Below are 144,179 nucleotides of genomic sequence, written 5' to 3'. Positions count from 1 at the left end.
CTGTTTAGAAAGATAGAAAGACTGGAACTGCGGAGAGGCATACAGAGGAAAACCCAAGATTTACAGATTGGGTATGAGATATACATAATCCATTCCTGTCTGCTACCCTCACTCGGAGCTAAATCGTGCACAGGAACATTTAAAAGACATCTCCCAGTGTACACTAAATCCTTCTTTGTTTTCCTCCTGCTGCCAAACAAGGGAGAGAAGAGAACTGTTGAAACATACATTGGGTGGCAACTTCATAATAGCCACACTTCGTCTTTCCTTCTCTTTTCCAGAAGACAGAGCATAAAAACTAAGAAGTTACCCTTACCTCTACAAAAGCTTTTAAATAATGGCTTTTCCAGGAGCAACTGCACTTCTCTCACTAGACCATTTCCCCAGATGGGATGTGCAATATAAAACCACCATACATTGGCTTATTGAGGAAAGGAGATAGACTTGTACAAATCACTGGAAAGATAAATAAGCTATAGAGATCAATAAATAAAAGCCAGGCGGAAAAAAAAATCAAACTCCAGCATTCCAGACCAATTAAGATGTTATTTACTGCCCATGTGACTGTAACTTCGATGCTCTCCTTCCTTGTTTTCACACCATAGGCATTTGTTTTGCTGAGAGAAAGACATATAACTGATGTGTAAATAGAAAATGATATAGATAGATTTTATGTCCCATAAAACTGTTAATCTGTGCTCCACATTAAATATAAAGTACATTTTTTATTTAGACACTGCACTGGTATAATTAAAATAAAGTATGCTAGCTTTATTTTTTCAGTAAGTCATTTCCAACCATAGAGATCAAATAACAGTGCAACAGCAGCATGAAATGTGGTTATAATAGCCTGAGACCACATTTCCTGAAACTAAAACATGGGAGATAATAGTGTGAAGGTACAAATTAAATGCAAATAAAACAGATTCCCTATTGTTGCTAATCCCTGTATTGGGTTTCAATGGGGGAAATTTCACTCTAATGTTTAACTTCTTTGTACAGTAATCATTGACATGTTATCAGTTACATTTTGAGATGTCACTGATGGGAACTATCAGTGAAGGATTTAAGAAGACTACTTGCCCACCTTTCAGAAAGAAAATTGAAGTGCCTGGAAAAAATTAAACAAAAATGTACTGCCCAGACTGCTTCTGGGACACTTATGGCAGTTGGCAAACACTCACTGACTTGTTTCCTAATTGATGTACGTTTTTGCAGCAACCTACTTTCATTTGCCAGCAGAAGCTCTTTTTGATTTCAGAGGTGTGTCAGCATATCTTAGCAAGATTCCTTTTTTTTTGAGGGTGACTGCTCTAAAAACATCTCATATTTTAACACAAGGGGATTTAACAGAGTCAGCCTGTGTCACAATTTCTGGTTTTCCTATGTTGTTATAGGCCCATATGGCACGGAGATCAAGAGTGGCTGATAGGATATAGATGTTTTCAAAGTCGAAAACTATGATTTCAAATGAACTTAGCAGAATCACCCTTCCTCTCAGCTGTTTCACATGGACCTTGCCACTAGAGTTTAAAATGTTCGTTGAGCAATTGGCTTCTTGGGATTTTCAATCACACTGACATGAGTAGCTATTTGACAAGATATGGTCTTATTCTAGAGCTTTTGGTGAACTATCTCTTTCTAGTCTTTTACAAAATGGCCCATGTCTAATAATTCTATAATTGACAGGTCTCAACTTTCAGGAAAGCTTTGGGTATGTTACATTGTACACTGTTATACTCTGCAACTCCTCACTGTCAAAAATTAATAGAGACTACCAAAAAGTCTCTGCAGTCCCTTGCTTACTTTGAAGACTTACATTTCTGAAAGAATAAAGAGCCACATTGACACATATTAACCCAAACCTATCCTTTCTCCTCCTCCTCCAAAATTAGGGGCACTAAGCCCTGGCCGGGGGGGGGGGGGGCGCAGACAAGATGGTGCACTGAGGTGCAAAGAAATCATTAGAAGGTCTGCTTTTATTTATATACTAAAAAGAAATGAAGCTTTACTAATAATATATATGCTATTAATATAGATAATGTGGGATGGTTTAGAAGGAAATGTACATATACTGGGGTACATAATCAAAATTTCGAAACCATTTTCATGCATGGTTTTAAAAGCTTGGAGACTCCTAGGAACTGCAATTAACTGTCCAAATATTGGCACGAGAAAGAATTCTCAGAGACTCCATGTGATAGGCAGATTAATGCCATCAACCCCCACCCTCCACCAAAGATGTCCAAGTCGCATTCTCCAGACCCTGTAAATCTTATATCTTGTACGCCAAAAGAGATTTTGAAGATGTGTTTTACAATAGGGACTGTGAAGTGGAGAGATTATCCTGGATTATCTGGGTGGGCCCAATCTAATCTCATGATTCTTCAAAGGTACAGAATATTTTCCCGCTGCAGTCCGTGAAAGAGAAAGGTGACAATGGAAAAGAGGCAGGTTGATGCCATGTGAGAAGGATTTGACTCACCACTCCCAGTTTTGAAGACGGAGGAAGAGGCCATGAGTCAAGAAAAGCAGACAGTCTCTGGAAACTAGAAAAGGTTAAGAGAAAGGATACTCCCCTAGAACCTCCAGTAGGAATACAGCTTTGTCAACAAGTGACTTTAGCCCAGTGAGACCTCTGAACTACAGAACTGTATGCCAATAAACTTGTATTATTTCAAGCCACTAAAGTTGTGGTAATTTGTTATGGCTGCAAAAGGAAACTTCTGTACTCCATCTGCCCTAACTAATTTTGAATGCTGGAGTATCAGGACAGCTCTAAGTACTACATCGAACAGATTCAAGCTGCCATCATTTAAACCTTTTGGGTCAACATCTCCTGAATTTGCATCACTAGAGGAATAAATAACAGTGAACTAAGTATGACAAAAGAAGTTGGTGAAATATTACTTGCAAAAATGGGAATAGGAGAAGAACAAGCTCTTTGGTCAAGGAGAGGTAAGAGTTTTCAGATATGATCTTTCCCATTATTTGAACATTATCTACAGGGCCATCAAATATCAAAAAAGAGTAAAAAAGCTGACCTTGGAATAAGTCGCATTTTCCCCAAATCTAAGGCAGTTAGAGAATTTTAAAACTCATTCTTCAATATTTGAACTTCAAAAGGTAAAATTTCCAGGAATGACAGTATCGTGCTGGAAACATTAATGTGCCAGCATGAAATAATATCATTCTGTAGGAGGTAATAAAGGTATGAATTATGTCAAATTGTATTTGGCTCATGGATGTTACTGTGCTTCTTATGGGCAGATACAGCTAACAGGCACAAGAACACCTGCCTGTCTCCCTCAGAAAATTGAAGTCATGTGCACAAACATCAGTCTATGAAATTAGGGGACCATTTGTTGCAAAATGAAAATGTGTCCTGTTACAGATACACCTCTTAGGGATATGGAGTATCTCTTGTTACAGCAGAACATAATTTTTCTCCTGGCCTTGCTCACCGTAGAAAGAACCATTAAGCCATTAACATTACAAGTGGTAGCTTCTACTCCCGTTCGGTAATATAATATGCTAAATGAACTTTTTGCTATGCTATATAGTGCTCTATTATGGACTCTTGCCATTAATCGGTTTGGGGGTCACTGGCCATCTCAGTTAATGTGAGGAATCTACTATTCTTTAAGTAAAATGTCCAATGGCATCTCCTATAGAAATGGGCCGGGTTCAAATGATATGCATCAGTATGCATGTGCCAATGCACAAGTGTATGGCTTTCCCTGCATTAGTAATTTAGGGTAAGAAAACAGAGTTCATTTTTTAAAGTTTAAAGGAAGTATTGACAGGGGCCATTTTGTACCCACGTTGTTTAGAAGTCTGAGGAAACACGGCTCGAGGAAACTACAAAATCCGTAGGCCTCACGGTGATTTAACCCTTTTGGAGCTAATGCATTAAGGCGCGGGGGGGGGGGGGGGGGGAAGCTGCCTTTCTCTTCTTTGCCCCCGGCTGCAGATGCATATGGATAACACTACAAACAGAACCATCACTTCTGCTACAACCTGGGTAATAATGTGCTCAGTTAATCTACACAACATAGAGTCATCCTCTCAAAAAGTAATTCACTTCTTTAAAAACTGGAAGGAAAATAAATATGGTGCAGTAAAATTGTTGAGTAGAGGAATCTATCTGGACATTTCACAAAACATTTCATTATGCTGACAATTCCCAGAAGTACTCTCAAGAGTGCTTTAAGCTGAGGATTACTGCACTGGAGCTGATGGACTTTTTTTGTAGCCCCTTTAAAAGGCAGTGAACCGTTTTTCTATTTTATTTAAATAATGCCCCTTAAAATGGATTTTTAGAGGTATAATAACTCCTTAAGAGTCAGTTATGCTAAACAGTTTCTCTTGATAGAAATGTTGTAAAACTCGTTAACTGCACAATTTCAGACGCCGGCTTGGTGAACACTAACTGACATGTGAATGACCAGAGTTTGTAAAATAAATTGCAATAGTTGTTGTATCACACAGCCAGCATTGCCCAAGCTGGAGGCCGCAAGGGGCTCCAACCTGACAGAAAATTACTTCAAGATGAATGAAAAGTGCTTGTTTCTCTTTATTAGTTTTTAGAGAACAATGAAAATGTTGAATTGTTTACAGAGGGCTGATTAAATGTGGTCAGTGGGGCCATGTCCCTACTGCTAACTGTTGGCCTCCTTCTCCCACTGGTCCCTGAACTACACTCTTACATACCACCCACTCCAAGCACCCAACCCCCACCCTTAGCTCCCTGCCACATGCATCTTCTTAGAGGCTATTATGGCTGCACATCTGTGTGTGAAATGTGCTCATTCTGACATTCCACTGCTGCTCAGAGCTGCAGAGGCCTTTGTTAGGTAAAACAGTCTTGTCAAGTCTAGCAAGCAGGTCATGCAATTTGCTGGACACTGCAGCCGAGAATAGCCCAGGATGAATTGCTCTGGCCTCAAACAAGGCTCAGTTCCATACTGGAATACATATGTATTCCTTTCATTGGGCAGTACTACAAAAAGTCATGACATTATGTTTTTTTAAAGCTTGGATTTAAAAAAGAAAAAAATATATACATATATATGTTGCTAGGTTAGACTACCACAAAATAGCCTATTTGTTATATTTACTCAAGTTAACTACTGTCTAATGGCTAAAGGAAAAAGGCATGAAGTACTTTAATTGGTCATTTGTGGTTTAAACCCCATTTATGTTTTACCAGAAAGCACAGTGAGAGGAAAGGCACTAGCTACCATTTTAGCTGACTATTTGGTGTACTTAAAGGGGTGGTCAAAACCAGGGCATTTAGGAGGATGTTGCGGAGAAAGATTCTCACTTTATATTTCCACAAGGTAAATAGTGCTTGATGGAAAGAAATATGAGAACTCATTAATAAGCATATGTCAAGCAGGAAGAAAAAAGTCCTTTTACCAGCCCAAGCTAAATGAAGCAGATCCAGAAGATGTTTTGGTAAGCTAAAAAATTAAGGAAAAGCGAATCACTGTCGCTCAGCTCAACAAACAGCTGTCCATGGCCCACCTCCTTCCTCACTCCCAACCTCACCCTTACACATGCACACATATGCACACACACACGTTAGGGAAATAAGCAGTAAGAGGGAACAGTTCAAATGCTATTTGTGGCATTCTGACACAATACATAGCACACACCCCTCATGTAGAAGCAGGATTCTCTTTCCCTCTGTGCAGAATATGCATTCTGAGCCTATTATGTGTATAAACAATGGCATATGTAATTACCTTTCTAGGGTGGCAATTATTCCTCAGAATCAACAACTAGAGTTAAAGCATGTTCCCCCAAAAGACATTTGGGGATCAATTCTGGGTCAATTACGTCAGGCTTTGATTTATCACATGGTGTCAGGCTATGTTAAAAAAAAAAAAAAAAGGCATTATGAGATAAAGGCTAAAGGTTTGACTCAAATTGGTTTGTCTCCAACTTTGCTTTCTCCCAATTGCTCTGCCCTCCCCCATTCTCAAAACAACTGTGATTTGCTGGGTTTTATCTGTTAGACAGTTTGTTGTTTGGGAATACTAAATGAAATGAATCTGGACTACATCCAGATTTGATCTGCCCCCACACCACCAGGCACTGGGAATTTCTCCTGGGATGCAGTGGAGGGGAGAGGTTAATAGTTCAGGCTTTAGAATCTAAGAGATCTGGGTTTAGATCCCCATGACTTAAGCAAGATACATACATATCTCTGCAGTAGATAATACCTACCTCAAATGGTTGCTGTAAGGTTTAAATGAGATAATTAAGTGAGAGGATATGTGTAAAACACTTAACTCAGCGCCTGGCATTTCGTGAATACCCAGTGAATGGAGTGATTACTCTTCTAGTGGTAGACAAGCCAGAGGAGAAGCAGAACAGCCCCTCCAAAGGCCTACCCCGATCGAGTTGGCCAAGGGCCAGGGAAAGCAGAGTGGATGTTAGTACAAATCACAGGGCCAAACTTATGAATCTAAGACACCCATTAAGAAGCCCAGTGGACTAAACAAATATGAAGAAACTGGTTAACTTGGACTTATTCTAACTAGATTGACTGGAAACCAATGAAAGTGCTACTCTATTAGCAAGACTCCTCTGTCTTTTATAGAGCCTTAAGAAGCCCAGAAAAAAGCTACCTTACACATTTTTTTGATCACCAAATGTTTACTCAACACATACCTACAATGCACCAGCCACTGTGCTAGTTTCCAGGAACATAGAGATGTTCCCCACAAAAAATTTCACAGAATAGGAAATAAAGGTCTACAGTTTAGTACAATATAGTTTCATAACTCAGATTAACAAATATCCAGTATCACCATCAGGATTTGGGGGGCAGGGAGATTCATCCTATTAAGGATGGATCATATCATTAAACTCACTGGTCAAATTAGAACAATTCCTTACTGTGGAGCAAAATACTTAATTTTTGGAAATTAAATAAAATGGAAAGGTATGAGAATTCTCATCAAATTCTTTAGGGAGCAATATAATCTATTCAAAAACAGTTTAAATCCATTTTATATGGAGCAACATTGTTTATTCAATAAGAGGGAAACAGCACTTCACAATTCATTTCTCAAATGATACACAGTGCTATTAGCAGTATTATTGGCAGCTTAATTAAGAAGTCTGTTGATGATGTTTAAAAAAGAAAAGCTGGCACATTTTCCATTCAGATGGACACTACTCAAGACAAAGACATGTCTATTGTTGCTTCATACATAATAAAATGTGTTACAAACACCATATAAAATGTCTAGTATCTACAGTCCTATTAGTGTTTTAACACTAAAAATCATGACTTATTCCCAGATCAGAAATAAGTTTTTGAAAAAACCATACAGTAACTGTGGAATGTAGAGGACAACACATGAATACTGAAATAGCCAAATTTTCCGACAGAGTCATTGCCTGGGTCTGTTTTGCTCCTATCCCTGCCCTGTCTTGGGTCCGTGAACAATATTCCCAAGTTTGATTCAAATGTTCCCCTTCCACATGCTAATAACTCACACAGGATGTCAGGCTCCTAGGGCACAGAAGGTAGAGGCCTACAGAGGCAACAGATGTAATTCACCTATCCACTCTTCAAGAAATGTACAAACACAATGTATTTTTTCAACAGACAATCTACACCTAGGAGGAGAAAAATTAATCCAATTAATTCCAGCTCTAATGTGTTAATATCTCTAAAGTCTACCAAATATTTATAGAATCAATAAAATAAACCCTACCTATCGAAAGTCCAAAAAAAATGGAATTAAGATGTCCTTCACTTGCCCACATTAGATTGTTCTGTTTCATTTTTTATTAAAGGGATTTAAAATACTTGCAGAATACACTTTTCCATTCATTTGTTTTCTATCTTAGAAACACATTTAATTAAGAGCAGAAGAAAAAAAAAGTGCCCTGAAAGTAATTGTAAATCCATTGAAAGCAGGAAACACATCTTACTTGTCTCCCTCATTTTCCCTCCCCTATTTTGTGCAGTGATTCACCCTTAGTAAGTTCTCAATTAAGTTAAAAAGGGAATGCGTGTTTCAATTCACATTAATTTGGAGGGGATGCATTGATTTAAGGAACAGCTGAGACAAAAAGGATAGGTTCAATCTTCCCTGATTTCTGGCTAGTGAGGCACACTGTCTTGAAAACTTTGCTGAAGCTTGTGTAACACTGGCATCATTAACTGCTGGCCACTGTGGCATTCTTAATGTCTTGATTTGTTTGCATTTTTGCTGACGGTAACAAGATGATTCTCCAACGGTTGTCTTTCCAACAAGAAAATGTGAAAGGAGCTGTGAAGCAGGTATTCAGTGAAGCAGGTATTCAGGCTACCCCTGTCCTACAGACAGTACATCTGCGAACAAAATGGAAACAAATTATTAATCCAAGCCTTTCTAAGACAAACTTTTCAGAAGTACAACAGTTGGTCTTCCGCTGATCACGGAAATTTTATTTAGCTCAACCTTTCAAAAATACAACCAGGGTCTTTTATGGTAATAGTCTGCTTCAAGTTTTCTTTCCTTACCTTCAATGACGACTTTGGAATCCATTGCTACCCCAGGTGCAGATCCAAGCCCAATAAAATGAGAAACACCATGTAGCTGTACATTTTGAAAACGAAGTTTCCCTATCCAGGGAAGGAATCTGTATTTTCTTTCCTCGCCTCCATAAACAGGTATAAAAGCCCTCCTGAAGTTCCAGGCCCTATCCCTTCATGAAGAGTCAATTCCATGGCTCTATCCCATCATGGAGCAGCCAAGTGGCTGGCTGAGAACCAACAGCGGCAGACAGCACCCTTTAGTGAAGCAATCTGGCCAGGCAGGAGCACTCTTCAGTCAGCAAAGCTCTGAACTAACCAGGTGAATAAAAGAGGTACGCACAAACACTTCAAACGTCACCTCCAGCAACAAAGGCCCCGTGACAGCAACACAGACAGATACATACAGGTAGGCCCACCTGAGGCTTTCAGTCATACTCATGCACATGTACATTACTACACTACCTTTGAACAGGAAAGAAAACATCTTTGCAAGAAACATTATTCATTTACATGCTCAAGGGCTCTTTTCCTCTGAAATGTCTCACTGCAGACTCATGGCATTTGAGACTGAAAGCCAACAAACACACAAGTAAGCTTGGCCTTAACACACTTATTTACCAATTTACTTTATTTATTTGGGTTTTTAAAAAACAGGCCAAAAGTGATACGTGTTTGAAATGTCCTTCAGCTCTATCCGATTTCTCAGTCACTTGGCCTATCTATTGTTGTAGGAATGGGGACTGGTTATTTAAGGAGAGGGAACTTCGCTCTCAGTGAGTGGGCAAGTTTCCTAAAGGCTTTCCCTTTTGCCACCCCACTGGCTCCTTGCATGTCCGAGGGGATCAGGGATCCTCACCCTCCTGAGGCCCAGCTCAGAAAGAGAGAACAAAGCAGCTTCAACTAATCTTGTATCTTGAATCTCTTCCACTCCACCTATGTCTGTGAGCCCAGGTCTGGTGTGAGTGTTGGAAGATGCTCATAGCAAGGGACCCTGGACGTATACTGAACTGGGGTGGGATTTTCCTTCCCATGGTGCAGTGAGCAGCTGAGGTGGTGAGGGAGCCATGCAGCTGGATTCTGGTTGGCATTCCCCGCTTCTGCAAGATGGGGAGGCTGCAGATGGGGCAGCCTCTGCTTGGTTTGGTTGTGAGATAAGAAGAAGCACAGTCATCCCCTTGAGTTATTTGAGCAAAACTCTGCTGTAAATAACTTTTGTTTTTATTTTCTGTCAAATACAATTGGTTTTGGTTTTAAAAAAAAAAAAAAAACCCTTCAGCTCACGAACAAAAATGTTGTACTACGCAAGCATTTAAAATCAACCTAGAATCATTTTAGGTTATTCTTTCTCTATCCATTATATCAAACTTGTCACTGAAACCTCTTCTTGATTTGAAATGTTTTTTGCAGCCCCTTTTTCTTGTGAATTTCTACTAAATGCTCCCCACCTCTTTGACAAGCACTGTTCTCCTCAACCTGGAATATGGCAGGCTCCTAGCTATGTCTACGTCTCCTGTGCTGTAGTTCCCACTCCTTCCAAGTGATGTAACCCCACGGGGCCTCCACTTCAGCCATTCATTCCGAGATCCATCCGAGGGGCCCTGAAGGATCTACTTAAGAGGCTCAGCCCACCTGTGGCCTTCAGTGCATCTTCATCATGCAGGCAAAAGAGAAGTAACCTCAGCACACCAGATAGCAGGAATGGTATTCCTTTCTCCACTACAAACTGAGTTTACTCTGGACAGCTTCATCATCATTCCTCCATTTCCCTACTAACTCCACACACGTTGGCCCAAACTCCAGCAACTGGATTTTGCCCTGACGAGCTTTCTTTTTTTCCTTCAAGACCTTGCGCCTTGCCAAGGTCTACTTGACTAGATCGAAGTTCACTGACACTACCCTTCCCCAGACTCTATTCTAGAACTCCAGCTGCCAGCTAGAATCCAGCTATGATTAGATTGCCCAACTTCCATGACACCACCATTCTCGACTCAATCTCACCTGCTATCTACATTTTGGGTAACCAAATCTCCAGATAAATTGGATCTCCTCAGATCCAACACTTCCTCTTGTTCACTGAGGACTAGACTTTTGCCTAACTCTAGTGCAGCCAGGCTCCCAGTCCCTGATACACCTAGTCTTGACTTCTCTTATTCCCTGGCAACCTGTGTTGCTGAGATTCTGCATAGGAACCCCATATTCCCAACCTAGACAAATTCAACTTAAGAGGCTAGTTTTTATAATATCTATAATGTCTTTATAATACAATGTATTTATTCATTCATTCAATTAATCACTAACTTATTAATTTATCCTCTCTTCATTCCATAAAAACTTAAAGAGGTTAACATTAACTTAGTTAAAAACAAAAAACAAAAAACTTACCTGACTGCCTACAACTTAACCCCTGCCTGATTTTTGAAGTACCCCACTTTCCTCTTCCAGTCCATTCCCTAGTCTCTAAAATGAAATCTCTGCTTCAGGCACATAGGTTCACTGACCTCCAAGCTCATTATGAATCTTTATTCACCTCCTCTTTTCTGCCTTCTTAATTAGTTCCTTTAATCCTTTGGCACCTCACTTGTGACATGATCTAGAAAGCCTTCCCCAAGAAACAAATCCATATTCACTTACCCTTTACCTGGATTCTTCTGGAGTAATCAATAACACATAGTTCAAGTATTTCATTTGCTTTCACTAAATGTTTCCTATACATTAGCTCCCCAGAAAATAAGTTATTTGAGAACTGGGATAAAGGCCATGTCCTATATTTGTTATAGTGCCTTCTAAAACAAAGTTTCACTTCTGCTTCTCCCCACCCTTACTTCACTCCCCAAACATATACCAATGAAGAAAGAGCAAAGAAGACTGAATCAAGTTACTGGAATCAACTAAACCTCTTAATAGGGGCCGGAGCTTTGGGTGTATGGAGAAAAAATGTTAGTTTTGACTTCTGTAGGCTGTGACCTCTTTGGAGTTCATCTCTTGGGATTCTCACTCTCTCTAGATTATTCCTCTCTACTTCCATGTGGCCAGTGAGGCAAAACAGGTCTATAACTGCCTTGCACTTGGGAGATGCTTCCCAATAACCTTTCCCCAAGATAAGGCTGAGGGCAAATTAATTAGACCAGCTCTAACTTCACCTTTTATCTTTCTTTTTTTCTTTTTCTCCTGCCTCAATCAGCCACCAGTAAAGTAGGACCTAGAAAGCTGGACCCAGGAAAAAGGATGAAGTATACCCATCTGAGTTCAAGACACAATATTTCCAAAGCAGCTCCATGTGGACAGCTGAGTTCATCAGAGACTGCATTAGGTTTGGGATTGGAGGTTGGGGTTGGGCAGCACCTGGGTAATATGTACTCGACCTCTTCTACCTCAGCTGCAGCAACTTCTCCCTAGAAACATCACCAAAGCAAGGGAAGCAAGGGCAAAAATGAACTATTGGGACTTCATTAAGATCAAAAGTTTTTGCACAGCAAAGGAAACAGTCAATAAAAACAAAAGATAACCAACAGAATGGGAGAAGATATTTGCAAATGACATATCAGATAAAGGACTAGTATCCAAAATCTATAAAGCACTTATCAAACTCAACACCCAAAGAACAAATAATCCAATCAAGAAATGGGCAGAAGACATAAACAGACATTTCTGCGAAGAAGATATCCAAATGGCCAACAGACACATGAAAAAGTGCTCAACATCACTCAGCATCAGGGAAATACAAATCAAAACCACAATGAGATACCACCTCACACCAGTCAGAATGGCTAAAATTAACAAGTCAGGAAATGACAGATGTTGTCGAGGATGCAGAGAAAGGGGAACCCTCCTACACTGTTGGTTGGAATGCAAGCTGGTGCAGCCACTCTAGAAAACAGTAAGGAGGTTCCTCAAAATGTTGAAAATAGAGCAACCCTATGGCCCAGCAATCGTGCTACTGGGTATTTACCCTAAAGATACAAATGTAGTGATCCCAAAGGATACGTGCACCTGAATGTTTATAGCAGTAATGTCCACAATAGCCAAACTATGGAAAGAACCTAGATGTCCATCAACAGATGAATGGATTAAGAAGATGTGAGATATAGATAGATAGATAGATAGATATAGATATAGATATAGAGAGAGAGAATGGCAAGATTTCCTTTATATACACACACAATGGAATATTATGCAGCCATCAAAAAAGGAAATCTTGCCATTTGCAATGACATGGATGGAACTAGAGGGTATTATGCTAAGCAAAATTAGTCAATCAGAGGAAGATAATTATCACATGATCTCTCTGATATGAGGAATTTGAGAGGCAGGGTGGGGGGTTGTGGGGATTAGGGAGGGAAAAAATGAAACAAGATGGGACAGGGAAGGGAGACAAACCATAAGAGACTCTTAATCTCAGGAAACAAACTGAGGGTTGCTAGGGGGTGGGGGGAGGGATATGGTGGCTGGGTGATGGACATTGGGGAGGGTATGTGCTATGGTGAGCACTGTGGATTGTATAAGCCTGATGATTCACAGACCTATGCCCCTGAAGGAAATAATACATTATATGTTAATAAAATTTTAAAAAGAGTATATGTATATGTACTTTAGGTCTTTCCTGCGCTTATCTCCTCCTGCAGCCCCAGAAGATACCAAAGGATCTTCTGAGAGTGGGTCCATCTCAACATAACCACTAAGTATATTCTCAATAAATATTCTCCATACTTGTTAATTACTTTTTCTATAGTAAATATCTAAACTTAATCAGTATAGATCAAGAAGGAGCACCTGGCTGGCTCACTCAGTAGAGCATGCATGATCTCAGGGTTGTGAGTGTGAGTCCACTGGAGCCTACTTGAAAAGAATAAATTTTTAAAAATTAAAAATTAAAAAAAAAAGAATTGACCAAGAATCCTAGGAAACTCTGAAGTTCAGGGTCAGGATTGTTTGTGATTTATGTATTGAATACATGCTCCACTAACTTTAGAGTAATTTTATTTCTATAAATCCATCTCTTTATGAAAGCATCTCTTACATAGATCTCTTGAATTTGAGATGTTTTTGAGTGAGGATGTAAGCTAGACAAATCCCAAGGGTTTTGCAAAGTTTTCTGCCAAAGATTAAAGCCAGAGGACCTCTTGTATTCTGAAATTTTGAATTAGCATTTATAGTGACCAGAATCTACTGAAGAATCATGTAATATTCATGATATCTCACACAATATTTATTTAAATACTGTAATCATACACATACTATATTCATGTGTGTGTATACATATATAACCTTGATATACTACTTGGAAAGAAATGTATAATGGATGTAGGCATATCCCAAAGTCATGAGATCATTCATCACTTGTCTAAATCTGTGGTCAAAACCCATTTTGAAACCATGTTCTTAATTAGTATGTGATGCAGAGATTGACAGCTGTCCCTTAATGCCCCATTCTCCCCTTTTTCCTTTATTAATAGAACCCCTGAATTTTGAGAAGTACATGGCCACAAAAATATACTTTGGGAACTTCCTGGCAGATAGGTATAGCTTGTAGGATGTGAGTAGAAGTTTGAAGTGCAACATCTAAGAAATGCCTTTACAAAGAATGATTATGAGGGCAACTGGGTGGCTCAGTCAATTAAACATCTGCCTTTGGCTTAGGTCATGATCCCAGGGTCTTGGGGTCAAGCCCTGTGTCAGGCTCCCCACTCAGTGGGGAGTTTGCCTTTTCCTCTGCCCCTCCCACCCACTCCAGCTTGTGCATGCATGCTCTCTCTCACTTTCAAATAAGCAAATGACATCTTTAAAAAAAGACAAGAATGATTATATATCATTGGACATATGAATGATAGCAGAATAGTAAGACCGAAATTTATTTTTCTCTTTTATTTTCTCTTACTTAATATAAGCATCAGCACTCCAGGGTTGATAATGGCATCTCTACAATGTTAAGGAGCTCCTTCTAGCTTGTTTGAGCCACAATATTTTGTAATGTCTTAATGAAAACATAAGCTAGGCTGCTGTAGCAAATACAGCACTGTAATTCTAGCTCTGCCCTTATATCCTATCAAAACTTGGACAAATTATTTAAACTCTATGAATTTCTTTCTGTCTATACCTACTTCATAGGTTATTAGCAACATGAGATTGCCTTTTTTTTTTTTTTTTGGCTTCCCATTATATCCCCAGCTTCTAGCACAGTGTTTGCACATGGTAAGAATTCAATAAGAATTATTATTGCTGTTCCTATTGATATGCCAAATGTAGATGCAAAATGCCATACCTTAACAACTAACCATTAGGTACTTTCAATAAAGATCTGAATAATGTGACTAATCAACACAGTGTGTATTAGAGTGATCACATTTTCTGACCCAAATCTTGGAAATGATGGTCTGACAAAAGGTTTTTCTTACTTGTGGATTCATTTATATGAAAATTCTTACACGTTAAACCACTGGTTGTCAACTTAATAAACTGATTTTACTTTTAAAAATTATCTGCTTAAAACTCAATACCCAAAGAACAAATAATCCAATCAAGAAATGGGCAGAGGACATGAACAGACATTTCTGCAAAGAAGACATCCAGATGGCCAACAGACACATGAAAAAATGCTCCATATCACTCGGCATCAGGGAAATACAAATCAAAACCACAATGAGATACCACCTCACACCAGTCAGAATGGCTAAAATTAACAAGTCAAGAAGTGACAGATGCTGGCATGGATGCAGAGAGAGGGGTACCCTCCTACACTGTTGGTGGGAATGCAAGCTTGTGCAACCACTCTGGAAAACAGTGTGGAGGTTCCTCAAAAAACTGAAAATAGAGCTACCCTATGACCCAGCGATTGCACTACTGGGTATATATCCTAAAGATACAAACGTGGTGCTCCGAAGGGGCACGTGCACCCGAATGTTTATAGCAGCAATGTCCACAATAGCCAAATTATGGAAAGAACCTAGATGTCCATCCACAGATGAATGGATCAAGAAGATGTGGTATATATACACAATGGAATACTATGCAGCCATCAAAAGAAATGAAATCTTGCCATTTGTGATGACATAGATGGAACTAGAGGGTATTATGCTTAGCGAAATAAGTCAATCGGAGAAAGACAACTATCATATGATCTCCCTGATATGAGGAAGTGGAGATGCAATGTAGGGGGGTTGGGTGGGGGTAGGAAAAGAAAAAATGAAAGAAGATGGGATTGGGAGGGAGACAAACCATAAAAGACTCAATCTCAAAAAACAGACTGAGGGTTGCTGGGGGGACGGGGGACGGGAGAGGGTGGTGGGGATATGGACATTGGGGAGGGTATGTGCTATGATGAGTGCTGTGAAATGTGTAAACCTGGTGATTCACAGACCTGTACCCCTGGGGATAAAAATACATTATATGTTTATTAAAATTAATTAATTAATTTTAAAAAATTTTTAAAAATTATCTGCTTAAATTGGGCATCCCCGGAAAGTCAAAGGCACATAGCCCCAACATTAATGGTTCTGCCCTCTCTAGTTTTTATTACAAAGTTCCACAGCGCATGCATATGATGCGGGGGGACAAAACTCTGATTTTTATAACAGGTTTAGTGTTGTGAATTTGAATGGCAGTATTTCAGAATCTCAAGAAAAATCATTTTTATGTTTTCCCAAAGGAAGATGGGCACTCCTTGCTTCTGCAAAAATAGCATGGATGAGAGAGTTTTCAGTAAAATACATTTTTTCTGTTGAAGAGCACTTAATAAACACACACACCTGGCTGCTTTCACTTCACCACAAGTGCCACCCATTTGCCAGTCATCGAAGTAATTTGGTCTGATCTGTTAAGGTGATGGATTCTGACAAACTGTGTAAGCCTGTCATTAAGGGGAGGATAGATTACAGTCTCTATGCAGGACATTATAGTGCTTACATTTCTCATCCATACAGCCTATGAAACATACAGCGGAAAGCACGATGAAAATAAAACTGAACATGGACTTAACTGCTACTCTCTCCAATGAGTGATAAGAGCTGGTGATCAATCCATATTTTCTACCATATATATTTTTTTAATTTTAAATGTATGTGTGTGTGTGTGTGTGTGTGTGTACACATATATATGTGTATATATATATGAAGAGAGAGAGGGAGAGAATTCTATTTCTTTCTGACTGATAGAAAGACATCTCATAAAGGACACAAAGATTATGCACAAAATTGACTATTCAGTGATTTAAGTCTAACTTAAGACCTTGGGCTTCCACTTTTAAAGTATTATTCTTTCCTCTTTCACACTATCTATGTATCACCATTTTGCTTCTCTATAATTTTTTACTTCTGTATTTAAAATCCTCATCTAGAATGGAGATTATATCAAGAGTCAAATTTGTTAGGTGAATTGAAGAAGACAAGTCTGAATTAATAAAAAGTGTAAAGTATGGACTGTTGTCCGAAAGATCATGATAAAAGCAACAGCTAATGTTTTGAGACTTGACTATATGAAAATCGGTAGGCTGAACACTTTACATGCATTATCTCATTGAGTTCTCATAAAAGTCCTGGAACAGGTATTATCATTCCACTTTTACAAATTAGAAAATAAAACCTGAGAGATATTAAGTAATTTGCCTAAGTACATGTAGCTAATGAGTTACAGAAATACATTCAAACCTGACTCCAAAGCTCATGTTCTTTACCACTACATCAAACTGCTGGGTGTTTCCTTCAACCAATAATAATAATAATAGAGCAATATTTCACATTAGGTTAACAAAACTCTAAAGTGTGGAAGAATGCTGCTTTAGTGAAAAAATGAGAAGTGTTTGATATTAGCTCACCAATTATTTTAGGTAGATAGTTATTATCTGCATTTATGAAATATGTACTTCACATGAGACACTTTCTGTACATTCAATCTAATCCTCATAGCAGCCCCATAAATTAGGTAAACTATCTCCATTTTACACGTGAGGGAAAAGATACTCAGAAAAGCCAAGTAATTTGCCCAAGGTCACATAGATAGAAAGTGGCACCGTCCTTGCACTATGCCTTTTCCCACACGACCTCATTACCACACTTGGAAGGCCTTTCTCTAGCGTGCTTGAAAATCTCTCTTTATAAAACAATAGTGCCATCCCCCTTTAATTGTATTTAATACTATTTATTAGCTCAGCAAAGCTTTAATTCAGAGACAATGCAAAAATAAACTTTAACCCAGCCCTGCTCTCATTATCATAAATTCCAAATTTTGTGAGGTCCACGTTAATGGATTTTACTGTATATAGAAAAGAGTTTAATAGTCACTTAGCTCTCTTCTACCTCCATTAACAGAGGTAAAGAGCCACACAAAGGTGAAGGAAGGAAGAACAGTGACCTTACAAGTAAAACAGATAAGAAGTGTCTGTAATTTGTACTTCAGCAAGAAGTCATAGTACATATGCCAGCACAACAATACAGTACATACATAGGCCAATATGTAACAACAAATTCAACTCTTCAATTTTAAGTGCCCTATTCATAATTAAAGAAAATTAATCCTAATCAGATGTTCATATTAAGGAATACAGCCATAGCAAATGGGCAATAATAATTAAAAGTCCATTTCAAATCTCTTTGGTGAGCAGGGAAATGATCTAACATAGCCAGGCTGCCCTAGTCCTTTTTGCAGTGTTGTATAAATGTGCACATTAAGTGAAAATTCCTGGATGTTTAATACGGTCATCTTTGCTACTCACCCTGCACTTGTTTCTAATGAAGACCTGCTGCCGTGTGCACCATGAATAGGAAAAATGTACAAGTTGTGACAGTCAAGCACATGTCTGCTCTGAGAGCCAAGTCCTTAATACATGGAAATTTCCCACCTAGATCATCACAGTGTTGCAAAGATTCCAGACAAGTCCTGCCTGCTTTGGAGGGAGCTACTTCAAGCAGGCAGTAACCCATAGCTCTCTCTGGTTGCATCATGTTTTGTTTTGTTTTTTCTTTTCTTTTCTTTAGGTCAGCGTGTAAATGAACTGTTACATGCTTCTCCCAAGGCAAAAGAAATAAGCCTTGGGATGGAAGCAAAACAATCCAGGTGAAAGACAGCCCACTTATTCTTCCAGGCCTGATGCACTGTGAGGTGGGTGGTGGAATCCGATTTAAGATCATTTGTAGTTTAGTTAGACTCAATAGGTCACATGCTTCCTGGTGACAGTCAAGGCTAAAGGGGGTCAGTGTGCTGAGAGCCATCTTGAAGGGTAGGTTTGCATTCTTGGACACCCAGAGTGAACTAATCTCCCATTGTTACACTACATGAAGTATAAACTTCCTACCACATGAATGGAAATTAATCCAAATATCTGAGACTGCCATAAGTCTGATAATCCTCTATCTTGTATTGCTTGGTTGGTTTGCAAAACAAGTTCACCAAAGTATTACCTTAGGATTCAGTCTTTCACTTTCACTTTCAATTCTCTTGGCCAGAGCATTATAACTATGACTGTTTCTTTTACAGTCTATTTCAATTTCAAGTCACTGGAAGGCATTATTGGAGAGAATATGGAGTCTCATTCTCTGAAACTTTTCAAAGTCAGAGCGAGAAAACAACATCCTTCCTGTGAGTGTGGGATAAACTCTGAGCTCTCTCAGAATCCTTCCCATCCTGAGTCTCTGATCACTATTAATCAATTAAATCTTATGAGATAGCCAGCAATTCCAGTTCTAGGACTCTTTTCTACAGGAATACTAGCACAAGTTCACAAAAATAAAAAGAATACCATGTTCACTGCAAGACTGTGTATAATCTCAAAAGTGTGAAAGGACCTAAATGGCCAGCAGCTGAGGAATAGTTTATTATAGACCACTTAAACTACAGAACACTGTGAAGCCATTAAAAATAATAATACAGGTTTCCACTTACTGATATAAAAATGTGTTAGTGGGAAAAGGAAGGTGTAGAACAAAATGTATAGTCTGTTACTATTTTTGGAAAAAATACAACTGTGTATGTATACAAATAAGTGTATATAGAGGAAGACTATATAAAATGAAACGATCTGTTTTAGAGAGATATAGGCATAAATATATAGCTATGCATATTTCTGTTACATGATACTCAAGTAAAAGTATTTCTATCATATACTTCATACGTACATTTGCATATGCAAAAAAATTGGGAAGAATTCATCAGCTTGGACTGCTATAACAAAATATCATAGACTGGGTGACTGGAACAACGGACATGTATTTCTCACAGTTGGGGAAGCTGGGAAGTCCAAAACCAAGGTACTGACAGATTTAGTTCTTAGTAAAGGCTGCTTCCTAGCTTACAGACAGCAACTTTTTTCCTGTCCTCAAAGGTACGGAAACAGAAAGAGAGATCAAGCCTCTGGAAAGTGAGATTGGGAAAGAAGACAAACTTTCTATTTGTACACACTATGTTTTATTTATTTAGGTTTCTAAGCAATTCTCCCTAAATCAAAACTCTCTTCTTCTCCTGGGTTGTAAACAAAGTAAGATGTAATACAAAAATAAACAGATGAGAAACTAGAATATACCCACTATTACTGACTGAGACCAGAATAGAGGGGGTTAAAGCCAAACAAGCCTAGCCGTCTTCACTACAGAATTAGTCCATCTCCACAGGGCTGGGCTGGGGTGGGCTCCCAGCCTCAGGTGGAATGTAGGCTCCTGGTAGGGAGGCCCTTCTCCAAACACAAGGAGGGTGGCAGTTGGCAAACTGGACCACTTCCACGCTCCAAATTTACCAATTAGGTAAGTCACTCTCTCTCTCTCTCGGGCAGAGTGAAGAGTACAGTCTTTGAGAAAGTAGTATCTACGGTGGTTAAATCTAGACTACAACAGGTTAAAGAGTGAACGGTGAGGAAGCAAAGGGAAGAAAGAAGTCAGGAAGAAAGAAAGAAAATAGAGTATGGAATACAGGGAAGGATTTTTCTTTCTTCTTTTTGAGGAAGAGGCCAACAAAATGTCAAATATATAAAGTGGAAGAGGCAAAATCATTTATAGCAAGAGTCTAAGCACAGTGACAGAATCATGGACACAAGTGAAGTGAATTCTTACTGAGACATGAATAAAAGGAAAGGAACAGGAAAAGCCACAGTGATTTGAGGCAGAGATGAAGGAAGGGAAGTTGAGTGCACAGCATGGTGCCAGTTTTGTAAAAGGATAAAAAGAATCTAGGGCTAACGCCAAGCAACAAAAATTAAACTTGCAAGGTGCCACAGGGCCTGGTTGTGTTAAAGTCCTCACAAAACTTAGCAGAACCAAGAGCCACTTGTAAATGTTTTTTATCATACTGTCAAACTTCTGAGAAATTGATTTATTATTTATAAGACATTGCTACCTAAGCAATATATAAGTATAGATAGATAGATACTCTCTATATCATTCAACAGTGTGCATCATAATATTAGTTGATTCACATGTTCCCTTGTCCCTGGGAACCCTAAGGAATAAAGTTTTTCATGAAGAACAGTGGGTTTAAGCTTGACTGGCCCTGTGAAATTTTTCATCGCAATTCTGGCTACCATTACAAACTATTTCCCAAATCACAGTGCAGCATAAAGTAAAATCAAACAGAAAGAAGAAGAAATCAGTGGAAGGATTCATAGTCTAAAAGTCTGGCTCCATGCTTTTGACTGACAGAAACTAAAATTCCTGCACTGGAAATGTTCCTATATTCCCACTGATCTGTTTGCATGCCATGGTGTCAATGGCCATAGAAATCCTGGCAAACGGATTCTGCTGGTAAACAGGCTTCTGGTAAACTGATTTCTGTGAGCTAATAAAAGAAGGAAAAGCTGTGTACCTTTCAATAGGCCCCAAAGTTGTTTTTATTTTTTTTTTTAAATCAGGGTTTAAAGTTATGTTCCAAGTCTCCATTCCTCTATGTGATTTGGCTTTACAACCAGCTGCCCCCTTGTCACAGTTTTTGAGGTCATTCAGGTTCTGCCAAGTGTGTGCTACAGCCCCCTCCTTGGGCTTCTCTACTGCTATTAAAGTCATACTGCACCGGGTTAAGTGTGGAAGCTGTCACCAGAAAGGATCCATAATGGTGATTATCATGCAAATCAGCCTCCTCAAGTCCAGCTCCTCCACAGAGGGCTTCCAGTTCTGCTTCTGCAGTGTCGCTTCACTGTCTCCGGGATAACATGAACCATTTTCCTTACTGACACTAGATGCAACTGAGATTGGTTCTCCTGACAGAGATTAGTGGGCAGCAATGAATCTTTCACTTGGGGTAGAAATACGATTTTATTTAAGAAAATAACCATACATAATTGGGCTTCTGTCACCTTAAATTTTAATGGTGAAAGTAATACGGAGGCTTCTGGGACTTTAAATTATGGCTTGCACAAGCTTCACACTGAATCTTTCAATTATTCTCTATAAGTACTTTCTCAAAGCATGTGCTACCATGACATTGATATCACAATTCAAATCTAAATTCAAAACTGACGGCAAGGCTATGAGCTATGTGCTGGCGTGCCGGCTGCCTCGTTTTATCTTTGAACATCTGACAAGGCGAATCAAGAGGCACTCTCCCAGAGCCCAGCCAGCTGTTGGCCAAATATTCAAATACCCTGACATGCAAAAGAAGATGTCCCCATATCAAAATTAGTGAAGACCCCCTATTTTCCCGTTAGTTTCTGGCTCACCTACATCCTTTCACACATGCCCAACTGACTCACTCAGCAAAGTGTTCACTACTGCTCACTTGCTCACCTCTCGGGTTCCACTATTCCAGCAACTGGATCCAGTGAGTGCTGTAGAATGGCAGCCAGTTCAGACAAAACTATGGGGAAAAGTTTTCAAGTCTGTGCTTCCTGGAAGTGGACCTGAAAGGGGCTAAGCTGATGTTTGTGGTGGCAGGCAGATAAAAAAACAAAGTGGGGCATGTATTTTTACTTAAAATGCATTCCATTAGGCTGGAGCAAAAATGGAACTGGGAAGACAATAAGGGAAAAGTGAAAAAAGGATTCCCTCTTTTATCCTGATGTCTTAACTTCCTTGTTATATGCATATTTTGATCATTATAATATTTTTATCTTCATAGGAAAAGAACTAGAAATGAATATTTAATTATTTGTAGGTTTAGCTTTAGACTGCTTCAATTAGTTTGAAATGAGTCCCCTATCTGGGCAAATGCAATGCCAAATTTACAACTGTAAATAACTAAATCCAGCTGCACTAATGAATCCACAATGAAAGATGACCCCTATTTCATATTTTAAAGGTCCTGAAGCAATTTTCCTCAGCTGGAAGTCTTAGAACAGAGGCTGTGGACAACACATGGTGGTTTAGAAGCAGAAAGGGACAAAGGTGCCACAAGACAACAGCCTCTACCCAAATGGCTAGTCAAATTTCCTGAAGCTGGACACCAAACCCCAGGATTCCAGCTGGGTAAGGGGATCCTGATTCCTTCCAGAAAAGTTGGGTCTTTATTTGTTCACTTCCTGGATGTGTTTACACTTGGACAGAAGGGGCACAGCAGGGATGCTTTCAGGGCACATTTGCAGGGAAGCCAATCTCACAGGAATCGTGACTGCCAGATGTCAAACCAGTGTGTGCTGCCGAGCATGCTCTAAGCAGGATGCACAGGCACCAAATCACGGTCTGAGGAAACTGCTGCCCCCACCTAGAGCCTTTCCTGAGATGCAGGGAAAGCCTGTATGTCATTTAAAAAATACTAACAATCATTTTAAAAGATGATATGACTGTAAAAATTACCTGAGTACAAGATAGGCTGATGACATTCCAGTTTTGCTAATCACAGATATTCATTCCATCACCCCAAATCATCATAATGGGAACCATGGGTGGCAAACGTAAAGAGGCCCAAGTTTCAAGTGGTCATAACAAGGATGTTGACTCTCATCTCTTGAAAACAAGCTCAGGTGCCTGGGTGGCTCAGTGGGTTAAGCATCTGCCTTCAGCTCAGGTCATCATCCCAGGGTCCTGGGATCGAGCCCCACAGCAGGCTCCCTGCTCAGCGGGAAGCCTTCTTCTCCCTCTCTCTTTGCCCCTCCCCCTACTTGCACTCTCTCTCTCTCATAAATAAATAAAATGAAAGAAAGAAAAAAAGAAAGACAGAAAGAAAAAAAGAAAAGAAAAAAGGAAGGAAGGAAACAAGCTCCAACATTGCTTTGCCCTACCATCAGGACTATGGTGCCCAAGTGAGAACTCTTCTAAGAGAATGACCATAGACAGAGAAACAAAGTATTCTTAAATCTACATTGATTTTAAATTCCAAAACATTGCAATTACAAATTCTCTCTGACTTGAATGTTCAAGGCTCATGGAATGTTTTGAACATAAAACTCTTCTACATAAATCATTCACCCAAACATTTACTGTGCTCCTATTATATATGCCAATACTACACTTTGATGAACAAGTTTTGATTAAAGAATATTCCTCATCATACACTGGATTTCTCTGAAGAATTTAGTATCATGGTTCACCCCTTCATCTTAAAATTCCTTCACTTCTGTAAGAGTTCTCTCCCTCTTAAAGAGGTAGATCTCTCAGACCATTAACCCTTTTTACTAATTCCTCTTCCTCAGCCTTGTCCTCATGTCACTTTAAATCAACAAGGAGTAAAAAAGGTAGTATATGAAAATCACCTGGGAAAAATACAGTAGAACACATCAATGTAACTAGAAGCTGGTTCTTTGAAAGAATTAATAATATTGATAAACCATTGGTCAAACTTATCCAAAAGAATGAGAAAGGACCCAAACTAATAAAAATATGAATGAAAGGGGAGAGGTCATGACTAACACCAAGGAAATAGAAACAATCATCAGAAATTATTATTAACAACTATATGCCAATAAGTTAAGCAACCTAGAAGAAATGGATGCTTTCCTGGAAACCTAAAAACTACCAAGACTGAAACAGGAAGAAACTGACAACCTGAATAGACCAATAACCAGTAACGAGATTGAAGCAGTGACCAAAAACCTCCCAAAAAACAAGAGTCCGGGACCTAATGGATTCCTTGGGGAATTCTACCAAACATTCAAAGAAGAAATAATACCTATTCTCCTGAAGCAGTTTCAAAAAAAAAAGAAAGAAACAAACAAACAAACAAACAAACAGAAGGAAAACTTGCAGACTCTTTCTATGAGACCAGCATTACCTTGATCCCAAATCTAGGCAAAGACCCCTTCAAAAAGGGGAATTTCAGACCAATATCCCTGATGAATATGGATGCCAAGATTCTCAACAAGATCCCAACTAATAGGATTCAACAGTATACTAAAACATTAAAATGATTATCCATCACGACCAGGTGGAATTTATCCCTGAGATGTAAGGTGGTTCAACACTTGCAAATCAGTCAACGTGATAGAACACAATAAGAGGAGGAAGAAGAACCACATGGTCCTCTCAACTGATGCAGAAAAAAGCATTTGACAAAATACAGCATCCTGTCCTGATTAAAACTCTTCAGAGTATAGGGATAAAGGGAACATTCCTCAATTTCATAAAATCCATCTATGAAAACCCCACAGTGAATATCATTCTCAATGGGAAAAAGCTGAGAGCATTTCCCTTAAGATCAGGAACATGACAAAAATGCCCACTCTCATCAATATTGTTCAACATAGTACTAGAAATCCTAGAAACAGCAATCAGACACAAAAAGAAATAAAATGTGTTCAAATTGGCAAAGAAGAATTCAAACTCACTCTCTTCACAGATGACATACTTTATGTAGAAAACCCAAAAGACTTCACCCCCAAATTACTAGAACTCGTATAGCAATTCAGCAATATGGCAGGATGCAAAATCAATGCAAAGAAATCAGTTGCTTTCTTCTACACAAACAATGTAACTGTAGAAAGAGAAATTAGAGAATCAATTCCATTTACAATAGCACCAAACACCATAAGATAACTTGGAATAAACCTAACCAAAGAGGTAAAAGATCTATACTCTAGGAACTACAGAACACTCATGAAAGAAATTGAAGAAGACACAAAAGATGGAAAAACATTCCATGCTCATGGATTGGAAGAATAAACATTGTTAAAATGTCTATGCTGCCCAGAGCAATCTACACTTTCAATGCCATTTGATCAAAATACCAATGGAATTTTTCAAACTGCAGGAACAAACAATCCTAAAATTTGTATGGAACCAGAAAAGACCCTGAATTGCCATGAAAATGTTGAAGAAAAAAAAAAAAAGCTGGGGGCATCATGTTGCCTGACTTCAAGCTATATTATAAAGCTGTGATCACCAAGACAGCATGGTACTGGCACAAAAACAGACACATAGAACAATGGAACAGGATAGAGAGCCCATATATGGACCCTCAATTCAAATAATGTTCAACAAGGCAGGACAAAATATCCAGTGGAGAAAAGACAGTCTCTTCAATAAATGCTGTTGGGAAAATTGGACAGCTATATGTAGAAGAATGAAATTCAACCATTCTCTTACACCATACACAAAGATAAATTCAAAATGGATGAAAGACTAGACAGGAATCCATCAAAATCCTAGAGGAGAACACAGGCAGTAACCTCTTCGACAACGGCCACAGCAACTATTCAAGACATGTCTCCAAAGGCAAGAGAAACAAAAGTGAAAACGAACTTTTGGGACTTCACCAAGATGAAAAGCTTCTGCACAACAAAGGAAATAGTCAGCAAAACAAAGAGGCAACCCACAGAATGGGAGAATATATTCGCAAATTACACTACAGAGCATGGACTGATATCCAAGATCTATAAAGAACTTCTCAAACTCAACACCCAAAAAACAGATAAGCAAGTCAAAAAATGGGCAGAAGACATGAACAGACATTTCTCCAATGAAGACATACAAATGGCTAGCAGACACATGAAAAAAAAGTTCATCATCATTAGCCATCAGGGAGATTCAAATTAAAACCACACTGAGATACCAGTTAGAATGGTAAAAATTGACAAGACAAGAAACAACAAATGTTGGAGAGGAACCCTCTTACACCATAGGTGGGAATGCAAGTTGGTACAGCCACTTTGGAAAACAGTGTGGAGGGTCCTCAAAAAATTAAAAATAGAGCTACCCTATGACCCAGCAATTGCACTACTGGGTATTTACCCCAAAGATACAGATGTAGTGAAAAGAACGGCCATATGCACCCCAATGTTCATAGCAGCAATGTCCACAATAGCCAAAATGTGGAAAGAGCCAAGATACCCTTCAAGAGAAGAATGGATAAAGAAGATGTGGTCCATATACAATGGAATATTATTCGGCCATCAGAAAGGATGAATACCCAACTTTTGCATCAACATGGATGGGACTGGAAGAGATTATCCTAAGTGAAATAAGTCAAGCAGAGAAATTATTATATGGTTTCACTTATTTGTGGAACATAGAGAATAGCACGGAGGACATTAGAAGGAAGGGAAAAATGAAGGGGTTGGGGGAATCAGAAGGGGAAACGAACCATGAGAGATTATGAACTCCGAGAAACAAACCGAGGGTTTAAAGGGGAGGGGAGTGGAAGGATGGGTCAGCCTGGTGATGGGTATCAAGGAGGGCATGGATTGTATGGAGCACTGGGTGTTATACACAAACAACGAATCATGGAACACTACATCAGAAAATAATGGCATACTGTATGGTGACTAACATAAAATAATTGAAAAAAAAATCACCTGGAAGACATTTTTCATTTTTTCAAATTTTATGATGCTTTCTACCCTCATTTGAGAATCTTCACCTATATGAACATACTTGCTATTTCTAGCTGGAATAAACCACATGTCTTAAGAGTTTGGGGATGAAAAGAAAAGCTGAAGATCTCTGTACTAAACACTTCCTAAATACATCCTCTTGATCTTACCTACTTCTGTGACTTCAACTACTTATCAACTATATGCTAACGATTTCAAAAATAACATTTTAAGTTCAGACCCACATATACAAATACTTAATGTATTTGTTTCCAAATGATCTACTAACTCAAATTCAGCACAACATCCTATCTTTTCTTCTCTTCCCGTTCTTAATAGTACCCATTCAGTGGATACTTCAGACTCCCTATTCCCACCCCACATACATCAAATCTGTCACCAGGTCCTTTCTCTTCCAGAACACATCTTAAGTCTGTCTACCACATACCATATCCTACCCGGCCCTCTGCAGTAGCCTTCTCACTCCTCCCAACTGCAGCTTCTCTACTTCAAATTATTTTCCACATGCTCCTGATTCATACTTACTAAAGTAGATAATCTGAATGCAGCACTCATGATATACAAGATGATTTTTGATAGCACACAATGTTTTAAATATTTATAAATTTTAAGTTTTAGAAAAGTAGAAGTAACACATCAAACTGGGATCTAAATATTAGGTTTGCTTTTAAGATAAATTTTGGTATAAAAATCAGACAATTTAAATAAAAATCTAGTTCAGGGAGCATGCAAATATTTTTAAAGAGATAAAAGTGGTACATTCATCAATGAAGTTTGGGAGGTCCGGTCCTACAAAATAAATCTAAACTTCTCAACATGATGTTGCAAATGCCATACATCTTCTTCGTCTTCAGCCACTGCCTCTTCACACATTCCCTGCGCTATTCAGACCCTCTGTATATCAGCTTTTTTGCACAGCAAAACACTCCAAACCTAGTGGCTAAAATAACATTTTTAGTTCATAATTATGCATATAAGCTGGGTCATTCCGTCTGGGCTGACAACAGATTCCCTGTGGATTCTCCCATGTGTCTATTGTCAAATGATGGATCAGCTACATGGTCCAAGATGATCTCACTCACATCTCTAGTGGTTAGGAGATGTCAGCCAGAGCCTCCGTTTCCTGCAGGTGGCCATTTTATCCTCCAGCAAGATAACCTGGGCTCAATCACAATATAGTCTCAGGCTTCCAAGCACAGAATCCCTAGTGCATAAGCACTTTTCATGTCTCTATTGGCTGCACATTTGCTAATGTCCCTCAGCCAAAGTCAGTCACATGGTCAACCAAATGCAGCGATGGGAAAACAGACTCCAGTTCTTCATGGAAGAATCTTCAATATCACATTGCCAGGATTTGGATGCAGAAAAGGTAAGAAGTCATGACCATTGTTACTATCTACCACTCTTTTGATATCCCAGACATGCCAGGCATATTCACACATATGCTCACGCTGTTCCCATCACCTGAAACGAACTATCAACCTCCTTTTGTCTTTCTGGCAAATTTTTATTTCTTGTCCTTCAAGGTTCTCCCCAAATACAGCATTTACTAACATCTTTCGTCAAATTAATTATTCCCTCCTATGCTCCCATGATCCCTTGCATATGCCTCTATTATAGCATCCAGTGAATTGTATTATAATGTTAAAATGTCTCCCTAAATAGACAGTCTTTGTACCACTAGCACAGTGACTGGCAAAGAACATGCATTCAGTAAGTGTTCACTAAATTGAATTTAATTGAATAAATTCAAAACAAAAATTAAAATCTCCTTCAAATAAGCCCACATTTAAACAACTTAAGGTGCAACTATCTTATGAGTTGGTAGGATTAATTAGATCCACCTCATCTAATTTGAAGGGCAATGCTTCCAGCCAGAAGCATTTTTCTTGTGCAACTGGCACAAAGCCTGAACTTTCAGCATAGAGTATTCTAGGTCTTAAAATGTTTTGCTATAGTGCAAACAACATAGGCTTTGTGGAGTTTGAAACACTAGGACTCAAAACCTGGCCACTTGTATGATCCTGATAATTAATTTATTACATTTCTCTGCACCACTCTTTTACATCCAGTTATTTGTGTTGCAATAAATTATGTAAAGCACCTAGCACAGTGCCTACCACATACCTAACACACATCAAACCCCAGGGTCTCCTCTAAGCAAAGCAAATCACCTGGGAGGGGTAACCTCAAACTTCCTTCATTAACATCTGAGGAGAGTGGGATTGAGGGAAGAAGAGTGTAAAAGTAAGGGATAGTCAATAATTCCACAGTGTTACTGAGAGCAAGAACTGTGGCAAGTATTAGACAGATCACTTTTCAAGGATCCAATCAAGGACTGTTTCCCACTCCCCAAGGTTTATAATGAATACAACATTTATATATTTACTTAAGTAAGATTACTGGAAAAAAAGCTAAGAAAAGGGGTCGTTCAAAATGACGTTACCCTAATCTTTTAATGAATATTCCCTCACTCTTCTAGTTATTACATTTAAAAGTGGTTACAAAAGGAGAGTTTGGGAAGGGTGGGGTCTGGGGGATGGGTCAGCCTGATGATGGGTATTAAGGATGGCAAGGATTGCATGAAGCACTGGGTGTTATACACCAACAATGAATCACAGAACACTACATCAAAGACTAATGATGTACTGTACGGTGACTAACACAACACAATAATAAATAAATAAATAGGTAGTTATAGTAAATAAGTTTTTTTTTCTCCCTAAGGATATAATTTTTTTTAAGATTTTATTTCTTTGTTTTGACAGACAGAGATCACAAGTAGGCAGAGAGGCAGGCAGAGAGAGAGAGAGAGGAGGAAGCAGGCTCCCTGCTGAGCAGAGAGCCCAATGCGGGGCTCACTCCCAGAACCCTGGGATCATGACCCAAGCCGAAGGCAGAGGCTTTAACCCACTGAGCCACCCAGGTGCCCCGTCCCTAAGGATTTAATTTTTTAAGTGAGAAAAATAAAGTACATGACAAACACATAATTCCAAACTTTAAATTGTATCACTTTCAAAGGAAATGTTACCACTGAAACCAATATGAATAGAGTTTTAGATACACTGAAGTTGTTTCAAAGTAAAGCCAAATTTCATACATTTTTTTAAAATTTTATTTATTTATTTGAGGGACAATGAGTGAGAGAGAGCACAAGAGAGGAGAAGGTCAGAGGGAGAAGCAGACTTCCCAAGGAGCTGGGAGCCCGATGTGGGACTCGATCCTGGAAGTCCGGGATCATGACCTGAGCCAAAGGCAGTTGCTCAACCAACTGAGCCACCCAGGCGCCCAATTTCATACATTTTAATAATATCTTTCAACTTCCAAAATCCACACAGGAACTTTACTCCTATAAGATGTCTCTACACCTACCCCTCCTGAGGATATTCTCATATCTCAGTGGCAGCTCTGAAACACATCCTTAGAACTATTCACTAAAACAATCTGCATTTGTTGACACCTAGCCCTGTAAATGAATCTCCCATCATTTCCCCTGCAATCTTTCAAACTAGCTACACGGTAAACCTCCTGATACCCAGGATTCTACTTTCTGTATTTTCCTAATCCACTTCTCCCCACTCCCAGCACCCTGATTATATACACAACAAATGTTAATTTATGACTGGTAAGAAAATGTATAAGCACTTGGTGATGGTAAATTCATTGTCACTCAAGTTCAGATCAAGACCTCTAGAGACCTTAAAGACTGAAAAATTATGGTACCCCCATTCACCTGGAAATCAAAATGAAAATAATACTAAACCATAAAGCACACAACTTACATATAATGTTGAAAATTACATGTATGTTCAAATTTAAATAGTTTCTGCTGGCAATATTTTAGGTAAGCTCATCAAAGGTTGAACAGCTCTCTCATTCTCCTTTCCCTCCCCACTGCAAGGTGAGTCTATGTGTGGGAGTTTGGAAGATATGAGGCCGGAGCAGTTTGCTCCACAAACTGGAGCAAGCATGCGTCTCTAATTTCCTTGTCCTTGGTCTCCTGTAGAATACTCCAACTCTTGGTCCAATTCATAAAACTGTATCAGAATGTTAATTATGGTGAGTATGCTGCAGAATGTAGAAAGAGGAATCAAATGATAGCCAAAATTCATATGTATATTTGCTGTTCTCTTGTAAGTGCCCAAATTCTATTGCAGGTATGTAGCAGGATAGCTTAACATAACATGAATAGAAACAACCTAACATATTGCCTTGCCTGCTGTTCTGACTGTATTGTGGTTGTGTATAGAAAAGAAGGTATGATAAATGATTGTCAGCACAGCTCTCAGAAGTACAAGTTTTTGCATTTTATTTCATTATACTTCAACATTTGATAAAAACAAGCACCAAATTATATTTGGATAAACCTTCCATAAATAATGTTTTCACAGCAGTCACAAAGTCTAGAATGCAGATGCTAATTACAGAGCCAAATCAAAACTACCATAGTTTCAATTAAAACTAAAATATTTTCACTTATGATTCTCATATTCATAGTCATAGATATTGGTTAATATTTCCATTAAATCTGAATACTCTATGCTTGGATATAATTATTTCAACTAATCTGTTTCCACTTTTACATTTTAATATCTTAGTGTATTCTGCATGAGTTGAATATGGAATTTGATTATTTTAATGTACCCAGGTAGACCTTTTGTCTTTTGATTAAAAATGTTTGAACACCTAAGAAAATGGCATAGAGAAATAAGGAAATTCTTGTAATTATAGAGGTCCTTACATACAAGGTACTTTAGAACACTAAGTTTTGGGGTGCCTGGGTGGCTCAGTTGTTAAGCGTCTGCCTTTGGCTCAGGTCATGATCCCAGAGTCCTGGGATCAAGCCCCGCATTGGGCTCCATGCTCTGCGGGAAGCCTGCTTCTCCCTCTCCCACTCCCTGTGCTTGTGTTCCCTCTCTCACTCTCTCTCTGTCAAATAAATAAAATCTTAAAAAAAAAAAAACACTAAGTTTTAAGATCTATGCTGATAGTGAAGTATAAGAATGCACATTTAGAATGCAAATGAATAATTCGATTAATTGTTATGTGATCAGATCTCATTGGTTCTAAGATATGTCCAACTAAAAAATAATGTCCCTTGGTAATTTTGATGTAGGAGTAGAAAGTGTATTATGTCCATTAAATAGGAAACCAAGGATTACTTGAATAATATTACAGGTCTGTAGAATGACTGATGGTCTTTGCGAAGGCTCAGACTGGTTTCATCTTTCTTGAGATTTTATCACTGATTCGTTCTCAGTCATGTGCAGTTACTAAGGCCAGAAAAGGTAACAAGTGTTTGACATATGATAGTCGGGCCACTTTTGTCAGACTGCATTCATTTTAATCTATACTCATACTTGGTACTCTTAGGTTCATATGTTCTTGGGCTTTGGTTTTTTCTTGTTTCCAGCAATGGGTCAAACAAATATTACAGTAACACTACCCTCTAAAGCTCTACAAAAATAATGTATCTGCTTCCTTGCAAGGGATGCCTTACATCTCAGATAACTGACTGTAGAGCAAGCACCTAATGTAAAGACTTACTCTTTGTTCGCTGCCTTATTTGCTTACAACATATCCCTTACCTTTTAGCATATATTATCCAACTCAATTCATTCCATCCTTTACAATCTGCAGCAACCCACAGAAGTTCTCTGTTAGTTGAGAGGAAATTTCAAGGCAGGAGGGGTGTGGAAAAACACATTTAATTTATGCTACTGAAAAGGGACTGTTCTAAATGGTTTCTGCGCACTTTTGCATCTTCTTACACACTACAAATCAGCTCAGATATCTTAATCAGTGGCTAGAAACATATCCTTATCAGTAACATATTCATGAAAGATGGTATGTGTATGAGCTGCAAAATGTTTGGCAGAGAATGAGGAATAAAAACGAAAAAGAATATGGTAAAGAGTTGATGGAATAGCTTTGTGTTTCAGACCTATTCGTTTTGGAAATTTTCTATTCGTTTTGGAAATTTTCTATCATCTGTTTGTTCTATTTAGAAGGATAATAGACAAACCAAAAGAAAGTCAGCTTTCTATGGCTTTGATCTCACCTATACATCGATACACTTATTGTACGGTGATCCAGATGGAAGCCTATGTATACACAGTGGTGAATAGAACATATATACATTTTCATGTCTCTTTCTAAATTTTCCTATTCATGATATCACCTAAAGCAAAGTTCAGCACTGTTCTGTTTTGACAATCTAAGCACTGTCTAAACATTATTTCACAAAATCAAGAGTAGTTCTTGACAATTAATTTCTGTAGTCAATGGTCTTCACAAACTGGGCAACTCCCCTTGGAACTCAGGAGCCACAACAGCAGACTGTGTGCGTGAAAGAACAAGACAATTCATTAGCCGATTCTGCAGCAGCTCAAAGTGGCGGGGGATGTCAGCCCCTGCTCTGGCGCTTCAATACTAATGAGAGTCATTGCATATTCATAACCCCAAATACAGTCAGCTTCTTGTAAAAACTTTTGTCACCCAGGCTTCATGGCAAGAGCAAAGCACTGCACAATTCGTGTCGTGGCACTTCCGCCAAGTGAGTGCAAGAGCAAGATGGATTGTTTTTGCAACGTAGCCTGACGGGGAACTAAAAGATGCTGCCCCAAGGGTCCTAAAATTCTGCTTAGTTTGATTGCAAAGCCCCAAATAATCAAAGAAACAAAAAGGAAGCAGTGGTGGTGAATGTATATGTCTATATATACAAATACCCACATATAAACCATACACAAAGAATATATAAAAGAATACTTCAAACAAGGAATTTGGCTTATTGAGTGTTCAGAGTAATTATCTGTTAGGAATGTAAAAACGCTCCCATCAATGCCTACCATGTTGAAAGAAGAATAGTATGCCCCAGTAAACTTGTTCTCGAGTTGCAGAAACACCATGCCATACCTTAATAGAAACAGATTTCTAAAACTGTCTGAAGTTTCCCGTGATTATCAATACCAAAGCTTAGTGAACTGAACCTGTCAGCTCTGCCAAATGTAGAGCAACCTGGAATCCAGTTCCTCGGGCAGCTTTTTAAGTTGTTGTCAGTGCCTCCCCTGCTTTATCACCATCATCATTATGATTAGTTTCCAGACGTGAGCCATTCAGTGTGCTTGCCAGGAAATCCTGAGGGGCCAGCACACCACCATTTGACCCCAGAACACAGGTCTGTTCAGGGTAGCTACCAGCATCCCCTGGAGTCAGAGAAAGGAAATGTATGTTTCAGCACTGCTTTGAAAAAGCCTTGAGCTTTTTTTTTTCCACTCGTAATGATGATGTCTTCAGCCGAATGCCAGCACACTTCCACATTTTTCTGACAGGCATACAGTCTATAAACTACACATAAAAATTAAATAAAACAGGACAGTGAAAGAAAAGTTTCTAAATTTGATCACACTTGAGTTGTTAAAAGTTATTTCCAGATGCATACTGTGTATAAATATCTGCATAGCTAAAGACAAATCAGGAATATTGGGAAAATGGTGGGGGATAGATGATGAGGTGTTGTGGGGGAAGGGGCTCTCCAAACTGTTTTACATCTCAGGCACAGACACACAAGCTTCGAAAATAGAAGGATTTGTGTTTATGATTGATTGAGGTAACTGATTATCCACAGATATTTTAAGTGTTGAGACATTAAATTGTCAGCTCTATCAGTTTGATTGCAGTAAAACATGAAAACATTGACTTTTGTCTAGTTAGAGAAATTTATTTTTCCCAGAATGACAATCCTTTAAGTAGAAGCCAGGCAGCTTGCCAGCTTTCCATGTCATACACTGAAGTTTGCAAATGCAACCCATATTTTCAAGTGTTTTTCAAGGTTCAATGAATGGTGCATAGGTCTTTTGCAAATAGTCTTGTAATAAACAGATTCCTGCAGTATGCTTCATTCTTTAAGGCTGAGAAAAGTATTTATTCATTTTGAAGTAAAAAAAAAAAAATTGCAGCTTTGCATTCATGTTACCAGTGCTCTTCAGTTATTCAAAGTATCTCTCAAAAATAAAATAAACCTTTTTGGACCACCATGCTGTGAACAAGTTTGATTAATATGTTTTATAAGTCTGAAATAAATGCTCATAACTGTCAGTTAGCTGACAGCTTTCAAAAGTCTTTGTTCCCAGAATGAGTAATTTTTCTGATCTTTAAGATACCATATTTCAGCCGAAAAGGAAGATATAATGATCAAGCAAATTCTACTAAAATTTGATTGTTGTTAAATCAGCTTTATATTCTGGGTCCTTGCATGGGTACTATATGTGTACATACTATTTTACAAAATAAAAATACATCTGATTTGTTATTATTACTTGTTAGAATACCTGTGCTTTTCACTGGGAAGAACTGTGTGTCCAGTGTTCAAAATCCAGTCCATTACAAGAATCAAAAACATCAGATACAGTCTTTTTTTTAAACTTTTCATTTAAGTTCAATTTAGTTAACATACAGTGTATCATTAGTTTCAGGGACAGAATTTATTGATTCATCAGTTGCATATTGCTCATTATATCAAGTGCCCTCCTTAATGCCCATCACCCAATTACCCCATCCCCCATTCACCTCCCCTCCAGCAATCCTCGGTTTGTTTCCTATAGTTAAGAGTCTCTTACGGTTTGCCTCCCTGTTTTTATCTTATTTTTCCTTTCCTTCCCCTATGTTCATCTGTTATATTTCTTAAATTCCACAAATGAGTGGAATCATATGGTATTTGTCTTTCTCTGGCTTATTTCACTTAGCATAATATCCTCTAGTTCCAACCATGTCATTGCACATGGCAGGATTTCATTCTTTTTGATGACTGGGTAATATTCCACTGTATAAGCATACCACATCTTCTTTATCCATTCACCTGTTGATGGATATCTGGGTTTTTTACACATTTTGGCTATTGTGGACATTGCTACTATAAACATTGGAGCGCATGTGTGCCTTCAAATCACGATTTTTGTATTCTTCAGATAAATACCTACTAGTGCAGTTGCTGAATTGTAGGGTAGTTCTATTTTTAACTTTTTGAGGACCCTCCATACTGTTTTCCAGAGTGGCTGTACCAACCAATTCGAATTCCCACCAACAGTGCAAATGGATTTCCCTTTCTCTGCATCCTTGCCAACACCTGTTTTTTCAAGTTGTTCATGTTAGCCATTCTGACAGGTGTGAAGTGGTATTTCATTGTGGTTTGACTTGTATTTCCCCAATGCCAAGTGATACTGAGCATTTTTTCATGTGTCTGTTAGCCATGTGTAGGTCTTCTTTAGAGAAATGTCTGTTCAAGCCTTCTGCTCATTTCTTGACAGTCAATCCTTTTAATAAAATATGTGACTGAGAAATCATCACTAGACCTGATGATTTAAATGAAAACACCAATCAAAAGACAGATGTGGTCATTAATTCTATAGAAATACCAACATTTCTATATTTGTTGGATATTTTCAAAGGGTTACAATGATTATTAAACTACAGAATGTCCTAAAGGCCAGCAGACCATTGGCCCCTCCATGTCTGAATTCTGTAGACAGCAACAGATAATACCTGGGAGAGAGGGTACCTGTGCAGCTATCCAAGGCTACCCCAATTAGATTAACACTTCCTGACTTTTAGCCAACCATCTCCTGTTCTGGAGCACGAGATTTGGCTGTTCTTCTTATAATACCTTAGAGAGTAATAACTATGTAAGTTGTCATTAAATTATCTCTTCTTCTCCTTTACTCCAACCATGGCTGATGTTTCACTCCTTTTTTGTGACAACTTTAGGAAGCACCTTGTTTATACACTATATACATAGTTCTTTTGTCAACATGCTTTCCTTCTTTAGTTGTACCTACTTTCATACCATGCCCACAAAGATTAAAATTACAGACCATATTCCATTTAATGTCTTTATTTTAATTTTTCCTAATCTCTAAGAAAGGATCATTTTTATAACAATTGTGCTTTTTACTCCTATTAAATTACCTTTCTCCATAAGAAGTCATTTTTCATTTTATTATTTTCCAAATTGCCCAAAAGCCACAGGTTTTGTACATAAAATCATTTGTATAAGCATTACTGCTCTTCATTTTGATATATCCATTACTAAACTTTTAATGAAGTTTATTTTCATTCTTTATGTGCTCTCTATGCCATAGCTATCCCTTATAATTTCTAATATACTATGGAAGTTTTGAAACAATGATCTTTCCAGCTCATATACAAATTTCCTCACCTTTGTTATGACTTATAATTATTTTTAGTATTTATTGGTTGCCAGGAACATTTATTCTGATGAAGAGGATGTTTAGGCTATAAGCAAATATTGGCTTCCTGTGACTAAGCTTGGGATGGGTAATTGGTTTCACATTTATCTTTTCTTTTTGATTCATGGCACTCAATAAAGAGGCCTCTTTTTTGAAATGCCTGATGTTCACACTTGATTCAGGTAAATTATGTTGATTGGGCTGGGGGAAATTCAGTTGAGCTTCATCCTGGCTTTTTGCCTGGCTTAACTCCTCTTCTTTATGACTTAGTTTAGATTTTATCTCTTCCAGGAAGCATTCTTTAACTCCCAAAGTAGGATTAGATGTCTTCCCTGTGTGCCTACTCATGTTTCAGCATTTAATACACAGTACTTAAATTATCTATATATTTATTTATCTCTCCAACTAGATGGTACTCTCCTTGAAGATGGTGTTTCAGACTCATTATTATATCCTCAATGGTGGCCTAATGCCTGGCACATATAAGTAGTAAATAATTTGTTTAGCATAAATTAATAAATAATTGGAGCAGGCTTTTAAAAATCAGGAAGAGAACTGTAGTTGTTAAAAAAAAAAAAAAAGAAGGAGAAGAATTTAGATTGTAGAGCTTTTCTTATCTCCTACCACATACTCATATACACTGACATGCCATATCATTGATATTTTGCATAATTTCAACTGCCCTCCCACTCTTAGGCTTACATTTTCAGGCCTCTCAGAAATTTTGATGAGAAAAGAGAAAATGCATTTTTTCCCCAAAGACCTGTTCATGTAAGGCAGAGTTTAGTATAGTCTCTTACAAAAACCAAGTTTGTTTCCAGACCATGAAGCACTAAGATGATAAAGGTAAAATGACAGCTCAAAATGGACAATTTCTTCATCAACTTTTTAGGATCACATATCCTCATCCTTGCACCCTATCCTCTCCAAAGAGCTGAGGTATTTCTGGCCTCTGGTTTTGAAGTTTAAGAAGAGAATGTTAGAATGCTGTTAAGCTTTCTTCTAAGACCTTGTCCAGAACAACCAATGTGGCCTCCAACAAAGTAAAAAAGGAGAGACCTTTAAGGCAATTGGTACACCATGGTAGATTTCAAGAATGCCTATGATCCCAGCAGTACGAATAGCTGAGAGAGAAATCAGAGACGTGGAAACTGGTTATACTAATTTAAATTTTCAGAGTTTTCTTGGCCAATATCTGAACCATCAGCTATAAAATGATTTCCAGTAAGATCACTGCTGCTGAACTTTATATTTTAACCAACCTGGTTCTTGTAGAGTATAGAAAGCAAAATTCTTAAATTCACAAAGCGTTTTCCTTTATATTAAGAATAGCATCACATTTAGAGATAAATCTGTGTTCCAGTAATGACTAAGCGACTTGCTATGTGATCTTGGAGTAATAATTTAAAAATTTTCTGAGCCTCAGCTTCCTCTTTGTTGTGAGGATTAAATAACAGTGCAGTATGCCTTTAATATTACCCACTATGCTGTTAGTGCTCAATAAATGGTACTGATAATTTTTGTAAGGTTCTTTATAACAGGGGTTAGCAAACTAAAGCCTGAAGGACAAATCTGCTCACCATCTGTTTTTATAAATAAAGTTTTATTGGAACACAGCCACAATCCTATGCTTATATGTTGCCTATGATTACTTCTGTGCTATAATGACAGAGTTAAATACCAGAAAGATTAATGACAGAGTTAAAACAGAGACCATATATCCCATAAAACCTAAAATATTTACTATCTGGCCCTTTACAGAAAAAGTTTGCTGACCCCTACCTACTACAGAGATTTCACTACAACCTCTAAGATAAAACACCACCTCCTTTTAGAACATTAATAAAACAAATAAGCCTCCTTGGCTTTCTGTTCATAGAGTTCCAAAATCACCCGACAAGACAGACCAAAATTGTTTTCATAAGGTGAAAAAAAATTTAAGAGCATTTTATAATGGTTTTCAGTATACCTAAAACTGTTATTAAATGCAGTATATTCAGTTTCACAAATAAAATGACTAATCTCATGGCCCTTTCTCTTCATCTATCCTCAACAGTGATGGGACATGACTAAAAGTAATGATAAGGATGGTTAAGCAAAACAATATGCGCTTGCGTGGCTCAGTTGGTTAAACAGCCAACTCTTGATTTTGATTCAGGTCATGATCTCAGGGTCATGAGATTAAGCCCCATGTCAGGCTCCATGCTGGGAGTGGAGCCTGCTTAAGGTTCTCTCTCCCTCTCCCACTACCCCTTCCTCCAGCTCTCACAAAACTCAACTCTAATAACAACCTGATGGCATAAATATACTACTTGCATAGCTCTATTCTAGGCTTAATCAAATAGACAGGAAAGCAGATACATTAGTCCAGTTTCTCCAAAAAACAGAACCACCAAATGAGAAAAAAAAAAAAAAAAACCTTAAAATAATGAATTGGCTCATGTGATTATAGAAGCTGAAAGGTCCCAAGATCTGGACTCAGGAGAGCCAATAGTATAGTTACAATCCAAGTCCAAAGGCCTAAGAACCAGAAAGGCCAATGGTGTAAGTTCTAGTCTGAAAGCCAGCAGGTTTGAGACCCAAAAGATCTATGTGCCAGCTTAAGTATTCAAGCAGAAGAACTCCTTCTTACACACTTTTTTGTTCTACTCATACCTTCAGCTGATTAAATGAGGCCCACCTAAATTTGGGAGAGCAATCTTTTTCTTATTCAAGTCTAATTACCATACAGTATTATACTAATTTGAGGTATACAATATAGTGATTCAACAATTTTATACATTACTCAGTGCTCATCAAGATAAGTGTACTCTTAATTCCCTTTCCCTATTTCACCCATACCTCCACCCACCTACCCTCTGACAACCATATTTGTTCCCTGTATTTAGGAGTCTGTTTTCTCTTTTTTTTTTCTTTGTTTATTCCTGGTTTTTGTTTCTTAAATTCCACATGAAGGAATTCATGTGGTTTTTGTCTCTCTCTGACTTATTTTACTTAGCATTATATCCTCTAGATCAATTCATGTTGCTACAAATGGCAAAATTTAACTTTACAGCTAATATTCCATCATTATATATACATATATATATGTATATACATACGTACACACATCTTTATACATTCATCTGTCAACGAACACTTGAGTTGCTGCTCTATATTGGTTATTGTAAATAATGCTGCAATGAACATAGAGGTGCATATATCTTTTCAAATTAGTGTTTTTATACTCTTTGTGTAAACACCCATTAGTGGGATTACTGGATCATATGGTAATCTTATTTTCAATTTTTTGAGGAACCTCTGTACTGTTTTCCACAATATTTGTTCCAGTTTGCATTCCCACCGACAGTATATGAGGGTTCCTTTTTTTCCACAACCTCACCAACACTTGTTCTTTCTTGTGTTTCTGATTTTAGCCTTTTGTTTTAAGATCAGTTGTATTTATTTATTTATTCATTTAAGAGAGAGAGAGAGAGAGAGAGAATGCAAGTAAGGGGAGCAACAGAAGGACAGGGAGAAGCAGGCTCCCTGCTGAGCAGGAAGCCCAATGCAGGGCTAGATCCCAGGACTCTGGGATCATGACCTGAGCCAAAGATAGATGTTTAACCAACTGAGCCACCCAGTAGCCCCTGATTTTAGCCTTTCTGACAGGTGTGAGGTGATATCTCATTTTTGACTTGCATTAGTCAATGATGCAATGATGATTAGTGATGTTGCATGTCTTTTTACACGTCTGTTGGCCATCTGTATGTCTTCTTTGGAGAAACATTTGTTTATGTGTTCTGCCCATTTTTTTTTAACCATTTATTTATTTGAGAGAGAGAGTGCACATGAGTAGGGAGAGAAGCTAAAGGAGAGAGAGAGAGGGTCTCAGACTCCCCACTGAGAGTGCAAAGCCCAGCTCAAGGCTCAATCCCATGATCCTGAGATCATGACCTGAGCCAAATCAAGAGTCAGTTGCTTAATTGACTGAGCCACCCGGGCACCTTCTGACCATTTTTAATTGGATTATTTGGTTTCTTTGGGTGTTGAGTTGTATAAGTTCTTTAAATATTTTGGGTACTAACCCTTTATTGAATATGACATTTACAAATATCTTCTCCTATTCAGTATGTTCTTTTTTTTTTTAAGATTTTATTTATTTATTTCACAGACAGAGATCACAAGTCAGAGATTACAAGTAGGCAGAGAGGCAGGCAGAGAGAGAGGGGGAAGCAGGCTCCCCGCTGAGCAGAGAGCCCGATGCGGGGCTCGATCCCAGGACCCTGGGATCATGACCCGAGCCAAAGGCAGAGGCTTTAACCCACTGAGCCACCCAGGCACCCCCAGTATGTTCTCTTTTTAGTTTTGTTGATTGTTTCCTTTTTTCTGCAGAAGCTTATTATTTTGATGTAGTCTGAACAGTTTATTTTTGCTTTTTATTCTTTTGCCTCAGAAGACATAACTAGAAAAATGTTGCTACAGCCAATGTCAGAGAAATTACTGCCTGTGCTCTCTTCTAAGATTTTACAGTTTTAGGTCTTATATTTAAGTATTTAATTCATTTTGAGGGTTTTTGTGTGTGTGTGGATGATGTAAGTAAGTGGTCCAGTTTCATTCTTTTGTGTGTAGCTGTCCAGTTTTTTCAACACCATTTGTTGAAGAGACTATTTGATTCCCACTGCATATTCTTGCTTACTTTGTCATAGATTAATTATATAATCTTGGGTTTGTTTCTGGACTCTCTATTCTGTTCCATTGATCTAGGTGTCTATTTTCGTGCCAGTACCATACTGGGTTGGTTTGGTTTTTTTTTTTTTTAGTATTTTATATGTTTATTTGAGAGAGATGTGCGCGCGTGCACAAAGGCAGTGGGGAGAAGCAGACTCCCCACTGAGTACGGACCCTGACACAGTGCTTGATCCCAGGATCCCAGGATCATGACCTGAGCCAAAGGCAGATGCTTAATGGACGGAGCCACCCAGGTGCACCACCATATTGTTTCAGTTAATATAGCTGTCTAGTATATCTTGAAATCTGGAACTGTGGTCCCTCTGACTTTGTTCCTCTTTCTCAAGATTGCCTTGGCTACTCAGGGTCTTTTGTGGTTCCATTCAAATTTTAGGATAATTTGTTCTAGTTCTGTGAAAAATGTTGATTTTTGATAGGGATTGCATTAGCTCTATAGATTGCTTTTGATAGCATGGACATTGTCACAATATTGGTTCTTCCAATCCCTGAGAATGGAATATCTTTCCATTTATTTGTGCCATCTTCAATTTCTTTCATCAATATTTTGGTTTTCAGAATACAGATGTTTCACCTCCTTGGTTAAATTTATTCCTAGATATTTTATTATTTTTGCTGCAAATGTAACTGGGATTGTTTTCTTAATTTCTCTTTCTGTTAATTCATTATGAGTTTATAGAAATGCAAAAGATTTCCAGCTACTAATTTGTATTCTACTGCTTGACTGAATTCATTTAACATTTCTAGGAGATTTTTGGTGGTGTCTTTAAGGTTTTCTATAATAGTATAATGTCATCTACAAATAGTGACAGTTTTACTTCTTCCTTACCAATCTTCATGCCTTTTATTACTTTTTTCTTGTCTGATTGCTATGGCTAGGACTTCTAGTACTATGCTGAATAAAAGTGGTGTGAGTAGACATCTTTGTCTTGTTCCTCACCTTAGAGGAAAAGCTCTTTGTTTTTCACCACTGAGTATAATGTTAGTCATGAGTTTTTCATACATGGCTCTTATTATGTTGATATACATTCCTTCCAAACTTACTTTGTTGAGAGTTTTTATCATTAACTGATGTTGTACTTTATCAAGTGCTTTTTCTGCTTCTACTGATATGATCATATGGTTTCTATCCTTTTTCTTATTGATGTAATATATTACATTGACTTGTGAATATTGAATATGCCTTTATCTCTGGAAATAATCCCACATGATTGTGGTGAATACTTTTTTAATGGATTGTTGCATTTGGTTTGCTCATATTTTGATTTTTGCATCTATGTTCATCAGTATTAGCCTGAGTTTTGTTTTGTGTTTTTGTAGTGTCTTTATTTGGTTTAGGGTAACACGGGCCTCACAGAAGAAATTTGGAAGCTTTGCTTCATCTTTAACTGTTGGTAATAGTTTGAGGAGGACAAACTATTAAACTATTTCTTTTAAATGTTTGAATAAATTCACCTATGTAGCCATCTAATCCTGGAATTTGTTTGCTGGGAGTTTTTTGATTACTAATTCAATTCCATTGCTAATAATCAGTGATTATTAGCAATGGAATGATAAAAATTATCATTTTTCCTGATTCAGTTTTGGAAGGTAATGTTTCTAGGAATTCATTCATTTCTTCTAGGTTGTCCAATTTGTTGGCATATAATTTTTCTTAACATTCTCTTGTAATCCTTTTTATTTTTCTGTGGTGTCAGTTGTTATTCATCCTCCTTCATTTCTGAGTCCTCTCTTCTTTTTTTTGTTGAGTCTGTCTAACAGTTTATCAATTTTGTTATTCTTCAGTTGAGTCCTCTCTTCTTTTTTTGATGAGTCTGGCTTGAGTCCTCTCCTCTTTTTTTTTTTTTTTTTGATGAGTCTGGCTAACAGTCTATCAATATTGTTATTCTTAAAAAAAAAAAAAAAAAAAAAAAAACAGTAATCTTCTTTACCCAGGCTAACAATTCAATTGTTAATCTCATCCAAAGAAACCTTCACAGACACACCCAGAATAATGTTTGACCACATTATCTGGGCACCTTGGGACCCAGTCAAGTTGACACATAATATTAACCATCACAGCAGGCAGGCAGCTGACAACAAACAGTTCTATCAAATAGAAAAGTATAGGAAGGACTCTCATATACACAAATATATTCTGTAAAAACTTTTTTATTGCTGCTACATAAGTGAATTTTAAAAATTAGGATTTTAAAAACTACTTATACAAAATATTTAAGTGAACAATTCTATACACTAGAAAACTAGGATTCAGCATAAGAATTAGTACCTCCTGAAACTATAATATGTAAACAAGTATATTCATAACAGATAGAAAAATTTACCCAGGGCTTCTTGATAATAATGGATTATCATAAAGCTAGATCACCCTCATTTCGTGTAAGCATAATAAAGTAGGCCATGCCAAAAGCTCTTATTAAATCTGAAGAGTCTATATTCACCAAAACATTCTCTTCCTTTCAACTAACCCTCCATATGTTTGGTATAATTGTTAAGACCTGGATACAGCCACAATGTAGATCACCTTACTTTTCTCCTTTGTTACTATAATAACTCAGTAGGAAATGTGTTTTAACCTTGTAAAATAGTAACACCAAACCATTCATTAACTATCTTTTCTTAATGGTCACCTCCTGATGTGTTTATTTTTTTTTAAGATTTTATTTATTTATTTGACAGACAGAGATCACAAGTACGCAGAGAGGCAGGCAGAGAGAGAGAGAGGAAGGGAAGCAGGCTCCCTGCTGACCAGAGAGCCCAATGTGGGGCTCGATCCCAGGACTCTGCGATCATGACCCGAGCTGAAGGTAGAGGCTTTAACCCACTGAGCCACCCAGGTGCCCTTCCTAATGTGTTTATTAAGCCTAACATTTCTTTACCTTTACTTGAGAGATAATAGCAAGGTACTATGATTATTGGAACTAATCAATTACAATTTATTATAAATCTCATCACATTATAACAATTTTATTATAAATCTTACACTTCGTAAAAAGCAAGAGCAAGTGTTTCTAGAGAATTAGAGTATTTTCTGCTCTATTGCTTTGAATCCAGCAAAGTAAACACAACCTAAGAAATTCTACTTCCAGAGGCCTGCTGGCATTACTGGTTATTGTTGTGCATAAACAAAGAAATAAAGAAACAAAGAAATACCTATTGGAGTTTACCTACTGGAGTGTACTAAGACCAAATATGAAATTGCTGGAGTGGGAGGCACCTAAAGGAAACAACTTTTTCAAGACCCTTCTCTGTTCATCAACAAAAATAAATAAAAGACAAAATATCATATCTGTATTTTGGGGAGATTAGTGGTCCAACCTGGAATTTCAGCAGATAATTTTGATAGACCATTAAAAGTGTTGTGAGTAGACTAGTAATCTCAAAAAACTTGCTTTGCAGCAAGTGAAGCTTGCTGTGAAGCTGGGGCACCTGGGTGGCTCAGTCAGTTGAGTATCTGACTCTTGGTTTCAGGTCAGGTCATGATCTCAGGCTCATGAGATCTCAGGGTCCATGAGATCAAGGCATATATCAGGCTCCATGCTCACTGGGGAGTCTGCTTGAGTTTCTCTCTCTCTCTCCCTGTGTCCCTCCCCTGCCTCTCTCTAAAATAAATGAATAAATCTTTTTTAAAATTTTTAAAAAGATCTGTGAAGCACATTCTAAACACAAATGTTCATTTTACATAACTCTTTTCTGGAATTTTAAGTTAGGAATGGATGACTTTTTGTGAGGAACATACATATCCTAAACTTTTTAATGTCTGAATTTAGCAAAACCCAAAACACATTTGGTCAAAGTTTATCTTAACCCATTTCTCAAAATTTATATGCTCTAGGTATACTTCAAAAGCAATTTATTTTATGTGTTTCTCATTTATACTTTGCTCATCAAAAGTTTATAAGAGGTGGTTTTTCTCTAAGCTGCCTTATGAGGTTTGGTTTTATAAATTTGAGACATTCTTATTTTGAAGAGAGAAAGTTGCTCAGAAAACCTGTACTTCAAAATTACTAATTTGGCTCAAAGCCTTCAGCTAGCAAAATATTTCCAAACTCTCAACCAACTTTCTTTAACATTTTTTATAACTCCACAGGTCCAGATACAGCTACAATGTAACTGAACAAGACATAGCACCACCATCTAGGCAGCTTTTCCAAAATTGTGTTCTGAAGAGATGTAGTGTCTCAAGAGGTGTAAAGAGGTGTTCATGGATAGAAAGTGATTAGGAACGGTAGTCAAATAACTGGGAAATGTTGAATCAAACAAAGTCAAACGGGTTTCACTATAAGATTTCCCAGAACCTAGAGAGAAATCTAGGAAGCAATGTTTCCCAAACTTACTTAACAATGGAACTCTTTTAACAAACCTCTTAACATACTGTAGGATATTATGTTTTGTAAAACAATTTGTAAAGTGATCTTTGTGGTTTCTAACACTAAGGAAGTGACTGCATTTATGATCTTCTACCTGTATCTGTCACTAGTGACTGTAATAATCTACCAAATTTTTTCAGAAGATGATAGCCCAGTAATTAAAAAAAAATACTCCTAGTTAGCCAAAAACACAAGAAAAGATCTTTACCATTACTTATCAGGGAAATAAATGTACATCAAAACCACAATGAGGTATCACCTCCTACTTCTCAGAATGGCTAAACTCAACAACGTAAGAAACAACAGGTGTGGGCAAGGATGTGGACAAAGAGGAAAACCCATACACCGTTGGTAGGAATGCAAACTGGGGTAGCCATTGTGGGAAACAGTAAGGAAGTTCCCCAAAAAGTTAAAAACATAACTACCTTATGATCCAGCAATGGCACTACTGGGTATTTACCCAAAGATCCAAGAACACTAACTCAAAGGGACACATGCACCCTTGTATTTATAGAAGCATTATTTACAATATGAAAGAAGCCCAACTGTCTACCAATTGATGAATGGATAAAGAAGATATAGTGTGTGTACACACATATACACAATGGAGTATTACTCAGCCATACAGAAGAATGCAATCTTGACATGTGCAATGACATAGATAGAGCTAGAGAGTATAATGCTAAACAAAAGAGTTCAGTCAGAGAAAGATAAATATCATATGATTTCACTCATATATGGAATTTAAGAAACAAAACAAATAAGCAAAGGGAAAAAATAAGAGAGAAAAATGAAGAAACGGACTCTTAATTATAAAGAACCTATGGTTCTTTGATAACCAATGGTTATCAGAGGGGAGTTGGGTGGGAGGATGGGTAGTTGATGTACCTGTCCTGATAAGCACAGGATGATGTCTGAAAGTATTGAATCACTATGTTATATACACCTGAAACTAATATAAAACTGTTTATTAAGTACCTTTAATTAAAATAGTAACTTAAAATAATTAAAATAAAAACTTAAAATATAAAAAGATACAAATACAAACAAGAAAAAGAATATGCCTAGTTAAGACAAAATCACCAATTATTCCATTTTAACAAAACAGGAACAAATCTGAGTTGATTAACATAATGTTGACAACCTGGCAACCATATTAAGAAGACTATGTAAATTTAATTTACAAAAGTTTTTTAGAAGGTTTTTGAAGAAAACTGACAGCACAGAATTCTTGGTGAATTAAAAGTATAAAATATAATCATTTCTTGATTCTGACTACAACAAATTTTACTTCTAAATTGGCTTCTCCCTACCATTGAACACATTTCAGAATCATACTTCCCTTTTACCTACCAAACACATGGTGTGTGCTCAGCCAATACAAAGTAATTTAAATATTAACTTAATCAATATATAATTTTAACATGATTAAGCACACTTGAGGGCAGTGAGTCCTCTACTTATGGCTGAAGTTTCTGAAGGGACTTTACTGACATGTATTTACACAATTGAAAGGTAATTTTACTGATTGCCTGGAGCACTGGGTATTATACATAAACAATAAATCTTGGAACACTACATCAAAAACTAATGACATACTGTATGATAACTAACATAACATAATTATATATATATGTATATGTATATATATATAAAATAAAAAATAAAGATTCGTTCTGAATTTCAAAAAAAATCATATAATGCATTCCAAAGATTCCTAGAAATTAATTTAAAATTACCTAGTGTTTTATATAATCCATACCATGTCTTATGCTCAGTTATAAAGATAACTAAAAACTGTTCCTATTAAAAAATATACTGTTTTAAGGCAATTAACTATACTATAGTATGGAATGCATTAAAACTTTATTAAAATTCATAGATATTTTTATAAAAAGTATAAAAATGATAACATAGTTACTTTTGAAGAACATTATCAAAACTCCTAGAACAATTTGACAACGACTTTCACTTCCACCGATGAAGGATTAACTGCTATGGAAATTACCCTTTAATCATAAATATTAGAAAACTGAATAAAATATATAAAACAAGTTTTCAGAAAGTGGGTAACACACAGCATAGAGCCGCAATCACTGGAAGAAGGAAAACAAACTTTTTGAGCCCTCGAGTTGCCCTTACTGCCTGGAAGCATGTTCCAGGTATAAGAGCAGAGACAGGGAATACAAACAGGGCCTTCAGCAGTTAGTTTAAGAGATAGACAGAAAGGCATCTGGGTAATCTGACACAGCTAGAATCCGTGGGGCAGGAGGCAGCTAAAAGGAAAGAGAGCTCTGGGAGAAGATATTTGCAAATGACATATCACATAAAGGGCTAATATCCAAAAATCTATAAAGAACTTATCAAACCCCCGAAGAACAAATAACCCAATCAAGAAATGGGCAGAGGACATAAACAGACATTTCTGCAAAAAAGACATCCAGATGGCCAACAGACATGAAAAAGTGCTCCACATCATTAGGCATTAGGGAAATACAAATCAAAACCACAATGAGATACCACCTCACACGAGTCACAATGGCTAAAATTAACAAGTCAGGTAACGACAGATGCTGGCAAGAAAGCGGAGAAATGGGAACCCTCCTACACTGTTGGTGGGAATGCAAGCTGGTGCAGCCACTCTGGAAAACAACATGGAGGTTCCTCAAAAAGTTGAAAATAGAACTACCCTACGACCCAGCAATTGCACTCCTGGGTATTTACCATAAAGTTACAAATGTAGTGATCTGAAGGGGCACGTGAACCCAAATGTTTATAGCAGCAATGTCCACAATAGCCAAACTATGGAAAGAACCTAGGTGTCCATCAACAGATGAATGGATAAAGAAGATGTGATATACACATACATACACACACACACACACACAAACACACAATGGAATACTACGCAATTATCAAAAGAAATGACATCTTGCCATTTACAACAACATGGATGAAACTAGAGGGTATTATGCTGAGCAAAATAAGTCAATCAGAGAAAGACAATTATAATATGAGCTCCCTGATATGAGGAATTTGAGAGGCAAAGTGGGGGGTTTGGGGGGTAGGGAAGGAAAATATGAAACAAGATGGGATCAGGAGGGAGACAAACCATAAGAGACTCTTAATCTCACAAAACAAACTAAGTGTTGCCAGAGAGAGGGGGGATATGGAGAGGGTGGTTGGGTTATGGACTTTGAGGAGGGTATGTACTATGTTGAGTGCTGTGAAGTGTGCAAGCCTGACAATTCACAGACCTGTACCCCTGGAGCAAATAATACATTATATATTATTTTTTAAAAATTAAAAAAAAAAAAAAGAAAGAAGGAGAGCTCTGAAGATGTACAGAGGATCTCCTCGAATCTTTGGCTGAATACTGATCTGCATACGCATAAAGTCAAATTCCCCAAGGCAAAGGAAAGAAACACCAAAGATAACACATCAAATAATTCCCACAGTCACATTAAGCTAAGAATAGTTCATAAAGGCCAGAGTGGAGAGACAACTTAACACATGAAGTATCAGTAGCTTTTGCACTGAGAGTAACTTAGCAAATTTAAGTTAGTGAGACTAACAGCCAGACTAAAAGCTTCTCTGGAAACTGTAATAAAGTTCAAAAGCAAACCACAGAAGTATGAAACTGATCCCAAGTAATTTAACTGCATGCCAGCAAAAAATCCAACATTCTTTAAAGAATATAACAAAATCCAGCACCCAGAAACATAAAATACATTATGTCTGGCATCTGATCAGTAAGATTAAAGAAGTAGGAAAATATGGTCCATAACCAGATAAAAAGCAATCCATAGAAACCTAGAGGGAAAAAAAATCAACAGAATAACAGTGATGGAGAAAGGTAGATTAAAACAAATATCATATATTCCTTATGTTCAAGAATGTAGTGGAAAACATGAACATATAGAAGAAAGATATAAGATTTTTTTTAAAAACTCAAATTCTAGAAATGAAAGTTATAAAGTCTGAAATGAAAAGTATGCTGGGTGGGATAGATCAGTGATAGATCACTGAATAAATATCACCAAAAAACAAAAACAAAAACAAAACAACAAAAAAACTCCAGGAAAATTGAAGACAGCAAAACTATCCTAAGTGAAGCACAAACAGAAAAAGACCTAAAGAAAATGAATGGAGATTCAGTTACCTATAGGAAAATATGCAGACTAAAAATGTGTAATTTAATCCCAGAGGAAAATGAAAGAGAAAAATATTTTTTAAATAATCACCACAAATTTGGTGAAAAATATAAATCCACAGATAAAACTCAAGAAATCCTGAGCAGAATAAACCTAAAAAACAAACAAAAAAAACCCACAAGTGATCATTACAAACCACAACATAATCAAGAAATAAAGAGGAAGTCTGAAAAGCAGCCAGAGAGAGAGAAAAGACATTTTGTGCAGAAGAATAAAGATAAGAATGATGAAGAGCTTCTCATCGAAAACTAGGCAAACCACAAGACAATGGATTGCCAACTTTAAAATACTGAAAATAAAAACAAACCCAAAAATGAATCCTGTACCCAGAAGAAATATCTTCAAAAAAATAAGGGCAAAATAAAGATCCTTGATAGACAGGTAAATAATCAATGCTAGAAAACCGGCAGTGTAAGAAATGCTAAAGTAAGCCCTTCATCCTAAAGAAATGATACCAGAGGGAAATGTAATCTTACAAAAAGGAATGAGAAGTATCAGAAATGTAAATATGTAAGTAAAAATAATTGACACTTTTTCATATTTTTTAATCTCCTTCAAAATAATTGATTATTTAAGTCAAAGCAATTACATGTATTATAGGATTTATAAAATACTAGTAAGTTAAATATATGACAATAGCATTGCTGTGAAGTTCTAACCATAAATGTGAAATGGTATAATATTATTTACAGGTGAACTCTGATGACTTAAAGAAATATATTTTAAACTCACAGTAATCACTAGAACTTTAAACCAAAAAGGTAGGTAACTCAACAATAATAAATCAACAAAATAGAGGATGAGACAAATAGAAAAAAATAGAAAGATGATATATTTACAACCACATCAATAATTAAATTAGAGTTTGCCAGACTGGGTTTGAATTAAGGAAGGAAAAAAATTGAAAATCAACTTGAAATATAAAGACACATAGAGTTCAAAAGTAAAAAGTGGAATAGATATACCATATAAACACTAGTCAAAAGAAAGTGACAAGTCTGTACTGATATCAGATATGGTAGACTTCAGATCAAGGCTTATGACCAAGGATAAAAATAAGCATTTCATGATGATAAAGGATTACTGCAAGAACACAAAACAATATTAAAGGTGTATGCACCTAATAACTGAGCATTTAAATACATGAAGCAAAATTAATAAACTTGAAAAAATTAGACAACTTTGCAATTATAGCTAGAGACTTCAATGCCCCTCTCAGAGTAACTGGATAGAACAAATACACAGAAAATCACTAAGGCTATCAAAACTATCAGTGAACTTGACTTGACTAACATGTATAGAACCAACAATACTACAACTAACAATAGCAAAAATACATTCTTTTGAAGTACATATGAAATACTCACCAAAACGTCCCAGAAACTGGACCATAAAAAAGGTTTCAATAAATTTAAAAGAATTAATATGCAAAGTTAAGTTCTCTGCCTGCAACAGAATTAAAACTACAAATCAATAACAATAAAATATTTGGAACACCTTCCACTTTAAGAGAAAGAAAAATAAAGAGCAAATTAAATAAAAAATTAGCAGAAGGAAGAAAACAATAAAGAATGAAAGCCATAAAATAGAAGAAGTTCTAACAATAAAGAAAACCCAATAAAATAAAAAGCTGGGTCTTCAAAAGATTGATAAAAATGATAAACTAGCTAGACTAGTCAAGGAAAAAAGAGAAGATACAAATTACCAATAACAGAAATAGAAAAGGGTAAGCCACCACAGATATTACAGACATTAAAACAATACAAAGAAAAAAATCATAGATTACTCTATGCCAGTAAATTTGAGAACTCAGATGAAATGGACAGATTCCATGGAAGATACAAATTATCAATACTTAGTACTCCTACACCTTTTAAAAACTTGCCACAAAATGGGGTGCCTGGGTGGCTCAGTTGGTTGAACGACTGCCTTGGGCTCAGGTCATGATCCCAGACTTCCAGGATCGAGTCCCATATCGGGCTCTCAGCTCCTTGGGGAGTCTGCTTCTCCCTCTGACCTTCTCCTCTCTCATGCTCTCTCTCACTCATTCTCTCTCAAATAAATAAATACAATCTTTAAAAAAAATTTTTTTTTCTAAAAAAAAAAACTTGCCGCAAAGAATATCCTAGGTCCATATGGCCTCAATGAGGAGTTCTATCAAACATTTAAGGTAGAAATGTTATTAACTCTCCACAAACTCTTCCAGAAAATGAAAGCAAAGGAAGTACTTCCCAACTCATTCTAAGAATCCAAGCAACGATATTGCAAGAAAACCAAAAACCAGTATTCATCATGAATAAGAAATGCAAAACTCCTTAATAGAATTTTAGCAAAGTGAATCCCACAATATAAAAAAGGATAATACATACTGATCAAACAGAATTTATCCCACAAAAGCAAGGTTGGTTTAACATTCAAAATCAGTCAATGTAATTCATCAATCATATTAACTGAAAAAAAAAAAAAAAAAACAGAGAGATGAAGTAAAAGAATCTCAAAAAATATAGAAAAAGCATGTTTCAGAAATATAAAATTTAACTTTTGAAAAATCAACATAATTCACTATATTGACAATATACATGTGATCATCTCAAAAGATGAAAAAAAATTTGACAAAATACAACACCTATTTACAATAAATTCTCAGGAAACCAGAAATAGAAAGGAACTTCCTCAACCTGATAACAGACCAAAAAAAAACAACAACAACAAAAAAGAAAACCCCAGAAAAAAAAACCTACTATTAAAGTCATACATATGAAAAAAAGACTGGGATTCAAAGTCAATATGCAAAATCAACTTTATTTCTACATACGTCAAACAACTGGAAACTGAAATTCAAAAAGCAGTACCATTTAACAATAGCAGCAAAACAGGTGCTTGGGTGGCTCAGCCGGTTAAGGTTATGCGTTGGCCTTGGGCTCAGGTCATAATCCTGCCGTCCTAGGTTGGGGGGGGAGGGTAGTCCCTGCTCAGAGGGGAGTCTGCTTCTCCCCTTCTCTCTGCCCCTCCCTCCCATATGGGCATACGCACTCCCTCTTTCTCGCTGACTCTCTCTCTCTCTCTCTCTCTCAAATAAATAAAATCTTTAAAAAAAATAGCAACCAAAAAACTGGAAGTAATTGGGAATAAGTATTAAAAAATGGGTGCAAGATCTGTACAATGAAAACTATAAAATACTGCTGATCAAGATTAAAGATCTGCTCATCTGAAGCGATATACCATGTTTATGGAGACAATCCAATTCTCCCCAAACTAATCTATAGATTTGTTACAATTCTACTCAAACCCTAGGTAAGACTTTATAATAATTGTCATGCTTATTTTAAAAATCTATATGAGGGGCGCCTGGGTGGCTCAGTGGGTTAAAAACCTATATGAAAGAGACACCTGGCTGACTCAGTCAGTAGAACGTGCAACTCTTGATCTTGGGGTTGTGGGTTGGGGGGGTAGAGATTTGGTTTTTTTCTTTGTTGTTGTTGTTGGAGATTACTTTAAAAAAATTTTTTTATTACAATTTACATGAAAATACAAAAAGAATCTTGAAAAAAGGAAAAAAAAAAGCCCACAAAGTCAGAGGACTTAGACTATCTTATTTCAAGACTTACATTTGAGCTATGTATCAGACCAACAAAGATGGTCTGATACTAAAAGAAAGACATATAGATCAATAGTACAGAATATAAATTAATATATATCTATGATCCGCCAATTTTCAACAAATGCATCAAATTAACACAATGAGGAAAGAGTGGTCTCTTTAACAAAGAGTGCTGGAACAACTACATATTCACATGTAAAAAAATGAAATTCTACCCTTACACCTCACACTTTATATAAAAATTGACCCAAAATAGATTGCAGACATAAATATAAGAGCAAAAACTATAAAATTTCTTGAAGAAAATATATGAGAAAATCTTTGTGACCCTCAATCAAATTCTTGTGATAGGACACAAAAGACATGAACTATAAAAAAAGAAAATCAGCAAATTGGCTTTTATCAGAAGTAAAAATTAAAGAAGTAAATTTTACTTTTCAAAAGACTGTTAAGAAAATATTTGCAAAAGATTAATCTGATAAAGGATTTTAATCCATAATAGTTAAGAGTTCTTATAATTCAAAAATAAGGTTAAGAACTCAATTCCCTAAAATAGACCAAAGATTTAAACAGACACTTCTCAAAAAAATACTACAAATGGAAAATAAGCACATGAAAAGAAGCTCAACATCCTTAATCATTAGGAAAATGCAAATTAAAACCACAATGAGATGTAACTAGATACCACATACCCACTACATGTGCCTAAAATTAAAACACTGATAACACTAATAACAAGACTGTAGAGCAGGTGAACTTTCATACATCGCTAGTGGGAATGTAAAATGATACAATCACTTTGGAAAACAGTTTGGATTACATCTTTAAAATTGGTGAACTTTATATAATTTATACCTCAATAAAGCTCAATTTTAAAAATCAACTTGACAAAACATTTTTCAATAAGTAAAATAAAATTCTGATAATACCTTGTAGTGGGGTTTAACAGTTTTTAAATACTAGCTAATTTTTCCCTCCACTCAAGCAGTAGCTAGGTTCACCTTGTCTCAGGAAAAGCAGTGGCAGCGGAAAGGAGAAATAAGGAGTCTTTTTCCTAACCTATGAATTTCAAAATCCTGGGACTTGAGAAAAATAGGAAGGACTCAGAACATATGCTTCCCAAACAAAAAAGGGAATGTGGGGATTGGAATGAGCAAACCCTGTTAAGGAGCCACTATATAGCTCCAACTGATTTTTAGCATATAGAAATGTGGATCCAGTGTTGCCAGATCATTCTTTCTACCCCACACCCAAAAATCTGGAAATTCATATGTTAATGTGAATTTTCCCAATTTTTGAAATACTTCCCAAGTAATATGTACTCCTCTGGGTCAAAGTCAGCCTATGTTTTTGCAGTATTTGGCACAGAAAAGAGATTCAGAGCACTCTAAAAACAAAACAAAGAAAAACAAGACTTCCTCACTCTCTAAACTTGATGAAGATTCCCTGAATGGGGAAAAGAAGAGTCAAAGGAATGATGGCTTTAGACAACTGTTCTTACAAGAGAACAGAGGCAATCTGTGACCTGCTTCCTAGGTACAGACTCAGGAAGGTAGGAAGATCTCACAGAACTGAAAGGATTACTGTAAGAGGCAAACAAGGTATTATCCTCAGAATTTCCCAGGCCCCACTCCAGCCCAGCAAAGCTTAGACAAGGGGCAGTCTCACAGAATTCTCCATATCTTAGTGGAGTTTGGGGACCACAAAAAGATTACAATGTTATCAACAGCATGGAAATTCTAAGAAGAGTTGCTTTACCAGCTAATACCTTGTGGATGAGAATGAGTAAAGAGCAGCAACCTATGATGATGACCCATAACTTCAGAAATAAAATGAAAGGATGAGCATTTCTACAAATGCCACCACTGTGAAAAGATGAAGATGTCTAGTTTGGCCCACCACTCCCATCCAAGAATTAACAGAGGTAAGAAAAATGGAAAAAGTAAGAGACCTCTAGTTAAGATTAAAATTTCAGTCACCTAGGCAGAACAGAAGTTCAAAATAGAAACTGAGTTTCAAAAAAATAACAAAAAGTATATCCCTTGAACATCTGACATGTAGACAGATGTACTTCTACCATCTGTTCTATCAAGGGAAGGGGGAAGCATTTTATTTTCTTTCTTTGGAAAAATTACACCAAATACTGTATTTGGTAATATGCCCTAAAGATAGACTATCAGAGCATAAGACTTCAAATCACTATTACTAGAAAGACTAGAGAACTAAGCTCTTCAGATGACCTCTGTAACAATTTCACTAGATAGACTGACTGAATTATCAAACACATTTATTGACTTTCCCAAACTCATTTTGCAAGTAATAAATTATCTTAGGGCAAGTGTAAATGATTGGTAACACTAAACAAAATGAGCAAAACTTACTCACTCTGGAACTATTTAAATAAATACAATAATAGTACCATCAGAATCCATTTTTAACATTAGGGAACGTGTTTATCTGAGACATTAACAAGGTGAAGCAGAGTGGTTGTCACAGTGTGTGAGTGTTTGGGTTTTTAAAAATTGCATTTCTGGGGCACCTGTGTGGCTCAGTGGGTTAAGCCTCTGCCTTGGCTCAGGTCATGGTCTCAGGGTCCTGGGATCAAGTCCTGCATTGGGCTCTCTGCTCAGCAAGGAGCCTGCTTCCCCCTCTCTCTCTGCTTGCCTCTCTGCCTACTTGTGATCTCTCTCTGTCAAATAAATAAAATCTTTTTTAAAAATTGCATTTCTAATTTTTCTAAAATGACCACACACACATAGTCCTTTAATTTCCAGAAAATAACTAGAAAGTATGTGTTTTAAAATAAAAGGCAAGGCTTTTAATTATCCCTTCAATGTATTCTTAGAAATTTAAGCACATATTCTCTGATTAAACATGATTAATACTGAGATCTACCTTGTTGCAATTAATCCTAGCAATTCAGACAAGTGATGACTTGCCATCACTCTTAGAATAAAATCCACAAACTTTTCTTTGGTCTATCAGTCTTTTCATTATTTGCCTCTGCCTAACTCTTAACCTCATTTGCTACCCCTCCCCATCCATCCACTGCGCTCCTTGCTGACCTCTGAAGACCTCAAACCTACAACTATGCACTTGTCTCATCCTGTTGCCAGGTGCGTACTGCTGTAAAACTCATATAGCTTGTTCCCACACATCATTCAGACTTCTGTTTAAATATCCACCTCCAGAGAGAAAACTTCTTTAACAACGCTTTCCGAAGTAGTATAGTCCATTACTCTCTATCCCCTTTACTTGCTTTTTTGTTCTCCCCACAGCAAATCAAATATATACTTACCTGTTTTAATGTAAGCTTGATAAGAACTGAGACTTCATCTCATTAACTGTTACACATCTAGAGCCTAGAATGTGCCTGGCATAAAGTGACAATGAATTATCATGAAAGTGAATCTGTTTAGTTAACTAAGTGGGAATATTTGAATATTCAAGAAAGGTTTCAAATAATGACAATGGAATGAGGAATACAAAGAACAGTGATAGTTATGGTAGCCATATGAACCTAGAATACCTGTGGCTAGAAAAGGTTAAAGGCTGGAGGAACTGGATTAGCACCAGAATTAGAGTTTTTTAGTAGCTTGAGGATGATAGGCAGGATGGATGCAAAAGGAAGCCAGGCTGCAGTTGGTTGAGACCTAAACAGAAAGGAAAAAAAAAACTCTTTTTTTAATCCCACCTATTCTCCCTCATCTTCCTTCCTCTAAAGTTTACTCTCAGTGTCTACTCTCTTTACCACCTCCTCTTTTGCTTCCTCTGTCATAAAGTGTTCTTCACTTGTAGATTACACTCTGAGTTTTTCTTCCTATCAATCAGCCTCAGCAGAATAAATGTTCTCTAATGAGAAACTATTAAGAATATATTTGATATTCCTTTAAATGCCAAGAAGAACACCAACATCATTATCAGCAGTTTCACACCCATCATGAAGGCAATAGACTGAAACAGAGAATCATAAAGCCATTCACTTTCACAAACTCTTACATCAAGAACTGAATGCTTTATGACTTCATCTGTTTAATTTTCTTCTCTTCCTTCTCCAGAATATATCTTTAAAATATAATCAACATGCATTGCTTATCTTTATTGAGGTACAATTGATATATAAAAATTGCACATATTTAATGTATGCATTGTGATGGGTTGGACATACACATGCACCCTTACCATCGCCACTGTCAAGTTACTATAAACGTATGTATTATCTCCAAAACTTTCCTAGTATTTCTCTTGTGTCTTTGTTTTTGTTCTGTCTTAAGAACACTTAACATGAGATCTATCCTCTCAACATATTTTAAAGTTCAACTATCATATTATTAACTATAGGCACCATGTTTTACAAAAAACAATCAACAACTTTGACTTTTATCCTTACACTCCATTAAAAAACTCATGACATATTCACTGAAGTATATTTGCTAAAATCCTAAGCCTGACATTACCTTTTTTTAAGTTGATCCTGGTGCCTATTAATGTTGAAGAGGAAGAAGAAGGAGGAGGAGGAGGAGGGGGAAGAGGTGGGGGGGAGGAGGAGAGGAAGGAGGAGGAGGAGAAAAGAAAGAAGAGAAGAGAAGAGAAGAGAAGAGAAGAGAAGAGAACTGACAAAACAGTACCATCAGGCTTATAAATGACTGTATACTCCCACACCTCACTAAATGACACTGGCATTCAACTGAACTTTTTGAAGAATAAACTAAATTTATATTATAAATTTATATTATAAATAATTTTTATTTATTTTAAAATTTTATTAATTTTTTAATTTTATTAAATTTTTAAATAATTTTATTCATTAAAATTTTATTAAAATAAATAAATAAAACTATAATAAAAATAAATAAAGGAGGAGGAGGGGGGAGGAGAAGGACAGGGAGGAGGGGGTGGGGAGGGGGAGAAGGAGAAGGAAAAAAGAAAGAAAAGAAGAGAAGAGAAAACTGACAAAACAGTACCATCAGGCTCATAAATGATTGTATATTCCCACACCTCACCAAATGACACTGGCATTCAACTGCACTTTTTGAAGAATAAACTGTAACACATTAGCAGCAGCCAACATAATAGCATCTATTAATTTCAAATACCTCCCCAAATTTTTTATCCCAGAAGGTCAACTTACTCATTTGGAAACCTCCCATAACAGGTTACAGCTAGAACATGATCCCTGTAATTCAAACTGAGTCTTGAGAAAGTAAACTGTAAATCAAAATTTTAGGAGAAATTCATAATGAAGTTCATGTTTTGCCCATTAATCCTCCAGAGCAAAGAAAAATCCAAGCAGGGAGAAATGGTTGTTTTTTTTTTTAATATCAGATATATTCACAAATGACAAAGCATTAAGATTTATAAACTACATGATGTCCTACTTACAGCTAATCAATATATTCAATAACAAATAAGATATCAAGTCATAAATGATTTATTTCACTATTTTGGTAACTACGCTTAAATTAACTTCAATTAAAACCATAAGTTCAAGGCTTAAGAGGGAAAAAAAGTTAATTCTACAAATTAAAAATCAAATGCCTAGAGCATTATTCTCCTCTACATCTTCCCCTATGTCATCTTTCTAAATCTCCAAACCCACACTCCCTCTCTCATTGCACATTCAAGTCTAAAATATTATCAAATCTGACAGAGTAAGTATAAAATATGTGTAGCTAGCAGTGTGACTTTATTACTTGCTTTTGTGAGTTCCAATACTGAATGCTATTACAAAAGGGTGATCATTTCTGTATATGTCTCTCCCCAGTCCTTACAAAAGCTGTGCCTTCACTGACATGTGTTCAATGGAGAAAATGACAAGTGCAGAATATAACAACTGTATTTGTCTGTATTACCACAACATATTTACCAACTGTGACAGGTAAGGTCCAAATTTACTTTATTTAGCAGCCTAATCTAGCTTAAAACAAAATACATGTCCTAAAAGCATTTCTATTCTGAAATAACTCATAACTATAAAAGGTTAAGTATTTACAGAACAGAAATCTAGAACAATAGTAAGAACAGCAAAATATTCTTTCTTTCATTTTCACTAAGTTGGTGTTAATGAAATGCAACAATGCTATCAGTGTAGTACAATGAACACGAAAAGGTGCCCAATATACAAAGAAAACATGAAAATTCCTACTGACAACAGTGAAAACAAAAACTGTATTTTCTCTTTCCTTCCATGTGCCCTTTTTGTTAGCTTGAGAGCTTATGACTTTATCTGCATACTATTCAAAAAAATAATAATATTGGTTGCAGTATGCCTAGATAGAGGCTTAAAAAATAACTAAGTAAAATTATATTTCTCTGTGTCCCATAGAAGATCCATCATACAGGACCCAGTTCTCACTTCCCTATGTTCAACAAGCTGTGGTAAATGCAGCCAAACAAGAGAAAAATACCTAAGTAACTCTCAGAAGTAGCATACACAGACACTACATCTTTGTTGAAATCTCAAATCTTACATTATCTAAGATTTAAATCACCTTTAAAGCAGAATTTAGTAAAATTTTAAACTCATATTGTGCTTATCTTTTTTTGTAAATGGCTATATATTCCTATTAACATGCTTGTGTCTGATATTACCCACATAAATAAAAGCACAGAGTCATTTTAGGGATTAATAGAAAAACAGACATCTGCATGGAACATTTCCCTCATTAGATATTATCATGTTAGCATATTTTTCCTATTTCTGATTTTACTACAAAACAAAACGAGCTGACTTTTATCCTTAAGTTTCTCTCTATATATCGCCAATAATGCAAATACTTTAATTGCACATTAGAAAAATCTCATTTTCCTCTAAAAATTGCTATAGAAATTAGCCCCAAAGAGACTTCATAACACATAAAAATCAAAATATGACTAAGTCAAATTGGCATACCAGCTACCACTTACACCAAACGTTACTTTAAATATTACTTTTAAATTAAATGCTATCTTCAGTAAATTTCTGGTGAGATCACATGGGTCATTAAAATGTTACCTGGCCTCTTCCTAGATTAGTGCCAAACTGAATCAATTAGGCAATAATCAATTAACCAAAAACTATACATTAATCAACCAACATAACATCCAGCCAAACTGTATATTCAAAAAGCAATTCACTCTTTTGTCAGAAAGTCATATTTGGGATAGTGGGAGTATATATTTGGGGGTAGTGGGAGTATACATTCTCTAGAGAGCAACTTGGGTTAATATATATCAAATGTTAATGTTAATTTTCTTTGACCATAATTCTGCTCCTAAGAATTGTCCTAGAGAAAAAATAAGAAATGCATAAAAAGTTCATATATATATATATAGAGAGAGAGAGAGAGAGAGCGCGCGCGCGTGAGCGAGATTGATGTACATCTTAAATTTATTTACTGGGGCAGGAAAAAATGCAAACTTCAAAAAGAACTTAGTTTAAAAAATGAATACTGTGCAGCCATTTAAATCATAATTATGAATAAAACGTAATGACCTAATAAAATTCTCAGCACATACACAGAAAGTGCACCAAAATATTTATAGTGATTTCCTCTAGCTGGTACAATTATGGGCTATTTTATTTATTTTTTTACATTTTTAGAAGCTAATATTGCTATTCAGGAATATTTGGGAGTGCTGAGCTGGCTCAGTCAGTACAGCATGCAACTCTTGATCTTGGGGTCATGAGCTCAAGTCCCACATTGGGCATACAGCTTACTGAAGAAAAAGAAAGAATATCTGAATATTCTATATTGAACTATTATAAACAAATTGTTTTTGTTAAAAGCGATTTCATTGATAGTCATAAAATATTTTACATAAATGAAGAAAGGACTTCTTGTCCTAACTAGATGACTGTCATCATCAGTTGGCTTCACTAGAAGCACCAAGGACAGAGATAACCCTTCCCCTGTTAATACCTATTAACTATCAAAATAGTAGAGCATTCATGTTAACAATTTGTTTTTCCATCTAGGGGTAAATTTATTTAACAAATTTCTTTTAGTAGAGGCAATTAGTACAATAAAACACTGCACTTCTCAGTAGAGGCAATTAGTACAACAAAACTGAGAAAGGGATAGGAACCAGTATTTACTGAGTATGTAAAAAACAAGACACTAAACCCCTTACAGACTCCATTTAATCCACACAACCTTACAATGTAGGTATTATTATCCTGTTTTTTAGAGGAGGTAACTGAACCTCAGAAGTTAGGCTATTTATCTAAGTTTACTAAGCTACTAAATGCTAATACTGGAATTTGAACCCAGCTTTTCCATATGCCAGAACCCCTAATGATATCAGTGAAAGAAAGGAAATAACTGTGATGGTGGGATTGTTCATCCTGTATAAGTCTTGAAAATATTTCAGCTATAAAACACTAAATAATTTTGAAAAAGGCAACTGCTAGTTTACTGAAAACTACTAGTTTTTACCACATTCTACATAGTCAAGAGAAAGGCAAATAAACATTTTAACTAACGTTCAACAAGATAGTGCCTAATATTAACTGTTTCTGAAAATAAGAGGTGTTTAATAAATATTTGGTGGTACTGAACCAAATGGAGAATAGGTGACTCTCCTCTCTCTCTCTCTCTCTCTCTCTATATATATATATATACACGTATGTAAATATTTCCCAGTCACTTTACAAAAGATACATGAACACGCTTTCACTCAAGATACAAAAAATTAAATTTACTAAATTATAATATGATATATAATTAATATGTTAGACAACTATTGATCATTAGATAGAAAAGATGTGTGTATGTCAGAGGTTGTAGGGGTAGGAATTGTTACATATATATGGAGAAAGAAATACTACATACAGGGTGGTGCATTTAGTCAACGTCATATTGATTAAGGATCTATAAGTAGATGAAATAATTAAGAAAATTTCCATTTAACTCTTAAAATCCAACAATTAAAAAAAATTTTTAAATATTTTATTTATTTATTTGACAGACAGAGATCACAAGTAGGCAGAGAGGCAAACAGAGAGAGAGGGGGAAGCAGGCTCCCTGCTGAGCAGAGAGCCTGATGCGGGGCTTGATCCCAGGACCCTGAGATCATGACCTGAGCCGAAAGCAGAGGCTTTAACCCACTGAGCCACCCAGGTGCCCCAAAATCCAACACTTAAAAATTTTAATCTGCAAGCTACTTTCCTTTACATAAAGCATTCCAGCAATTTCTATAATTTTCCTATTTGCATAAAACTATTTGAAGTAATAGCTCCTAATAATTTAAATAATCTGTTAAAATGCTGTTAACAAAGTCAGAGTTAAATTGGTATTTTTTTGATTTACAAACATATGCTCTGAATAATTTTTGCCTATTTTTACCAATATATAAAATCTACACCATCTATACCATTTAGATCATTAAACCAAGTTAAGGCTCATGTCTCCTGTAAATTTCCAAAGTCAAAATTTTTGTCACTGATGAATGCACCGAAGGTTAACTTCACATATGCTGAAATAGACAAAGCAATTTAAACTACTATAGACAATCAAGGAGCAGAGTGGGACTAAAGCACACCAAGTATGTATGTATGTATATATATGTATACTTTATACATATATATTCATCACTACAGTAGACCCTTAAATAAGATTAAATGTGTGCATGCACACATACCCCAAAAATTACCCCTCTGAAGATACAAAGAATTAAGAGTATCTAGTGAAATAACAGATTCTGGATGTGTTGATATTTCTCCAAAGTGTGTTCAAATTTAAACTCTGGCACAGAATGGATAAGTGACTCATGGATAATCAAGAAATTAATTACCAGCACACCCAAGATTATTTGTACAGTTTAAAGTTTAAATAAGACCAACTCACAAAAATTTTATCAGTATGCCTTATGTCTTCTTCATAAATAATAACAAATTATATAATTTAAGTGAATAAACAGAAAAATATGGACCAAAATTGTAGTATTATTTAATATCACCTAAGATTATTAACTAAAATAGAATTATAATTAAGATGGAAATAATAAAATCTGTTGAATTAAACTTATAAAATCAGTCTCATCTACTGTTTTAATAAATATATTTTCCAGGCAATTTTTATGTAAAATTGTCAATCTTGTCACATTTAAAACTTGTGTAAGGTTTGTAAATATAGGTCAATTTTTAACCGGTACAGAAAGTAAAAAAGTTAAAAAAAAAAAAAAAAGAACCACATAGTAATTTCTGAAAATGTTTAAATAACTTGTCACAGTTACTCAGATGTTTAGGTAGCTCATGTTACTCACTGTTACATTCCCAGGCCAAGCACAGTGCCTGTGATACTACAAGTAGTCAATTACAACTGAGGTTTCATCCTTCGTACGCTGTACCAAATTATTTTTTATTAAGATTTCCCACCCCGGGGGCACCTGGGTGGCTCAGTCATTAGGCATCTGCCTTCGGCTCAGGTCATGATCCCAGGGTCCTGGGATTGAGATCTGCGTGGGGGTCCCAGCTCAGTGGGTCACCTGCTTCTCCCTCTCCCACTCCCCCTGCTTGTGTTTGCTCTGTTACTGTTTCTCCGCCAAATTAACAAATAAAATCTTTTTTAAAAAAATTTCCCACCCTGAACATTGAGTTCATGTATGCCTATGCCCATTTTTCTGGTAAGAGGACTATCTTTAATCACAGACTCAAGTACCTATATGGCACCAAAAAAAAGTTAAAAGCTACAGATTGAAACAAAATATGGAATTGCTAAATGTAAGCTGTGTCTCTCAAACATACAGTAAGCAGAGAGCTGAAGTACCTCTAAGAACAGTTCAGAAGAAAGACATCAACTCTGGAAGAAAAGGGGTTTTTTGGCTGCATTTTTTTCACCTTTTGGTTTACTGCTCTTGTTGTCTGGCCTGTTAACCAAAAGTAGATTACTACAGTTCTCCATTTACTTCACTGCCACAAATGCACCTACTGATAGTTATACTACAGCACACTTTAGATATGGTTATCACTAAGTTAAATGCACCTACCACAAATGAACAAATATGAGTGTACATACTAGATAATTCTCTTTGGAATCCAAATATTAGGTTATTAAATACTCTGCTTTATTAATTCCTGTAATCCTTGCTTACTCTCAGAAAGATAGTGGTTAAATCTCACATGATAAAGTAAGCTAGATTTCACATTAATTTTCCTTCATACACCACTTAAAATCTTCTTTTGGGGAGCTTAGGTGGCTCAGTCGGTTAAGCATCAACTCTTGGTTTTGGCTCAAGTCACAATCTCATGGGTGGTGAGATCAAGCTCTTTGTTGGGCTCTATACTCAGCAAGGAATCTGCTTGAACATTCTCTCCCTCTGTCCCTGCCCCACACCTGCACTCTCTCTCTCTAAAATAAATAAATCTTTTTTTTTTTAAATCTTCTAATATTGAGTATACCTATTTTGTAGGTTAACACCATACAGCCTGGCTCCACCAAGCTCACTGTACATGCTCATCCTCATGCCAAATGTAACTAAGATGTTCCAATTCCACAACAGTACATTAAGAAAAAGCCAAGTTTCAGATTTTACACTGCCTGATTACTAAGATCACATTAGCTCACCACTAGTGGTTTAGTCACCGTTTCAACTATTCATATTAAATCTTTGGATGCAATGAAAGTTAACAATGCTATTTTTATGTTGTGCAAAAAAAAAAAAAAATCATTCAGTCTGTTTTCCCTTTTTGATTACAGTTCATTTAAGGAAAAAATGTTGCTGTATGGCTTGACAATGTTTTATGTGTCTTCGGCTGATAGAACACACAAAACGTTTGAATAGGCCCATTTATTTGAGCAGACGTATTAAATAATACTTTAAATGTGAACATGCATGTCATAAATTTTGTAGTCTCTTTAAAGTAGGATAAATCTGGTATTTAAAATAGTCTTTGTTCAAAGTCATTTTTTTTCTAACAGTCATAAAGGGACTCTGATTTGTGCTGCATGAACAATGCCAGCATCATCATTTTAATGTTATCCATATGGGCTTCTAATAATAGATAAGAGTCTACATTTGTATTATATGTCTTAGAGACATTTAAAATCTAGATAAGGAAAGGCTGATTTCATTGGCCCCATAGTTAAGGGAAAGCAGACCCTAATTAAAAGAATTCTGTTCTGAATTAACTAGTTTGACATGTGCTAATTGACAGTTCCTGTGAAATGGTTCTAATTAAAGTCAATATGTCTTTTTCAATTAAAAGGAAATTAAGAATATACTAATATACATTAACAACTTAATCTGCCTTCAATATCCCATACATCAGCTGCTTTTTCCCCCCTAACATTATTGAAGAACCATCTGACATGAATCATCTACTGTTTGCTTATGGTATCTCATTATTACTTCACACGAGCACAGCAGTAGTATATGTCCCCTTGAGAAAGAGAGTAACCTGCATATGCTTTAATTTTTAGAACTCCCAACTTTTAATTCATTTAAAAAAACCCACCTTTATGAATTTAGAAAATGGACATTCTTATTAAGAATTTTTGCTAACTGAAAACAAAGACAAGTGTTCTCAATTAGTTGGTCTTTTTACTATAGGCCTTAGAGGTAATTGCATTTTGCTAGAAAGAAGGCTGGACTATGTTTTCATCGTTTGGCTTGATTCAAAGCAAAGCTTGATTTGAGCAACATACAGAAAATATCCTTCAAATTTGTTCTGTTTCCCAAGTGAAATTTTGGGGAAATCTCAGGTGGGAATATTTTGCATTGTATATGTAACTGGAAAATAGAAAGCAAGATTGTTTAAATGCCAGCACTAACAGAAGGCCCATCATATTCACTGAAAATATAACATTAGCAAAGCTGTTTATAGAAACATAATTAAAATATTCAAATATGCATTACAAAGCTACGATGTTAACAATTTTAATGCTAGCAAAAGTAATATTAAACTCAAGCACCAATACTAATACATACAGCACTGAAATCACACAGAAAACTATGGAAAAGATTAAAACTATTTTGTTTTGTAGATGACTATAACTTAGACATTTTAATTATAATTAAAAATATTTTAAAGAAGTTTTAATACTATCAAGATACTATATGCAGTCCTTTCATAAGATACAGCTGATATTCTAATGGTAGTTCCATCACAACTCCCTTTCTACAGTTTAAAATTCAACCACAAAATGTGGCTACTTAGAGAAATAGGAAATCATTTTACTTAAGTTCAGTAACATTAATTTATGCATGTTGAAATACAGAACAAAAAAAGGTAAACAAGTCATTTTCACTTTTCCACTTTTATTCACTATTTTAAAAACATTAAATTTGCTATCACTTGTAGCATTCTGAATATATGCACAATAGAGAGACAGTCAGCCAGCCAGACAATGCAAGATCTCTCATGGAAAGCATTTTTTCCAAATGTACTCTATTATTCTTTTCCAAGTATTTACCAAAAACTTTAATGGGGACTCTAAAAATCAGGTAAAGTCTAGTAAATTTCCAGAATGAGTAAATACATATTAATCCATGTTCAAAAAAGCACCTCCACATGATTATAAATATGTTCAAACTCAATAATCAAAATGCAGTGGTCTTTCTCACCATTTGGAGGCCCTAGTTTGATTTTCAATCCCAGGATCTTGCTCCTTGAGCGGGCATTGACAAGATGCTGCAGTAACATCATGTACTCAGCTTTCTGAAATGGGAGGGAAGCCAGTGTGGCAACTTTTCTGCCCAATTAAAGAGCATTGTCTATAGAAGGCCTATATAACATACAGCCTATAGATTGCACACAGCCATAAAGCAATTGCTCATAATCCACCTACAGATTTGAGAAGGGGATCAAATAAAAAGACAGACAATATGGCACCCATGTCAGGAACAAGAGATATAGCTGTTCCAAAGATTCCACCTCTTAATTTACATGTTATAATACTCGGTATCCAAACTCATGATAAAAAATCAATGTGATTGGTCAATCCTAACAAAGGCATTCACTGTACCCATGCTAGACTTGTATAAAAACTTCCTAATAGGCAAAAACTATATAGAAATAAAACTAAGAAAAACCTGGAGCATTCATCTGACAGCTTATCTTCTTTGAGCAGTCAATAAATATTTACTGATGAGCCTCATGGCTTATACTTTCTATAAGAACTTCTTTTCATCTCTTTTTCTTGCTCTTGTCATTTACTTACCGATGGGTGACCATAAAACTTTTTGTCCGAACAGGAACACTTTTAAAAATGAACACAGCAGGGAGTGGTATCATGGACGATGACTGAATACGAAGCTCTAGAATGAGTCCCTCCACCAAAACAACTACAAGCTGGTAAAAACAAAAACAAAAACTTATTAGAAACAACTATTTCAGAACTCTGGAGTCTAGTTGAACACTTGTAGCATCCAGGGGAGTACTTGATGAAGAAAAGACTAAGTTTTAGTAAACTTCAGCATTACACATAGCAGCTACAATCCATAAGCCCTGCCAAAAGTAACCATGGGGACAACAGCCTAAATTCCTGATGCAGCTTTCTGGCATCAGGGCAGACACTAGAGACCTTCTTCTCTAAAAACTAAAAGTCTGTGTTTTGATCTACATGGCAGTTCACTGTAGGGCCAAGACAGAGCCCTAGCCATTGAGTCAACCCACCAGGTTGCTTTGCTTGCATCACTGAAAGAAGTCACAGAGACATAATACCCTTTCAAATTTTTTTCCCCTCACTGTATCGAGGTATTTAAGGAAATACCTGTCAGGTCAGTGGCTGACCACAGAGGTAACAGAATATAGACTTCAGTGACCACACATGACAAGAAATACAGTCTGCAAAAACAATCTGGAAAAATCAATAAACAAATGAACAAATGACTGCAGCCTTCCTCAAGTAACAATAGCAATCCTTGGTGTATAAAGAAGAATTTGATTTCAAGCATTACACTACAACATTCCAAATGTCCAAATATCAACAAGAAAATTATAAAGCACACAAATGGAAAAACATTACTCATTCATAGAGAAAAAAAAGAAATTGACAGAAATCATCCTAAAAAAGCGCAGACACTGAACTTAGTATGCAAATACTTGAATTTACTACTTTAAATATGCTCAATGAGCTGAAGAAAGCCATGGACAATGAACCAAAGTAAATTAGGAAAAGTATGTATGAACAAATAAGGAATATCAACAAAGAGAAATTATTAAAAAGATCAAAGTAGACATTATGGAGCTAAAAAGTACAAAAGTTAAAACAAAAATTTCATGAGAGGCACTCAACAGCAAATATAAGCAAGCAAAAGTAAGAATCACCATATCTGAAAACAGAGCAATTAATTGCCCAGTCTGGGGAGAAAAATAAAAACAAAGCAAAATGAACAGGGCCTAAGACACCTATGGGACACCATCAACATATCAATATATACATTATGGGAGTTCCAGGAGAAGAGAAAGAAAAAGAAGCAGAAAAAAATTTTTGAAGAAATATTGTCCAAAAGCTTCCCAAGTTTGAGAAAAGATATGACTATACACATCCAAGAATCTCAACAAACTCTTAAGGAGACAAACAAAGAAATCCTCACCACACTATTATCAACTTGTGGAAGAACAAAGAATCTTGAAAGCAACAAGAGATAAGCAATTCATCAGATACAAGGTATTCTCAAGAAAAATTAATGGACTTTTTCTTATCAGAAAAGATGAAGGCCAAATGACAAGAGGACAATATATTTAAAGAATTGAAAGGGGGGAAAAATGTCAACCAGGAATTCTGTATTCAGCAAAACAATGCTTCAAAAATGAAAAAGAAATTACAACATTCCCAGATAAACAAAAACTAAAGGAATTCACTAGTAGTAGATATTCCCTATAAGTAATGCTAATGGAAGTACTTCAGGCTGAAATTAAAGGATACTAGACAGCAAGTTTAAGCCATACAAAGAGATAAAGATCACTGATAAAGGTAACTACCTAGGTAATATAAAACCTAATATTATTGTTTTTTTTATATACAACTCTTTTTATTTCCTGTATCATTTAAAAGACATGCACTAAATAATAATTATAAATCTATGTTAAAGGGCACACAATGCATAAAGATGTAATTTGTGACAATAACAACAAAAAGGAGAGGATAAAGCTAGAAAGGAATAGAGTTAATGTACGCAACTGAAGCTAGCTGGTATCAATTCAAATAAAATTTTTATAAATTTATGATGTTAACTGTAATTCCCATAGTAGCCACTAAAAAAATAACTAAAACCATAGATAAAAAGAAATATACTTGAACCAATGTAGCACTGTGGGTCAACTATACTCAAATAAAAAAATTTTTAATGAAGAGGGACTCAAAATGGTATACTAGAAAAAAATCAATCAAACACAAAAGAAGGCAACACTTGAGGAATCTAAGGAACAAAAAAAGACATGACACATAGAAAAATAGCACAATGGCAGAAATAAGTCCTTTATAACAAATAATGACTATAAAAGTTAAGGGTTAAACTCACCAATTAAAAGACAGCTATTCAGCATTATCAACAATAGCCAAACTATGTAAAGAGCCCAAATGTCCATCAACTGGTGAATGGATAAAAGTGTGGTATATATACACGATGGAATATTATTCAACCATCAAAAAGAGTGAGATCTTGCCATTCACAACAACATGGATAGAACTAGAGTGTGTTATGCTAAGTGAAGTAAGTCAGAGAAAGACAAATACCATATGATTTCACTCATATGTGGAATTTAAGAAACAAAACAGATGAACATATGGTGGGGGGAAGAGAGGAGACAAACTATAAGAGATTCTTAGAAATAGAAAACAAAGAGGTAAGAGAGGGAGGTGGGGGGAAGGGCTAGATGTGTGATGGGTATTAAGGAGGACACTTGATATGATGAGCACTTATACAACTGGGTGTTGTATATAAGTGATGAATAACTGAATTCTACTCATGAAACCAACACCACACTGTATATTAACTAACTAGAATTTAAATAAAAAATTGAAAAAATAGACAACTATTAGTAGAATGAATTTTTTTAAATATGACACAACGATAAACTGTATATAAGAGACTCATTTTACACCCAAAAAATACAGGTTGAAACTGAAAGGAAGGAAAAAGGTATTACATGCCAATAGTAACAAAAAGGGAGCCCAGTTCACAATATTAATATGAGACAAATAGATTTTACATCAAAAACTGTTGCAAGAGACAGAGAAAGACATTTTATAGTGACAAAGGGTCAACTCATCACAAAAGTATGCCAATTATAAACATCTGTGGTGAGGATATGGAGAAAAAGAAATCCTGATGCACTGTTCATGGGAATGCAAACTGGTGCAGCAACTATGGAAAACAGTATAGAGGTTTCTCAACAAACTAAAAATAAAATTACCATATGATCCAGTAATTCCACTACTTGGTATTTACCCAAAGAATACAAAACCATTAATTCAAAAAGATATATGCACCCCTATGTTTACTACAGTATTGTTTACAATAGACAAGATATGGAAGCAACCCAAATGTGTATAGATAGTTGAATGGATAAAGAAGATGTGGTGTATAAATATACAATGGAATATTATTCGGCCATGAAAAAGAATGAGGTTTTTTTTTTTGTTGTTGTTGTTTTTTTTGCCATTTGCAACAACATGGATGGACTTAGGAGATACAATGCTAAGTGAAATAACTCAGACGGACAAAAACAAATACTATGTAACTTCACCTATGCGAGGAATTTCAATAACAAAACAAAGAAAAAAGAGATGAAAAAAGACTCTTAAATACAGAGCACAAACTGTGGTTGCCAGGGGGAAGGTGGTTGGGGGGACTGGTGAAAGGGATAAAGGGTATTAAGAGTACATTTATTGGGGCGCCTGAGTGGCTCAGTTGGTTAAAGCTTCTGCCTTCAACTCAGGTCATGATCCCAGGGTCCTGGGATCGAGCCCTACATCGGGTTCTCTGCTCAGCAGGGAGCCTGCTTCCCTTCCCCTCTCTCTGCCTGCCTCTCTACCTACTTGTGATCTCTGTCTGTCAAATAAATAAATAAAATCTTTTTAAAAAAAAAAGAGTATATTTATCATGATGAACACTGAGTAATGTACAGAATTGTTGAATCATTATACCGCACACCTGAAACTAATATAATACTATGTTAATTATACTTTAATAAAATTTTTTTTATTATAAACATATACACATGAATCAACAAAGTCTCAAAATATATGAGGCAAACACAGTGACATAACTGAAAGTAGAAATACAGTTTATAGTAATAGTTGGAAACTTCAACAGCCCACTTCAATAATGGATAGAACACATAGACAGAAAATTAGTAAGGAAAGAAAAGACTTGAATAATACTATAAACCCAACTAGACCTAAAAGACATGTACAAAACACTCTATCCACCAATGGCAGAATATCTATTCTTCTCAAATGCATTGGAACATTCTCTGGAATAAACCATATGTCACACAATAAAACAATTTTAAATTTTAAAAAATAATCAAAATCATTCAAAGTATCTTCTCTGACCAAAATGGAATGAAAATAGAAATCAATACCAGAAGGAATACTGGAAAACTCAAACACCTGGACATTAAACAACATACTTTCAAGCAACCAGTAGATCAAATAAGGAATCACAAGGAGACACAAAAAAAAAATACTTTGAGATAAATGAAAATAAAACGCAACATACCGGAGCACTGGGTGGCTCAGTTGGTTAAGCCACTGCCTTCAGCTCAGGTCATGATCCCAGGATCCTGGGACTGAGCCCCACATCAGGCTTCTTGCTGAGAGGGGAGCCTGCTTCTCCCCCGCCTGCCATTCCCCCTGCCTGTGCTTGTTTTCTCCCTCTCTCTCCATCTCTCCCCCATCTCATTCCCCCTCTCTCTGTGTCAAATAAATAAAAAAAAATCTTTAAAAATAAAAATAAAAAATAAAAAAAAACACAACATACCAAAACCTATAGGGGGGCAGCAAAAGAAGTGTTCTGTGGGAAATTTATGGTTGTAAACACCTCCATTTAAAAAAGACCTCATGTCAACAACCCAATTTCACACCTTAAGGAACTAGAAAAAGAACGAACAAAACCCAAAGCTGAGAGAAGGAAAGAAATAATAAAGATTATATTCAAGAGAAACAAAATAGAGAAGAGAAAAGCAATAGAAGGTATCAATAAAACCAAAGGTCAGTTTTCAAAAACAAAAATCAACAAAAATGAGAAACCTTTAGCTAAACTAAAAAAAAAAACTGCAAATAACTGAAATAAGAGATGAAAGCAGGGACATACATTTACTTTTTCAATATTGTTTTGGCTACTGGAAGTCTCCTGCAATCTCATATACATTTGAGGAACTGTAGTTCAACTTTATAGAAATTAAAAGGACTATAAGAAAATACTATGAGCAATTTTATACCAAGAAATTAGACAATCTAGATGAAATGTATGAATTCCTAGGAAATTCCAAGACTAACTCAAAAAGTAAAAAATCTTAACAGACCAGTAACAATAGATTGAGTCAGTTAATAAAAATAGCCTAACAAAAGAGAAGTCAGGACCATATGGCTTTAGTAGTGAATTCTATCAATCCCTAAAAGAAGAACTAACAACATTCCTTCTTCTTCTTCTTCTTCTTCTACTTCTTCTTCTTTTTCTTCCTGCAGGGAGACCAATGTGGGGCTCGATCCCAGGACCCAGAGATCATGACCTGAACCAAAGACAGACACCTAACTGACTGAGCCTCCCAGGTGCCCCAACAACAGTCTTTCTTAAACCCTTCCAAAAAAACAGAGAGGGACCTCTTTCTAACACATTTCATAAGGTCTGCATTAACCTGATACCAAAGCCAGACAAAGATACCATTAGAAAACTATAGACTAATATCTCTTAAGAATATATACAAAATTCCTCAACAAAATACTACCACACAAGTTCCAAGAGCACATTTTTCTTTAAAGATTTTATTTATTTGAAAGAGACAGAGACAGTGAGAGAGGGAATACAAGCGGGGGAAGTGGAAAAGGGAGAAGCAGGCTTCCCACTGAGCAGGGAGCTCAATGCAGGGCTCCATCCCAGGACTCTGGGATCATGACCTGAGCCAAAAGCAAACACTCAACAAGTAAGCCACAAGTAAGTAGGCGTCCCCCAAGAGCACATTTTTTAAATTATACACCATCAGAGCACCTGGGTGGCTCAGTCAGTTAAGCATCCAACTCTTGATCTCACCTCAGGTCTTGATCTCAGAGTCACGAGTTCAAGCCCCATGTTGGGCTCCATGCTGGGCATGGAGCCTACATAAATTAAAAAAAATTTAAAAAATAAAGGGTATACACTATCACCAAGCAGGATATAAATCAGGAATGCAATGGCAGTTCAATATATGGAAATCAATGTAATGCATACCACACTAACAGAATTTAAAAAAACAAAATAAAACTATACGATCACCTCAATACAGGCCCAAAAAAGCATCTGACAAATTTCTAACGATTCTCATGATAAAAAATTCCCAAAAACTAGGATAAAGGGGAATTTCCTCAACACAGTAAGGGGAATTTATGAAAAACCCATAGTTAATATCATGCTTAACTAGTGAAAGAATGAAAGCTTTCCCCCGAAGATCAAGAACAGAACAAAAATGCATGCTTTCACCACTGCTATTCAACATTGTATCGGATATTCTAGCCAGAGCAATTAGTCAAGGAAAAAAAATAAGATGCATCCAATTTCTGCTTGTAAATGGTATGATTCTATATACACAAAATCCCACAGAATCTACACACACACATACACACACAAAAAACCCTACTAGAGCTAATAGATGAATTCAGTAAAGTTGCAGGGTACAAGATAACACAATTAGTTGTGTTTCTACATGGCAGCAATGAACAATCTGGAAATTAAGAAAACATTTTCATTTCTTATAGCATTCAAAAGAATAAAAAATACTGGGGAATAAATTTAACCAAGAAAGTGAAATACTTATATATCGAAAACTATAAAGCATTGCTGAAAGAAATTAAAGCTGCCCTAAATAAATGGAAATACATCCCATGTTCATGAACTAGAAAACTGAATATGGTTAAGATAACAATAATCCAGAAAGAGAACTAAATTCCTCAAATTTATATGGAGCTACAAGGTACTCTGAGTAGTCAAAACAATATTCAGAAAGTAAAATGCAGCTGAAAAACTCACATTTCCCAATTTCAAAATGTACCACAAACCTACCCTAACAAAAAGAGTGTGGTATTGACCTAAGGACAGAAATAGAGACAAACAGAAGAGAATTGAGAGCTAGAAATAAACTCAATCATCCATAACGCATTGATTTTTGATAAGACAATTCAATAGGGAAAGAACAATTTCCAACAAATGGTAAATAAATAACCACATAAAAATAATGAAGTTGGACCCATACCTCACTTCTTATACAAATATTAACTCAAATAAATGGCCTAAATCTAAGAGCTTAAACTATAAAATTATAAGAAAAAAAAAAACCAGAGGTAATCTTCATAACCTCAAATTTGGCAACTGATTCACAGATTTCACACCAAAACATGAGCAGTAAAAGTGAAAGACAAATTGGACTTCATAAAAATTATAATCTTTTTTGTTCATTAAAGAACACTATCAAGAATGCCAAGGGAAAACCTAAAGAATGGAGAAAAATTCTGCAAATCATATATCTGATAAAGGATTAATAATGAAAATATATAAAGAACCCTTATAATTCAACAACAAACCCAAATAAAAAGTAGACAAGGGACCTCACAGTTTCTCCAAAGAAGATATAAAAATAGCCAATAAGCACATGAAAAGATGTTCAGTATCTCTAGTCATTGAAGAAATACATGATGAAAAAACACTTCACATCCACTTAAGATAGCTTTAATCAAAGAATAAATTAATAAAAATGACAAGTGTTGGCAAGGATGTAGAGAAATAGGACCCCTTGCATGTTACTGGTGGGAATGCAAAATGGTTCAACTGCTATGGAAAACAATTTTGCTATTCCTCAAAAAATTAAACACACAATAGTCACATGGCTTAGAAATTCTGCTTCTAAGTGTATATCTAAAAGACACGAAAACAGAAACTTGTACATGAATGTTTATAGTAGCATTAGTCACAACAGTCAAAAGATAAAAAGAGTCCACATGCCAATCAGCGCATAAATGGATAAACAAATTGGGGTATGTTATGCGTTGTGTGTATGTATATTCAGCCATAAAGAGGAATAAAGAACTGACACATTCTACAACTTGGATGAACCTCAAAAACATTACACTAAGTGAAAGAAACCAGACACAAAAGGTCACATATTGTATGGTCTACTTAAAGAACTGCTTATAAGTTTCAGTATGGTTTTCTTTGGTACTTTAAAACACCATGCATTTTTCAAGTAGTGATATTGTATTTACATGGATTTAATCTACAGTAACCACAGGGTTTCATATAGAAGGCTTTTCTCAGTACTTAAGCTTCTTCTATTTTAATCTCTTCTCTAATGTTTCATTTTTGTCTTTTCTTATTAAGAAAAGGAAAAACACAATTATACATCCAAACCTAGCATTAAACTACAGTTATTTTAAAGTGAGAAAATGAAGTCAAGAACATAAGGAAAATGCAAACAGGATGAGGACCTCTCCAAAATTCTAAGATGTGATCCTTTAAAGTATACAGTTTCTGTAATGAAATGTAAATGTTTACAGACTTTTCACCAAGGGACAGAACTTAGGCTTGATCAAGACCACCGTAAGGTAAGAGATGTTAAGAATCCTAATGCTTACCTTTTCATTCTATTTTGGGGAAAAATGTATTCCTAAAGTTTTCAATATTAATATATAAATATTTGTACCATATAAAATTTTATAATAAGGTATAATTGTATATATAAATATGGCTATTACTGGACATCTAATTTTTAAGAGAAAAAAAATTTATTTCAAAACACTACTTACTCAACTAGTTATGAATTACTTTAGAAATGTTCCTCTCAAACAAATTTTCTGAATTTTACAACTTTTTTTTTAAGATTTTATTTATTTATTTGACAGTGAGAGACACACAATGAGAGAGGAACACAAGCAGAGAGAGTGGCAGGCAGAGGGAGAAGCAGGTTTTCTGCTTGAGCAGAGAGCCCAATGCTGGGCTCAGTCCCAGGACCCTGGGATCATGACCTGAGCTGAAGGCAGATGCTTAACCCACTGAGCCACCCAGGCACCCCATAAGGTTTTTTTTAATGTCTTTCTGGCTTTGTCATATAAATAATTGCTCCCAGGCACTCTTAATTTACATACCATGATTTTCGTGATACTCTTCTTTTTGTATTAAGTGCGTATTCATCTTAGGTATCTCAAAGCACAACAACTTTTCTCCTGATTTTGATCCCTTTTATAAGGATTCAAGATCCCTAGATGCATGACAAAGAGACAGTCACTTCCTTGCCAGAAAAAGAAGGATATGCAGTATGCATGTACATAGGTCACTTTCTAAGTGTTTGCTTTAGTTAGCTTCCTCTTTACTGTGAATACACATGGCTTCATTAAATGGTGCCAATTTTTAGTAAGGCAGCTTACATACAGAAAAAATTACATGAGAAGAAACCCAATGACTCTGAAATATTCTGTCCAAATTAGTGTACTTCTAAAATGTAGCCCTTTCCTAAATTTTTGTAATATATTCAGTAGAGTACTTTTTTTGAAAAATAAAATTCTTCCACAGAATTCTGTCATTACCACAGACTGATAGATATCAGGTAACTCAAAACCAAGTTTTTTGGTTTAGTTTCTATTAATCCAATGTGTAGGACATATATGAAAAATGCTGAAGCAGGAAGCAACATGGATAGCAATGGAGTTATGATGCTATCTGTTTAGGTTGCTGTGTGAAACCCCATTCTCATCGCCAGAGCTGTAATTAAAACTCTGGCTGCCTGAAACCAAATATAAGGTTGTGTCCTCTTCACAGAGCTGTCAATCTTTCAACTACCTGGTTTACAGGTTCTGAGAAAAGACATACTCCTGTTTTAAACATGTGACTGAAAGATACTGCTTCGGTAAATTTAATTAGATGGAAAATGGAAATTTTTTTCTTCATTCCACATCACTGCGGATTAGTGACAACTACAAGACTTTGGATTGTTATCTTGTTGAATCATTTTTACTTATTAGTAGGTGTGTGTTTTATTGTCCCCACATACAAATTCATATTCAAATGTATATACTATACTCAAATACATTTAATGTAATACATATTTATAAATCTAAGTTGATAAAACCTTGATACAAATGACATAATGATTATATGAAGAAAATGAAACAAATGACAAGCCTGAAATACCAAAAAAAAAGTTAAGATTCTTATTAGCTCTCTCACATTCCTCATGTTTTCACTAAACATGTCAGCAAATGTATACACTGCATGATTTCGTATAATTTGAATCAAGGGTCAGTTAGAAAACATTGCACTTTTATATTTGCTGATCAATGCACAGGTTTAAATACCATATGCCATTTTTCCACTGGATTTTCTAAGCATTCTTTTTAAAAAGCATTGAAGAAGTATTATGATTTAAAGTTTCTTTACAAATAAGTCTTACAACAACAAAAAAAACCCATAAGGGTAATATCTTTTAAGATACCCTGAAAGTTAACTTTCCTTAGAACCACTTAAAGTAGTCTAAAGAAAGATTTAAGTCCTTCTTGCATTATTTTTCACTCTGGTTAAAACATTATACATAATAGGAGTTAAAAGCTAACAAAAACAGGTAGGAATGAAATTACTATTATTTTTATAACAAGAAACTCAAAAATGGTAGAAACAATTTTTCCAATACTTTTGCAAAATTCCTACATCTAGTCAAAGTTTTAAGTAAATATGTCATCCCCAAAGGAGAATTTCTCTGAAAGCTACAAACCTCTTTAAGCGATCTGAATGACTTGTACATTTCTAAGCTGTTTACTGCATATTAATATTGCCTCTACATTTTAATTTGCAAAAATGTACAGCAAAATATCTAGGTGAATGTATGAAATAGAAAAGTTCCTCTGTAGCATTTCAATATCTGATACAGTTTTAATGAAAAACCTGCACTGCAAATAAAGGAAAATAAAAGAAAGCAATAGGGAGGACACAAGTTAGAGCACCAAGTGAAACAAAGACATAAAATCAAACAGGAATGAATGTCATTGGATAAAGCCTCTTTAATGACTTAAAAAATACTCTGAATCAAGAATATGCACTTAAGCACAAATTATACTTAGGTAATTTTTTTCTATTTTACTAAAAAGAATTTATATTCACCATAATGTTGCATAAAATCTTATGACTTCATTTATTGCCCTTTTGAAAAAAGCACTAAGATTAGTTGACCTGGATTCTCAACAAAGATTTTTCTTTAATTTAGAGGGAGATAAAGAAAGAGGAAAACAAGTAAGAGAGAGAAGAGAAAAAGGAAGAGAATGTACTAAAAAGCACCTATAATAAAGATCAATAATCTTTTCAGGCAAGAAAAAGGGGGGACGGTTTGGTAGGAAATCCCATAATGTTAGTTATATGTTGTAAAAACTTGTTTCATACTTGTGAATTGTGCTTGTTATTCCTTCAGCCAGTTAGTTACAAAAAAGGGATGACAGACATGAGTGACAGAAAATAAATGCTGTCGATCTACTTCTGGGAACATGACAAAGTGAATTTCTCCTGCTCCAAACACACACACACAATGATGGAAAAAATAGAACTAAAAAAATTAATACATAGCTCAGAAATGTCCAGGCTCCAAAAACAGAGAGAACTCAAAGCCAGAGTTAACACGAGTCAAAGCTGAGAGCATGACAACTTAGAGAAGTACAGAGTAGAAACAGTGTAAGGGCCAGTAGCTGAGGTTTTAAGGTCTATATGTAGTGACAGAATACATGGTATGGGGCCCACCCAAGCAGGGGTTAGAATGAAATAACTGGGATACCCAAGTAAAAAGTTCAGATAATCAAAAGACTGCTTACTCTATAAAAAAGAGTGTTAAAAACAAAAACAAAATCTCTGCTCACAAGCCCAGAAGAGAAGCAAGGAAGCTGGCTCTCTGCCAAAAGCTCTATGTAGGAAAAAAGTTTCCCATGAAAGAGCAAAACCTGAAGATGGGTTTGAGGTCTGAATTTACGTTACACACATGGTACGGTAATCCCATGCCAGATAAAAAACAGATCCTAATAAGGAATTTTTACATACTATTATGGTATGATATCCAGGAAATATTAAATGAAAAAAGCTGGGTGCTGAACAGTATAAATAGTATGCATGTATTTATCTGACAAAGGAAACAAATACATAGACACATACATTTTTTTTAATATTTTATTTATTTATTTGACAGACAGAGATCACAAGCAGGCAGAGAGAGAGGAGGAAGCAGGCTCCCTGCTGAGCAGAGAGCCCGATGTGGGGCTCGATCCCAGGACCCTGAGATCATGACCTGAGCCGAAGGCAGAGGCTTTAACCCACTGAGCCACCCAGGCGCCCCAGACACATACATTTAGTTCCATTTAAAAAAAAAAAAAAAAGATATCAATCAAAAGCTAACTGAATTATTCATCTGTGGGAAAGAAAAAAAGAGGGCACAAGGAAGGATAGAAGCCACATTTTCCAAATTTATCTTATTTTCTAGATTTTTAATATGAAACTGTAAATATCTGATTAATTATAAAGCAAAATTGAACCAAGAATTTTAAAAGTGCTCCCCCAAATTTGAAAGTAAAATCAAACAAACTAATCCATGTATCAAGTCAATGGTTTTAATAAACACATAGGGGGTGCCTGGATGGCTCAGTGGGTTAGGCCTCTGCCTTCAGCTCAGGTTATGATCTCAGGGTCCTGGGATGGAGCCCTGCATCAGGATCTCTGATCGGCAGGGAGCCTGCTTCCCCTCTCTCTCTGTCTGCCTCTCTGCCTACTTGTGCTCTCCCTCTCTGTCAAATAAATTTTTTTAAAAATTTTTTAATAAAATAAACACATAAAAAACAATTTTTTAAAAAGATTTTATTTATTTACCTGACAGACAGAAACCACAAGTAGGCAGAGAGGCAGGCAGAGAGAGAAAGAGAGGAGGAAGCAGGCTCCCCGCCGAGCAGAGAGCCCGATGCAGGGCTCGATCCCAGGACACCGGGATCATGACCTGAGCCGAAGGCAGAGGCTCTAACCCACTGAGCCACCCAGGCGTCCCGAAAACAATTATTTTGAGTGACTTAGAAACAGAGTAATCTGATTACGAATCATCAGTGGGATATACAACAAAAACCAAAAGAACTACAATGAAGTTGTAAACTATTTCAGTAACTATATTATTGGTAATGGCATTGGTGTTGGTATACTGATAATAATATACCAAGAGCAGTTAATTATATTAAGGCCACCAGGGACCAAAATTTTCAACATAAAAGAAAAAACTACAAGTACAAAATGAAGAAAAGTTAAAAACCCTTGTATTCCCAAATTTGAAATGGAAATATGAGAATATAACTATGAAGCAATTTTCTTTAAAAAAGGTTGCATTTCCTAGCTGCTCATATTTCCACTAAAAAGGCCTAGAAACGGTGACAAGTCCAGACCACTCAGCACCCCATCATCTAAACTGTGGTCTCTAAAAATAATTTTTGCACTAAAAGGAACTAGAGTAGAAATTGATCCTAGTTCTAAGGTAGAAAACAGACAATATGAGCCTGAAATATCTTGCTGTACCAGAAAACAAAAAAGTTATCAAAAGTTGATAGTGTTGTATCAAAAGGGCTCAGTAGGTAACTTAAAGAGATGGGAAAAGATGGGACAATCTTGGGAAAAAGATAATACCAGTGGGTTAAAATAGTAAATGTGTTAAAAATCCATATGTCCATGGCAATAATAAAAAATGAATGTTCATAATTGCTTTTGCAGGATGCCAGAGAACCAACTTAGTATTCTTTTTTTTTAAAAAAGATTTTATTTATTTATTTGACAGAGAGAGTGAGAGAGCGCACAAGCAGGGGGAGTGGCAGGTAGAGGCAGAGGGAGAAGCGGGCTCCCTGCAGAGCAGGCAAAGCCCAATATGGGACTCAATCCCAGGACTCTGGGACCATGATCTGAGCTGAAAGCAGTGGCCCAACCAACTGAGCCACCCAGGTGCCCCCAACTTCATATTCTGAAAACTAGTAAATAAAAGGAAAAAAAAAATCATGCATTTTTTCTTGTCTTTTCTTCATTAACTGTACCTCAGAAAAACTAAACAGTTGATGAGGGCAATTATATATGAAAAAGAAAGTTAAATTTTACAATTCTGAATAGCAGGATGAATCTGGGCAGTGATCACCAACAAATGCTAAAATCATTAGGCAAAGAGGAACTAAAATTAGCAGAGAGGAACTTAATGTACAGAGTAGGCTGACAATACCTGAAACTACTGATCAATCTTAACATCACACACACAAAAAGAGCAACCACATGTTATATGCCTCCTGGTGTGATATAAAAGAATGTATACAATACTACCTATGAAATATTCTTGCCAAAGAAAATCAAACCTGCATAAGCCTCTAGATCTAAGTATACCTGGTTTACAGGGAAATGGCACAGAGTAACACATTTAATGACACCTCAGAAACAATTAACAAAATCCTGAATGTAGATGTACAAAAAGGAGTTAACATAGCAAGATTGAAACTGTTATCCTTAGAAAAGTCTGTTTGCAAGACCGGCCTTTGGCTGGTGTCCGGGAATTTGTATTTCAGCAGAGTGTCCCACCAATCCCAGAACTGGTAAGACTGCTCAGTGTGCCTACCCTGTTTGTACAGCAGACATTGTGGTTTATGCTTGACATGTGCTCTCCTACAAGTCTAGAATTTTGGTATATGCCAGGCAAAAGATGCCTACACAACCAGCCTCCAATAAAAACCCTGGGCACTGAATCTCTGATGAGCTTTCCTTTTAAATATTTCACATAGTTGTCACAACTCATTCCTGAGGGAATTAAGTATAAACTGTATAACTGCACAAGGAAAAGACTCTTAGAGACTCACGCCTGGATTCCTCCAGACTTTGCCCTAATTCGCCTTTCTCCTCTCTTGATACTACCTTGTATCCTTTTGCTATAATAAACCACAGCCTAGACTATAACTATATGCTGAATCCTATGAGTCCTCCTACTGAATCAATGAGCCTGGGGGTGGTCTTCAGAATCCCCAACACAAAGGGAAAATTTACAGATTAATAAATTGATTTGTTCAATAAATTGTACAAGAAAAAAAAGGTCTAAAAATCTATAAAGAAATTTAACAGTAAATGTTTAATTACAGTATTTTGTTTCAGTTCCTGGGACTAAAGATGGAAAACACTAACTAAAAATTTTTTAATTTATGATTAAAAAACCATAAAACTTTTAAAAAGAAATTTCAATAAACTTCCAAATAATTACACAAGTCTGTGGTACTTATACCCTTTAAGTCATTCAAATTGAAAACTGCACTAAGACTTTTGGGACATTCTGTATAAATAACTAAAATCTGACTCAAGAAGAATATTGAAAACCTGAATATATTCATAAGCATCAAAAAATTAAATCAGCAGCCAAATATCTATCTACAAGAAAGCATCAGGCCAAGTCTGTTGTTTATAGACAAGTATTATCAAATTTAAAAAAAAAATAAAAATAAAAAGAGGGGCGCCTGGGTGGCTCAGTGGATTAAGCCGCTGCCTTCGGCTCAGGTCGTGATCTTGGTGTCCTGGGATCGAGCCCCGCATCGGGCTCTCTGCTCAGCAGGGAGCCTGCTTCCCCCCCTCTCTCTGCCTGACCCTCTGCCTACTTGTGATCTCTCTGTCAAATAAATAAATAAAATCCTTAAAAAAAAAAAAAGATAACCCTTATTTTAAATAAGATATTCCAAAGAATAGAAAAAATAGAGAAAGCTCTTCAGCCCATTTTATAAAGCCAGTGTAATCTTAATGCTCAAAATGACAAAAACTGTGTCAGAAAACACAATAGGACATTCAAATTTACTAACATCAATAAAAGAATTCTACACAAAATATAAGCAAATTTAGGGGCACCTGGGTGGCTCAGTGGGTTAAAGCCTCTGCCTTCAGTTCAGGTCATGATCCCAGGGTCCTGGGATTGAGCCCCGCATCGGGCTCTCTGCTTAGCGGGGAGCCTGCTTCCCCCTCTCTCTCTCTCCCCCTCTCTCTGTCAAATAAATAAATAAAATCTTTAAAAATACATACATATATATATATATATAAACCAAATTTAATCAATTTAATAAACCAATTTGTCTATATACCTCATTCACATATCTATATATGTATACACACATAATACATAAATGTATCTATACAAAGTACAACATGATCAAGTAATGCTTATCCCAAGAACTCAATGATTAATTAATGTAATTTGCCACAACATATAAAAGAAAACTCATATTATCTTTTAAAAAGATGCAGGAAAAAAATTCAACATCTATTTGTCACCTTTTATTAAGAATCTCTTAGCAAGTTAAGAATACAAGGAAATTCCCCTGACCTGATATTTAATGGGAAAATTTTTAAAGCATTTACTTTAAAGTTAGAAACAAGGTGAAATGTTTGTTACTACATACTGCTTGTATTCAACCCTTCTTAAGTACAGGAAATGCTAACCAACTTTAAAAGTTTTAAAAGCATAAGGACTGAAAAAAAAATAGTCATTATTTTCAGATAACATTATTACATAAAAGATTCCAGAGATTCTACAAATTGCCAAACCTAATAAGAGAGTTCAAAAGGGTTATTGGATACAAGATCAATATAAAAATAATTAATAGAATTCCTGCGTACAAACAATAACCAAGTAGAAATGTAATAGAAGATCTCATTAGCAATAGAAACAAAATCATAATGTACCCAAAAGTATGTCTAATAAAATCAGATTAAGAACTCTATAAAGGAAATTATAAAACTTTATTGTGAGGCATAAATGGAAACACAAATGAACGGGAAGAGGTACTATGTTGGTAGACAGGAATACTAAGTTTCATGAAAATGTCTATTCATACTAAATTAACTCTATTAATTCAATTCCAAAAACCCCATGAGGGTTGTTAACAGTACCTGACAATAGGACCTTATAATTCACTTGTGAGAGAAGATACTAAAAATAGAACAGTCTTCAAGAACATGGACAAGGTGGCAAGACTTACCTTCAACAGCCTTCATTACATTATAAAGCACTTATAATTCAGATGATATAAGATAAACAAATCAACCACACAGAATGGAGAACCCAGAAACAAATGCATCTATATACGACTATTTGATGAATAAAAAAGCTGTTAACACAAATCAATGGGAAAAGGAAAAATTATTTTAAAAAATGATCCTGAGAAAATTACTTACACATATGGGAAAAAATTTAGATCACTGGCTCACAAAATAAATCCCAGGTGATTTTAAAACCTAAACCTAGAAAGCAAAATTATAACACTTTTGGGGAAAAAAGCAGTAAATTAGCCATATGGGATCAACTAAGGAAAAGCTTGTTTAAACAAGATACAAAAAAAGTATAAGCATCAACGTAAAAGGCTAAAACTTTTTACACAGTAAGTTTTAAAACTTCTATATATCAAGACACTATAAACAAAGGAAAAAGACAAGATACAAAATGGGACAAATTTATAATGCGTACAAACAAAAATGAATTTTTATAAAGAACTTCTAAATCAAAAGGAAAACAACAATAACAAAAAGGAAACAGAAATAGGCAATTCACAGAAAAGAAATCCTAAATGGCCAATAAACATATGAAAGGTTGCTCATCCTCACTAAATGTTAGGTAAATGCAAATTAAAACAAAATAACATTTGACATTGTATATAGTCTATAGTCTAAGTATCACCAAGTATGTAAAGAAAAGAAAATCTTACATGCTGCTGACTGAGGCATAAACTGATATAGCTACTTTAGCGAATGATTTGGCCATATCATGTAAAGTTGATAATGATTACAAACAAGAAATGCATACCCTAAAAAAACTTTCAGATTGGCACAGAAGATGGCGGAGAAGTAGCAGGCTGAGACGACATTGGGTAGCAGGAGATCAGCTAGATAGCTTATCTAACCATTGTGAACACCTACAAATCCAACGGGAAATCGAAGAGAAGAAGAGCAACAATTCCAGAAACAGAAAATCGATCACTTTCTGAAAGGTAGGACCTGCGGAGAAGTGAATCCAAAGCGAGGGGAAGATAGACCCCGGGGGGAGGAGCCGACACCCGGCAAGCGGCGGAGCGACGGAGCACAAAATCGGGACTTTTAAAAGTCGGCTCCACTGGGAGACATCGCTCCAGAGGCTAAACTGGGGGGAAACCCAGGCGGGGTCAGCATAACCCCAGGTCCCGCGGGGTCACAGAAGGACTGGGGGTGTCTGAGTGCCGCAGAGCTCGCAGGTATTAGAGCGGGGAAGCCGGCTACAGAGACAGAGCCGAGGAGTGAGCTCTAAGCCCGGGGTTACCTTGTGCCGGTCGCAGGCTGGGTGGGCTCGGAGCGCGCCCGGAGGCCGCGGAGACGAAAGCGACCCGGCGCTTTTCTCCAGCTCCAGCAATTGACTGCTTTCCTCAAGGCGCGACAGCAGGCCAGGGAGGCGGGGCGGTGGGCGCTTTGCTCTGAGAGCGCACAGAGGAGAGGAACCCCAAGCTCTCGGCTCCTCCGGGCCGAGAGATTGGGAGGCCGCCATCTTCATTCCCGTCCTCCGGAACTCTACAGAAAGCGCTCAGGGAACAAAAGCTCCCGAAAGCAAACCCGAGTGGATTCCTTAGCCCGGCCCCTGGCAAGGGCGGTGCAATTCCGCCTGCGGCAAAGACACTTGAGAATCACTACAACAGGCCCCTCCCCCAGAAGATCCACAAGAAACCCATCAAAAACCAACTAAGCTCACCAAGAACAGCAGAATTCCACAGCAGGAGAAAGCAAATCTTATCTGGACAAAATGACAAGGCGGAAAAACTCACCTCAAAAAAAAGAACAAGAGGCCATACCAAAGGCTGGAGACCTAATCAATACGGACATAGGTAACATGACAGATCTAGAGTTCAGAATGACAATTCTCAAGGTTCTAGCCGGGCTCGAAAAAGGCATAGAAGATATTAGAGAAACCCTCTCCGGAGAGATAAAAGCCCTTTCTGGAGAAATAAAAGAACTAAAATCTAACCAAGTTGAAATCAAAAAAGCTATTCATGAGGTGCAATCAAAAATGGAAGCTCTCACTGCCAGGATAAATGAGGCAGAAGAAAGAATTAGTGACATAGAAGACCAAATGATAGAGAATAAAGAAGCTGAGCAAAAGAGAGACAAACAAATACTGGACCACGAGGAGAGAATTCGAGAGATAAGTGACACCATAAGACGACACAACATTAGAATAATTGGGATTCCAGAAGAAGAAGAAAGAGAGAGGGGAGCAGAAGGTATATTGGAGACAATTATTGGAGAGAATTTCCCTAATATGGCAAAGGGAACAAACATCAAAATCCAGGAGATGCTAAGAACGCCCCTCAAAATCTATAAAAATAGGTCCACACCTCGTCACCTGATAGTAAAATTTACAAGTCTTAGCGACAAAGAGAAAATCCTGAAAGCAGCCCGGGAAAAGAAGTCGGTAACATACAAGGGTAAAAACATTAGATTGGCAGCGGACCTATCCACAGAGACCTGGCAGGCCAGAAAGAACTGGCATGATATATTCAGAGCACTAAACGAGAAAAACATGCAGCCAAGAATACTATATCCGGCTAGGCTATCATTGAAAAGAGAAGGAGAGATAAAGAGCTTCCAGGACAAACAAAAGCTGAAAGAATTTGCAAACACCAAACCAGCTCTACAGGAAATATTGAAAGGGGTCCTCTAAGCAAAGAGAGACCCTAAAAGTAGTAGATCAGAAAGAAACAGAGACAATATACAGTAACAGTCACCTTACAGGCAATACAATGGCACTAAATTCATATCTCTCAATAGTTACCCTGAATGTTAATGGGCTAAATGCCCCAATCAAAAGACACAGGGTATCAGAATGGATAAAAAAACAAAACCCATCCATATGCTGCCTACAAGAAACTCATTTTAGACCCGAAGACACCTCCAGATTTAAAGTGAGGGGGTGGAAAACAATGTACCATGCTAATGGACATCAGAAGAAAGCTGGGGTGGCAATCCTTCTATCAGATCAATTAGATTTTAAGCCAAAGACTATAATAAGAGATGAGGAAGGACACTATATCATACTCAAAGGGTCTGTCCAACAAGAATATCTAACAATCTTAAATATCTATGCCCCTAACATGGGAGCAGCCAACTATATAAACCAATTAATAACAAAATCAAAGAAATACATCGACAGTAATACAATAATAGCAGGGGACTTTAACACTCCCCTCACTGAAATGGACAGATCATCTAAGCAAAAGATCAATAAGGAAATAAAGGCCTTAAATGACACACTGGACCAGATGGACATCACAGATATATTCAGAACATTCCATCCAAAAGCAACAGAATATACATTCTTCTCTAGTGCACATGGAACATTCTCCAGAATAGACCACATCCTGGGTCATAAATCAGGTCTCAATCGGTACCAAAACATCGAGATCATTCCCTACATATTTTCAGACCACAATGCTCTGAAGCTCGAACTCAATCACAAGAGAAAATTTGGAAAGAACGCAAATACATGGAGACTAAACAGCATCCTTCTAAAAAATGAATGGGTCAACCAGGAAATTAAAGAAGAATTGAAAAAATTCATGGAAACAAATGATAATGAAAACACAACGGTTCAAAATCTGTGGGACACAACAAAGGCAGTCCTGAGAGGAAAATATATAGCGGTGCAAGCCTTTCTCAAGAAACAAGAAAGGTCTCAAATACACAACCTAACCCTACACCTCAAGGAGCTGGAGAGAGAACAACAAAGAAAGCCTAAACCCAGCAGGAGAAGAGAAATCATAAAGATCAGAGCAGAAATCAATGAAATAGAAACTAAAAAAACAATAGAACAAATCAACAAAACTAGGAGCTGGTTCTTTGAAAGAATTAATATGATTGATAAGCCCCTGGCCAGACTTATCAAAAAGAAAAGAGAAAGGATGCAAATAAATAAAATCATGAATGAAAGAGGAGAGATCACAACCAACACCAAAGAAATACAAACAATTATAAGAACATACTACGAGCAACTCTACGCCAACAAATTTGACAATCTGGAAGAAATGGATACATTTCTAGAGATGTATAAACTACCACAACTGAACCAGGAAGAAATAGATAACCTGAACAGACCCATAACCAGTAAGGAGATTGAAACAGTCATCAAAAATCTCCAAACAAACAAAAGTCCAGGACCAGACGGCTTCCCAGGGGAATTCTACCAAACATTTAAAGAAGAATTAATTCCTATTCTCCTGAAACTGTTCCAAAAAATCAAAATGGAAGGAAAACTTCCAAACTCATTCTCTGAGGCCAGCATCACCTTGATCCCAAAACCAGACAAGGATCCCACCAAAAAAGAGAATTACAGACCAATATCCTTGATGAACACAGATGCGAAAATTCTCACCAAAATACTGGCCAATAGGATCCAACAGTACATTAAAAGGATTATTCACCACGACCAAGTGGGATTTATTCCAGGGCTGCAAGGTTGGTTCAACATCCGCAAATCCATCAATGTGATACAATACATTAATAAAAGAAAGAGTAAGAACCATATGATACTCTCAATAGATGCTGAAAAAGCATTTGACAAAGTGCAGCATCTCTTCCTGATTAAAACTCTTCAAAATGTAGGGATAGAAGGCACATACCTCAATATTATCAAAGCCATCTATGAAAAACCCACCGCAAATATCATTCTCAATGGAGAAAAACTGAAAGCTTTTCCGCTAAGGTCAGGAACACGGCAGGGATGTCCATTATCACCACTGCTGTTCAATATAGTACTAGAAGTCCTAGCCTCAGCAATCAGACAACAAAAAGAAATTAAAGGCATCCAAATCGGCAAAGAAGAAGTCAAACTATCACTCTTTGCAGATGGTATGATACTATATGTGGAAAACCCAAAAGGCTCCACTCCCAAACTGCTAGAACTTATACAGGAATTCAGTAAAGTGTCAGGATATAAAGTCAATGCACAGAAATCAGTCGCATTTCTTTACACTAACAATAAGACAGAAGAAAGAGAAATTGAGGAGTCAGTCCCATTTACAATTGTACCCAAAACCATAAGATACCTAGGAATAAATCTAACCAAAGAGGCAAAGAATCTATACTCAGAAAACTATAAAGTACTCTTGAAAGAAATTGAGGAAGACACAAAGAAATGGAAAAATATTCCATGCTCATGGATTGGAAGAACAAATATTGTGAAAATGTCTATTCTACCTAAAGCAATCTACACATTTAATACAATCCCTATCAAAATCCCATCCATTTTTTTAAAGAAATAGAACAAATAATCCTAAAATTTATATGGAACCAGAAAAGACCTCGAATAGCCAAAGGAATATTGAAAAAGAAAGCCAAAGTTGGTGGCATCACAATTCCAGACTTCAAGCTCTATTACAAAGCTGTCATCATCAAGACAGTATGGTACTGGCACAAAAACAGACATATAGACCAATGGAACAGAATAGAGAGCCCAGAAATAGACCCTCAACTCTATGGTCAACTAATCTTCGACAAAGCAGGAAAGAATATCCAATGGAAAAAAGACAGCCTCTTCAACAAATGGTGCTGGGAAAATTGGACAGCCACATGCAGAAAAATGAAATTGGACTATTTCCTTACACCACACACGAAAATAGACTCCAAATGGATGAAGGACCTCAATGTGCGAAAGGAATCTATCAAAATCCTTGAGGAGAATGCAGGCAGCAACCTCTTTGACCTCAACCGCAGCAACTTCTTCCTAGGAACATCGCCAAAGGCAACAGAAGCAAGGGCAAAAATGAACTATTGGGATTTCATCAAGATCAAAAGCTTTTGCACAGCAAAGGAAACAGTTAACAAAACCAAAAGACAACTGACAGAATGGGAGAAGATATTTGCAAACGACATATCAGATAAAGGGCTAGTTTCCAAAATCTATAAAGAGCTTGTCAAACTCAATACCCAAAGAACAAATAATCCAGTCAAGAAATGGGCAGAGGACATGAACAGACATTTCTGCAAAGAAGACATCCAGATGGCCAACAGACACATGAAAAAATGCTCCACATCACTCAGCATCAGGGAAATACAAATCAAAACCACAATGAGATACCACCTCACACCAGTCAGAATGGCTAAAATTAACAAGTCAAGAAATGACAGATGCTGGCGAGGATGCGGAGAGAGGGGAACCCTCCTACACTGCTGGTGGGAATGCAAGCTGGTGCAACCACTCTGGAAAACAGTGTGGAGGTTCCTCAAAAAACTGAAAATAGAGCTACCCTATGACCCAGCGATTGCACTACTGGGTATATATCCTAAAGATACAAACGTGGTGCTCTGAAGGGGCACGTGCACCCGAATGTTTATAGCAGCAATGTCCACAATAGCCAAACTGTGGAAAGAGCCTAGATGTCCATCAACAGATGAATGGATAAAGAAGATGTGGTATATATACACAATGGAATACTATGCAGCCATCAAAAGACATGAAATCTTGCCATTTGCGACGACGTGGATGGAACTAGAGGGTATCATGCTTAGCGAAATAAGTCAATCGGAGAAAGACAACTATCATATGATCTCTTTGATATGAGGAAGTGGAGATGCAAGGCGGGGGGGGGGGTTAGGGGGAGGTAGGAAAAGAAAAAATGAAAAGATGGGATTGGGAGGGAGACAAACCATAAAAGACTCAATCTCAAGAAACAGACTGAGGGTTGCGGGGGGAGGGGGGACGGGAGAGGGTGGTGGGGAAATGGACATTGGGGAGGGTATGGGCTATGATGAGTGCTGTGAAATGTGTAAACCTGACGATTCACAGACCTGTACCCCTGGGAATAAAAATACATTGTATGTTTATTAAAATAAAAAAAATTAAAAATTAAAAAAAAAAAACTTTCACACATATGTGTAAAGAAACGTGCATAAAAATGCTCACTGCAGCATTATTTTAACAATTAAAAACTGGAAATGATCTAAATGTCCATAAATCCCTGTGTCACTATAGTCAAATGTGAAAAACACAATACTAAGTAAAAAAATGTGCTCCAGAATATGAATATGAATATGAATAGTATATCATTCGTACGAAATTTAAAACATGCAAACAATGGTTTATATGTGAACTTTTCCGCAATGATGAAGATGTTCTATATCTGCACCATCCAATACAGTAGGCTAAGCCACACATGGATATTAAACAGTTGTAATGTGGCTAGTGTTCCGAGAAACTGAATGTATTTTATTTTAATTGATTTAAATTTAAAGAGTCAAATGTGGCTGGTAGCTACTATATTGGCAGAACGGGTCTATATGATTTATGGGTACATACATGCATGGAAATATAAAAAACTTTGCGGAAGAATACACACCAACTTCAGGATAGTGGTTACTCCTAGAGAAGTGAGGTGGGTGGGAATGGAATGTGACAGTCTCTGGGATCTTTCATTTCTTTAAAACACTAAAACATATAAAACAAATATGTCAAAATACTATTTGTTAAAATTGACTAATCTCTTTATTCAGTATGTTTGAAATATGTTCCAATTTACTTTTTCTAATATTTCCTGTTTGAAATGTTTCATTTTTATTTCTTTGAAGTATTTATTAATTTAAATTTTTAACTAACTTTTTGAAAGTAAACCGTGTTTAAATCTTTATCATACCTATAGATCTAAACCCAGGTGATCAACTATCATACATACAGTCTCAATGAATATAATATATAATATTGATAAAAGCACACAACACAGCAAAAATGGTGACACAACACACTTGCCTAGTTTCTAACTTGATTTTTACAAGTAATTTTCAAAGGTCCAAAATGAAATTTCAAAAATGTGTTATTTTATTTAGATTCTAAATATACCAAATGGAAATGACCATGTCTTTATCTTATAGATTAATTAGAAGTATGAAAAGTATATTAAATAAAATAGCGAAAATATCACTGGACCAGGGGTTGAGGCAGCTCATATTAACTTTCTTTTTTTTTTTTAAAGATTTTTTTTTCTTTTTTTAAAGATTTTATTTATTTATTTGACAGAGAGAGATCACAAGTAGGCAGAGAGGCAGGCAGAGAGAGGAGGAAGCAGGCTCCCCGCCAAGCAGAGAGCCCGATGCGGGGCCGATCCCAGGACCCTGAGATCATGACCCTAGCAGAAGGCAGAGGCTTTAACCCACTGAGTCACCCAGGCGCCCCTCATATTAACTTTCTAATACCAGTTTGTATTAACTTTCTGCGTTCTATTCACCAAATTTTTCATTTGTACAGGATGACCCAGAGAATCTCTGCATTCACTATCAATTTTTTTAAGATGGGAACTTTTCATTGAGTTTCATTTCCCCTTTTATATACATACTTAATAAGTTGTTTAGAATAATTACTCCTTTGTATCAAACCTGCACACCTGAAATCCAAATTCCTTCACTGCTGTCTCACTGTCCACCAAATAGATGGAAAAACAGAGGATTAAATATATGATCAGCTGGACAGTGATGCATGGCTCTCAAAGAACCTCATTTTTAAAAGTTGGAAGCTCTTCTAATAGGTTCTTAATTTTCTTGTGGATAACACAAGATCCTCAACAGAATGTGATTCTCTATATAAACTGCATCTTTGCTCACTTAAATGTTTTTAATTCATAAAAATGTAAAATTTATACATAGTTCTAATGAATATTTATGCCTCATTTTACAAAAATATTTAAGATCCTATTAAGAAAGGCAAATACAACTACTCACATGTGTAACATTTACCTGAGATCTCAATTTGTTCAATAATCTACCCACGTGATCATGCATCCAAGGAATGTGGAAGAATTGGGTCTCCTTTGCTATTCATGCACACAACTTTTAGTTACATCATAAAGTGTGTTACAGAAACATCCAGAGCAAAGAAGAGAAGTTTAACTGTTTATGATCTGTTCTGAGTAAGCAGCATGACTATGATTAAATGGTGAGACTTTGAAGTTAAGTTATTTTGGATGGTTGTACAAAAGGCAGAAAATGCTGATAATCATCTCTTACTTTCTAATTCATTTTGTGGCAAAACTATTAAGACACTTCTGATTTCTATTGCCTTTCATAAAATATGCATAGAGCTTAACAAATACTCCTGAAATTAACTTCCCAACCCTGATGCAGGGCAGGCAGTATTCTTACTAAATATTAAGGGAATGATCTGGCCACATCGTGTAAAGTTGATAATAATTACAACCAAGAAATGCATACCCTAAAAATAGCATAGGGGTAAATTCAAGCTTGGAGTACAACTGAAAATTAGGGAACAGAATACCCACTACTCAAAGGGGGGGGAGCACTTTATGGTTCATTAATCCTAATTATTATAGTTAACCATCATGGAGACCACCATAAACCAGGAGTTAACAGATAAGATTACCGTGTGTTTGAATATAAAATTACAATGTAGTTTGAAACATTCAACTTCCTTTCATATTCTATTATATAGTCAAAGCCAGGATAACCTTGCTGGTTGTTAAATACAGGGCTACTTAAAGGAACACTTTTTTAAGACCAAAGATTGAAAGAGAAGAGAGGAAAAAGTATTTCAACTTGGTATTTCTAGTAACATCTAATATTAAGTATTCTATACCAAATAGCAAACATGCAAAAATTTGTTACTTTTTGAAAAATCTAAATTAAAAATTGCCAAACAAGACAGGAGAAAAATGAACATAAGGGCACTACCCTCATAATTAAAATATAAAACTCAAAGACACACATTTTTCTTCTTCCAGTTTCCAACCTACCAAGTAATTTTTACCTCCCAGTATCCATTAAAAAATGAAATTTATTTGGGAGTTCTATGAGTAATGAAGTAAGAGGTAGTGTCATAAAATCTGGCCAATTTCCCTGCAAACTTAGGAAACACTGAGAGCACATAAACTTGAGATTATGTGTAAATTACCTGCCATTCACTAACCAGAAAGAACTTAGTGTTACTAAAATATCTCTTTTGTTCCATTTAAGCACAGGAAATATTTTAGTTGGGGCTTCTTGCGCCTGATATCTTGAATTAAACATGGAAACAGATCAACTAACATTACATAACAGTATAAATAGCAATCAAAAATGCTAAGTAATTAACTTTAAGGAATTTTAAGCTTAGATTTAAGCTGTGATCAAAAAATTAAAAAGAAATATTTTATAAAACAAAATGTTTTTAGTTTTTCAAATTTCTTTTAAGTTCTGAATTCAAACAGCAATATGATTAGCTCATGTAACAAAGCAAAACTGAAATTTTAAAGTAAAACTAATGAGTTCTCTTTATAAAGTTAAATTTCAAAAAGTAAAAACATCAATGAAAAAATAATATAAATTCTTAATGCCTACATTAATATCTTAGGGAAAGAATTTTTGGCTACCTTTCTGAAGTTGTATTTTCCTACATTTCAAGGCAAAGAAACAGCATGCACAGAAAGTGACACATGTAAAGAGTTAATAATTTAGTATACGGATTTACTCCACCAATTGCAAGCATATAAAATAAAACCATGAGGTTTTACTCTGATGGTCCAGTTTTTATACTTAATATAACTTTTATAAACTATTTTATATAATTCCTTATTACTTCAAATTGTTTAAGTATACCTTACCAGTGGAAAATTACTTCCATCTATAATTTTATAAAAACTCTTACCACTAGAAGTCTGTAATATATAAGATAAACATAATAATGTTATTGATTATATAGGGTAATTTCCCACTTCTTTTTATCATTCAAATATATACTTATTACTTTTTCTATTTCTCTCAACTGTTGTCTCTTCTCACAAAACTACATACCTCTCCTTAGTACAGATAAGCGTTTTAATTTAATCCTGAAATTATTTGATTAATGTTCATGTTCTCCCCTAGATTATAATTTACTCCTGATTTATTCTCAGCATCTGCCACACTGTCTTAGAGCAAGTGATCAAAAAGTATGTGTTAATGAATGAACAATAGTAAGAACAAAAGACTGATTGTTTCTTTCATTTTTAGAAAATCTCTTCTGTTTGCTATCGGGCCTCAAAACTTGGTGACTGACTGTGAACATAACACCAGAAGACATTCCTCAAATTGCAGCTGTACATCTAAGAAATACACCATTTTTCTCTCTTTTGTATACCAATTTTGTCTCTTCAATGTATAAATTTAAGGTAATAAACTGAAAATGGAATGCATCCTTTTTTTTTTTTAAGATTTTATTTATTTATTTATTTATTTGACAGACAGATCACAAGTAGGCGGGGGGGGGGGGTGCGGGGAGGGGAGGCAGCCTCCCTGCTGAGCAGAGAGCCCGATGCAGGGCTCCATCCCAGGACCCTGGGATCATGACCTGAGCCGAAGGCAGAGGCTTTAACCAACTGAACTACCCAGGCGCCCCTGGAATGCATCATTAATAATACCTACATCCAGTATAGATTTTGAGGATCTGTTGAAATGGCTCATAATATGAACAATCAACAAAGTGACAGCCAACTTTTCATAATTAATGTAGTCAAATATTGCAGCCAGGACAATTAGCTTGTACCTGGCACAAAAAACAACACAAAAATGAATGAATAAGTGAAATTTTCTCCTCAAAAGGAACTATCTCTTCACGTGTCTGTTGCAGTACTTTGGTTCACCCAGACACAATATATATTATATATATGCATTACATGTAAATACACTGCACACAACTACATAGACACTCAAATTATTCTCAAACATGGTATGGAGGTAAACAAAAAATCAAAAAGACTACAAGATTCTAGAGCTGAAATCAATTTCAAATATAAGAATATACATGACCTAAAACCTATATCTTATATTAAACTTCTCTCTAATCCTCTATTGACAATAGACAAAGTAGTATGCCTTTCTGGAGTATTCTCACCCTACCTAATAAAGATTATAATTATTATCTCTCATATAAATGTTAGTAAACAGAAATAATAACAACTTGATTTTTCCTTTTTCCTTTATACTCCTTCTCATTCTAAAGAAAGTATTTTAAGTGGTATACCTAACAGCACTTTACAACTTAAAGGCATTTTCACATAAATTCTCACTTAAGCTAGATAGTAACCCCATAAGTTATATGGGTTAGTATTATTAGCCCTATTTTACAAATGAGGACACCAAGGGCAAAAGAAGTTAAATGAGTTGTCACAGACACAGAACTAGTAAGTAGAAAAGCCAGGACTGTAACCCAGATGTTCTGATTCCAATCTTTCACTGGACTGCAAACAGTAATAAAAAGTTAGAGATACTTGAAATGCTAGATATTAAACCAGCAGTATACCTCTGTGAAGTTTGGAAACTAGAAAAGAATAATCTGAGCCCCTCACATCATCAAAGAGATCTCACCATTTTATTCAGAATTATTTCACTATACAATGTACTAGTTAACAAAAGACTCACTAGAATAGCATCTATCTACCAACTAGAAAAAGAAATCATCATGTCATTTGTTTGTAAAAACAACAGAAGTATTTTCCTGAATCTCTCACTGATAGAATGCAATCTTTTCAATTAATTTACATTATCATTTTATATTTTTCCATGACGTTTGTTTAGACTGTCTTATTTTTCTTCTCCCTCAAACTCTAGAATTTTTTTTTAAAACTTCTAAAGGTCTAAGACAGAATAAGTTATTGCTTGATACCTTCTTGCTAACTCTTTAAAGTGTTGTACAGCTGCTAATGTATGTTTGCGCTGGCATTGCAGAGTAGAGCCTGGGGAATACAAAATCTGATTTCAGAGAAACCAGAGCTTACTTCAAAGAAAAGAGCAACTCTCCAGCTGATAAGATTTTTCCTGAAAGAAAACAACCACCAAGTAAGAAACACACTAGTGATATCTCCTGTTAGTCTTCTACAATCCTTCTCAAAACTTTTTCCCATTTATTTGATTACATACTTCCATTTCACATTTTCTCCTGTGGTGGTTTAATTTTTGTTACCTGATTTGTTTACTATAGGTTTCAGAGTGTAATCCCCACTGTTTCAAAGTACACTGAATTAGATATTTAAGACAAAAAAAAAAAAAAGAGGTAAGTAACTCCAGAATATCCTCAAAAATCACATCAGGAAGGGAAACAAACTTAAGAAATATGAAGTGGTTATTTTTCTTACAGATTTAGAATGTTACTGGGCAACAATAATTAGATAATTTCATATACTCATGCCATAAAACTTATATGTCATAACTAATTGAGTTTATATTCTTCTTCTCAGAAGAGATGAATGAAATAAACTGATAACCAAGACTATTCCATATTCTGGGAAACACCAGATTAAAGCAGGAAGAATGAAACCATATGGGTAACCTATTACATAACTGTTTTTATAGTTTACATACCTGAATAAATTTGAATTGGGAGAAAAAAAGAAAAGAAACATTCATTCGAAGGACTTCTACAATATATTACAAGCATAAAGTGACCTCTAAAGTTTGAGCTCATGGTAATAAGAGTTCTGCAAAACTGCATTTATGATAAATATTAATAATGTGATGCCAAGCTAGTAATAAATAGACTTAATGTCTCCAGACCTGAGGTTGTGTGGAGACAGAAGAAAGAACATTGAGCTGTTCTCTTCCAGTATATTACTAAAGTAATGGCTTTACAATTAGTAATATAGTAGAATACTATAATACTGGCTTTGTATTTGTATGAAAATTTACAGTTCAAAACATTTGCACCTAGATGATTTCATTCAACCCTCCCAATAACCCTCAACTCCCCATTTTACAGCTGAGAAAAAAGAGACTAAAAAGACAAGGATTTTCCAAAGATCGTGTAATCTCAGAATTGGAATATGAACCTAGAACTTGTCAGCTACGAAAATACATTTGCCTTCATCTATGTTTCAGTTTCTTCATCATTAAAATGGGAACCATTATATCTATAACATGGTTTTTCATACACTCTTCAAATATTAGTATCAATTACATGACAGGAAAAGTTAAAATGATACGTGTGTTGTAAGTATTTGGGACACTATATAAAAAAGAAAACAAAACATCCACACAAAAATATAGGGTACTACTAGCAATAAATACACTGGTCTGGGCCTAAAGAGAATCAACATCAAACCTGACAATTTAACCCACAATATTATGCTTCTTCGGGTCTCCTACAAGATATATCCGAGAATTCATGATACAGACTAGTGCAGGAATCTATTAAAGTAGAGGTAAAGTAGATTAAAACAGTTTACCAGACTATTCAAAACTATAAATTAAACAACAACAACAAAAAAAAACACTAGTTAAACGACCTTTTTCTCAGGGATAAAGATCTAAAGTCAACACATAAGAAAAATCTGCATATAGTCAAAATCTTTTTGCACAACACACACTGAAGACCAACAGATGAATTAGTTGGCTTGCATTCATATTGTATTAGAATACATATATATGTTATATATACCTGTATACATATATGTGCATGTGTATATATAATATAAAGATAGATAGATACATAGATAGATACACACACACCCCCCCTGGAAACACTCAGCCTAGCATATGTAAAAGAGCTGAAACCAACAGGAACAGAAGATTTACATTTCACATTCACTCCCAGCACAGACTGATTGAATGGAATATTTTAATTTCTTTCTTTGGCCAAATCTCGAGGTAAATGTATAATGTGAGTTCACTATGTAAGTCACTAAAATGTAAAACCTGAAGATAAATATCCACACTAACAGTCAAATGTGTGGAAATAAAGATATTCTCAAAAAACTGCCTACACTTGAATGCAAGCTGGTGCAACCACTCTGGAAAACAGCATGGAGGTTCCTCAAAAAGCTGAAAATAGGGGCGCCTGGGTGGCTCAGTGGGTTAAAGCCTCTGCCTTCAGCTCAGGTCATGATCTCAGGGTCCTGGGATCAAGCCCTGCCTCGGGCTCTCTGCTCAGCTGGGAACCTGCTTCCTCCTCTCTCTCTCTGTCTCTCTCTGCCTGCCTCTCTGTCTACTTGTGATCTGTCTGTCAAATAAATAAATAAAAATCTTAAAAAAAAAAAAAAAGCTGAAAATAGAGCTACCCTATGACCCAGCAATCACAATACTGGGTATTTACCCTAAAGATACAAATGTAGTGATCCAAAGGGGCATGTGCACCTGAATGTTTATAGCAGCGATGTCCACAATAGCCAAACTATGGAAAGAACCTAGATGTCCATCAACAGATGAATGGATAAAGAAGATGTGGTGTATATATATACAATGGAATACTATGCAGCCATCAAAAGAAATGAAATCTTGCCATTTGTGACAACATAGATGGAACTGGAGGGTATTATGCTGAGCAAAATAAGTCAATCAGAGAAAGAAAATTATAATATGATCTCCCTGATATGAGGAAGTTGAGAGGCAACGTGGGGGGTCTGGGAGGTAGGAAAGGAATAAATGAAACAAGATGGGATCAGGAGGGAGACAAACCATAAGAGACTCTTAATCTCACAAAACAAACTGAGGGTTGCTGGAGGGAGGCGGTATGGAGAGGGTGGTTGGGTTATGGACATTGGGGAACATATGTGCTATGGTGAGTGCTGTGAAGTGTGTAAACCTGGTGATTCACAGACCTGTATCCTGGGGCTAATAATACATTATATGTTAATAAAAAAATTGAAAATTATTTTTAAAAAATTGCCCACACTTTATGATGCTGAGAGGACCCTTAATTTCTATTCTGAGACTATATTTTGGTAATAAATTACTTGTTAGTCTATTTATCATACCCATTAAAGAATATGAAAGTAGGGGCACCTGAATGGCTCAGTCAGTTAAGCATCTGCCTTTGGCTCAGGTCATGAGATCCTAGGATCAGGCCCCACATTGGGCTCCCTGCTGAGTGGGGATCTGTTTCTCCCTCCTGCCCTCCCCCTACTCATGCTTGTGTGCTCTCTCTCTTTGAAATAGATAAAATCTTTTTTTAAAAAAGAATGTGAAAGTATACATAAATGTATATTAAAATTTTCAAAGGAAGACCCTCTGAAACAATGCTTTCTGTTTAGACATGCAACTTAGAACTCCATTTCTGTTGCTATTGCCCAATAATTCTTAATGACAGACATAAAGGAAAATATCCAACTTGACTACAAGAAATGTGCGATCTTTTTTACAAAAAAGGATTCTACAACTGCTACTACATAGTTTGTTCAACAGAAAACTTAAAATACAATATACTATTTGAAAAATTAGACTAAAATAACATTTAAGAAGTCAGGATGCCTGAACGGCTTAGTCAGTTAAGCGTCTGTCTTCAGCTCAGGTCATGATTCCGGGGTCCTGGGATAGAGACCCTCATCAGGCTCCCTGCTCAGCAGGGAGTTTTCTTCTCCCTCTCCCTCTACCCCTCCCCCGCACTTGTGCTCTCTCAATCACTCTCTTTCAAATAAATATAATCTTTAAAATAACATTTAAGAAGTCTAAACTAACAATTTCTAGAACATTACTCATGAGTGATGACTATGTACAAGTTGACATTTCTCCTAGATGAGGTTTTAAAAACTCTATTTATAGAAAGACAAATTGAGCATTACTGTACCTAAAGCCTCAATGTTAAGAATCATAGGGTTTTCAAGAGACAAATTCACATTTATTATTTATAGTCCTATACAGAGCCTATTAAATTCATGTGAAACACATAGAAAAGATGTGGTCTCCCTATTTACAAACTTAATTGTATATATACATATTATTATAACAGTTTACACAAGCTCAAAAAAATACAGATTATTTAAAATTTTAGTTATTAGTTGTTTCTTCTGCATAGTTTAAGATTGGATATAGATTTGTTTTGGTTAGTCTCCACTTTTCTGTCAATGAACACGTACATATTTTCCTTTTTCTAAAGAAAGAATGCCAAATAGACTTGAAAAATTTGTCAAATTGACAGTCTCATTTTCACATACTTACCATGCTCAGTTATCCCAAAGGAAAGTTTCTAACAAGTAGACTAATAAGTGAAATCTTAATAAGATCAAACAAAAAATAATTTAATTGTATTAATATTCTCCTTTTTCATCCAACAAGAAGAAATGCAGGCTAATTCTACTAAATAAAGAATACCTTCATCTAAATTAGAAACTGTTTAATCTAGGACCTATTCTTATCCCATAAACGTCAAGAAAATTTTCAAGGGTAACACAGCCCATTCTTTTTTTTTTTTTTTTTAATATTTTATTTATTTGACAGACAGAGATCACAAGCAGGCAGAGAGGCAGGAGGAAGCAGGCTCCCTGCTGAGCAGAGAGCCCGATGCGGGATTCGATCCCAGGACCCTGGGATCATGACCTGAGCCGAAGGCAGAGGCTTTAACCCACTGAGCCACCCAGGTTCCCAACACAGCCCATTCTTAAGTGGATTTGCACCAGATGTTATGGAGACTCTGATGAGCACAAGTAAGTTCTCATATTCCATCAAAAACAAAGGAAATTGTTTAAATGAGCAAAATGTAAATGGTGGTCATAACCAAAACACCAGATTAATATAGTACTCTACTTTTGTGGTAAAATAAAACTCCTACAGAGGCACCTGGGTGGCTCAGTGGGTTAAGCCTCTGCCTTTGGCTCGGGTCATAGTCTCAGGGTCCTGGGATCGAGCCCCACAAGCTCCCCACTGGGCTCTCTGCTCAGCGGAGAGCCTGCTTGCCTCTCTCTCTCTCTGCCTGCCTCTCTGCCTACTTGTGATCTCTGTCGAATAAATAAATAAAATCTCAAAAAAAAAAAAAAAAAAGCTCCTACATTTTCCCAGTCCAAAGGGGAAAAAAAGTTATGACTTTTATAATTCTTTGACCAAAATAAGAATATAAATTGCAAAATCAAGCATCTGGAAATGTCATAATACTTCATCAATAAACAGATGAGATGTTAATACTTATAAATGTTTTACATTTGTATCCTCTATATACCCCAGAGGAATAATCCAACAGTATGAATTTCCAATGTTCTATACTTTATTTATGAGTTTACATAGTGAAGATATAACTAATCCTATCTCTTTAAAAGAATGAAGAGTATGAAGGACAATTCTTATTTTTGGCTTAGTACAATTCAAAATGGAATATGAATGATAAAGAAAAAGAAAATTATATGTATGTATTCATGTGTATGGGCATATGTATATATACTGCGTGGTCTTCAGCATAGTCTGGTTAGCCTGTATTATTAATGCTAAAAATTATTTCTCACATAATGCAAATAACAGTTGGTAAAGGTGCTGTTATTATTGCTGGAGAAATAAGAAAGAAATAAAATTTCCTAAAGCAATCCTATATTAAAGGGAGGAGGCTCACCAAAGTTACTGGTAACTACAGTGATGCTGAAAGGGACCAAATGCCAACATATCTATGCTAGAAGAAAGATGAAGACATCGAGAAGTTTAAAAAAAGATTAACACAACTGATTCAGTAACACTTAGATTACAGAAAAAGTGAAGAATTTGGCAATTATCTTAACTGACAGAGACTACACCAGAAAAACTTAAAATCCTCTTTTTTCCCCCTTCATAATTTATTCACTTCAAAGAACCTACACTGTCTACTTCTCTTTTCCTGGTAGGTCAAGGCCAAAGTGATCATAGGTGAATTATTTAATCAAATGATGACTCATTTTCAACAAGAAATTAACTCATGTTATAGAGATTTTGAAGATACAGGAATCCTAGCTCTGAATTTAGAAATACTTTGTTAAAACTTCTACCTTCATTTTTATTTATGTGGATCTGTTAATATAAAATATAAAAAATAGGAGCACTTGGGTGGTTCTGTCGGTTAAGTGTCTGCCTTCTGCTCAGGTCATGATCCCAGGGTTTTGGAATCAAGCCCTGTATCAGGCTCCTTGCTCAGTGGGGAGTCTGCTTTTCCCTCTTCCTCTGCCCCCTCTGTTTGTGTGCTCTCTCGCTCAAATAAATAAAATCATATACATACATACATATATATGTGTGTGTGTGTGTGTGTGTGTATACATACATATATATGTGTGCATATATATACACATACATATATATGTGTGCGTATATATATACATACATATATATAAAAAATAAATTGTGATTTTGTAGAAAGAGGGGAAAATTATTTTCCTTCATTTTGTAGCAATATTCACAACTTTCATACTTAGCAAAACCAGTAGGTAAGCTTTATAATGGGCTTTGAAGTTTACAAAGTTCTTTTACATAAACTGGCTCAGCATGTCCCTACATTAGCCTCATATTCACTTCACAAATTAAAAACTGTGACACAAATCATTAAGTAGTTCGGCCAAAAATAAATCAAAGAACTCATAACTGACAGAATGGAATCAAGATTCCAGTATCTTTACCTTTTTTTAAGTGTTACCAATTATGCTCACTGTTTTCCATTAGATCTTAGGCATTATACATCTTATAGCTGAATATTTGGGCCTTTTTACCAACTTCTATTTCCCCCACCTCCCAGCCTCTGCTACTCTCGGTTTCTAGGAGTTTAAAGTTTGGGTTTGTTCTTTTTTAATTTTTAATTCCTCATGTAAGTGATACCATGCACTATTTGTCTTTCTTTGTCGGGTTTATTTCATAAAACATAATGCCTTGAAGGTCCATGTTGTCACAAATCAAAGGATTTCCTTATTTCTCATGATTGAATAGTATTCCATTGTGTGTATATCCACTGATGAACACCAAAAAATAATAATAAAAAAATTAAAAAGCTTTGCTACAGAAGAAATGGTCTGGACAGAGCTAAAAGCAAGGTAGGACACCAGCTGTGTATCATATAGATGATGTCCTTACTCTAAATTCTGTATCAAACTTGCTTCTGGTCTAAAATGGCAACACAGGTGGACCCTGAACTCATCAACTCCTATGGACTCAGCTAATCTCCAACTATACATAAGGCAATTCACTCTGAAAGATATCCAAAAACTAGCTGAAAAGTACACAGCAATACATGGAAACACATGGAACACATGGAAACAGGTCTTGGCACTCCCTCTAGTATTTGGAACAACAAAGAACAAATAAGGTAGATTAGACAATCAGGAAGATTTTTTTTTTTAAAGATTTTATTTATTTATTTGTCAGAGAGAGAGAGAGCGAGCGAGCGAGCACAGGCAGAGTGGCAGAGGGAGAAGCAGGCTCCCTGCGGAGCAAGGAGCCCGATGCGGGACTCGATCCCAGGACGCTGGGATCATGACCTGAGCCGAAGGCAGCCGCTTAACCAACTGAGCCACCCAGGTGCCCCGACAATCAGGAAGATTTGAGAGATAACCAAAGAGCTTGAGCCAGGCTGAACAGTAAAGTTCCTTTCTTACACAAGACCATTCTGTCAAGACTGGGAGAGGGGGCTGTTTTATTAAGTGTTGCAATCCAATAAAGAAAACCAAGGAAACTGAAGAAAAAATAATGTGTTCCCAAAAAAAAAAAAAAAAACTCACAAAAAAGAGGTTAACGAAACAGAGATGAGTTATCTACTCAAGAAAGATTTAAAAATAACAGTCATAAAGATCCTCACCAAGGCCCCAAGAATAATGCTTAAACAAAATGAGAATTTCAACAAAGAGAGAATATAAGAAAGTATTCAATCAACGTAATACACCATATTAACAAAAGAAAGGGCAAGAACTATATGAACCTCTCAATAGATGCAGAAATCCTTTATTGATAAAAACCTTCAAGAAAGCAGGGATAGAATGTCACAATGCTTCATATATAGGCCATATATCATATAGGCCATACACAAAAAACACACAGTTAATATCATTCACAAGCTTTTCCCCTAAGGTCAGGAACACAACAGGGATGTTCACTCTCACCACTCTTGTTCAACATAGTACTGGAAGTCCTAGCCTCAGCAGTCAGAAAACAAAAAGAAAAAAAAAGGCATCCAAATTGGCAAGGAAGAAGTCAAACTTTAACTCTTTGCAGATGATATGATACTTTACATGGAAAACTTGAGAGATGGGACACCTGGGTGGCTCAGTCAGTTTACCATCCAACTCTGGATTTCAGTCCAGGTCATTATCTCAGGATCATGAGACTGAACCCTGCATCAGGCTCCATGCTGGGTGTGAAGCCTGCTTGGGATTCTCTTTCTCCCTCCCCATCTACCCTTCCCCCATTCTCTTTCTCCTGAAAGAAAGAAAGAAAGAAAGAAAGGAGAAAACCTTAAAGACTCCACCAAAAAACTACTAGAACTGATATATGAATTTAGCATATAGGATATAAAATCAACATATACAAACCTGTTGCATTCCTATACACCAATAATGAAGCAGCCAAAAAAGAAATCAAGGAATCAATCCCATTTGCAATTGCACCAAAACTAAAAGGCAGACTATTGGATGGGAAAAGATATTTGCAAATGACACATCTGATAAAGAGTTAGTTTCCAAGATCTATAAATAACTTAGCAAACTCAAGACCCAAAAAACAAACAATCCAGTTGAGAAATGGGCAGAAGACATGAACAGACATTTTTCCAAAGATCCAGATGGCTGATAGACAGATGAAAAGATACTCAACATCACTCATCCACAGAGAAATAAAAATCAAAACCATGATGAGATACCACCTCACACAGTCAGAATGGCTAAAATGAACAACACAAGAAACAACAGGTGTTGGTGAGGATGCTGAGAAAGGGGAAACATCCGGCACTGTTGGTGGGAATGCAAACTGGTGCAGATACTATAGAAAACAGTATGGCGTTTCTTCAAAAAGTTAAAAATAGAACCCTATGACCCAACAATTCACTACTAGGTATTTACCCAAAGGATACAAAGGATACAAACAATACAGATTCGAAGGGGTACATGCACCCCAATGTTTACAGCAGCATTACCAACAACAGTCAAACTACGGAAAGAGTCCAAGTGTCCCTCAACTGATGAATGGATAAAGAAGATGTGGCATATATATACAATGCAGTATTACTCAGCCATCAAAAAGAATGAAATCTTGCCATTTGCAAGAGCATGAATGGAACTAGACAGTATTATACTAGGCAAAATAAGTCAGAGAAAGACAAATACCATATGATTCCATTCATATGTGGAATTTAAGGAAAAAACAGATGAACACGGGGAAAAAAGAAAAATAAAATAAGATAAAAGCAGAGAGAGACTTTCTGTGCTTGCACTAGCAGTAGTGACAGCAGGTCACCCTTGACATGTAGAATGATGCCAGTGAGTTCATGGACCTGTCTGTGCAGTGGAAATGCTCTGCCAGCAAAAGCATCATTGGCACCAAGGACCACATGTCCATCCAGATGAATGTGCCCAAGGATGACAAGATGATAGACAGGTTCAACAGCCAGTTCAAAACCTACGCTACTGTGGGGTCATTTGCAGGATGGGTGAATCCGATGACTCCATCCTCCGACTGGCCAAGGCTGATGGCATCATTTCGAAGAACTTCTGACATGAGGAGATCACAGATGTGGGATATTTGTCATAAATAATAGTAAAACCAAAAAAAAGAGAGAGAGAGAGAGAGGCAAACCATAAAAGACTCTTAACTATAGAGAACAAACTGAGGGTTGCTGGAGGGGAGGTGGGTGGGGGGATGGGCAAAATAGGTGATGGGCATAAAGGAGGACACTTGTGATGAGCAGCAGATGTTATATGTAAGTAATGAATCCCTAAATTCTACTCCTGAAACCATTACTACACTATATATTAACTAATGTGATTTTAAATAAAAACTTGGGGGATAAAAATAAGACAGTATTTAAACAGATTATCACAAAGCTGAAAAATATAATAACTAAGCCAAAAAATTCAATACAGGGGTTCAACATCAAACTAGATAGAGTAGAAGAAAGAATCAGTGAACTCAAGGGTGGGGTATTCACATTCATCCAGTTGGAGGACAAAAGGGGAAAAGAATGAAAAGGAATAAGAGAACTTAAGGGACATGACACCATGAAGTAGACCAAATATACAAACTAACTTTACAACTCAAGAAACAAGAAAAGAACAATAAACTAAGTCCAAAGTTAGTAGGAGAAAGGAAATAACAAAGATCAGAGAGGAAATAGATGAAATAGGGGCTAAAAAGAAAATAGAAAAATCAGTGAAACCATGAGCTAATTTCTTGAAAAGATATGCAAAACAGACAGACCTTTAGCTAGATTTACGGAGAAAAAAGAGGGCTCCAAACAAATAAAATTAGAATGAAAGAGGAGACATTGCAACTCATACCACACAAATACAAAAGATCCTAAGAGACTATTATATATAATTACATGCCAAAAACCCGAAAAACTTAGAAGAGATGAATAAACTCCTAGAAATGCACAGCTGACCAAGAATGAATCACAAAGGACCAGAAAATCTGAACAAATTGCTAGTAAATGGATTGATTCAGTCATCAAAACAACAACAACAAAAAAAATCCAGAAGCAGACACCTTTACTGGTAAATTCTACCACCAAAAAAAAAAAGAATACAGTCCTCGTCAAAAACTTCTAAAAACTCTACCACTTACAAATTCATTTTATGAGGCCATTACTACCCTGACACCAAAACTTAGACAAAGACATTATGAGAAAATAAAATTATAGCCAACGTCTTTGATGAGAGCAAATGCAAAAATCCTCAACAAAATACTAGTAAATCAAATTTAACAATACATTCAAAGTATTATACACCATGATCAACTAGAATTTATTCCAGGGATTCAAGAATGATTCAGTGTGTGCAAATCAATCAGTGTGATACACAACATTAACAAAATGAAGGATAAAAATAATATGATCACCTCGATATATGCAAAAAAAACTGAAAAATTCAATATCCATTCATGATAAAAATTTTCACAAACTGCATATAGAGAGAACATAACTCAACATAGTAAAGGTCGTATATGACAAGACACAGCTACTATCATGTTCAGTGGTGAAAAACTAAAATCTTTTCCTCTAAGATCAAGAAAAAGATAAGGACGCCCACTCCTGCCACTTTTATTCACATTGTACTGGAAGTTCTAGCCAAAGAAATTAGGCAAGATCAAGTGGGGGCAAAGGCATTCATATTGGAAAGGAAGAAGTAAAACTGTTTCTATTTGTAGATGACATGAAATTACATATAGAAAGTCCTAAAAACTCTACCAAAAATCTGTTAGAATTAATCAACAAATTCCATAAAGTCACAGGACACAAAATCATTTATAAAAATCAGTTGAGTTTCTATGCACTAAATTTTTATATTGGAAAGATAAAGAAAATAGTCACTTTTACAACTGCATAAAAAAAAATAAAATACCTAGGAATAAATTTAACCAAGGAAGTGAAAGAATTATACCCTGTAAGCCATAAGACACTAGTGAAAAAAACTAAGAAGACACAAATAAATGGAAAAATATTCTGTGTTCATGGACTGGAAGAATTACGATTGTTAAAATGTCCAAGCTACTTATGAAAGCAATCAACAGATCCAGTTCAATCACTATCAAAATTCCAAAGCCATTTTTCAAAGATAGAATGAAAAATCCTAAAATTTGTGTAGAACCACAAAAAAACCCTGAATAGCCATAACAAACCTGAGAACAAACAAAGCTGGACTCATCACATTTCCTGATTTCAAACTCTAGTCCTGAATATAAAGCTACAGTAATAAAAATAGTATGGTTCTGACACAAGAACAGAAATATGAATCAGTGGAACAAAATAGAGAACACAGAAATAAGCCCACTCACATATAGTCAACTAATTTACAAGAAATAAACCAAAAATATACAATGGGAAAGGAGAGTCTCTTCAAAAAATGGTGTTGGTAAAAGTGGATAGTCACTTACAAAGAATGAAACTGGACCCCTATCTTACACCATACACAAAAATGAACTTAAAATAGATTAAGGAATGGGACGCCTGGGTGGCTCAGTTGGTTGGGCAGCTGCCTTCGGCTCAGGTCATGATCCCAGCGTCCTGGGATCGAGTCCCGCATCGGGCTCCTTGCTCAGCAGGGAGCCTGCTTCTCCCTCTGCCTCTGCCTGCCACTCTGCCTGCCTGTGCTCGTTCGCTCTCTCTCCCTCTCTCTCTCTGACAAATAAATAAATAAAATCTTAAAAAAAAAAAAAAAAAAAAAAAAAAATAGATTAAGGACTTCAGTGTAAGACTTGAAACAATGGAAGTTCTAGAAAATAACATAGGGAGCAAACTCCTTGACAGTGGTCTTGGTAATAATTTCTTTGGTTTTGATACCAAGATCAAAGGCAAGAAAAGCAACAAGTGGAACTACATCAAACTAAAAACCTTCTGCACAATAAAGGAAACCATCAACAAAATGAAAAGGAAGCCCATAGAATGGGAAATAATATTTGCAAATCATACATTTTATAAGGGATTAATATTAAAAATATATTAAAAAATCATACAACTCAATAGCAAACAAAAACAGAAACAATCTGATTTAAAGATTGGAAGAGGAACTGAATAGACCTTTTTCCAGAGTCAGGCAAATGACCAGCAGGTACATGAAAAGATGCTCAATATCTCTAGTCATCAAGATAATGCAAATCAACCACAAAGAGATATCACCCCATAACCTGTTAAAGTGGCTACCATCAAAAAGAAAAGAGATAACAAAAATATTGGCAAGGAGTAAAGGAAACCCCTGTGCACTGTTGGTGGAAAAGTAAGCTGGTGCAGCCACTATGGAGAACAATATGAAGGTTCCTCAAAAAATTAAAAATAGAACTACACATGATCCAGCAATCACACCTGTGGGTACACAGCCAAAGGAAATGAAAACAGGATTTCAAAGTATCTAAACTCCCATGTTCTTTACAACATTACTCATAATAGCCAAGGTATGAAAACAAACTAATATCTACACTTTTAATTTAGATCAGAGGATCTGTCTGATTTGGAGAATTTTAAATTTTATTTTTCCAATACTTTATTTATGTTTGTTTGTTTATGTGAGAAAGAGTGTGTGCACGATCAGGGGAAGAGCAGAGGGAAAGGAATAAGCAAACTCTATGTTGAGCACAAGCTTGATATGGGGCTCAACCCTGAGACCCTGAGACCCTGATCTGAGCAGCAATCAAGAGTCAGGCACTCAATCAACTGAGCCACCCAGGTGCCCCTGATTTGGAGGATTTTAAATGGTCCTTTATTCATGTCTCTTAAGTAGAGATTTTTGTGCCAGGAATATAAATCTCTGGTTTTGCCAGGGGTCAGATGACTCTTTTCCTTTAGGCTCTAATAAGGTCCTATTGGTGGTCTCATCAGAAAGTCAGAGTTCTTCAGTCCTAGAAACAATATTTGGTTAGATATAATTTTAGTTTGAAGCAGGGGGGGCCTTAAAGATCAAGTTCTAATCTTCACTTTATTCATAAGAAAACAGATTCAGACAAACTCAGTGACTTGTCCACAGTTACTTTTCTTAAGTTTAATTTTTTTAAATGGAGTGAATTTTTCAAGCTTTTTTTTGACAGCTTTTGCATGGGAAAAAGAAATAAAAATCTGTACAAACTTTTAAACACATTCTTTAAAAAGTTGCCATTTTCAAATTTGTTCAATGTACTCTGATTGAAAGACAGTAAATAAGGGAAAATGAACTTGTCATTCTGTTTAATAAAAAAAAGAGAGAGGAGAAACCTGTATATCAACATATATAATATTTCATATTGCAGCAGTGCTCCTAATATCAAGAAATTCAAGGAAAATAAAATAATGCAAATGCATTTCAAACTTCACAGAATTTTTTAAAGAGTTTTCTGGAGAAAGTAAATAAAGACAAGTCCATCTCTGAATTAAAATATTCTCAGAAAATTGTTTAAAAGATAAATGACTCTGCAACAATGTCCACAGTAGACAAAATATGGAAAGAGCCCAGATTTCCAACAACAGATGAATAGATTAAAAACAATGTGGGGTGTGTGTGTGTGTGTGTGTGTATAATATTTATATAATATATATAATATATATATTATATATATAAATATATAATATTTATATAATAACTATTATATACATAAAATGGAATATTACTCAGTCATCAAAAGAATGAATTCTTGACATCTGCAACTACGTGGATGGAACTAGAGGGCATTATGCTAAGCAAAATAAATCAGTCAGAAAAAGACAAATATTACATGATTTCACTCATATGTGGAATTTAAGAAACAGAACTGGGGAAGAGAAGGAAAAACAAAATAAGATAGAAACAGTCAGGGAGACAAACCATGAGACTCTTAACTACAGAGAACAAACTGAGGGTTGCTGGAGGGAAGGCAGGTGGGAGGATGGGCTTAATGAGTGATGGACATTAAGAAGGGCACTGGATGTAATGAGCACTGGATTTCATATACAACTGATGAATCATGAAATTCTACCTCTGAAATTAATAATATACTGTGTCAATTAAATTGAATTTAAATAACTTTTTTTTTAAAGATAAATGGCTTTGTTTCATGTTCGACAAGGAAAAAAGAAATCAGACTTTATGAAACACACTGGAAAGTCCAATCCTTCCCATGCCTGTGCTCAGTAGTACAATAAAATAATGAAAGCATGGGCATCCAGGCTTTCATGATCCAAACTGCATGCATTAATCCAGCATCTTTAGTTTCCACTAGGAGTTACTCTAAATTTCCTAATAAAATGTTTTTACTTTTCCATTTATCTGACTGATTTCTTTTTAACTACTACTATCACACAAAAGTTCATTCATAGTTAAAATGGTCTACGGTTTATACTTGTGTTTGAAATGATTATTTTGCCATCTTCTCATTGTCTATTGTCCCACTTCTTTTCTACCTTAAGAAAATCCAGTGGTGAAGCACACCTGGCTAGCTCAGTCAGAAGAGCATGTAAATGTCTGGTTCATGAGTTCAAACCCCATAGTGGGTGTAGAGGTTACTTAGAACAAATAAATAAAATTTTAAAAATAATATATCCAGTGCCTACATCTTTATTAACAAACCCAAGAATGAAAATACACCAGTATTGACCAAGACAGAACTTGTAGCCCTGAAGTAGTATATAAACATGAAAAAACAAACTAGTAATGCAGATAAGTATTAAAGCCAAAAAACTGAAGAATGCTCTTCAAGCTAAGCTTTAATGCCAGACAAAGTAAATCTAACATTCACTTTGTTTTTTGTATTTCTGCAATCCATTCCTACTCTGAGAAAGAATAAAAACAGTAATAAATCTAAAGCAAAGCAAAAAGTTTTGAAGAAGACTAATTATATCTTTGTTTCTTCAAAATACAGAGCAAATACTACTCACCAGCATAACATATAACAAAAAAAGATCTCATTAATTTAAATACCTCACTAATATTTAAAGATTGCTTTGGTGGCCTAGGTGAAACAGATATTCAGTGCCTTTTTAACAAGTGTACAACTGCACCAAGTTTTTCTGCCAGTGTTTTTCATCTTCTTTGTTAGTCTGATATACTTACTCTTTTTCTAAAATGTAATTAGCAATTAATTTTGCAAGTATTTATCATAATACATTCAATTTGTGGACCTCTGTCCCTAAAAAGAAAATTGTAAATTTATTTTATATATGAATTTATTTAGTTGTTTCATTTATATACTTAGCTTTTATAAAATTCCTTGCATTTTCATGAACTTCAGAGAGCAGGACACACACAGAAGAGTGAGAAAAAGAGAACAGGATTTTGTAATAGAATCCTGCCTGAGCCAACTCTCAGTAGTATTTTGACAAAAGGCCTTGTGGAACTATTTCCAAGACCTCAGACTAAGGCAGCCAAAGTTTCCACAAAAGAATAGGCCAAAAATGGCTTATAACCTTTTACATTTGACCTTTTATCCAGGTGCCTCATACTTTGTGAATTTAAAATCCAATGAGAGAATGCTTAGTCATCCTGTTTACAAGCAGCCTATTTATTCCACAGGAACAGTTTGGCAGGATATATCCAGGTCAACTGACATTGAGTTGTCACAGAAACCATGGGTCTCATACTACTTAATTAAGGCAAACTGCAACATTTTGACTGGCTGAAATCAGTGGTGGGCTGTGTAGCAATCATCAATTATTTAATTCACTTTTATGTTGTACACTTCAAAGTAGTAACATACAAAATGTGAAAGCAATCATCATAAACTACAAGTGGTATAAATCATGCCTACATAGAAGAAAGAAAAAGCATAAATTTTTAACCTGAATATTATAAGTTATTCTCAACTATTACACTGCAAAATGTGTAAGTACACAACAAGAATCACTCAATCTTTTACTTATTTATGTGTTTTCAAAACTCCAGTCCTAGTAAGGCTTCACCTTCATATTAGGCATTTACCTAAAGAAATTACTTGATTAGGGGCACCTGGGTGCCTCTATCGGTTTAGCGTCTGACTCTTGGTTTCGGCTCAGGAAATAATCTCAGGGTCATGAGATCAAGACTCACAGTGGGCTCCATGCTCAGCGAGTCTGGTTGAGATCCTCTTCCTCTCCCCCGCACCCCACCCCTGCACCAGCTACAGCTCATGCTTTCTCTCTTTAAATAAATAAATAAATTTTTTTAATAAAAATAAATCACTTGATTAAATTAATTTTCTCCACAGGCAGTACAAGATGGACTTATAGCTACATTTGGAATAATTCCCTCTGAAAAAGAACTGAAAAGCAGTTTAACAGCTCCTTCACAACAAATGGTAAAAGGGCCACATCAAGATGGCTAAAAAGGTAAAGATACAATCTCACCAAACCACCCCCCAATCAAGTTGGTGACCCACAATCAGGAGAGATCTCACAAATCCTGAGCTTCTCCCTAAGGAGTGGGATCATCATTCTCCATATAAGGCACCCCAACCTTGAGACTTACAAGAGAGATAAGCTTCCATAAGGTCTGGCTTTTGTAAACCAACAGGGTTCACATCCAGGAGACCCAAAGAGATGTAGGGAACTGAGATTCTGCTCTAAAAGAGCTTATGGACAGACTTACTCCCCAGGGGGACCAATACAAAAGCAGCAATTTGAAAAGTATTTAGACTCTAGGTGAAGGAGATTCATTTGCCTATCTTAAAATATCTGTCAGAGGGGGAGAGGCCTCTTGAGGCTATCTCCAGGGACAAAGGTGCTGCAAGTTAGAAGAGCCCAAAAATGGTAATTCTAACTTGCTAAAGTCAGTGAGCACATCCCAGTCCAGTGCTTCCTGCTGCCCTGCAAAAGCCAGGGGGTACATGCTGACCCTACGTTCACCCAATGCTTTGCTAAAGCCAACTGGCCTATATAGTACACACAGGGACACTCCATGATCACCTGGCTCTGGTGGCCAGGATGGGTTTCATCTCTGGGCTCCATGGAACTGAAACTGTCAGAGACAGTTATTGGCAGGCTACCACCTCCCAGGGCACTGCACAGACACACACCCCAGTCCTACTGTGAAAAAGGCCTATTTACCTTTCCTGGAGCTTCAGCCTGAGGGGCAGACTTCAGGTTTGCCACAAATTTGGAGGCTACAGAGCAGTTTAGGGAACATAAGCAGGGGGATGCCATCCACATAGTCTCCTTCAGCCTTGATACAGCTCTAAAGTACCTCCCAAAAAGGAGCTTACAGATTCATCTGAAGTCCCAATTTTTGCAACTGCCACCCAGAGGTTCCCTCCACATCACTTTATCTGGAAGCCAGCAAGGTTTAAATTCCACAGGACAGTATATATTTGCATACTTTAAAAAGCTGCTGCCTGAGGGTCTGGTTTCCCATCAGCCTGAATATAAGTGCTGACTGAGATCCCTCCCTTTGGAACACTGACCCATCCTGGCACACCTTGACCTATCTGGTATAAATCAAGTTGCTTAGATAATCACAAAGGTCTGAAAGACAACCAGAGCTATAGCAAGGTTAAAAGGTAAGGTTTATCTCCAACACAAGGCCCATCCTTCCAGACTAGAAGAGGTAGCTCTTTTGCCTAATACACAGAAATGAATCCAGAGTGTTTCCCAGAGGAAACAGAGGATTATCTAGCAAATGAAAGAACAAGATAAACCCTTGAAAAAAAAAACCTTAATGAAACAGAGATAAGTAATATATATGATAAAGAATTCAAAGTAATAGTCACAAAGATGCTCAACTAAAGGGAGAATGGATGAACATGGTAAGAACATCAACAAAGAAATACAAAATATAAGAAAATACCAAAAAGAAGTCATAGAGCTGCAGAATATAATAACTGAACCAAAATTTACAACAGCAGACTAGATCAGAGCAGAAATGATCACTGAGCTCGAAGATAGGCAGTGAAACTCAGCCACAGAAAACAACAGAAAGATAAAAAAAATTTTAAAAATAAAGGTAGTTTAAAGGACCAATAGGACAATATCACATGAAATAACATTCATTTTATAGGAGTCCCAGAAAGAAAGGAGAGAGAGAAAAGAGCAGAAAACTTATTTGAAGAAATAATGGCTGAAAATTTCCCAAAGCCAGGGGAAAGAAACCAATATTCAGATCCAGGAAGCACGGAAATTCCAAATGACAGGAACCAAAAATATCCACAGCAAGACATCATAATTAAACTGTCAATAATTAAAAACAGAGAATCTTAAAAGCAGCAAAAGAAAACAACCTGTCACATATAAGGGAATCCTCATAAGACTATCAGCAGATTTTTGAAAGAAATTTTGCAGGCCAGAAGGAAGTGACATGATATATTCAAAGTGGTAAAAGGAAAAAAAAAAAAAAAAAGAATACATTACCCAACAAGGCTTTCATTCAGAATTGAAAAAAGAAATAAAGAGTATTCTAGATGTAAAAAAAACTAAAAACATCATCACTACTAAACCAGCCTTACAAGAAAGGGTATTAACCCAGTATTAAGAATATGAAAGTATAGGGATGCCTGGGTGGCTCAATGGGTTAAAGCCTCTGCCTTCAGCTCAGGTCATGATCTCAGGGTCCTGGGATTGAGCCCCACATTGGGCTCTCTGCTCAGCTCTGTGTACTTGTGATCTCTGTCTGTCAAGTAAATAAATAAAATATTTAAAAAAAAAAAAGACAAAAGACAAAGAGTAGGGGAAAGAAGCAAGATGGCAGAGGAGTAGGAGACTGAAATATCATCAGGTCCCAGGAGTTTAGCTAGATAGTTACCAACCATTCTGAACACCTACATACTTCACAGGAGATAGAAGAGAAGAGTAGCAATTCTAGGAACAGAAAATTGACCACTTTCCGGAAGGTAAGATGTGTGGAGAAGTGAATACGAAGCAACAGGAAGGTAAACCGCAGCGGGAGGGGCTGGCTACCAACAAGTAAGAAAGCAGTGGAGCACAAAATCTGAACTTTTAGAAGTCTGTTCCACTGAGGGATGTTGCTCCAGAGGCTATGGGGGATGGAGCCATCGCGGGGGACAGTGTGGTCTCAAGACTTGTGGTGTCACAGAAAGACTGGAGTGTCTGAGTATGGCAGAGGTCCCAGGTATTGGAGCAGGGAAGCTGGCTACAGAGACAGAGTCGAAGAGTGCAATCTGAGCTCAGGGTTACCTTAAACTGTTATCCAAGGCACACCTGGGCAACCGCTCTCTGAGCAGGGAACCCACAAGTGGCAGATGCGGAGAGATCCCCTCCTTCCTACTCTGGGAGGAGCAGCACAGGAGCACATGGCAGGAATCTGCTGGGTTTGGAAACTCCAAATGGGTCTGTGTAGCAGAAATAAAAACATTCAGTCACAGGCTGGGTGAGCTCAGTGCGACCCAAGACCAGGGAGGTAGGAAGGATTGACTGCTTTTCTCTGAGGGCCCACTGAGAAGTGGGGCCCCGAGCTCTCAGCTCCTCCGGGCCAGAGATTTGGAGGCTGCCATCCTCATTTCTATCCTCCTAAGTGGTACCAAAAGTGTTCAGGGAACAAAAGATACCAAGAGCAAACCCAAGCAGATTACTTAGCCTGGCCCCTGGCAATAGCAGTGCAATGCCACCCTGGGCAAAAACATTTGAGAATCACCACAAGAGGCCCCTCCCCCAGAAGATCAGCAAGAACAGCTAGCTAAGACCAGTTCACCGATCAATAACAACTGTAGAACTCGAGATACAGACAGCAACACATAAAATTCATGGCTTTTTCCCTATGATCCTTTAGTCTTTCAAAGTTAAATTTTTTTAATTTCATTTTTTCTTATTCTATTTTTTTTTAAAGATTTTATTTATTTGACAGAGATCACAAGTAGGCAGAGAGGCAGGCAGAGAGAAAGGAAGGGAAGCAGGCTCCCTGCTGAGCAGAGAGCCCGATGCGGGGCTTGATCCCAGGACCTTGAGATCATGACCCGAGCCGAAGGCAGAGGCTTTAACCCACTAAGCCACCCAGGCGCCCCTCTTATTCTATTTTTTTAACTTTTCATCTTTCCTATTTTAACATGTTTTAACTATTTTATCTTATCAAAACCTTTTTTAAAAAACCTTTTAAATTTTCATTGTTATAGTCATATTTTGTAGCTTCATTTTATTTAACCTTATTTTTGGTATACATGTAGGGTTTTTTTCTTTAAAAATTTGGGATACAATTTTTTTTTCTCTCTCTCTCTGAATCTTATCATTTTTTTTAAATTTTTTTATTTTAATAAACATATAATGCATTTTTATCCCCAGGGGTACAGGTCTGTGAATCGCCAGGTTTACACATTTCACAGCACTCATAATAACACATACCCTCCCCAATGTCCATTTCCCCACCACCCTCTCCCGTCCCCCCTCCCCCCAGCAACCTTCAGTCTGTTTCTTGAGATTGAGTCTTTCATGGTTTGTCTCCCTCCCAATCCCATCTTCTTTCATTTTTTCTTTTCCTACCTTTCCCTAACACCCGCCCCCCGCCTTGCATCTCCACTTCCTCATATCAAAGAGATCATATGATAGTTGTCTTTCTCCGATTGACTTATTTCGCTAAGCATAATACCCTCTAGTTCCATCCACATCATCGCAAAAGGCAAGATTTCATGTCTTTTGATGGCTGCATAGTATTCCATTGTGTATATATACCACATCTTCTTTATCCATTCATCTGTTGATGGACGTCTAGGCTCTTTCCACAGTTTGGCTATTGTGGACATTGCTGCTATAAACATTCGGGTACACGTGCCCCTTCTAAGTACCACGTTTGTATCTTTAGGGAAAATACCCAGTAGTGCAATTGCTGGGTCGTAGGGTAGCTCTACTTTCAGTTTTTTGAAGAACCTCCACACTGTTATCCAGAGTGGTTGCACCAGCTTGCATTCCCACCAGCAGTGTAGGAGGGTTCCCCTCTCTCTGCATCCTCGCCAGCATCTGTCATTTCTTGACTTGTTAATTTTAGCCATTCTGACTGGTGTGAGGTGGTGTCTCATTGTGGTTTTGATTTGTATTTCCCTGATGCTGAGTGATGTGGAGCATTTTTTCATGTGTCTGTTGGCCATCTGGATGTCTTCTTTGCAGAAATGTCTGTTCATGTCCTCTGCCCATTTCTTGACTGGATTATTTGTTCTTTGGGTATTGAGTTTGACAAGCTCTTTATAGATTTTGGAAACTAGCCCTTTATCTGATATGTCGTTTGCAAATATCTTCTCCCATTCTGTCAGTTGTCTTTTGGTTTTGTTAACTGTTTCCTTTGCTGTGCAAAAGCTTTTGATCTTGATGAAATCCCAATAGTTCATTTTTGCCCTTGCTTCTGTTGCCTTTGGCGATGTTCCTAGGAAGAAGTTGCTGCGGTTGAGGTCAAAGAGGTTGCTGCCTGCATTCTCCTCAAGGATTTTGATAGATTCCTTTCGCACATTGAGGTCCTTCATCCATTTTGAGTCTATTTTCGTGTGTGGTGTAAGGAAATAGTCCAATTTCATTTTTCTGCATGTGGCTGTCCAATTTTCCCAGCACCATTTGTTGAAGAGGCTGTCTTTTTTCCATTGGATATTCTTTCCTGCTTTGTCGAAGATTAGTTGACCATAGAGTTGACGGTCTATTTCTGGGCTCTCTATTCTGTTCCATTGGTCTATATGTCTGTTTTTGTGCCAGTACCATATTGTCTTGATGATGACAGCTTTGTAGTAGAGCTTGAGGTCTGGAATTGTGATGCCACCAACTTTGGCTTTCTTTTTCAATATTCCTTTGGCTATTCGAGGTCTTTTCTGGTTCCATATAAATTTTAGGATTATTTGTTCTATTTCTTTAAAAAAATGGATGGGATTTTGATAGGGATTGCATTAAATGTGTAGATTGCTTTAGGTAGAGTAGACATTTTCACAATATTTGTTCTTCCAATCCATGAGCATGGAATATTTTTCCATTTCTTTGTGTCTTCCTCAATTTCTTTCATGAGTACTTTATAGTTTTCTGAGTATAGATTCTTTGCCTCTTTGGTTAGATTTATTCCTAGGTATCTTATGGTTTTGGGTACGATGGTAAATGGGACTGACTCCTCAATTTCTCTTTCTTCTGTCTTGTTGTTAGTGTAAAGAAATGCGACTGATTTCTGTGCATTGACTTTATATCCTGACACTTTACTGAATTCCTGTATAAGTTCTAGCAGTTTGGGAGTGGAGCCTTTTGGGTTTTCCACATATAGTATCATATCATCTGCAAAGAGTTAGAGTTTGACTTCTTCTTTGACAATTTGGATGCCTTTAATTTCTTTTTGTTGTCTGATTGCTGAGGCTAGGACTTCTAGTACTATGTTGAACAGCAGTGGTGATAACGGACATCCCTGCCGTGTTCCTGACCTTAGCGGAAAAGCTTTCAGTTTTTCTCCATTGAGAATGATATTTGCGGTGGGTTTTTCATAGATGGCTTTGATAATATTGAGGTATGTGCCTTCTATCCCTACATTTTGAAGAGTTTTAATCAGGAAGGGATGCTGCACTTTGTCAAATGCTTTTTCAGCATCTATTGAGAGTATCATATGGTTCTTACTCTTTCTTTTATTAATGTATTGTATCACATTGATGGATTTGCGGATGTTGAACCATCCTTGCAGTCCTGGAATAAATCCCACTTGGTCGTGGTGAATAATCCTTTTAATGTACTGTTGGATCCTATTGGCCAGTATTTTGGTGAGAATTTTCGCATCTGTGTTCATCAATGATATTGGTCTGTAATTCTCTTTTTTGGTGGGATCCTTGTCTGGTTTTGGGATCAAGGTGATGCTGGCCTCAGAGAATGAGTTTGGAAGTTTTCCTTCCATTTCGACTTTTTGGAAAGTTTCAGGAGAATAGGAATTAATTCTTCTTTAAATGTTTGGTAGAATTCCCCTGGGAAGCCATCTGGTCCTGGACTTTTGTTTGTTTGGAGATTTTTGATGACTGTTTCAATCTCCTTACTGGTTATGGGTCTGTTCAGGTTATCTATTTCTTCCTGGTTCAGTTGTGGTAGTTTATACGTCTCTAGAAATGTATCCATTTCTTCCAGATTGTCAAATTTGTTGGCGTAGAGTTGCTCGTAGTATGTTCTTATAATTGTTTGTATTTCTTTGGTGTTGGTTGTGATCTCTCCTCTTTCATTCATGATTTTATTTATTTGCATCCTTTCTCTTTTCTTTTTGATAAGTCTGGCCAGGGGCTTATCAATCATATTAATTCTTTCAAAGAACCAGCTCCTAGTTTTGTTGATTTGTTCTATTGTTTTTTTAGTTTCTATTTCATTGATTTCTGCTCTGATCTTTATGATTTCTCTTCTCCTGCTGGGTTTAGGCTTTCTTTGTTGTTCTCTCTCCAGCTCCTTGAGGTGTAGGGTTAGGTTGTGTATTTGAGACCTTTCTTGTTTCTTGAGAAAGGCTTGCACCGCTATATATTTTCCTCTCAGGACTGCCTTTGTTGTGTCCCACAGATTTTGAACCGTTGTGTTTTCATTATCATTTGTTTCCATGAATTTTTTCAATTCTTCTTTAATTTCCTGGTTGACCCATTCATTTTTTAGAAGGATGCTGTTTAGTCTCCATGTATTTGCGTTCTTTCCAAATTTTCTCTTGTGATTGAGTTCGAGCTTCAGAGCATTGTGGTCTGAAAATATGTAGGGAATGATCTCGATGTTTTGGTACCGATTGAGACCTGATTTATGACCCAGGATGTGGTCTATTCTGGAGAATGTTCCATGTGCACTAGAGAAGAATGTATATTCTGTTGCTTTTGGATGGAATGTTCTGAATATATCTGTGATGTCCATCTGGTCCAGTGTGTCATTTAAGGCCTTTATTTCCTTATTGATCTTTTGCTTAGATGATCTGTCCATTTCAGTGAGGGGAGTGTTAAAGTCCCCTGCTATTATTGTATTACTGTCGATGTATTTCTTTGATTTTGTTATTAATTGGTTTATATAGTTGGCTGCTCCCATGTTAGGGGCATAGATATTTAAGATTGTTAGATATTCTTGTTGGACAGACCCTTTGAGTATGATATAGTGTCCTTCCTCATCTCTTATTATAGTCTTTGGCTTAAAATCTAATTGATCTGATAGAAGGATTGCCACCCCAGCTTTCTTCTGATGTCCATTAGCATGGTACATTGTTTTCCACCCCCTCACTTTAAATCTGGAGGTGTCTTCGGGTCTAAAATGAGTTTCTTGTAGGCAGCATATGGATGGGTTTTGTTTTTTTATCCATTCTGATACCCTGTGTCTTTTGATTGGGGCATTTAGCCCATTAACATTCAGGGTAACTATTGAGAGATATGAATTTAGTGCCATTGTATTGCCTGTAAGGTGACTGTTACTGTATATTGTCTCTGTTTCTTTCTGATCTACTACTTTTAGGGTCTCTCTTTGCTTAGAGGACCCCTTTCAATATTTCCTGTAGAGCTGGTTTGGTGTTTGCAAATTCTTTCAGCTTTTGTTTGTCCTGGAAGCTCTTTATCTCTCCTTCTCTTTTCAATGATAGCCTAGCCGGATATAGTATTCTTGGCTGCATGTTTTTCTCGTTTAGTGCTCTGAATATATCATGCCAGTTCTTTCTGGCCTGCCAGGTCTCTGTGGATAGGTCCGCTGCCAATCTAATGTTTTTACCCTTGTATGTTACCGACTTCTTTTCCCGGGCTGCTTTCAGGATTTTCTCTTTGTCGCTAAGACTTGTAAATTTTACTATCAGGTGACGAGGTGTGGACCTATTTTTATAGATTTTGAGGGGCGTTCTTAGCATCTCCTGGATTTTGATGTTTGTTCCCTTTGCCATATTAGGGAAATTCTCTCCAATAATTGTCTCCAATATACCTTCTGCTCCCCTCTCTCTTTCTTCTTCTTCTGGAATCCCAATTATTCTAATGTTGTGTCGTCTTATGGTGTCACTTATCTCTCGAATTCTCTCCTCGTGGTCCAGTATTTGTTTGTCTCTCTTTTGCTCAGCTTCTTTATTCTCTATCATTTGGTCTTCTATGTCACTAATTCTTTCTTCTGCCTCATTTATCCTGGCAGTGAGAGCTTCCATTTTTGATTGCACCTCATGAATAGCTTTTTTGATTTCAACTTGGTTAGATTTTAGTTCTTTTATTTCTCCAGAAAGGGCTTTTATCTCTCCGGAGAGGGTTTCTCTAATATCTTCTATGCCTTTTTCGAGCCCGGCTAGAACCTTGAGAATTGTCATTCTGAACTCTAGATCTGTCATGTTACCTATGTCCGTATTGATTAGGTCTCCAGCCTTTGGTATGGCCTCTTGTTCTTTTTTTTGAGGTGAGTTTTTCCGCCTTGTCATTTTGTCCAGATAAGATTTGCTTTCTCCTGCTGTGGAATTCTGCTGTTCTTGGTGAGCTTAGTTGGTTTTTGATGGGTTTCTTGTGGATCTTCTGGGGGAGGGGCCTGTTGTAGTGATTCTCAAGTGTCTTTGCCGCAGGCGGAATTGCACCGCCCTTGCCAGGGGCGGGGCTAAGGAATCCACTCGGGTTTGCTTTCGGGAGCTTTTGTTCCCTGAGCGCTTTCCGTAGAGTTCCGGAGGACGGGAATGAAGATGGCGGCCCCCAATCTCTCGGCCCGGAGGAGCCGAGAGCTTGGGGTTCCTCTCCTCTGTGCGCTCTCAGAGCAAAGCGCCCACCGCCCCGCCTCCCTGGCCTGCTGTCGCACCTTGAGGAAAGCAGTCAATTGCTGGAGCTGGAGAAAAGCGCCGGGTCGCTTCCGTCTCCACAGCCTCCAGCCACGCTCCAAGCCCACCCAGCCTGCGACCGGCACAAGGTAACCCCGGGCTTAGAGCTCACTCCTCGGCTTTGTCGCTGTAGCTGGCTTCCCCGCTCTAATACCTGCGAGCTCTGCGGCACTCAGACACCCCCAGTCCTTCTGTGACCCCGCGGGACCTGGGGTTATGCTGACCCCGCCTGGGTTACCCCCCCGGTTTAGCCTCTGGAGCAATGTCTCCCAGTGGAGCCGACTTTTAAATGTCCCGATTTTGTGCTCCATTGCTCCGCCGCTTGCCCGGAGCCAGCCCCTCCCCCCAGGGTCTATCTTCCTGTCGCTTTGGATTCACTTCTCTGCAGGTCCTACCTTTCAGAAAGTGATCGATTTTCTGTTTCTAGAATTGTTGCTCTTCTTCTCTTCGATTTCCCGTTGGATTTGTAGGTGTTCACAATGGTTAGATAAGCTGTCTAGCTGATCTCCTGCTACCCGATGTCGTCTCAGCCTGCTACTTCTCCGCCATCTTGACTCCTCCCCCCGGGATACAATTTCTTCTAAAAGATCAAAATATACCCTAAATCTAGCATATGGCTTTGTTCTAGTCTCCAGCCTGATCATATTCTCTCCTCTTTTTTTTCTCTTTTCCCAAACAACTTATCTTATCAATTCCTTTTTTAGAACCTTTTTTACTTTTCATATTTATAGTCATATTCCATTCCTTTATCATGTTTATCCTTATTTTTGTATATATATAGTTTTTCCTTCCTTAGAATTTTGGTAGGTAGTTACTTCTAAGAGACCAGAATACCACCAAAATCAAGTGGGTAGCTCTGTTCTATTCACCAGTCATAAAAAAAAAAAAAAATTATATATATAATTTTTTTCCCACTTTCTTCTCCCCCTGGTTTCAGGTCCCTTCTAATTTCATTAGAGTATATTTTTCTGGGGTCTTTGCCACCCTTTTCATATTTTGTTTAATACTTCATTCATCTATTCTTATCTGGATAAAATGACAAGGTGGAAAAAAAGAACAAGAGGCAGTACCAACAGCTAGGGACCTAATCAATATGGACATTAGTAATATGTCAGAACTAGAGTTCATAATGATGATTATCAAGGTGCTACCTGAGCTCAAAGAGAGCATGGAAGATATCAGAGAATCCTCTTCTGGAGAAACAAAATCCCTTAATGGTGAAATAAAGAACTAAAATCTAACCAAGCTGAAATTTAAAAAGCTATTAATGAGGTGCAATAAAAAATGGAGGCTCTTAACTGCTAGGATAAATGAGGTAGAAGAGAGAATTATGATGAACAAGACTAAATGATGGAGAAAAAAGAAGCTGAGCAAAAGAGAGACAAACAACTACTGGACCATGAATGGAGAATTCAAGAGATAAGTGATACCATAAGATGAAACAATATTAGAATAATTGGGATCCCAGAAAAAGAAGAAAGAGAGAGAGGGGCAGAAGCTATATTGGAGCAAATTATAGTAGAGAATTTCCCTAATATGGCAAAGGGAACAAGCATTAAAATCCAGGAGGCACAGAGAACCCCCTCAAATCAATAAAAAATAGTTCCATACCACATTGTCTAATAGTAAAACTTAAAAGTCTTAGTGACAAAGAGAAAATCTTGAAAGCACCTCGGAACAAGAGGTCTGTAACATAGAATGGCAGAAATATTAGATTGGCAGCAGACCTATCCAAGAGACATGGCAGGTCAGAAAAGACTGGCATGATATATTCAGAGCACTAAATGAGAAAAAATATGTAGCCAAGAATACTATATCCAGCAAGGCTGTCATTGAAATAGAAGGAGAGATTAAAAGGCTTCCAGGACAAACAAAAATTAAAAGAATTTGCAAACACCAAACCAGCCCTACAGGAAATATGGAAAGGGGTATCAAAGCAAAGAGAGAGCCTAAAAGTAGTGGACCAGAAAGGAACAGAGGCAATATAGGGTAACAGTCACCTTACAGGCAATACAATGGCACTAAATTCATATCTTTCAATAGTTACCCTGAATGTAAATGGGCTAAATGCCCCAATCAAAAGACACAGGGTATCAGAATGGATAAGAAAACAAAACCCACCAATATGCTATCTACAAGAAACTCATTTTAGACCCAAAGACACCTCCGATTTAAAGTGAGGGGGTGGAAAACAATGTACCATGCTAATGGACATCAGAAGAAACCTGGGGTGGCAATCCTTCTATCAGATAAATTAGATTCTAAGCCAAAGACTGTAATAAGAGATGAGGAAGGACACTATATCATACTCAAAGGGTCTGTCCAACAAGAAGATCTAAGAATCTAACATGCCCCTAACATGGGAGCAGTCAACTATATAAACCTATTAATAACAAAATCAAAGAAACACATCCACAATGAAACAATAATAGTAGGGGACTTTAACACCCCCCTCACTGAAACGGACAAACATCCAAGCAAAAGATCAACAAGAAAATAAAGGCTTTAAATGACACACTGGACCAGATGGACATCACAGATATATTCAGAACATTCCATCCCAAAGCAACAGAATACACATTCTTCTCTAGTGCACATGGAACATTCTCCAGAATAGATCACATCCTGGGTCACAAATCAAGTCTCAACTGGTACCAAAAGATTGGGATAATTCCCTGCATATTTTCAGACCACAGTGCTCTGAAGCTAGAACTCAATCACAAGAGAAAAGTTGTAAAGAACTCAAATACATGGAGGCTAAAGAGCATCCTGCTAAAGAATGAATGGGTCAACCAGGAAATTAAAGAATAATTGAAAAAATCCATGGAAACAAATGAAAATGAAAACACAACTGTTCAAAATCTCTGGGACACAGCAAAGGCGGACCTGAGAGGAAAGTAACAATTCAAGCCTTTCTCAAGAAACAAGAAAGGTCTCAAGTATACAACCTAACCCTACACCTAAAGGAGCTGGAGAAAGAACAGCAAAGAAAGCCTAAACCCAGCAGAAGAAGAGAAATCATAACGATCAAAGCAGAAAGCAATGAAATAGAAACCAAAATAACAGTAGAACAAATCAACGAAATGAGAAGCTGGTTCTCTGAAAGAATTAATAAGATTGATAAACCCCTGGCCAGACTTATCAAAAAGAAAAGAGAAAGGACCCAAATTAATAAAATCATGAATGAAAGAGGAGAGATCACAACCAACACCAAAGAAATCAAACAATTATAAGAACGTATTATGAGCAACAATACGCCAGCATGTTTGACAAACTGGAAGAAATGGATGCATTCCTAGAGACATATAAACTACCAAAACTGAACCAGGAAGAAATAGAAAACCTGAACAGACCCATAACCAGTAAGGAGATTGAAACAATCATCAAAAACCTCCCAACAAACAAGAGCCCAAGGCCAGACGGCTTCCCAGGGGAATTTTTCCAAACATTTAAAGAATAATTAATACCTATTTTCCTGAAACTGTCCCAAAAAGTAGAAACGGAAGGAAAACTTTCAAACTCATTTTATGAGGCCAGCATTACCTTAATCCCAAAACCAGATAAGACCCCATCAAAAAGGAGAATTACAGACCAATATCCTTGATGAACATGGATGTGAAAATTCTCACCAAAATACTAGCCAGTAGGGCCCAACAGTACATTAAAAAGATTTTTCACCACGACCAAGTGGGATTAATTCCTGGGCTGCAAGGTTGGTTCAACATCCACAAATCAATCAATGTGATACAACACATTAATAAAAGAAAGAACAAGAACCATATGATATTCTCAATAGATCCTGTAAAAGCATTTGACAAAGTACAGCATCCTTCCTTGATCAAAATTTTTTAAAGTGTAGGGATAGAGGATACATACCTCAATACCATCAAAGCCATCAATAAAAAACCCACAGCGAATATCATTCTTAATGGGGAAAAACTGATACCTTTACCCCTAAAGTCAGGAACATGGCAGGGATGTCCACTATGCTATTCAACATAGTACTAGCAGTCCTAGCCTCAGCAATCAAACCACAAAAAGACATTAAAGGCATCTAAATCAGCAAAAAAGAAGTCAAACTCTCACTCTTTGCAGAGGAAATGATATTTTATGTGGAAAACCCCAAAGACTCCACACCAGAACCACTAAAACTCATACAGGAATTCAGTAAAGTGTCAGGATATAAAATCAATCCACAGAAATCAGTTGCATTTCTATATACCACCAGCCAGACAGAAGAAAGAGAAATTAAGGAGTCCATCCCATTTACAACTGCACCCAAAACCATAAGATACCTAGAAATAAACCTAACTAAAGAGGCAAAGAATCTGTACTCATAAAACCATAAGGTATTTATGAAAGAAATAGAAGAAGACACAAAGAAATGGAAAAACATTGCATGCTCATGGATTGGGAAAACAAATATTGTGAAAACGTTCATGCTACCTAAAGCAATCTACACGTTTAATGCAATCCCTTAAAATACCATCAATTTTTTTCAAAGAAATGGGACAAATAATCTCAAAATTTATATGGAACCAGAAAAGACCCTGAATAGCCAGAGGAAAGCCAAAGTTGGTGGCATCACAATTCCAGACTTCAAGCTCTACTTCAAAGTTGTAATCATCAAGACAGTATGGTACTGGCACAAAAACAGACACACAAATTAATGAAACAGAATAGAGAGTCCAGAAATAGACCCTCAACTCTATGGTCAACTAATATTCTACAAAGCAGGAAAGAATGTCCAATGGAAAAAAGAGAGTCTCTTCAACAAATGGTGTTGGGAAAATTAGACAGCCCCATGCAGAAGAATGAAACTGGATCATTTTCTTACACCATACACGAAAATAGACTCAAAATGGATGAAAGACCTCAAAGTGAGACAGAAATCCACCAAAATGCTTGAGGAGAACACAGGCAGCAACCTCTTCAATCTCAGCCACAGCATCACAGAACCACTGCCTAGATGTTAGAAACCTCACCAAAGGCAAGGGAAGCAAGAGCAAAAATGTATTGGGACTTCATTAAGATCAAAAGCTTTCGCACAGCAAAGGAAACAGTCAACAAAACCAAAAGACAACTGACAGAATGGCAAAAGATATTTGCAAATGACATATCAGATAAAGGACTAATATTCAAAATCTATAACGAACTTATCAAACTCAACACCCAAAGGACAAAGAATCCAGTCAAGAAATGGGCAGAAGACATGAACAGACACTTCTGCAAAGAAGACATCCAGATGGCCAACAGACACATGAAAAAGTCCTCAACATCACTCGGCATCAGGGTAATACAAATCAAAACCACAATGAGACACCACCTCACACCAGTCACAATGGCTAAAATTAACAAGTCAGGAAATGACAGATGTTGGCGAGGATGCGGAGAAAGGGAACCCTCCTACACTGTTGATGGGAATGCAAGCTGGTGCAGCCACTCTGGAAAACAGCATGGAGGTTCCTCAAAAAGCTGAAAATAGAACTACCCTATGACCCAGCAATTGCACTACTGGGTATTTACCCTAAAGATACAAACATAGTGATCCGAAGGGGCACGTGCACCCCAATGTTTATATCAGCAATATCCACAATGGCCAAACTATGGAAAGAACCTAGTTGTCCATCAACAGATGAATGGATAAAGAAGATGTGGTATGTATATATAATGGAATACTATGCAGCCATCAAAAGAAATGAAAGCTTGCCATTTGCAATGACGTGGATGGAACTAGAGCGTATTGTGCTTAGTGAAATAAGTTAATCAGAGAAAGACAATTATCATATGATCTCTCTGATATGAGGAATTTGAGAGGCAGGGCGAGGTTTCATGGGGGGTAAGGAAGGAAAAAATGAAACAAGATGAGATTGGGAAAAGGCAAACCATAAGAGACTCTTCATCTCACAAAACAAACTGAGGGTTGCTGGGAGTGGGAGGGTAGGGATAAGGTGGCTGGGTTATGGATATTGGGGAGGGTATGTGCTATGGTGAGTGCTGTGAAATGTGTAAGCCTGATGATTCACAGACCTGTACCCCTGGGCAAATAATACATTATATGTTACTCTGAATATTAAATAAATAAATAAATAAAATTTAAAAAGACACACAGTGGTTGAATGAATAAAAAAGACCAATCTGTACACTGCCTACAAAAGACTCACTTCCGATATAAGGACACACACAGAGTGAAAGTGAAGGGATGAAAAAAGTTCCACACAAACAGAAATTTAAAAAAAAAAAAAAAAGCTGGAGTAGTTATATCAGATAAAATAGTCTTTAAAACAAAGACTGTATAAAAGGAAAAAGAAGGGCATTATATAATGATAAAGGGGTTAATCACACAAGAGGATATAATATTTGTAAATATGCACCTATAAAAGGAGTACCTAAATATATAAAGCAAAATTTAACACACCCAAAGGGACATAATGACAGCAATAACAATAATAGTAAGGGACTTTAATACCTCACTTATATCAATAGATTGCTCACTGAAACAGAAAATTCATAAGGAAACATGAACACATCAGATCAGATGGACTTAATATATATATTATATGCCATCTAAAAACAGCAGAATACACATTCTTCTCAAATGCACATAAATATTCTCCAGGCTAGATTACATGATCTCATACAAACAATCTAACTTTATACCTAAAGGAACTAGAAAAAGGATGAATGATGCCCAAAGTTGGAAGAAAACAAATAACAAGCATCAGAAATGAAATAAATGCAATAGAGACTGAAAAGACAATAGAAGAGATCAGTGAAATTAAGAGTTGTTTCTTCAAAATGATAAACAAAATGACAAATCTTTAGCAGATTCACCAAGAAAAAAAGAGAAATGGCTCAAATAAATAAAATCAGACCTGAAAGAGAAATTACAATGATACCATAGAAATACAAAAGATCATAAGAAACCTACTATAAATAGTTACATGCCAACAAACTGTACAACTGAAATGCATAAATTTCAAGAAACACAATCTTCCAAGACTTAATGATTTAGAAATAAAAATGTAAATAGACCAATCACGACTACTAAGCATACTGAATAATCATAACATCCGAAAAAAAAAAAGTCCAGGACCAGACAGTTTCACTAGGGAATTCTAGGAAACACTTGAAGATTTAATACCTATACTTTTCAAACTCTTCCAAAAAACTAAAGAGGAGGAAACATTTCCAAACTCATTTCACAAGGCTAGCATTACCCTGGTAACAAAACCTGACAAGGACACCACAAAAAAATTGCAGGCTAATATCCCTGATCAAGACAGATGCAACAATCTTGAATGAAATATTAACAAACCAAGTTGAAAAATACATTAAAAGAATAATACGCCATGATCAACTAGAATTTATTCCAGGGATGCAAGGATATATCAACATCTGCAAATCAATCAGCACGATACACCACATTAACAAATTGAAAGATAAAAATCACAGGATCAACTCAAGAGGTGCAGAAAAAAAAATTTAACAAAATTCAACATCCATTTATGATTAAAAAAAAATTCTCAACAAAGTGAGTATAGAGTAAATGTACCTCAACATAATAAAGGCCATACATTTAAAGTCCACAGCTAACATTATATACTTCATCCTGAGATCAAGAACAAGACAAGGATACCCACTCTCCCCACTTTTAGTCAAGATAATACTGGAAAACCTAACCACAGCAATGAGGCAAGAAAAACAAATAAGAAGCATCCAAATTGAAAAGGAAGAAGTAAAACTGTCACTATTCATAGAAAACATTATTTTATTTTTTTTTAAGATTTTATTTCTTCACATGACACAGAGAGAGACAGAGCATAGCAAGGGGAGCAGCAGGCAGAAAGAGAGGGAAAAGCAGAAAAGCAGGTTCACTCCAAGAAGGGAGCCCAATGCAGGGCTCAAGCTCAGGACCCTGGGTTCACAACCCAAGCTGAAGGCAGATGCTTAACCAACTGAGTCACCCAGGCCCTGAGAAAACATGATTTTAAACATAGGAAAACCCTAAGGACTCCACCAAAAAATTGTTGGAACTAATCAGCAAATTCAGTAAAGCTACAGGATATAAAAATCAATATACAAATATCTGTTGCGGATACTAAAACAAACTCTCAGAAAAAGAAATTAAGAAAACAATCACTTTACAATTGCATTAAAAAGAATACTATCTGGGAATAAATTTAACCAAGGAAGTGAAAGCCCTATACACTGAAAACTTTAAAACACTGATGAAAGGAATAAAAGAAGACACAAATAAATGGAAAGATATTCATCATTATGGACTGAAAGAGTTAATACTGTTAAAATGTCCACATTGCCCCAAAACAATCAACAATATAGCAATTCCTATAAAAATCCCAATGGTAAATAATCAATCCACAAACAATCCTAAAATTTGTATAAAACCATAAAAGACCCCAAATAACCAAAGCAATCGTGAGAAAGAACAGAGCTGCAGGCATCACAATCCCTGATTCCAAATTATATTACAACATTATAGAAATCAGAACAGTATGATAACAGCACAAAAACAGACACACAGGGACACTTAGGTGACTCAGTTGGTTAAGCGTCTGCCTTTGGCTCTGGTCATGATCCTAGGGCCCTGGGATGGAGTCCCCACATTGGCTCCTTGCTCAGCAGGAACCCTGCTTCTCCCTCTGCCTGTCACTCCCCCTGCTTGTGCTCTTTCTCTGACAAATAAATAAAATCTTAAAAAAAAAAAATAAAGACGCATAGATGAACAGAACAAAGAATCCAGAAATAAACCCACACAGACATGGTCAATTAATCTGCAACAAAGGAACCAAGAATATACAAAGGAGAAAAGCTAGGCCCTGCAGTAAATGGTGCTGGGAAAACTGGACAGCCACATGCAAAAATATAAAACTAGACTACTATCTTACATCACCCACAAAAATTAGGTTGAAATGGATTAAAGACTTAATGTAAGGCCTGAAACCATAAAACTCCCACTCTACCATTACTGAAAATCTTTGGCCATACATAGGCTGAACTTTATGGGGATTTCCTGACCAGGTTCTCCATACCTTGAATGACAAGAACAACTTAAGCTGTGATTTTTGTTGATATGGTCCTAGGTTCTTTGGTAAAAGTAAATGCAAGTCCTCTCTATAGAAAGGTAGCTTTATTCTAAGCCACCAGGACTCTCCAAATAATTTTGCAAGGGCAATGAGAAAGATAACCAAGAATACAAGGAAACAAAGCAGCAGGGGACAAAATCCTATATAAATGAAAAACAACAGCAAGAGACCATTAAGACTTTAAATATTAGAATTATCAGATACAAATTATAAAAGTATGCTTACTACATTTTATAGTAAATGAATGGCATGCCTAAAAATATCCACAGGTCAAGGAAATGACAAGAAGTAAAAAAGCAGATTAGGAAAAAAATCAAACAGAATTTCAAAAGGAAAATGAGTGTTAAAATTCAATATTTGCAAATCATGTATCTGATGAGATTAATATCAAAAAAATAAGTAAATAATACACAGCATAAATAACAAAAAATTTAAAAATGGGCAAAGGAGGGGGGCATCTAGGTGGCTTAGATGGTGAGGCATCTGCCTTTGACTCAGGTCATGATCCCAGGGTCCTGGGATTGAGTCCCACATCAGGCTTCCCGCTCAGTGGGGAGTCTGCTTTCTCCTCTGCCTCTGCCTTTCTCCCTTGTTCATACTCTCTCTCTCTCTCTCTTCAACGAATAAATAAAATCTTTTAAAAACATGGGCAAAGGGTTTAAATACACATTCTTTGAAATGGCCAACAAGTATATAAAAATACTCATTATCACTAACTGGGAAAAGCAAATCAAAATCATAAGGAAATAGCATCTCATACTTGTCAGGATGGTTATTATCAAAAAGATGACAAATAAGTTTTGGCAAGGGTATGGAGAAAAGAGAATATATATTGAAATATAAATTAATACAGGTACTATGGAAAAAGTATGAAGGTTCCTCAAGAATCAAAAACAGAACTACCACATGTGGGGTGCTTGACTATCTTAGATGGTAAAGCACATAACTCTTGGTATTAGGGGTAGGGTTTACTTAAACACACACACACACACACACACACACACACACACACACAAACTGCCATCAACCCAGCAATCCTACATCTGGGGATATACCCAAAGGAAATAAAATCATTATCTCAAAGAGATATCTGCATCCCCATCTTCACTGCAGCATAATTACAAAAGCCAAGATATGGAAACAATCCAAGAGTCCATCAAATATAAATGGATTAAAAAGTGTGCTATGGGGGCACCTGGGTGGCTCAGTGGGTTAAGCCTCTGCCTTCGGCTCAGATCATGATCTCAGGGTCCTGGGATCGAGCCCCACATCAGGCTCTCTTCTCAGCAGGGTGTTAAAACTTTTTTTAAAAAAAGTGTGCTATGTATATACCATGGAATATTATTTAGCCATCAAAAAGGAACTTCTGTCATTTGCAAATATGGATAAACCTAGAGGACACTGTGCTAAGTAAAATAAGTCAGAGAAAGACAAACACTATATAATCTCATTTTTACATGGACTCTAAAAAGTCCAACTCATAGACTAGAGAGTAGAACTATGGTTGCCAGGGGTGAGGGTGGGGAAAGAGGGAGATGTTGATCACAGGGTATGAACTTTCAGTTATAAAATTAATAAATTCTGAAAATCTAATGTACACCATTAGAGTTAATGATACTGTATTGTATTTCCACAATAGCCAAACTGTGGAAGGAGCCAAGATGTCCTTCAACAGATTAATTTATAGATAAAGAAGATGTGGTTCATATATACAATGGAATATTACTCAGCCATCAGAAAGGATGAATACCTACCATTTACATTGACATGGATGGAACGGGAGGGAATTATGCTAAATGAAATAAGTCAATCAGAGAAACAAAATTAACATACGGTTTCACTCATACGTGGAACATAAGAAATAGCACAGAGGATCACAGGGGAAGGGAGGGAAAACTGAATGGGAAGGAATCAGAGAGGGAGACAAACCATGACAGACTCCTGACTCTGGGAAACAAACTGAGGGCTGCAGAATGGGAGATGGGTGGGAGCATGGGGTAATAGGGTGATGGGTATTAAGGAGTGCATGTGATGTGTTGAGTACTGGGTATTATATGCAACTAATGAATCATTGAACACTACATCAAAAAATTATGATGTACTATATGTTGGCTAATTGAACTGAAATAAATATAAAAAATAATAATGCTGTATTGTATACATGAGATCTGCTATGCTAAGAAAGTAGAGGGGTTTTTTATTTTATCTTATTTTATTAGTGTTCCAAGATTCATTGTTTTTGCACTGCACCCAGTGCTCCATGCAATACGTGCCCTCCTTAATACCCACCACCAGGCTCACCCATCCCGGCAACACCCCCTCCCAAACCCCCAGTTTGTTTCTCAGAGTCCACAGTCTCGCACACTTCATCTCCCCCTCTGATTTCCCCCAATTCACTTTTCTTTTCCTTCTCCTAATGTCCTCCATATTATTCCTTATGCTCCACAAGTAAGTGAAACCAAAAGATAGTTGACTCTCTCTCTGCTTGATTTATTTCACTCAGCATAATCTCTTCCAGTACCCTCCATGTTGATGCAAAAGTTGGGTATTCATCCTTTCTGATGGAGGTGTAATATTCCATTATAAACATTGTTAAAATGTCTATACTGCCAAGAGCAATCTATAATTTCAATGCCATCCCAATCAAAATTCCACCAACATTTTTCAAAGCGCTGGAACAAACAATCCTAAAATTTGTATGGAACCAGAAAAGACCCCGAATTGCTAAGGAAATGTTGGAAAAAAACAAAACTGGGGGCATCACGTTGCCTGATTTCAAGCTTTACTACAAAGCTGTGATAACCAAACAGCATGGTACTGGCACAAAAACAGACACATAGACCAGTGGAATAGAGTAGAGAGTCCAGAGAGGGACCCGCAACTCTATGGTCAAATAATCTTCAACAAAGAAGGAAAAAATATCCAGTGGAAAAAAGACAGTCTCTTCAATACATGGTGCTGTGAAAACTGAACAGCTATGTGTAGAAGCATGAAACTCAACCATTCTTTTACACCATACACAAAGATTACTCAAAATGGATAAAAGACCTCAACATGAGGCAGGAATCTATCAAAATCCTAGAGGAGAACATGGACAGTAACTTCTTTGACATCAGCCACAGCAACTTCTTTCAAGACATGTCTCCAAAAGCAAAGAAACAAAAGTGAAAATGAATGTTTGGGACTTCATCAAGATCAAAAGCTTCTGCACAGCAAAGGAAACAGTCAACAAAACAAAGAGGCAAACCACAGAATGGGAGAAGACATTCACAAATGACACTATAGACAAAGGGCTAATGTCCAAGATCTATAAAGAACTCCTTAAATACAACACTCAAAAAACAGATAATCATGTCAAAAAATGGGCAGAAGACATGAACAGATCTTCCCCAAAGAAGACATACAAACGGCTAACAGACACATGAAAAAATGTTCATCATCATTAGCCATCGGGGAGATTCAAATCAAAACCACATTGAGATATCACCTGACACCAGTTAGAATGGCCAAAATTAACAAGACAGTAAACAAGTGTTGGAGAAGATGTGGAGAAAGGGGAACCCTCTTACACTATTGGTGGGAATGCAAGTTGGTACAGCCACTTTGGAAAACAGTGTGGAGATTCCTTAAGAAATTGAAAATAGAGTTACCCTATGACCCTGCAATTGCACTACTGGGTATATTTACCCCAAGATACAGATGTAGTGAAAAGAAAGGCCATATGTACCTCAATGTTTATAAAAGCAATGCCCACAATCACCAAACTGTGGAAAGAGCCAAGATGCCCTTCAACAGACAAATGGATTTTTGTAAGATTTTATTTATTTGTCAGAGAGAGAGAGAGAGAGCACACAAGCAGGAGGAGCTCCAGGCAGAGGGATGAGAAGGCTTCCCACTGAACAAGGAGCCTGATGCAGGACTCAGTCCGAGGACCTTGGGATTATGACCTGAACTCAGTGGGTTAAAGCCTCTGCCTTCGGTTTAGGTCATGATCTCAGTGTCCTGGGATCAAGCACCGCATCAGGTTCTCTACTCAGCAGGGAGCCTGCTTCCCCACCCCCTCTCTCTCTCTGCCTGCCTCTCTGCCTACTTGTGATCTCTGTCAAATAAATAAACAAACAAATATTTTTTAAAAATTATTGCGATGTATAATACACTTCAGGAAAATTATTTAGAAGCTAATGTGTATACACAGACATACAACCTGACCTTAGTGAAGCAAATATTTGTAACTCAAACAATGGCCATAAATGAGTAATCATTATATTCTTGTACTATGGGCTAAATACTTGTGTCCCTTCAAAGTTCATATGTTTAAATCCTAATCCCAGTTTGAAGGTATTTAGAGGTAGAGCCTTTGGGAGGTAATTAGGTCTTGGGAGTGAAACTCAAGAATGGGATTAGTGGGGCACCTGGGTGGCTCAGTGGGTTAAGCCTCTGCCTTCGGCTCAGGTCATGATCTCGGGGTCCTGGGATCGAGCCCCGCATCGGGCTCTCTGCTCAGCAGGGAGCCTGCTTCCTCCCCCCTCTCTCTCTGTGCCTACCTCTTTGCCTACTTGTGACCTCTGTCTGTCAAATAAATGAATAAAATCTTTAAAAAAAAAAAAAGAATGGGATTAGTGCCCTTTCAAGAAAAGACATGAGAGAGATGATCTCTCTCCCCACCATGTGAGAATATAGCAAGAAGGTGACCATCTGCAAATCAGGAACAAGATCCTCACCAGACACTGAATCTGTCAGCACCTTCATCTAGGTCTTCCCAGACTTCAGAACTGTGAAATAAATGTTGGTCATTTAAGTCACCCAGTTTATAGGATTCTGTTACAGCAGTCAGAATTGACCTGAACATCTTGAAAAAGCAGTAACTAATTACTTACAGGAAATAAGATACAAATATATGAAACTGCTATGCTTTCTAACAAAGATACAGTTTAAAAAAAAAAAAAAACTAGGCACAAAGTAATGCAAATGGAAAAATGTTTGCCAGTCCTTTGGGAAAAAGACAAATTTCTAAGCAATGAGGGTCAGTATGACCAATTCATACATCATATAATATTATTTTTTTAAGATTTATTTATTTAAGAGAGAGAAAGGGCTGCATGGGTGGCTCAGGATCGAGCCCCGCATCGGGCTCCTTGCTCAGCAGGGAGCCTGCCTTTCTCTCTCCCTTGCGACTCTCTCTGCTTGTGTGCTCGCTCGCTCTCTCTCTCTCACTATCAAATAAAAAAGTAAAATCCTTTAAAAAACAGAGAGAGAGAGAGAGCAAGAGAGAGCGCATGCAAGCAAGAGAGCAAGAGATCAGGAGGAGGGGCAGAGGGAGAGGATCTCAAACACACTCCATCTTACCACCCCCAAAACCAAGAGTCAGATGCTGGAACAACTGAGCCACCCAGGTGTTCCCACTTAATACTACTATTAAGGCATTAGTAAAATTTTTTTCTCTTTTGGTGGTGCATAAATGGTGCATGTTTGAATTGACGCTATTTCAGATTTATAAAAATGATACTTGAAGAGATCAACAAAATTTCCAGAACTGATCAAAGACACCAATTCACATAATCAAGAAGCCAAAACTTCCCAAGCAGTATAAATAAAAAGAAATCCACACTTAAAGACATCACATGAAATTACTTAGACCTAAAAGGAAAGAGCAAGACCATAGAAGCAACCACAGTGGAAGAAAAACGAAGGTTACCGTCAAAAAAAGGTCATATGTCAAGTTTGTGAAATAGAAAGTCCAAGAGTGTTACGATAGCAATACTCCCCAGACTGATTCATATATTCAACACAATCCCTACCAAAACTTCAGCAGCCTTTTGGCAGAAATTGGTAAAATAATCCTAAAATTTATATAGAATTGCAAATCATATAAAATTGCAAAATTTGTATAGAATTCATAGAGAGGGACACCTGGTGGCTCAGGCAGTTAATGTCTGCCTTTGGCTCAGGTCATGATCCCAGGGTCCCAGGATCGAGTCCCACATCAGATCCCTTGCTCAGCAGGGACCCTGCTTCTCCCTCTGCCTGCTGCTCCCTCTGCTTGTGTGCTCTCTCTCTCTCTGACAAATAAATCAATAAAACCTTAAAAAAAAAAAAAAAGAATTCACAGAGAATACCAAAACAATTTTGACAAAGAAAAGCAAAGCTGGACAACTTGTACTTTCTAATTTCAAAATTTAATATAAAACTACTTTAGTTACGGGGCACCTGGGTGGCTCAGTGGGTTAAGCCGCTGCCTTCGGCTCAGGTCATGATCCGAGGGTCCTGGGATCAAGCCCCGCATCGGGCTCTCTGCTCAGCAGGGAGCCTGCTTCCCTTCCTCTCTCTCTGCCTGCCTCTCTGCCTACTTGGGATCTCTGTCTGTCAATTAAATAAATTTTTTTAAAAATCTAAAATAAAATAAAACTACTTTAGTTGCTATCAATACTATATGGTACTAGCAACAGACAGAGATGGAGATCACTAGAATAGAAGTGAGTACAGAAATAAATTATACTTATGGTGAAATGATTTTCAACAAAGGTGTAAAGGAAATTCAGAGGGAAGGGACAGTCTTTTTAATGAATGGTACTAGGAAAACTAGTTATCCATAAGCCAAAAGATGAAGTTAGACCTTTATCTCATACTATATATATAAAAATTAACAGAAAATAGATCAGAGCACAGAGCACCTGGGTGGCTCAGATGACTGGGTGTCTGCCTTCAGCTCGTCATGATCTCCACATCCTAGAATTGAGCCCCATGTCAGGTTCCCAGCTCAGCGGGGAGTCTGCTTCTCCCTCTCCTTCTGCCTCTCCCCCTGCTTGTGCTCTGTCTCCATATCTCTCTCAAATGAATAAATATTTAAAAAAATAGATCAGAGCTAAATGTTAGAGCTAAAGCTTTTGTTTTTTTCTGAGATTTTATTTATTTACTTGACAGAGAGAAAGCCCAAGCAGGCAGAGCAGCAGGAAGAGGGAGAAGAAGAAGCAGGCTCCCTGCTCAGGAGGGAGTCCAATATGGGGTTCAATCCCAGGACCCTGGGATCATGACCTGAGCCAAAGACGGCATTCTTTCATTTAGCATAATATTTTTGAGGTTCATGTTTGTTAAAGCACGTATTAGTAATTTGTTCTTTCTATTGATGAGTAGTATTCTCCTACCTATACTTATTCTATACCACATTTTATCTCTCCATTCATCAGCTGTTGGACATTTAGATTTTTTCAGGTTTTGACTATGAATATGAACAATGCTGCTAAAAGAAATCATGTGTAAATCTTTGCATATGTTTTCATTTCTTTTGTGTAGATACCTAAGAATAGAACCAGTCACCTGACAAATTTGTTTTTTACTTTTTACAAGAGACTTCTAGATTGTTGTCCAAAGTTTTTGCATCATTTTATATTCCTACTAGTAGTGAAATCACATATTCTATGACTTTATTTATATGAAATTTCCAGAATAGGAAAATCTAAAGAAAAAAAAAATAGATTAGTGCTACCTGGGATAAGGGGGGGGATGGGGATTAACAGTTAATGGACATGAGGTTTCTTTTTTTTTTTTTTTAAGATTTTATTTATTTATTTGACAGACAGAGATCACAAGTAGGCAGAGAGGCAGGCAGAAAGAGAGAGAGGAAGCAGGCTCACTGCTGAGCAGAGAGCCTGATGCGGGGCCCGATCCCAGGACCCTGGGATCATGACCTGAGCCAAAGGCAGAGGCCTTAACCCACTGAGCCACCCAGGCACCCCTGACATGAGGTTTCTTATCAGAGTAACAGAAATGTTCTAAAATTAATCAATGGTGATGGCTACCCAAAACTGCTAAATTTACTAAGAAAAAAAAAAATCACTGAATTATATAATTAAAATGGGTGAATTACATGATATACAAAATATGCCCCAAAGCTAATATATACATATATACATATATGCATGTGTGTACATATGAGGGTCAGATCAATAAATAACATCACTAAAACAGTGAAACCCAGAAAACAGCAGAATGAGACCTTAAACATAATGACAAAAATTATTCCTAATCCTGAATTTTATACCCAGCAAAATATGGTTAAAGAATTAACAAAATAAAACAACTCTCTCAAAACAATAAAACAGAGTGGGTCATCAGCAGAAAGTCTCTAGAAGAAATGCTCAAGAATATACTACTAGGAGCAGGAATGTATTCCAGATACAAGATTCAACATGCAAGAAACAACAGCAAATACAGTGCCAAATATGCATTTGTATATAAATATAAAATACAAAAAATAGTAACAGTAAAATCTCAGGGGTTAAAAAGTATACAAAGCACAATAACAATGTGTCAGGAGCAGAAGAAATGGGGTTAAAATACTCTCCAAAAGAAATGGGGTTAAAATACTATCCAAAAGGAGGTGAAATGTAGTGATTAACTTTGGGCTATGATCATTATGTTTATTATTATTTCTAGAACCAATAAATGAACAGAAACAGACTGTAGAACTTCTAAATTAGGGGGAAAATGGAAAACTGTCAAATTATCAATCATATTACTCAGAGAAACAGGACTAAAACTAATAGGATGGATGTATATGTTGATTCATGAAATTATGGAGGCTGAAAGTCCCAAGAGCTGCAGTCAGTTAACTGGAGACTCAGGAGAGAACTGATGGTGTAGTTCCAATCCAAACCCAAAGACCTGAGAACCAGGAGAGCCAAGTCTATTTCTTGACTGAAAGCCAACTGGCATGAGACCCAGGAAAAGTTAAATGTTTCAGTTCTATGCAGATCTTCAACAGATTAGATGAGGCTTACCCATATTGGGAGGGCAATCTGCTTTACTCAGTCTACCGATTAAAATGGTAATCTCACATCCAGAAACACCCTTAGGGACACACTTGAGATGTCTGACCAAGGAATGTTTGACCAAGTAGCTGGGTACCCTTCCAGCCCAGTGAAGTAGACACATAAAATTAATCATGATATCAATCCAAAGAAAGAAAGAAGGGAAAGTAAAATGGAAAACACATGTCAAATAGAAGATGTAAGGTAAAACAGCAAAGTCTACCACGTCAGTAAATACATCAAGCATGAATAAATTTAAATTCTACTTGGAATCAGCTAGATGTCTAAGAAAAAGAGATTAATTCAATCCACTCATTCACTAATATTTACTCTGTGTTATCTGCTGTTTTAGGTACTTGGACACATCAATGAACAAAACAAAGCAATTACAGATTACAAAATAATAAATATTTTACATTTATTTTTGTCTATCTAGACTCTTTAAAAGACTGTGGTGATTTATAATTTAAAATATTGTTATAAGGCAGGTTAATTTAAAACTAAGGGAAGAGCTTAGCAATTAAATGAAGAAACACGGGACATAATTACATGAGAAACCACAAATGAGAAAACTACTACAAGTGAGCATTAATATTAACCGTGAATTTATGGGCAACCAAGACAAAAGGGGAAATGACATATTTTAATCATTTGGCAAAAGTTACATATGCTATGGAAGACAGAAACCTTTATTAAATAAGCCCTAAATTACAATGAAAACTAACATGGATCCTTATACATTAAAGAATACATAATTATACAGGTTGTCCCAAAAGATCCAGTAACCTTACTAAGTTTCATACAAAGACAAGCTGAGTAAGGTAGGAAAATACCATAGGCTACAGATTCAAAAAGCATCTGAATAAAGTTTGAATCCTGTTCCATCACTTATTGCTTGTAATACCTTGGGCAAGTCACTTAACCTCTCCGCACATGGGTTTCCTGATCTCTAAAACACAGCTATGACTGAAGGAATTAGACATTTCATAAAGTATCTAGCATAAATTAGTTAACTTTAAAAGAATTTTTATTATTATTATGGCACATAATCAATAAACATAAGGTCAGTGAAAACTGATACAGACTAGAGTTTCTACTTCTAGATCAAAGGACATGGTGCTTTATTTTTTTTATTACCATATAATTATTTTTAATGTCCAGTGTCTGTAATACAAGGCCACAGCTTTCTCACCAACTCAAGTTTATAAATTTTGAATTGGCTTGTGAGGCCAATAGGGTATTTCTTCTTATCTAATTTGGTTTCTGGGAAGGCTTCATTCAGGTCCTCAATGATCATCTGATCAAATGGAACTAGATGATCAAATGGAGCTATGTTCTTCATCTTCTCCAGCTCTTTTCTCATATACCTCAGTCCTAGCCTTTGAGAGAGAGACAAAAACTCAACACAAATATTCACATCTTCTTTTTGTTCAGCATCCACCTAACAGTCTATTTATCCTCTGACACAGGAACCTTCCAGGCATTAAACCTTTTTCTCAAGTCATCCACCAAGGCAGCCTTTACCAAACTGGCTTTGTAGTAAGTCCAGTCAGTAGCAGGTGGATTCTCAGGGACAGCAGCCAACATGGAGGTAAAGGTCTCATTATGGGATTTCAGGGAGTTAACAAGGACCTTTAGGTTGTGGGGCATGATCTCCCCAAAAGCTACCCAATCAATGGCCTTTAGAGCAAGTTTTCACCCAGCCATCTTGAGATCCTTCACCAACCCTGGTAGCCCAGCAGGACACGGTGCCTTAAAAATAGACA

The 144,179-nt window shown here is 36.6% G+C and overlaps 2 pseudogenes across 2 annotated transcripts; one reads left to right on the top strand and one right to left on the bottom strand.

Moving 5' to 3' along the window:
• Positions 1-28,491: 28,491 nt before the first annotated feature.
• LOC308343293 (small ribosomal subunit protein eS21-like) lies at positions 28,492-107,928 on the top strand (annotated as a pseudogene). The gene is made up of 2 exons: positions 28,492-28,584; positions 107,684-107,928. The product of its transcript is annotated as a small ribosomal subunit protein eS21-like (transcript).
• Positions 107,929-143,615: 35,687 nt separating this feature from the next.
• LOC308343292 (ATP synthase subunit d, mitochondrial-like) lies at positions 143,616-144,108 on the bottom strand (annotated as a pseudogene). Its single transcript has one exon. The product of its transcript is annotated as an ATP synthase subunit d, mitochondrial-like (transcript).
• Positions 144,109-144,179: the final 71 nt, after the last annotated feature.

Source organism: Martes martes, assembly GCF_963455335.1.
Source record: "Martes martes genome assembly, chromosome: 5".
In the NCBI taxonomy this organism is placed as follows: Eukaryota; Metazoa; Chordata; class Mammalia; order Carnivora; family Mustelidae; genus Martes; species Martes martes.
The sequence above is the reverse complement of the archived record's forward strand: the minus strand, read 5'-3'. Positions and strand labels throughout refer to the sequence as shown.